This window comes from Crassostrea angulata, chromosome 6 (assembly GCF_025612915.1).
Source record: "Crassostrea angulata isolate pt1a10 chromosome 6, ASM2561291v2, whole genome shotgun sequence".
Taxonomy (NCBI): Eukaryota; Metazoa; Mollusca; class Bivalvia; order Ostreida; family Ostreidae; genus Magallana; species Magallana angulata.
Window position 1 is genome coordinate 46,119,111 of NC_069116.1, and position 119,291 is coordinate 46,238,401.

The window sequence follows — 119,291 nt, forward strand, 5'->3', positions numbered from 1 at the left end:
AATCAAATATAAATTATGATCTATCAAACATAATTACATGATCTTTAAGATGTAAAATGTTTTGGAAACACCCGGACAAAATTAATGACTTTACTTGAATAAATAACATTTAAGTTATCCCAGCGTAAAAATGTTCAAACAATGATTTCTTGCATAATTATTTAGACTCGTGGCTAGGGAACAAAACAAAATTAATTGAAGATTTACAAATGATTAAATCCTTGCTAAAATGGTAAGCTTTTAAGATGAACATATCATATGACTCTTTTGTGTCTCTAATTAGATGTTCTTTTTTTGCATTGTATCTAAATTTACTCAAGGAGAGATCATTAGAAAAATGCACGCACTGCCATCAGTGACATCATTTACAAAGATAACTAATCTCAATCAATACTGCAACCCCCTTGTTATACAACAAAATGAATATAACATTGACAAAATCTTTTCAAACGCATTACCTACCTTTATTCTTCATTCTAATTGGCAATACAGTAAAACACAGTTATAGCGAACACGCTCTTAATGAATTGACGCTTGCAGCGAAGTGAATTTCATTCTCTGTGACATCATCATATGTTGTAAACTTGACGGATATAACGAATTACGCTTATAACGAAGTAAAATCGTCCGTCCCTGACACTTCATTATAAGCTTGATATTTGTAGCTCAAAACACTTCTTCCTTTATATGGTCGAGTTGAGAACATTCTAATATAATCAAGAAACAATCAACTACAACATGATACAATAAAATGTTGAGATCTTTTAAAAGCTTTCCTATTTTATTTGTATTTATTAGTATGAAAAGAAAAATAAAGATACCATTTTTTTATTTTAAAAATGATAGCTTCACCCTTGGTAAGTAGTGTTCTTGTCATCGGAAGGATATAATACAACACGTGTTTTTTTCCAGGGGTACTCTTAATAGGTAAAAGTCATTTTTTTACGTTACTTTAGTAAGGAAACGAAAAAACTTCCCCCTAAAATAAATACTAGTAAAAAGAATAGAATAAAATAAGGAAGAACAGAGGCAATAAGGAACCAAATTGCATTTTGTCAATGAAACGCGATATTGCACCTAGGAGCCGCCATATTGATTTCCCGGCATGGTGGTCACGTGACACATACAGCATGGGAAGCACCGCTATAGGACCGGGTATTGTGTTTTTATACGATATCACGAAGACATCTAACGACAGAGCACCCAATATAAAGAAATCTTCATCGACATAAAGAGAGGAGGAAGGTGGGACCACAAAGATAACCCAGAAAACTGTGGATCTTAGAAACCGATGTCATAATAAAAATCGCCACGGCAAGACGGGTTCCTGGTCCTATATGGTCGAGTGGAGGACAAGTCGATGTAATCAAGAAACAATCAACTACAAAACATTTCCTGATAATTTGTTTAATTCTATACAATTTAAGGAAGATAGTATCGGGCATTCTCCTTATTGGTAATGAAATTCAAATTCCCTGCCAGTTTTTATTTCACCGTAGCGCCACGATACCATCAAATATACCTCATTACTGCTTTCCAAACTCACCAAAATCTTACAAAAGTCGTGAAAAATGGCAGACGAACTTCCATCACGACGTCATCACTCAGGATGAATGTTTTCCGTATTCGTCCTCGTAATGAGACTTTCGTTAAAAATGGATTTGATTATTCACCCACTTAAACATAGAGGATAGTAGGTGTAGCGCTGTGATCAGATTACGGAAGATTGCATCGGGACGGTTTCTAGTATGAGAATGACAAGTGCCGTACTCATATTATTAATTGAATTCGATGATACTGCAATTCAACAATGGAGAACCGAGAAAAAAGTCTCCCGGCTCCGATCACTCAATCGGATGCGGAATCTGAGGGTAATTTGTTATCGGGAGAAGATCTGACGGATGCTGTATTTATTTTACATACTCTTTCGTTCATGTTCCTATCTCGCCATCTTATTTCCATGACTACCAAACGAAACAATACTCTTTTGGGACAGATAACAAAAGATTTCTCCGATACGCGGCGCCTGATCGATCACGTGATAAGATAGTCCGAATGATAAGCTCCCTCAGTCGGCGAAATCGATGTCGATAAGACGATTGCACATAAATGAAAAAGATGGCGGAGATAAGTATGCTGGGGAGAAATTTCCATATAGTCCAATCAATACCAACTTTAGATGTAGGGTGCGATATCGAGGCTGATATCCGTTTTGGTAAAAATTGAATATTGGAAAACCCAAGCAAACCCAAAGAAGATAACGAACTGAGCAGTTGGGACGGGGACTTCAAACGTATGCAGCGTCATGCTCCAACAAAGGCTTGAATTACCTACTGTCGAGTTAAACATGTTAAGTAACTACATGATTGGCTGGAAATGCTACATATTAGGAATCTACGGTAGTGATTAAATTTATCAGATCCCCTTTTTTACCGGTAAAAGAACGAAAAGAAACCCAATATGTATGAATTGCTATTGCTGTTTCAGTTGCTAAACAATTGAAAAGGGTGTTACTTACAAAAACAATTCCGATGTTAAGGAATTACAATAGAAATATGAAACACGGTTTGCGTTGGCGTTAATAACTACACTGTATGATGGCCATATGCAAGTTTCATGGTACGCATGTTTAACTATAACCCAAATGATATTTACTTCAATGTTTTTGTACTTTTTGAAATAGTTCATCATGCATTTGTTAGTACATTTATTATTCCCTTTGAAGTTCGTTTAGTTTTGGGTCACAGTTTTCTCCCAAAAAATTATCATTTAGTCGCAAATTACATGCAAGTATAAAAAAGACTCTTTTGTGTTGCTAGCAGTGGGTTGCCTTGATAGAATTATAAAGCATACATGCATTTATATCACTGAACATGGCTGTAGAAAGCCTGTGGTTGAAAGTTTTAATCGATCAGTTATAGATGCAAAACACGAACATGTAAATGGGTGTTGTACATATAAGCATGGCCTGGGAACGTCGACATGCACTTGATATTTCTGGGAGGTTCGATCTAGATCCAATCTACAGATAATCAGTTACATTTCTCGTATTTTTGTTTCTCTTTGATGTTTTAAAAATCGTTAGAAATATGTTTTTGTTATTTTTTTGTAGAATTCTTCGCTCTCTGGGGTCCATGATATTCCGAGATTACACTTCGAACATTTACCTTGCCGGGCCGGGGGAGTTTGGTGGGATAATGTAACGCTATCACAAACCTCTACTTGTTTTTCAATTACTTATATCTTTTCTTAGATAAAGAGGATGCTTCTGAGATATTTTTATCATTTTTCATCAATTCTTACAGATACACTTTAATCTCTTTTTTTCCCTTGAAAATATTTTGACTGAATTTATCATTACCTATCTAAATCAAAATCTGATTTTTAAAGGTTTGAGATATTACTACTGTAACATAAATGCTACGTTTGATTTAAAATAAAATTATTTTTGAAATTAATTTTATTTCCAGATTGCATTTCTCTCGTATGAATCACTAACACTCTATCACTCACAATTAAAATGTGTGCAGGTACGTGCATCAGGCGTATGGCACCCACCCCCTCCCCACATTGTCTCTTTTTTCTTTTCTTTTCTTTTTACCGATGTCTGCATGCATTTGTACATGTATACCCTGCATGCTTACTCTGTCGTGTCTGTTAACAAATAGTTATATGAATAACATATAAGCAGTTGAAATTAAGTTGCGATGTCTCAAAAGTATTTCTAACAACTCTTACTTATACTTGTCCAATTAAATGTCGATTCTGTGTCATAGTGTGTCCCACATTGTTTACTGGCATCTGAATTGTATACACATACGTTGCATTTTTTTCTTTAGAAAATTATAACAATAAATGAGTGTAAAGGGGAATGGTGAACTTTATCTAATAAATGTAGTCAATTACGTGAGATGAAATACATGTATTTTATGATATAATTTTGTGAATGTTTGTAATTATATATAATTATAATTTTACTACATACATTAGAATAGCCATTAAAAGTTTGGGTTGTAAATAAAATTGAATATAAATCTGTTGTTCAAAATCGCTAATGATAAAAGAAAATGTCACGTATATCATTAATAATGCAATCAAATACATTCTGTAAAATGTTTGGGTTAAAATTCATCAACGTTTTTTTTTTTTTTTTTATAAATGATGATAATTCATAATATCATTTGATAAAACGCGGGGGTTTAGTGGACAAAGCCGTATCAAAAAATGTTAAATCTGATATTTAAATTTAAGCCAATTGAACTTTGACAATGATATCTATCTATCTATCTATCTATCTATCTATCTATCTATCTATCTATCTATCTATCTATCAATCTATCTATCTATCTATCTATCTATCTATCTATCTATCTATCTATCTATCTATCTATCTATCTATCTATCTATCTATCTATCTACATGTATCTATCCGTTTTATCTATCTATCTATCTATCTGTTTATTTATCAATCCGTTTTTATCAATCTGTCTGTCTATTTTTCTAAAATTATGTTATTTTTATGTACATGCACCCGGAAGAAAAAATGACAAGAATTGTAAAATATACATTTTATAAACTGTACCGTTATGTTTTTCGAAATATACCTGTATTACCTAACTAAAGAAAATTGAAAATATATTTTCAATTTTCTGAAATAATGTTCCCATCCCCCCAAAATCTTATTATTTATTCTTTGTGCTGGGGCACATAAGGCATAAGGCATTAAAGCGACATCTGTGTTTCTCAGCTGAAGACATATTTTGCACCATGCACCCTGTCCCTTCCTGATCATTTACTGTTCGTCCCCCGCGTCTCTTATGATCGCACCTTTTTCCTTCGTGCTGGAGTCCAACTTAGGGCCACCCTATACGTATATGTAGGTATTTCCGATCTTTCTATTCTTAAGACAAGTCTAAGCCAGTATCATAAACACTTTTGTTTTGGCCTCATATTGCAGCTGTTTTTCTGTGTTTGTCAGCTGACGACATATTTTGCACCATGCACCAAGTCCCTCCTCGGTTTTCTACTGTTCGCCCCCCCCCCCCCCCCCCCACGTCTCCAATGATCGCACCTGTCTCTCTTCCTGCTGGAGTCCAGCTCAGGGCCAACCTAAACGATCTTTCGATTCTTAAGACATGGCTAGCCCATTACAATATACATTCTTTGTTTTGGTCTCATATCGATGATGATGTTTTCTGTGGAAAAAAGTGTGTCTGGGTGACGAATAGCTTTGTGTGATCTTCCTTGACACCTTCAAAGTTTGGTTACCATAGAATTAAGAAGACGTACACAAGAAACGGTTCTTTTGAAAAATCCTTCATTTGATTTTGGATTTATAATTGTCGATGATTTCAAGTCGTTGTTGTTCATAATTCACCGTCCACGGTGTCTCCTCCATTGCTTTCCAGCTAAACTGCCGTCTCGATTCCTACCACTGTTGTTGTATAGTTGTTGGTAACTGTTACTTTTCTGTCTACATTTGCATTTATCTGTTTGTATGTTTTCCTTTAATAAATCAGTGATTTGTTTCCCCGAATGACCATTTTACGAGTTAGTTTTAATACAGTACTAGTACTAGTAGTAGTAGTAAAAGTGGTAGTATACATCTATACAGTAAATTTTAAATCTCGTCATTTTTCTTGGCGAAAGATGTCGGTTTACACGTTTCCCATGTAAAGAATATTTGAATATATAGTTGTGCCGTCTATACATGCGTTCATTTCTCCATATACTTAAATTCAATCAATGAAAACAATCAAGTAATTATTTACATAACAAGAACCTATCCCCACCCACGTCTCGATGGAACCAATTATGAATGAATTGGGTGGTTACTAAAGTAAAAAGTATAAACGACAATGGACAACTTTAATAAATTAGAACCATTTCATTTGATTGTAAATAAATAATGTTTTTTGTTGTTGTACGATGTCAATAGTAGTAACCTTTTGTGAATTCATTATGATCGACCTGGATACAAAACAGTGAAACACATCACCAAAAAATTGTAATAAAGAATCAAAACAATTTAAGGAATCCAATAAAATATTCTATTTTTATGAATCTTTAAAAAAAAAATATGATATAAAAGATCTAATACCTGTTTAAAAAAATAACCATCGGTAGAACAAAGAATGCAGCATAAACTATTAAGAATTCAAAATAAAAATCATTGCGACAGATATTGCAGATTTCTTTATGGCCTGACGGGTTATCATGTTATACTAGGCTCTAAATAAAACGTTCTGATTCTATTACCTATCAGGGGTGATGTATGGAAACCATATACTTGTAATCGTTGTGATTTGGGCGATGAGGTGATAGACTCTAAACATTTTTTTGATATACTCATCTATCGAGATGCACCAAGCCGGGATCAAGATCGGGGGTTGAGTTATACAATACGCGTGCGAGAAATCTTCACTTTTGCACGGCAGTTTTGGTCCATGGGAATTGAGCAATGGCGTGTAGGTGTTTGAAGCTGTACATAATACCACACAAACGATTAACTTTGATGAATGTGATGACACAGATCTAGATATATTGATCCTCATGAGAAAATAGTGTTGTTTAATAAAATTACGTTATTCAATTACCAAAGCTGTTATAATTTTAGCCTATCTGTAGGTTTAATTTTAATGCCTTCTGAATTATACGTACGGCATTAGGGCTTTAGATTGTTTCATGGATACATTGTAGATTTCAAATGTTGCAAATTGATGTTCTGTTGCAGTTGTTTCCATATTATTTATTATACTGCTACCCCCCGCCCCCAAATAAATCAGCAGACTGATCAAATTGATTAAAATACTGTGAAAATATTGCGATACATTTTTATAATATCGATTAAAAAATTTGCATGTATTCGAAAAACGGTAAAATGTCACACTTTTCACCATCGTCTTAAAGGAAGTTCCCCGCGACAAAATGAATAAAAAATTCATAGTTAATCAAATCAGCTAAGTAAATATTACTGCCCTGTATTGTGAATTTGAGTTTACTGTAAATGGGTTTGCAAACTTTTAGTTTACAATATACAATATGAAATAATGTGTTCTATGGCCAAAGCCTACTGTCCAATGTTTTTTTCTTCATTTTTTCGTTTTCAATTATTATTGAAATCAATTACCTGTAATAAGCACATGCACAGTAAAAATAAAAATGGCAATAACTGTATATTATATATTGTTAATGACATCTGAATTAGTATGAATGAAATGTTAGAATTTTGTTGTTCAGCAGAATCGTTACGCACATAAATCAATTGCAGAAATAATGTCGTAGAAAACCAAATTTTAGAATAAATCATTGATTTTGTTAAATGAACGATGATGAGACAATAAAAGGGAAAAAATTCATATTATCAGTAATGAAACATAACTAAAATTAAATGTGTGTGTCACTAGGAGATATTTTTCACATTTTTAACAAATTCAGCAACATATGATATCTTTATGGGGAAAAAAGCGATGTGCATCCTAATTCTTAGGTGAACTTGGGCTGTAAGTGAAATTCACCCAAGATAAGTAGAAATTGCACAAGAAATATCGAAATCAAAGACGCCGCGATAACCAGTTTCGTACCTCCCAATGTAATCAACACACATGCAGGGATGAGAACCAATTTATTTTGATTCGTTATCACAAAAGCTCGTCCCCTTATCTTCTTCATTCTCTTCACGGGAAAAAAATCTTAAATTTTATGTAAGAGTGAAAACAATAAAGCTCCGATCTCTTTCGGTGATTTTTGTCGGATGACAAATGATGTCTGAACTAGCAGGTTTCAGGGGGGAGATAACTGTTTAGGTGACCCGCTTGAGGTACGAAACACTAAATATATAGAAAATATTATTGATTCTAGAGATAGAGTGAGCGCCATGGAGCATAAGATAACGGCGTGCCACGATTCGACGATTGTTGATAAATTAAAGAGCCTCCTAACTTAATCCAAAAAAGATAATTTACGATAAACTTTTGAAAAAAAATCGTGAAATGCGAAATCGTTTTAAAATATCAAAATTTTCTACCGGGAATCAACTGATGTTAGATCTTTGAAATATGTGTTGATAAGAAAAATGTTTGGTAAGATTTCTAAAATTGATTCCGTTCAAGCACCTGTATATCTCACTAAAAATCGAGTAATAATTTTCAGAGAGAAACAGATAATTTCAAAATTTGAAGATTATTTGGTGATTAAGGACGCAAGTACACCCCAGTGGCTTTCTGTGTACGACATAAAAGAGAACAGACTTATTCACATCTGAAGAAACCCCCGATAAGGCACAGAGATACGTAATGTTGTTGCGTTGTTTGAGAATCGTTAACTTGATAACACTCGATCATTTTTAAATTTTATTAATCATCAGATTTTTCATAATTTATATATAATTTTGATTTAAACTTTCCGCATTTTATGTGTGTCTAATCTTAAAATATTGTACGGTATAAATTTCTGGTAAAAATTTACCGTCATAGTCGTATGTTAAACATATAGGTATCTGTATAATTGAAATCTTATCAGATTATCAGATATATAAATTTAAGGCGTAAAATATATTGTTAAAGTTAAAAGTTTTAAAATCCTTATCCGTGCCTGCCATTAGGCGCGTATGGCCAGTACTTATACCCTGTTTCCGTGATGCTCAGCGGATGAGTCATTAACTCCCCCTGGATGGAACACTAGTCCATCGCAGGGTAACCCCCAGCGTAAGCCGGTACCCAATTTTAGCTGGGTTGACTGAGACAATAAGATAAAGTGTGTTGTCTAAGTGCACGACACATAACATCAAGTCACCACAGCAGGGCTTGAATCAGCGACCTTTCGGGTACTTGCCTAACGCCTATGACCACTGAGCCATGTGCTTCACTGATGATGAAATTATTGACTGTCTTTTACATATTTATATCTGATTGTTCGGCGTAAAGAATGTGTAAATCTCCAATCGGAGAATTTTTTAAAACAAGTTGGATAGCATTAATAGGTAGTGTACAACATATACAAAAGACAGCCCCTTTCTCGTGTATAATTCATAAAATCTATACCCGATTGACCAATAAAAATCGGAAAATGCCTATGTGCGGAATAAATTTTAAAAGAATGCCATACGTCGTTGTAATTAATAAATCAATGGGAATATTTCAGGCATCAAGTATTTATAATTCACAACAATTACATGTTATAGTTTTGTGCAAGTTGTGATCGTGGAGGAAGCCGGGAAATAAAAGTTATATTTTCCTTGGGGGTGGAGGGGAACTACTTTAGACAAGATTTATCCGTTGTCATATAACTTACATGCTGATATTTAATTCCATAACATTTTCTGAACCTACAAGAGGGATTTATAAATTTAGAACAGCAGCAAAGATGTTACTTATTTTCAATGATAAATTTTGTTGTTTCATACATGTAGTGTATGAAATAAATGCACCTAACCATATCAAGTAAAAAAAAAAATGCTTCGGTCATTGATAGATTCTTTGCAGACAAAAAAGAAACGGTAGGAATCTTATTGTTTACAGAAATTAAAACTCATAATAGCGTTGAATACACAAACAGGTACCAATGATATTGTGTATAGAGTTATAGAAGCCATATTTTGTTGTATTATAAGATTACGTTCGCATCATCTGCTCAGATAACCCCTAAGCTTGGGTTTTCCGGAGTTCCTTCAGATATAAATCAGGCGAGCTATGCAGATTTTTATTTATGCAGTGTAGATTGTCAGGGCTAATTACTTCTAATTATAATCACCAGGCAGAATATTAAACTGTAAGCCATCCATCTCGTTATCTAGATCCTGTATGGCGGATTCCGAAATACATGTACACCAAAAATATACAGCCTCCCTTTACTACATGTGCACACCTAAAATTTTCTAACTTTAGGAAAAATGTTTGCAAATGTTGGTAAAAAAAAAACAATACTGTATCTAACGTTAGCAAGGTCGTCCGACATCGAGCGTGCTTGATTTGAAAGAGAAAGAACGAGATTTCCATCTCGTTCGTTCATACAGCGCTGTTTTCCCATCTTTCTCTCCTATCAACATAATCCCTGTCTGAGTTGATATCATCCGATTTCTCTGCATTTCATCGATATAATCTCATTTTTCCAGGTACAGATAAACACGCATGATGAGTCTTTCATCTATCACAAAATAGGCTTTTTTTTTTATTCCTCCCGATCTTTTGGTCGATAATCGTTTTATTTCTTTACGGTAATATGGTCCATCGCACAAAACAAGGAGAAACAACATACTTGCAAATATATGTAATACTAGTATGCCATAGAAAAGACTATATTTGACGAACATTATTCCAATATGATTTTTCTTCAGTGCGTTTAAAATTTAATCAGTAGAATTTTTTTTTTATATTCGTTGGTTTATTGAGACACTTACTTCCTGGGAGAGGTACATTGTAAAATGGGGGTGGGGACGGTTTTTTTTTTCCATTAAGATCGATGGACCTTTTAAAAGAAATTGTTTCACGTTCATATAAAAGTAGGAGTATCAAATTAGTAATATGATATATTGAGAATTTTAATCATCCACTTCTTATCTACATGCGTATTTCAGTCATAGCTATTCTGTTATTCTTATTGAAAGAACAAAAAACTGTCCACGCATTAGTGAACTACTTGACATGTTCTGAAATGGTCTCAGAATATCATGGTGGTAAATACAATCGGTGATCCAAACAATGGTAAAGTAAGTAAGTAAGTAAATATTTTATTATAGTGACATGTGTATTCCATAAGTATAGTATAATACAATGTTATACATAATAGAATTACACCCGGCCCATTGGACCTATATGTCACTTTGAAATCTTAGAATATACAAATATACATGTAGCATTGATTGAGCGCATGAGTTTACTTTGATTTGTACTGGTGCTTGTTCCCAATGAGCAAAACAGTTATAGCTACCATTGAAATCGACGTTAAAAAACTCAGTAATTACAAGCAATTATATCAGATATCTTTTTCTTTCTATTTTTTTTTCATTGAAATGTGTTTATCTACAGACGAGAGATGTCCATAGATCGATTTCTAAAATGGTGAAAACCGTAGCATTATAGTACTACATATTTAAAACATCCTCAGAATTTGGGAGGGAGGTTTGGTTTTTGCTTATTAACGATTAACCATTCTTTATCAGCGCTGGCTCGCTTGATGGAGGAGGGGGTATCTCTCGGGGGGCAAGCACACCTGTGATATTAAACCCAGGGATTCATTGTCTCATCTGGTGGCCAATGATTGTTCTGTATCAGTGGACTGCAGGCATCCAGCAATCTTGCTACCCTCTCTGATAAAAAACGCAATCATTTGTACAATATCGCAACAATACATGAAGAAATTCTACACTAACGATTTCCTATCAAATTCGTTTAATTAATGTGCATTTATCTATTTTTGTCCGAGGAAAATGGATGATAGGAGCTGTTCCTAGATTCACATTCCTGCTATGCTCCGATACCGAACTTTTTCACTTCTTCTTATCGGGGCGCACTTTCTTCCGATATACATGAAAGCCCGGATTGTGGAAACCGGGAGATAGCATCGCTTATCTCCCCTTCCCACTGTCTCAGCGCAGCCGAATTATCGCACGATGCAGTTATGAAATGTCTTCTATCAAAGATAGGATGCTCGTCATTTCTTCAAATCAGGCGTGGAGGGCGAGATAACGACTCGTAAAATGATGACTCGTGGATCAGCTCATCAGGACAGAATTAAGGGATACATGCGGGGGATACTGTCTGTACTGCACGCGCTCTCGTGCCCTATGTTCAGGAAACATCGCCCATCTGCGCTGAGCAGTGACAACGCGTTCTCTAAATATAAACATATATTTCTAAGGGTCGCTTCCCCCTTCTAATTTAGCGCTATCACCATGTATACAGGACTCGTTTATTTTGGTAGCTTTTTGATTTATGTAACAAATCAAGGAACGTTTTCTCAGTTACAAGCGATTTAACTTGTAATAAATGTAAGGAACAGTGTGAATATTGGGAATCGCTGTTCGTAGACAGATAAGACATTGGGGGCTTCAGAAATCCCCTTATCGCTCTCAATTACCTCGTATCGGCGGCGCTGATTGCTAAACATTTTTGCTCCCGATATGTTCCATGATTACAGAGCTATGAGATTAAAATCAAAAATTGACTTTACATGAAATATTTGAGTGACGTCGACTGTCATCCAGGAGCGAGATAGGCAGGTAATGCGTCAAGGGCGATAACTCTAGATTTGATAGACATCTGCGCAACAGTGACAGATTGGAGTGAATAAAAAATATAACGTATTATCCAAAAAGCTGCTATTCTATTCCGTTTTAAATAGACACCTTTCCGCCCATCGCAATAAAATGATACCGAAATCACGAAAATTGATAAAGATCACAAATCATGAAAAACAATCTTGAAAAAGTATAAAAACCTCAAATTACAAGTCATGAAAAATTAACCTCTCACAGAATCAATGTCAGATCTTTTTTTATTATTAATATCATCAGTTATTTTCACAGAATAAATTAATAAACAACATAAATGAAATATTGCAATGAATTATTGCAGCACCTTTGTCAAATATGGCATTGAGAATGTATGCAAAATCCATTGATATGTAGTCAATATAATTTATAACCCAAAAGTATAGTAATATAAACACAAAGATCTGGTATGATCACAAACCATTCCCTTCTTTTCATCACAATATTTTGAACTTCTTTTTGAGTAGATTTAAGCTTGTCTTAAATTCAGACAACTCTTATAACAATATGAAGTTGATAAACCATACATTCTTCAAATAAATTCATCAAATTTCTTACACAATTTTAGTTAAAAAGCAACAAACCATTAGTCCCTTATACTGTTAAAAAATGTCATATGTAATAGAAATACAAGTTTACACAGGTAAATCGTCAAGGATGAAACTAATTATTGCAAATTTACAATAAACACAAAAGCAGTTAAGATTGCATGGTGTATCATATTACACCCTAATTTATGACATAACTACCAACAGAAATAAATAATTATTTGTTCTATGTGCTTCTATACAGGAGGTAGACTAGTTTGGTAAATCAAAACTTGGATGCTTTGCTATAACAACTATACATTGACAAAGTGAAAAACTACACACATTATTGGTAATACAAGAGAAATAGCACTGGGATCAGATCTATCAAACAATATTGTTCAGTCTCCTCAAAACCTTTCAAAACCTCTATTATCTAATGTAAACATCTAATATCTTTATGTTAGTATAAGCTCAGAAGCTTGAGTATTAGCAGAGAACAGAAATATGTCTAGGTTCAAATAAATCTCACACAAACATTATGAAAGTTTATCTTAAGATGAACAAGCAAGATTTTTTTATATACTAATTTGCCTCAATATAAATACAAAAATATTTTCCTCTACATGTTATTATTTAAATTGCTTCAATTTATTTAACCCCTTGAGTTCTGCTTGAATAAACTTGAACTTTTCTAAAAACTAACTTGCCACCAACTGCACTAATTACTGTTTTCCCTATTTTTCGAATAGAGTTGACACTTGTCAGCATATTTCCAAGCAAATAAAATTGATCGTCCATCCGTGTCCTTTTCTATACCATTACCGTCAAAAGTTGAATAAGAAAAAAAAAACCTTTTACATCGATTTTGCTTGAAAATTCCATAAATCATTGCATCACATTACTCAAAATATTTTTTTCTAAATACATTTAAATACATATATTTGACCCTTCTTGACCCCAAAACATCATGGTTTGAGTATGGTACATTTGGACCTACTAGATGTAAGGAATGTCATTCAAAATTTTTATCATATCAATTCAAGAGAAAAACATTTTTTGGAGAAAAAAAAACATTCCATCACATTTCCCTTATTTTTGTATTATTGTCCCTATTATAGGGCTTGGTCCTTCATTTAAAACTTTTGATAGCCCTATACCCAAGGATGCTTTAATATGCCATACTTGGCTAAAATCTTAGAAAAACAGTTAATGAGTCTTTGGCTCAGGTGAGCTAAATATTATAAAACATGAAGACCTAATTATATGTATTAAAATTTTCTTATTAAGGTCACACCTGCTCAATAAATAAATTAGTACTGTACCAGCATATCACTATAAATACATCCCTGAAAATAGATCTTGAACAGAAAATAATTTAATTCTGGTTGTAACGCGGCATTTGATTGGATGGAAAAATTTAGTTAAAGAACTATATATGATATTAGTCTAATTTGGCCCCCAAAATTCGCTATTTTTAAAATGATTCAGGTACATTAATTTGTTGTGTTATTTTATAAAAAAGTTGACATGAAATATGTTTATACCTATTTATTTGATTTATATGCACTCACTGGCAGTATATGACGTCAGAAGTGACGATATTTTTATAATTCAATCAAAATCAACCAAAAATTGACATTTTTCTTATCTTTTTTCGAATTGGAAACATAGAGCGACTCTTTGAACAAGAACAAACTTTTTGTCACTTATAAGTATTGGAAAGATACACCTTTGGTGAAAATATTTTGTTTGTTCAAGCAGTCGCTCAATGTTTCCTTAAAGAAAAACTGCCTCAAAACAAGCCGTTTTATGCTAAAAATGTGAAAATGGCAGGAAAAAGTAAACTTTATGATGTCATATTTTACAATTGTGGGCACTAAAATCTAAATGAAAATTATGAAAAAACTTCAAATGTATATTTGTACTAATAAAACAAAGAATTACAGTAAATTGACAATGTTCATTTTAGGGGGCCATTTTAGGCTCAAACCATATATAGTCCTTCGTACAACTTGGTTTGCAGGTCACAATGCACCAACGTAAAAAACGTACTAATCCGTTTGACGTTACGTTTGAATTTTGAACAGATTAATATCATATTTTTAAAAGTAAAACGCACTTAATTTGTACAGTAAATTAAATTATAATGAATGAACTCAATATCTACCCAAGTTATATTCGTATAACCCTGGTTGGAGCAATTTACGCTTTTTTATAATCCGCTTTGCGGATAATAAAAAAGCGTAAATTGCTTCGCGGATTATAAAGCGTAAACTGCCCCAGCCCAGGTTATACTCGAATAACTTGGGTAGACATTGAGTTCATTTCCTAAATAAATCAGATACATGAATACAATATCGTGTACTAGTATATGGCAATACAATGTAGTTGTGCATAACTTTGCTGTTAGGTATATATGGCACTTGTACATAAAAGTAAGACCTAATGAGTAGATACAAAATAATGACTAAATGATTAAAAACAGATTTGTGTCAAAGCATAAACTTATTCTACAAATTGCCAAAAAAAACCCAAGAAATACTTGTACATGTATATCATATTAATACACATTGCAGGATTTCCTTAAATGTAAGAAAAGCATAGAGTATAGATGTATATTAATGACTGCAGGTTTCATGCATTGACTATAGGTACCATAATACTGAGATCTATACGCTTTACCAGCCTAACAAAACATAGGCAGGTAAATGTCAGCTGATGGTAATAACAAGGGTTATACTCTACACAGGTACATACAACAAAATCCTTCTATCTTTCATTCCTTGCAAATCATATCAATTTGAACATTAATCACAATACTCTCATAGAATGAAAAACCCATGATACTAGTATCCTATAAAGAAAACTAAATGCCCCAATATCATCAAAATTGGATCATGCCTATGAAAAATTTAAATGATAAAACATGCCAGACTGGATGATATAATTTGTTATCAGGCCCGCCTGATGCTAAAATTTAAATGAGAGTGGTCAAAAGATTATATTGAATCCTCCCAAAAAACATTTGCTCTGCTGCCACAGGTATGACTGGTCCCATACTGTATCATAGTTCATCGTGCTTCTGAAATAGAAACATATATATACATATGTAAACTTGAAATCAACAAAATCTATGTATTCTATGAAATAATCTATGCATTATTCCTAGTTCCTCAACTCAATTCTTATAAGCATGATCAAGTACTTTATCCACATCAAGTCTCATCAAAAGTTTTTTTTTAAACCTTACATGAAATCTTGAGAGATATTTCGTTTTCTCTCTTTCTTTTCTAGAGGTCAGGTTAATAATGCTTTGAATTTGATAAATGAATGAATGAATCATGCCTGGAGCTGCACACTTTTACAGTTGATGAGTTTATTTTAGATGGTGATAGTAATCCAGCCCAAGATAGCGGCCCCAACAACATCAGGCTTTGATTCTGTCATTGTGATAACCCAGATTTTCAAAAATAAGCTGCATGTCGAATCTACATTTCATTGATAAACATTTTATTTTTGCCAGAGTTCGATACAGTGGGCTCTGTGTGTAAGGGGGAGACAGAGACTTCGGAAAAAAGTACTCATAGATAGAGGGAACAGACCGGTCCCTTGTTGTCTCTTGCTTCGCTGTCATCGTGTAATAATTAGGCAAATAAATGTCCTGCAAACCCATATAGCAGCCATCTTTTACAAGATAACCCCATACCTAGATATAAACAGATTATAAATTCCCGCATCTTCTTACTTAATGTAAACAGGTGTCCTTAACAAGATAGAAAATGTTTTATTGTGGGGTCTGCAGTTTCTCAAGTAGAGTTTATGACTCTGTATCAAGAACGATAACTCTTACTACCACAGCTTTTCCCTCAACTGATTTTGCTGCAGGAATTTTTTGTTCATTATTTCTGTCATAAATTTTCAAAATATGCTACATGAGCGGTCTTTTTTAACACCATGATTTTCAAAGAACATCACTGAATTAAGACTACACTTGTTTATTTATGATCAAACATATGAAAGGGGCATATGAAAATTTACACATTGAGTCAAAAAATACTTATCTTAAATATAAACAAAAAAACCTGTATTTATGAATAAGTTGATTGAGACATATTAAAAACCCAACAAAAATATCAAAAGTAAAAAAAGACTTAATCTATACCAACCTTTGTTTTCTTTAGTCGTTTACAATCACATTTGGAGTCCTGATCATTTGGCTGTTCTACCAATTCCCAGGATCCATTGGGCTTGTCAGGTTTGGACACCAAAAGACCAGAAAATCTCTTTAAAAGGTATAACAATTAATTAACTTTGTATTTTTTAAACATAAATTTAACATTTCAAGTTTTTATCTTTTTTTAAATGGAAAATAAAGTATAACACACTAAAACTCTGATCCAGTCTACACTATTAAAGGCACTTTGAAGTTTTAACAATGCAAGAAAACTTGTATTATTCATACATATCTAACAAAGTGAATACACCAATCACATTTACAGAGAGAGAGAGTGAGTGTGAAAGAATGTTGGTATGCCATAAGTTAAATTCCATGTTTTAGGATGTTGAATGTGTTTCAGGTTTGATTTTCTAGTAATATTTGAATTCAAAAATATAATACCATATAATATATGAAAGTGCCTCAATATTTCAGACAAAGTCAGCATATAAAGATTTTGAAAATGATTCTGTATCAATGTATGTAAGCTTGTCCAAAGATCAAAATAAATTCAAAGAAAATATTTCTAAATTGCTTTTTATTTGTTCTACCAGTAAAATATACTTACATCAAATAACTTAGCATGGTAACAGTATACATCCTTTGGAAGTAGGTTTTCCCTAACAAAATTTTGAGCATTTTTAGAAATCTTCTTCACCTGCAATCAGATCAATATATGATTTTCAGCTCTACAGCAACACATGATTTGAACCAGTAGAACAGCTGTAACACAAGAATATTGATGAACAGTTTTTTAATTTTTTCAAAGTTCAACTTGATGCAATAAATTCAATTACCTCCTCATCGTGACTCTTGGCCCATAGAATTTTCTCTCTCAAATCACTAAGGTCTCTTTTGAATGGAATGTAATGTTTGCCAGGTTCTAAACTCTTGTAAAAGTGTTCATAATAAGGCGAGTCTTGTTTAAGAACAACAGAGTTACCTCCCATTAAGTAAGGAAATCTGTATGCTGCTACTGTGCCATCTAGATTTATTTGATACTTGTACTGAAAAAATAAATTCAAATTTGTCTCATTCATAATTTTTCACACTCTTTCTACATATTGCACAAAAATTTGCCCAAAATTACCATTTCATGAAATTATACTTCTTATGTATTTCTCATGTTTTACATACTTCAAATGAATTCACAAATACTTGTACATACATCATCTTCCCAAGTCAAGGGTTTCTGATCCGCATAGCTTCTCACAAACCCTTGTTTGTGAGAAGCTATGCGGATCAGAAACCCTTGACTTGGGAAGATGGTACATGCATATACATGTATAGTAAATGTTTTCTAAACTGCTGAAGCATAGGGCAATTTCCAAACTGATGGGTTACTCTTTCTGGAAAATATAATATATATATTAAAAACAGACTTACATTGAAGAAATCAAAAAAGGGTGTGGATTTGACCAGCTCCCCATATTTTTCTGGCTCTTTCTTGAAGAAGAACATGTGTGTGAGGGCAGCATCTATCAGCTCAGGTTCTTTCCGAGACATCACAACGAGATCAAGACGTTCTTGTCGGCTATCTCGCCCCCTCCAGAAAGCTTTCTCAGTTTTGTTTTCCCAAGCCACTTTTGTTGCTTGGACAGATAGAGTATCTAAGGTAACCCTACAAAAATTGTAGTAAAAAGAAGGATTAGGTAAAAAAAAATAACAAAATGTATAGATCATGGATTCTAGATACTTTTAAAATGCATTTGTTATACTTGGAAAAAATGCAAAAGTTTGTAAATGATTTCCTTCATTTCTAGTTGAAAATAAAAGTTAAAATACATTTTACATGGCATTTACTAAAATATGTTCTAGAAAACCTTATTCTACCAAGCTACTGTTGTTATTCAACATTATAGAAAATCATTTCTCAAAATATTTAGTTTCCTTTCAATATTAGATCTTGAACTTAATTGAAAATAACATGTTTTTACTAATCATCAGTGATGATCATGCAAGTATTTTTTTTTAATACATGATTGCAATACAAGTACATGTACCTATGCATCATTTGAATGGTGGCCTCTGTGAGGTCATAGGTCGGCATGACAATGTCCTTGGTGTCATCTGACCCACACCATGAGAACACTGGGATGGGGTCCTCGGCCAGGGACTTCTTCTCTAGGGGCCAGTCACCAAGGTTAACAAAGAACTCCACATCAGGTAGGACTACCTACAAAACACCAAAGTTATGAAACGCCACTCCTGTAGACAGTCCTTTTACGGTACTGTGATGCAGCTCAGATTTGTGCAAAATACTTTAAGACTCAGTATAAAATTCATACAGGTATCTTTTTGCCTTCAACAACAACATGACATGAATGCCACCCACTTTGAATGCATGTTTATGCCACTGCGCTAATCACCTCAGAATATTTTAACCTCAAGGAACATCATTCATTGATATGATCATCTTAAATCAGCTCATACCTTGCGAGTGAGTGACAGGATGATGGCGTCACTGAACATTTTGAATCCTACGTGTTCTCCATAGGTCTTCCTATAAACCTGAAGTCAATCAAAAATTAATTTAAAAAAAAAAAACAACATGCATGTCTATACTGCAATTATGCAAAAGAGTTGATAAATGTTTTAAATAAGACAAGTAAGGCTTGTCCAATCCAGCTATAAAGAGTGTGCATTGATGATGTCTCATTGCTATGTACATGTATATGTGATTTTTAAAAGCAGTTTAAGTAGTTGCGATGCATTTTGAAAAAAAATTGTTGATTGTAACTGAGTCATGCCATTAAATACCCACCGAAAGTCCATCCTTTCGACAGTGGTGATTTTTGGCTCTGCACTAATAATTTTAATGATATTACTTAGTACTTATAATGTTGATCAGTGTTTGTTTCGTGGTTTCCTACTAAGTTATGACTGTGTAATTTTTTGTGTTTTTTCAGTGTAATCAATTATTTTTAAATTGTTTTTGAAAGAGAATTTTTTGGAGGAATTTTTCTCCCGTTTTATGCGAAATCAGAAACTGATCAATAAAAATACTGTGAACAAATAATGTGTTGATAATGTACATGATTAGCTAGAACCTAACATAACAAGAATTCCATATCTTTTATTAAGCAGAAAGAAGATTTTTTTTTAAGTGAACATTCAACAATCACATATGCTAATAACGAAGACAAGACAGTGTGACACAATGGTACAATGGGCTCCACCTCTAAAAATACATTGTGCTGCTGACAAAACCTGTACACAGGTATTGAATGTTAACAACATCAAGGCAAACCCATCACCTCATGAATCTCAATGTATTAAATGTTTTCTGTTTATTTTGGTTAATGTAGCCACAGTCAGTGCTCATAGCACCGTGCAATGATGAGGGGTACAAGAACTGAGAGAGATGGTGGTACCGTCCCTTCCCCAGTCTTCTATCTGTTTACACTGACAGCGTGTGGAACAGCTGTGACACCTGTAGCACCTGTGTACCTTGTTGTTGATGATCCTGTAGTGGGTGAGACTATGCATGCCCTTCTTGTTGAACCGACTGACCGCCTCGTCTGCCACTTTTTTAAGGTTGACTCTTTTAAAAATGGACAGATCTTTGTCTATTTGTTCGTACGTGTCGGGACAATCATGTGCGACGTACCACTTCTCAATGTTAGTCATGGGGCAGTAACAGTTCTCATGGTACACCATTCCTAAACGAAAAAATCAAGAGTTGTCTCTCATTTCTAGTTTAGATACATGTACCCTCTGATTAAGAAATCAAAGCATAGTATGTGTGTACTTGATATTCATAGGTTCTTGCTGTGCGCTATTAAATCAGCTATCAAAGAGCATAGTCACCTGTCTTTTTTTTTCCTTATCTAATTCATCCTTAAATCACATTATGCATGCACTGAGATAAGTTAATAAATGTATAACAGCTGATGATATGGAGAAATGTCTATATTAAACAATCAGGTCAGGAGGATGTCACAGATTCCATTTACCAGCTCAGACATCACATAAAGCAAGTTCATGCCCAGCCTATAGGTGTATATAGGTGTATCAGTGTGGCTGATTTATAGGTCAGCTTTCCCGGGGGGTTGATTAACGGCCCAGATTATGACAAGGCCCCGGACCACCCTGTTTTTTCTGCATGAGCGCAATTACCTTTTAGGTAGTACGGGGACTTGCCCACATGGTTTCCTTCATGTAGGAGGTTTATTCTGAGAGTGCTGTAACTCTCGAAGGGGCGGAATCTTACGGCGTAGCTGCCGTCTTGAAGGTCCAGCACCTGGGCATATATACGGGCCCGCCCGCCATCTTCCTGGCTAATCTTGACCTCAAATGCCTTTTCTCCGATTGACTCTGTAAAGCTGCAAGATAATTACAGAAATATCACTAGGTGAAAATTGGTGACGGAATTATAATGAGGTTGAAGCATACAATGGTACATCAAACAAAACAATGTTAAAAATCAATGTACATTTGCTAGAGCATTATCTAAATAGTTGCATTCAAAATTACAAACATCAATGAAAGAAATTCGTTGACAGAATATTAATGAAGTAAAGGGCATAATCTATGAATAGATAAATTAAGCAAACCAATGTTTAAAAAATTTACGTTTTCTTATTATAGGCATTTTCTACATAGCTGCATTTTTATGATTTCTATGTTCCAAAAAGAATAAATTCAAATTTCTTTAAAAAAACGTGTTTAAAAAAAAGTTAATATGCAGGTCACCAAGATCATAAAAACAGGATAAGAATTTTTCTTTGATGTTCCAACTTAAAAAATTAATGACCTGTATTAATTAATAAAAAAACTCAAATTAGCATACATCAATTTATCAAATATTTACCTATTTTAAGAATATATGCGAGCATAAGAATAAATGCAAACATATTCATATTACATGTAAATAAAGAAACCTTAACCACAAAATTTAAAAAACATCTGAACATTGGCACAAAAATTGTAATAGTTTTTGAATATGTTTGTTGTGTTATGGGAACCGCAAAACGACAAAAGTGATTAATTTATATTTTTTCAAAACAATCATCCTCTAAGAAAATAGAAGACAAAAGAATTTCATAATCAACAACTGAGGCAAAGCTTTGATGGTACATGTAAAATGTGGCTGTTAAAAAAAGCAAAACAAATTCCAAACTATGTATAAAAGGATTACACAGATATACTATTTAAAAAGAATTGAGAAATAAACTGATATTTAAATGGAAAAAAAAGAGAAATAGAAAGAACATATTTATGAAAATCTAAAAAATAAATTCTCATAACTTTTAATAATGTGGATACATGTATTTTCTTGTGTTGAAAATAAGTTGAATCCAAAATGTTATTCCATCTATAAAATGTATTTATTGTATCATTACCAGTGAATCCTTTTTTTTTATCAAAATAAATATTCTATTTAGATGTAATACATCACTTGCTTTCATATTTTATGTATGCCATTTGTTGCGGTAAATTATTGTATTATTGTCCGAGCTGTCATTTGACTGTCAATGTCTCAGTTCATGCATAAATTATGTCCCACACATTGACTTCTGTATAATAAGGAGTAGATTCCAGTCAAATAGAATTTATACAAACTTTACCACCCATCCCCCCCTCCCCCCCAACCCCCCCCCCCCCCCCAATATCTTACATAAAAAGGAAGCTCCAGAGTCACAAGAATCACTGTGGTCACTCAGACAAAATCATCAGCCCCTGGGGACAGAGTTCACACTTTCCCTCCAGGCAGCCGACATTTGAGATGGACAAATGAGTCTGTCGTGTTAGCCATCAGAGGCGATTTACTGCTATGTTTTATCACTGACCCAAGTTCATTCTTTTAAGAATGCTGTCAACTTTTTTGTCAGATTTAATAAATGAAATGTTGTACATGCATGGGGATGGGCATGATTATCTAGCATTAAACACGCTAAAAACCTTTTTTAAAGGTTTAATGCCAAGGAAGTTGATGTAATGTTTTAAGTTTATTAACAGGGATATTTTTTCCTAAATATGTTCTAAAAGATCAGAAGTGAAACTTAAAAGCTCACCTTTTACATAAAAATTATTCTGTTTAGCATAATCATTGACATAAAAAGGAACTTAATATATACACTGCACTTTTAGATCTTGACATGCATTTGAAGTCATAAGTGCAGCCTCAAGAAGTGGCATGCACAAAAAAATCAAAAATTAAATCAAAAACCAATACATTTTACGCATTAATTTTTTTCTTGCACCCTACCAAGAGCATCTCATTCTTTATCTATTTATAGTTTAACACCTTTAACTACATGACATTTACTCGTGATTACACGACACCTTAGAACATTATATTTACTCTGATTAATACACTTTCGTTTCTCTCCTCTTCAGGGCAATTGACATAACAAGCGCAACGTAAAACAGAAACCTCTTCATAAATACATTACATAGGCTGATGATCAGCAAAAAAATAGTATTGCTTAAATGATTAAATCTTGCTTCACATCAAAGATGTAGTACATTGTTAGTTGCTTGTATTAATTTGTAATACGCAACCATTTGGCCATTCATTAATTGTTTTTAATTAATTTTGCTGGCGCCCTCTGAAGGTAACAAGGTGCAAGGTGCTCTCTCCTTGTTAAGGTCTACATCATCATTTATATAGAAATAAGTTTGCTTCCTGTTGCCTTAGGATTTGGACACTTAAATATCTTGTCCCCTTTCTCATTACTTAATAGCTAATTCCGTCTTGTGAATTCTTGGTCAACTTATCAAGATTTAAATGTTATCAACCCTGATCCCCTTTCTCCTTTTGATTATATTGGTCATTCCAGGGTGTCCTTTCAGGTCATAGATAAATTCCCCTAACAACAAAATATCTCTAATTATTTAAGATAATATGGTGGGTTAGGTTCATTTAAATTTACATTCATTTCCCGGTCAGTCTTTCAACCATTCAACTCGTTCTTTCAAATCAAGTTAATAACTTTTTCACTTAACCATGGCATTCAAGTTCTAATTTCCACAAATGAGAACACCCCCCCCCCCCCCCCCCCCAAAAGCTAAAGAGTCAGTATGCATGAAAATGAAATACATATATCATAACCAGATTATGTACATGTAGGATTGACTGTGCCTAGCCCTGCTAAGTTCTTGTTTACAGATTTTGGGTTTTATTTTTGGTTCAATAACCCTCTTTATCTGCCAAATGTAACCCCACCCATTCCAGCATTGTCATCACTGAATGGAAGGAGACAAGGCCTTTAAATAAATGGAATCCGCCCTGTTAGATTTCTTGATAGAAATTAATAAAGAAACATAAATCATTTTAAATACCCACAATATATAGACAGGGAGAAAATATATACTAAGTATCTTTTAAAGATGTCTTTTGATATCTCTTATGTGCCTAAGTTCTCTGCAATTAAATTTCTCTCAAATCAAGTTTTCATTACCTGAGCTAAATCCCATAGTATTTAGGATAACTACTCAAAGTCTGCATCACAGAAGATATATGTTACCAACTTTTCTTTATGGTGACTTTATTTTGCAATTTTTTAAAGATATAAACTGGTTTGCCACAACTATTTTCTGAGACGGACCCAGTGCAGAAAATTTGATAAACACGACTAACGAGATCTATTGTAGGACTTGTTAATAGCTGCAAGATAATATTTATGGTTAAGATGTTTTTGCAAAACTTACGTAATTTTTTTTGTACACAAATAAAAGCTGGTTTCAGTATTGATTAGGGCTGATGACTAAAGAAACATCTTATTATAACAGGATCCTTACACTGACATTGACGTTGGCTTGATGGAAGAAAAACTTGAAAAACCTTAAGCTTTAATTATAATTCATTTTGGTCATTACATGAAGGCAGGCAGACTTAAGAACCCATTTGGGAAATGTGTTAAATAAACATTGATTGATTGAATGGATGTACAAGAAAGTACCGGTATATTCAAGACATATATAACAAAAATTGAACCTTTCAGGGAAAAACTAAGATATCATCATATGGTGAATCAGAAATCCTGACTGAGACATTCAAAACCCACAGATGTGTACCAATAATACTGACAATATGTTACTTCATAACATGGATCAATGAACTAAAATACATAAATATGTTATGTATACATCTGTACAAGCTCACATTAAATTGAAATGAATATTGGCAAGCAGAAATTTGACAAAAATCAATATCTAATTATTTAGAATGTTGGATAAAATATAACTTGAAACGCAATAAAATTTTAATATAATGTTATTCTGTACTTTAACAGATATCATTCCATACATCTGTAAAAAAAAACCCCATTAATACTTGTGTATGCATGCATGTCAATCTAATAAAAAAATCAGACTGCAAAAATTGATTTGCAGTAACTAATAGTAACCTGCAGGTAACTACAGGTAAAGATTATGTAATAGAGCAAAGAAAGGGATGACTAAATGAATCAATGTTTGAAACTAAAAGGTGTTTCTTCATTGATATCTGCCTGTTATGTGCCATAAAATCTATATCACACATTATTGAAATTCAGTTCGATTCAGAAACTATCTTGACAATATTCATTTAAACAGTTGCTAGTAACTACTGAAGACTTATAAAATTGCCACTTATGTATATATTTACTGATTAACAATCATATCTAAGGAGAGAGAGAGAGAGAGAGAGAGAGAGAGAGAGAGAGAGAGAGAGAGAGAGAGAGAGAGAGAGAGAGAGAGAGAGAGATTATAATGTGGCATGATTCCACTAGTGTTGAGTCAGTAAAATTTAATAGTAACTCTTGCCTACAAGATAAAATATTAATTTTCTATAAGATTAGAAGTTGCATTAGTATTTTATCCAGAGTTTGAGAACCTGTCATGGAATTTCTGGTGACATATTTGCTGAAATGGTTTTTCTGGCTACAACTACTCTGTCAGTTTCGTATTATATGTTACATGAATTTCATAAATGATTTATGAATGAGAAGCAGTGCTTAGAATATTAACACATTTATTTTAAATGTCCGACTCCTGCCCTGGAATTATAAATTAACAACTGTCCGTGACATTTGACAGAGCCTGATTTGCATTTCTTGAGAAAATCTATTAACAAGCAAAGAGACTTAGTATGGAAAATAGGCACAAAAATTTGTCAAGAAATTCCTTTTTTTTCCTTTTTTTTTTTTTAAATTAAAACATCTACAGGCAAAATATTGGAACACATTCTTTAGCCAAATTATAGGGTTTAAATTTGGTTGTGCAACATTTCTAAACACCCTACTCAAATTACAGTATATAGTCTAAAGCAGGGCTATTTTGTATTTAAAGAACATTTTTTTTGCACAAAAATAGAACTCTATGAATTTAACGACCGATTGATCTGCATGTAGAGGCGGGGGGGGGGGGGGGAGGGGGGTATGCATTAATATTGAGTGAAAGAAGAAAAAAATGTACATACTTTTCTCCAAATTGGTCTACAGTCTGGATGAAAAAATATCTGACCGGCAGAGAAAACCTAGATTTCAGTCCAGGTCCCCACACAATACTTTTCTCCAGAGACAAGGTTCTTGTACCCGACTGGTCGGCTCCTTCTGCAGACGAACTTTCGGTGGTAAGTAACAAAACCGAAAGCACAAATAACAAATAATTATAAATGAAAACCATGTCGAATATGTCGTCTCGTTTGTAACTCGTCTCTCTGGTGATGTCAAAAGAAGTGCAGATGCCGACTGATAATTTGTTTTTATTAACGCGTCTCAAATGACAACATATCGTGGTGTGTCAACCATGTCAACACATGTGTGGTGCGTACGATTGTCAACTTCCGCTTGCTGTTCAAAAGAACTCCCTGCATTCGAATCATGCAGGACGAAACTTTTGAAGACGGATACAAACGGCATTTTTCAGACGCCCAAAATTGCCTATTTTTTTAAAAAAGCACAGTTCACTTGGAAAAAATTTGCACGATAAGACCATCAAATGCCCTGAGGTTGATATACTATGTAAGATATCAAAAAATGCTGTAGAAGACGAGATCCAAGGCTAAAAAACTAAATTTATATACATGTATTTAAAAAAAAGGGGGGGGGTATTTTTTTTTTTACATCGGTAATTTTAAAAAAAATGATTTCTTTTTAATATCTAACAATGCAAATATCTTATTTATTAAAATAGATGATATATGTATTAAAATGGTACTATAGTCAGTCCCAAGATATATATGCCGCATATATATTGACGATTTTTAATTAAAAAAAAATAATACACATACCTGTGAGAGAAGTTCAATTGAAATTGATGAAAGAGAAAATTTCAAAGATATCTTCATTGACATTATCGTTTTTCAGAAACGAAGGAAGGGGCATGGTCTTGATGAAAATTGTGTGAATTTAGTTTTTGGCGGACACTGATTTCTTTTATCTCAACAATAAAAAATTGAAAACTGAAAGTTTTGATAATACATGTATCTTATACAAACATATATCAATAAATTATCATTCGTAAAGATAAGATTATACCGAGCGCAGCGAGAGGCGGGCGAAGCCCGCCTCGCGAAGCGAGGATTAATGGTAACACGTATATATAAGAAAATCAGTGAAAAATGAAAGTTGAATCAGGGGTACTAAGGCCAAAAAAATTTTCTTCCAGCCCTGGGCGCCGCCATATTGGCAGCCATTTTGTTTTTAAAAAGTTAGTTTGATCATTGATTGACTGGAACTTATCGATGTTTATTGCCCCTAAATTCGATTAAATAAGTTCCAGTGTTTCAATAGAAGGTAATTTGAATTAAAAGAATTTAAAATGGAAACCAGATAAGTTTAAATAGCGCTTCAATTAGGTAAACACGACTTGTTCTATGTATGTCTTATCAAATTATCAGATGGAAAATAAAAACATTAACGTCAAGGAACTGATCTTTTTGATACTGAACAAAGTATTCAATTTTATTACATTGGCATTCATATGAATTAAATTGATGAACAATAAAAGAAGAAATTAAAAAAATCGGAATCACGTAACTCTCTTCGGCTATTTCCGAAGACAAAACGTCTGAAATATGACGTCATAATGTAGACTGAGCACGCGACGTTTAGTTTAACTTTGACGAATGATTTGAGTAGGCAACCATGCTGGCGGATCCTACTTTTTCGTTTTAAATAGATTTTGCAAACTGCACTGTGTTAAATCTGCGCTCGGTCCAACGGTCACACCGTTTACATATTATAGTTATGTTTGCTCAATATGAAAATGCAATTTCAGCATTAAAGAGTGTTAATATTCCACCTAGCTACATGAACATTTATCCTACCCCAAGGCCTTTGCGTTTCACCGACCCACTGAATAGGAAACTCAATTAGTTAGTTTATACCGAGCGCAGCGAGAGGCGGGCGAAGCCCGCCTCGCGAAGCGAGGATTAATGGTAACACGTATATATAAGAAAATCAGTGAAAAATGAAAGTTGAATCAGGGGTACTAAGGCCAAAAAAAAATTCTTCCAGCCCTGGGCGCCGCCATCTTGGCAGCCATTTTGTTTTTAAAAAGTTAGTTCGATCATTGATTGATCACTACTTATCGATGTTTGTTGCCCCTAAACTCGATTAAATAAGTTCCAGTGTTTCAATAGAAGGTAATTCGAATTAAAAGAAATTAAAAAGGAAACCAGATAATTTTCAATAGTGCTTTAATCAAGAAACACGACATGTTCTATGTATGTCTTATCAAATTATCAGATGGAAAATAAAAACATTAAAGTCAAGGAACTGATCTTTTAAATACCGAATAAAGTATTTAATTTTATTACAGCGGCATTCATATGAATTAAATTGATAAACAATGAAAGAAGAAATAAAAAATAGGTCGGAAAAACGTTACTCTCTTCGGCTATTTCCGAAGACAAAACTTGAACGTTTACGTCTGAAATATGACGTCACAATGTAGACTGAGCACGCGACGTTTAGTAAAACTTGGGCTAATGATTTGAGTAGGCAATCAGGCGGATCCTACTGTGTGCGTTTCAAATAAATTTTATTCTACAAAAATCAAACTGCACTGTGTTAAATCTGCGCTCGGTCCAACGGTCACACCGTTTACATATTACCGAGCGCAGCGAGAGGCGGGCGAAGCCCGCCTCGCGAAGCGAGGATTAATGGTAACACGTATATATAAGAAAATCAGTGAAAAATGAGAGTTGAATCAGGGGTACTAAGGGCTAAAAAAATTTCTTCCAGCCCTGGGCGCCGCCATTTTGGCCGCCATTTTGTTTTTAAAAAGTTAGTTTGATCATTGATTGACTGGCACTTATCGATGTATATTGCTCCTAAACTCGATGAAAAACTTTCCAATGTTTCAAAAGAAGGTAATTTAAATTTTAAAAAATTAAAGTAAAAAACAGATAAGTTTAAATAGTGCTTCAATTAAGAAATACGACTAGTTCTACGTATATCTTATCAAATTATCAGATGGAATATAAAAACATAAACATCAAGGAACTGATCTTTTATATAGACACTGAATAAAGTATTCAATTTTTATTACCTGTAGTCGTGATGAATTAAATGAAAGAAGAAATAAAATTTTGTCGGAATCACGTAACTCTCTTCGGCTGTTTCCGAAGACAAAACTTGTACGTTTTACGTACGAGACATGACGTCATAATGTAGACTGAACACGCGACGTTTAGTTTAACTTTTGCTAATGATTCTAAAAGTAGGCGGATCCAATGTGTGCATTTCAAATAAATTGTTGTACAAATATCAAACTGCACTGTGTTAAATCTGCGCTCGGTCCAACGGTCACACCGTTTACATATTACCGAGCGCAGCGAGGATTAATGGTAACACGTATATATATGAAAATCAGTGAAAAGTGAAAGTTGAATCAGGGGTACTAAGGCCAAAAAAAATTTCTTCCAGCCCTGGGCGCCGCCATCTTGGCAGCCATTTTGTTTTTAAAAAGTTAGTTCGATCATTGATTGATCGGTACTTATCGATGTTTGTTGCCCCTAAACTCGATTAAATAAGTTCCAGTGTTTCAATAGAAGGTAATTCGAATTAAAAGAAATTAAAAGGGAAACCAGTTAATTTTCAATTGTGCTTTAATCAAGAAACACGACTTGTTCTATGTTTGTCTTATCAAATTATCAGATGGAAAATAAAATATTAAGGTCAATTAACTGATCTTTTAGATACCGAATAAAGTATTTAATTTTAATATGTAAACGGTGTGACCGTTGGACCGAGCGCAGATTTAACTCAGTGCAGTTTGATTTTTGTAGAATAAAATTTATTTGAAATGCACAAAGTACGATCCGCCTGGTTGGCTACTCAAAGCATTAGCCAAAGTTTAACGAAACGTCGCGTGCTCAGTCTAAATTATGACGTCGTGTTTCAAACGTAATACACGTTTTATCTTCGGAAATAGCCGAAGAGAGTTACGTTATTCCGAACTTTTTTTTATTTCTTCTTTCATTGTTTAATCAATTTAATTCATATAAACGCCGCAGTTGAATACTTTATTGAATACTTTATTCAGTATCTAAAAGATCAGTTCCTTGATATTAATGTTTTTATTTTCCGTCTGATAATTTGATAAGACATACATAGAACTAGTCGTGTTTCTTGACTGAAGCTCTATTAAAACTTATTCGGTGTCCTCTTTTATTTCTTTTGATTCAAATTACCTTCTATTTAAATACTGGAACATTTTAATCGAGTTTAGGGGCAACAAACATCGATAAGTACCGGTAAAATAATGATCGATTTAACTTTTTAAAAACAAAATGGCTGCCAATATGGCGGCGCCCATGGCTGGAAGAAAATTTTTTTGGCCTTAGTACCCCTGATTCAACTTTCATTTTTCAATGATTTTGTTATATATACATGTTACCATTAATCCTCGCTTCGCGAAGCGGGCTTCGCCCGCCTCTCGCTGCGCTCGGTATTACAGCGGCATTCATATGAATTAAATTGATGAATAATGAAAGAAGAAATAAAATAAAAGTTCGGAATAACGTAACTCTCTTCGGCTATTTCCGAAGACAAAACTTGAACGTTTTACGTCTAAAATATGACGTCATAATGTAGACTGAGCACGCGACGTTTAGTTAAACTTCGGCTAATGATTTGAATAGGCAAACAGGCGGATCCTACTGTGTGCGTTTCACATAAATTTTATCCTACAAAAATCAAACTGCACTGTGTTAAATCTGCGCTCGGTCTAACGGTCACACCGTTTACATATTAGCTAATTTCTTTTAATCCATAGAAAGACATATAAGAATTATTGAACACATTTAAAATGTTTAACTCTATGGCTAGGATGATCAAACATGCAGAAAAAGTAAATAGGGTGGACAATCTAATTTTAAAAAAAAGAAAGAAAAGGGGGAAAAGCATCTTCGCTAGCCAACATACATCTTTATCTAAGTAAAAGCTACTGGAAGACATACAAGTAGATTCCTAAAATAGTATGCGTTAGAAATCAAAACACTATTCTCTCTTTCAAAAAGATACAATAAAAACAATGAATCTTATCTATGCTGAGTTTTCAGATAACTTTTGCAGCAAATTGGAATATGAAAACATCAATACTGGATAAGGTAACTTCTTAAATGCACGATAAAAATCAGTTATTCGTTAATTTTATTGTTTTAAATTTGTTAATCAAACCTGAAAACAGAACCCCCCCCCCTTCAAAAACCCCCTCCAAAAAAACTGATCAAGGACTGTCAAGATCGGCATGTTTCACGTACTTTCTAAAAATTGACATAATTGAACATTTACCCTGATTTACAACCTCCGTGTTTTTCAATTTTTACACCGAGGCCAATTTCGCGGAGGGCGGGTGAGGCGATACAGAACAGCCGCACGAGAACATGCGCAAACATCGTTCTTTCTCGCAATTTACCGTTGTGGACGCCATTATCGTTCTCCGAGAGAGGGGCCGAGATTTGGGAAATAGTTCGAGTTTTGCAGCGGCAAACGCAATCAACACGTGTGGGAAGGTACTGTTTCTCTTCAGTGACATGTATGAATGAGAAATGACGCGTTTAAATGGTCACATTTATGAAATAAATAAAAGGTCATTATAGGACGTCCCAGACGCTTTTTCCAATAACAAGTTCTTACCACTGTCAAAACAACATCGTCTGCTATAGATACGAAATGCTAATTCGAATTTCCTCGGAAGATTGTCTTGTGCAAAATTGGCATTTCTTTAAATATTCAATCACTTTTAGGATGTGATGATTTAACGGATGGAAAATGTAAATAAAAGATTATTTCAAAATACTTTTTATAAAATGAAATATGTTTAATATTTCTAAATATCAGGCAGTTATCATTTGGAATATTTGAAAATCATGGAATAAAAGAAACAATTTATGATTTGAAACAGTCAACTTAAGGCAGTATAAGTCAGGGTTTAAAAAAAGAGGAGAATTCAGAAATACACTTGAATGTATTAAAGTAAAAAAAACTACCCCAATTTACTACAAATATTTTTTTCTTTGGAACTTGTAGTTCATTTTATGTTTGTGATACATCTACATAAATAAAAAGTTAAGATGAAAATGTTCATGCATAAAAATAAGAGGTTCAACATAGAATTATTATTTTTAAAGTAAATTCTGTTAAATTAAGTAAATACGGATTTACTGGGTGCTTGTTAATAACCAGAAAAGTTTTGCTGTATAAATGTACCTATATCGCTATTTATATCAAAATATGAATATATTCTACTTTTCCTCATTGGTAATGACATTTATTTTCTGCTATATATCTGTCACACAGAGTGAAAAATAATTGTGATTGACAACTATCAATAAACTACTTGGAAAAGAATTCCAAATTTTGGCTAATATTTGTTGAATTATAGGAGAATGTCCACTGAGGACAACAGCAGTGATGGAATGACATCTGTGTCTACTGCATCACTGGTGGTGGAACACATGCCCCTGTCCATAAGCCAGCTCACAGAGAATTCACAGCCTGAGGGGGTCATGCCCTCAGATGGAGTTCTGACCATTGCAGTGGATGCAAACAATTCAGTTCTACAGGAGTCATTCTCTGGTAGGCAGTGAAATTTTGAAATTAAAAAATAAAAGACATCACTGGACTAAATGATTTTAACAGCATATCATATGTTGGCATCAGCCAGCAGGCTTATCCAACCGTTTTTGCTTTATTAAAAGATGTTTTGAATATTAAGAATTCTTTCATAATGTTTAGGAATTTGTAATGAAAAAATCAAATTGACTGATATATTTGAATAAATAGTAATGTCTTCCTGTCTTTATTTCTTAAATTTTGAATGTTACATTAATTTCTTAAATTATTTTTTTGAAATCATAGGTAGTGATCAGGACATTAAAGATGAGCCTCCCAGCAAGAGAGTACGATATGATACAGGAAATGGGGAACTCTCACAAGACCAGTCTATAAAGGTTTGACAACTAAATTAAAATTTAAATTACATGTGGGTATAGTCCACTAATGCATTTTCCATAGGCGGTAATGTTAAAGTTAGGGTTCATAGCTCTGGCCCTAATTTTCGTTCAGCAACGAGGAGCCTCTTGTATGAAAGCTCATCAAATTGGATCTTTCCTGTTTAAATTTCGTGGTGTGAAGTCAGTTTCATTTTCCGGCAAAATGCGTCTGTATTGAAAAATTCTGTAAATGAAAGTAAAAGTATTTTACATTTGATGAATGGATGACAGCAGACATACCATATATCCTGTTTTTTTTCGCGTGTCACAAAATTTGCATAAATGGGGAAAATGTATAGCATTTTTAATTTGCGTCAGTCTTCTTTTGTGATTTGAAAGTTTCATATAGAAAATTATACAGAATATATTTTCTGTATATTAGATTATTTGCAATTTAAAAGACATTGCGAAAAAAGCCGGACATACCGGTACAGTATGACAGAAAAATGTTTTTTCTTATACATGAATTATGTTACTAAACTTTCATTTTTCACTGATTTTCTTGATACATGTACCAGTACCATGAATCCTCAGTATTAATTTATTACAGCCTTGTGTTTTTATCTAGAATACAAGTTTTAAAAAATTGCACTCTGTGCATGCTTCTTGCAGAGTCTCCTCTTCACAATAAATAAGGCAATCTGTATGAGACTGGATGGGATAGAGAACAGTATAGAGATCCTAAGTGGTCGCACCAAGTATCTGGAGGAGAAGTTAGAGGAACTGATCAGTCATGTCAAGGACAGCTCCCCGGGGGACCACAGCAGCACCCAGTCCAACCCCTCGGTGGGCTCCATAGTACAGGCTCAAGCTAAGGGGTAGGTACTTAACTCATGTGTGTAAACTCTGTTATACACTATTCAAAGAGGGAATATTTCAATGACAATCTGTTTACTCTTGAAATAAAAATATTAACATCTTGATATTAGCATGCAACAACAAAAAACTTTAAAGCCAAAAAAAATTAATGTTTCTGCAGCACCTCTGCATCTGGTCTTCCATTTTGAAAAGGGGAATAATTCAATTTTCATTTTGTAAGTCAAACTTTAAAAATTGAGTTGATTTCTTTATCAATGAAAATTAAGTTACCTGCCATCCTGATTTTATTTTGTCCTAAAACTATTGCCTAGCTGACGTAAAGTGGAGGGCAAATTATTTATCCCAAGGAGGCTAATTTATCAATGTTGCTCAAAAACACAGTCAACATTTGTTATATATTAAAAAAACAAACCAAGAATCAAGACACCATTTACTAAATATCCTCAGCATCAAATGGTCTCTAATGATATTCTGTTGCCTTTTGGAATTATGCTTCAGATGTCCGACCTGGTTCCTTGTATCAGTTATGCTAGTAAACCACAGTATGTCACGTCCGTTGTTTACTTGCATTCACTGATTGCAATTATGATGTCACCTTGTTTTGGAGTCAGGAAGGTTTATTAACATTACTGTCAACAAATCTAGGAATCAGAGGCAATTTATGATTGAAATGGTAGACATATTCTCTGGATACTATTCCTTACCGATCAATATTTGAAAAAGTATTGACCTGTCAATATTTTTCAGATGAGCTAACATTTTAATTATTGACTTTGTCTATGTAGAGATATAAAGTTTTAATATACTACTGAATATAACAATTTATTATAATTTATTTATCCAGAGCTGTCTTGGTTGGACTTTCTCAAGGAACAAAAGTAGAACCACAGAGTAGGTTAAAAACACTGAAAAATTTCCTGAAATAAGTGTTGTAATTCAGATTGTTGATATTAGTTACCTGAAAATTGCTGTAGAATATTATAAAAGAACCGTTAACCTAGTCAGTCCTTTAAATTCCAGGTCCTATGAATGGAATGAGTACAGGAGTGGAGAGCATACAGAACATGGGACTTGGACCTAATGTAACTCTAATCACCCTCAACTCAGAAGGTTTGTACATCCAGTATAGCATCTCTTACTGCTGGAGACTTGTATTCTCTGTGATTCATTGATGGAGACAAATATATGGGATCAGACCAGAGTTTGTGAAGATTTTATTTATTGTCACATACTGTGTTACGAACACAAATACATCAGAAAAAAAGTTTTTTCTCTGTTTGCTATTTTGGTATTAAAATATTGACAATATTGTAAAGCAAGAAACTAGTAATGTTATGTTAAATGATATATTTAGATATTTTGATTTAGATTTTATTTAAATTTAAATATATTATATTAAAAAATGACTTTTTAGAGGATTTTCCTCATGGAACCTGGCTTGGAGATGAGACAAACCCAGAGATGCGAGTCAGAGTCCCAATAACTCCCAGGTGAGAACATGTTATGACTCCTGTTAACCATAACATATCCAGAAGTATTTATCATCATCTCTACACATAACATGATTTAAGAAAAAGTAAAAAATGTATAGGTATTAGAATATAATGACTTTGGTTCATGGTATTTTACAGTGATTTACTGCACATTCATTCCAACTGTCGGACTCCAGAAAAAATGGCGTTGACCATGTTAGATTATTTATTTGATCGGGAAACTCAAGCTACGTCAAACCTGTCTGGTATGGGGAAGTATGGAAAGAAACAGTTAGATCCATTGATGATCTATGGAATCAGGTGTAAGTACAAATACTGATTTGGAATACTCAGTATTTAGAGCAGTTGAAAACTCTAAAGATGTAATGTTTGTTTTGTAATCTTCAATCACTAGTAAATGAATTTTGATTTGATAAATAAAATGTGCAGGTATTATTGTCAATTATTGTCAGATTTTAAATAGCTTGCACCAAACAGAGATGAAAGGAATATAATGTACTTCAGAAGTTACCTCCCTTTATTTGATCTTTTATATGTTATTTTAGTTTTATAAGTTTAGCACTTTTTTATATGTTTTTATAAAATTGTTTGCTGTGAAATGGGCAGTTCTTGGACAAATACTTATGTATTTCATAATAAACAAAAGTAGAATCTGAAGAAATTGAAAATCTTGATGTAGTCCTAATAAAAATGATTTTCAAATGATTTTACATGTGACAATTTTGATTTGTTGTTTACATTAGATCATTTATATATTATCAATGTTCAATAGCCATTAAAACCTATTTATTCAGTATTGTAATTTTGGAAAATGAAATAAAAAGCGCATTTTTATTTAATATACCAATAAAGGAGTACTTGTGAATAGAGATTTGTATTAAGTGATATAATAAGTAGTTACTTTTGTTATTTCAGGCCATTTAATCCACAGATTTAACATAACAGAGAGTGACTGGCATAGAATAAAACAGAACATAGACTCTAAGTGTCGTACAGCATTTCGTAGGAAACAGCGGGGAATGCCTCTGACAGTTAAAGCGTTCCGAGGGAAGGCCACGCCTACTTATGTCCAGATGAACCCTGCTGACAGCTCCCTCAGTGATGAGGACTCCATGCAGGACTCAGAGCTACACATTAATGTAAGAACATCACCTGCATATCTATTTGTTGGTTTTGGAATCCTCTCTCTAGGATTTGATATCAATTTTTATAAAGCCAAGTGATATAAACTCTTACAATAATTGCAGTTCTTCTCGATGGCATGGCAAATTGACATACTTTGTTGAAATTTTAGTCCGTGGATAATGAACCAATTTTAATAAAACAATGTTAATTTGTCCTGCAAAAGACCAGCTACCATCTTTTATCTGCTAGAGGAAATTACACACTACTCTCTAAATGGATCAATATCATAATAAGCAGGGCAAGATAATTCAAGTCAATATTATGATACCCATTTAGAGCTGAGTAGAATAAAAAGAAATGCAGGTAAGATTTTATCATTCATGTTATAGCATGATCAAGACCTGAAGCACACTGTGGCAGCAATGGCAGGTGATGGACTCCCACCTGGAGAGATCCAGATCCTCCACGCCACTCCGGAGCAGATCTCCCAGCTCCAACAGGCCCATCACATCCAGATCCTGCAGGGCGACCAGGTCATACAGATGCCAGTCGGTGTTCCAGTAAGAAGCTTTATCCTGTTTTCTTTACTCATAATAATTTTATAGCAATTTATCCCTTTCTCTCATTCCATTTTGAGTTTCTGATTTTCTTAAAGAAAGAATTAAAACTTAGGATTTGCTTTTGAATTTGCTGAAACATATTTTCATGCATTTTCCTTTTTAATCAGCTGTCTCAGGAAGATACACAAAATATCCAGGTTGCTGTCTCACTTCCTCAACCCACGAGCGTTCAGGTTGCCACGGTAACAACAGACAGTGGGGAGATAGTGCAGATTCAGCAGTCCTAGCATCTGTTTGCTTCTGTCAGCTATCAGAGGAGAAATCCCAAGAAGTCCCAAAGTCTTAGATCCCACTTCTTGCATGTCAAATATTAAGGGAATAATCCCAATGGACTTGCACAAAGGATCAAAGGACTTACACAAAGGATATACTTACTACCTAGCGATCTGATCATCAGTGTTTTCATGTCAACTTTTACGGGAGTAATCCTACAGGACAGAAAAGGCTCAGTTGCTCAGTCTTTTACCCACTGTGTGTTCGTAAGTTAGTTACTAGTAAAAAACAGAGAATACGTTAACTGTGTGCAGTTGTTGGATTTCTCGCATCAGAAACAATGCTCAGGATGTCAGTAGCTAAGGTTTAATGCTGGACGCCAAAGGAACACTGCAGTATTTGTTCTGTATTTATGTTTTCTATGATATTTGTTTTGTTTTTCCTTATGATGCCTTTATATAAACGCACAGGTCTCAAAAGGCCAGTACATGTCATGTTTATGCATGTACATATAATTCATATAGATAACTTATTAATATTTATTTGAAAATGTAGTCTGATTTTTGGAAATTTATAAGTTTTATTTATTTCTATAGTGTTTATTTGTGACACAGACCATTGAGACTGCAGCGAAGCTTGAGGACTTGTAAATTATCTCTTAGGTGAAAAATGAACAATACAAACCAAAGGGAAGTTGTGAAATGTATTATAGGTTGATGCAACGCAAATTAATTTTTTTTTTTAACTTTTGCGTTCAGAAACTGGACTTCTGTTTTTCCTTGGGTGGGTGGGTGGGGTTGGGGGTATGGTCAGGTTAGCATCTTAAAGGGTATGGAACTCTCATTCTGATACATTCCAAAGCATGATCTATGATTATAATTTGTATTTTGAGTGAGACTAGAGGGTGAAAATTATACAACTTTCCTCCATTATGTTAAAGCTAACTTAATGGGTTCTTCAAACATATAATATTTAAGTGTGTGTGTCGATCTGCACATAATTATTTTTTATTTTGAATACATTTCTTTGTATGGAATGATTTAATGATGTACTTGTGTCAATATTTTCTCATACAAACATGTCATCTTGCTCAAAATTTACAGATTGAATGTGGAATACTCAAAATATTTTTATTTAAGATGATGAGAAAATATATGAAATGAAAATATTCAAATTTTGTCTTTTTCTTGGCATACTGTTCATGTGTATCACAAATAGGGTATAAAATACTGAAAATTTGACAGAATTGATGGTTTTCATTCTCGTTAGAATTTACAACCACTTGTCCATTTACTGTTCAAAACTCTGGAGCAGTTGATTGGCCATGCCGTTCCTGCTAAAAGAGAAAATCTCCTGCTTATCTACAGACTTGAGAGAGGCAGATCAAGCTCTGTGTTGTGTATTGTTGCTAATAGTGACTGGCACAGTAGTGTTGGTCCAGAAGGCAATGACTATATATATTATGATAAGTATCAAATTTGGCTCCCACCTGCAATCAGTCTAACTGCTTGAAAATTAGTGGTGTCTTTTCCACAAAAGTGTGAAAATGCCAGGGAAAGAAATCCCCCTTGTATCTAAGATAAAAACATTCACATTGATGGTATTAATCTTTACTTATTGTAGGGGTACATAGTTTATAAATATGCATGTACCCAATAGACTTTTAGCTCTGTCCCGCAACTGAAATACAGTGTACTTGAACACAATATAGTTTAAATTTTCCATCAGCTGGTTAATGTATTTTATCAAATTTAAATATATACATCATATATTATATAACTGTGTGTGAAAGGAAAAAAAAAGTACTGCACTCAGCTCATGTAAAGCAAAAGTCCAGTATAATTTGGTGTGAGCTCATTTAACCTTTCATGATGGTACTCTTCTGTATCAAGCCTGTCGCATGACATACGTTTTGGTAAGAATATTGGACATACATGTAATGCAAACCAAATTTTACCAGCAAGAAATTTTTACAAAAGAGCCATGTTGTAAATATTTCTAGCCACGAGCAGTCCTTAAATGGTTGTTTCACCAACACAAATCTGGTGAAGGCTTAGTCACGAACATAATTCGCTGCGAACCAGATTATTGGAAGTAAATCGCAAAATAAAATTGTTGCAAAATAAATTTGGTTCACTGTAACAGTAATCTTATAGTATGTAAGCCGACAAATTGTATACAGTTTACTTCAGTAAAAAGACAGAGTCACAAACTAGAACAAAATTTGCCATTACTGGTTCTATCTAATGATTGATAATGCATTAAATATACAATAATTACGATTCAAGTTATGGATCCTTCTTGGGAAGTGTTAATTTAATGAAAAAATAATGAACATAAACCACATCATAGCTTTTTGTTTTTGTTTTTTCAATCTATCTACTGTTTAAAGAAGGGGCCGTTGACGTATATTACGGGATATCGTCCTTTTTTAATACACAAAGTCTTAAGGTCAAGATCTCTAAGGGTGCTTTCCATTTAACCAGCATCGCTGGATTTCTAAATGATTCCTGAGTGTCTTTTTGATGCTGGAACCTTTTTGACGTCATAATTGATTTGTTTAATCTTTTCCCCCCTACTTTATGGCTTTAAAGATGAAACTATGTAGAAAGTGAAAGTTTTTTTGACATTCTACACTTATATTAAATTATGGAAAAAGTAATCTTGTTTGTTTGATGCCGTTTTTGGAGAGACTGTAGGCATTCTAGATGTATTTCATTAATCAACAATAGACAAAATTAACTATTTTTTCCTTCATGTTATATTGAAATTGACAGTGACAAACGTGGTGATTCATTGTTTACCAAAATATTGAACCCCGTTACACCCTTTCAAACATTGTTATGAAGCATCATTGAAAGAGTTTTTTATATCATGAATTTCATAAACCTGTAGGCATCTTTCATTAAATAGATCTTGACCACAATTAAAGTATTCATAAAATTTGGCAAAAATTGACCCCGACGTGATTTGAACACGCAACCTTCTGATCTGGAGTCAGACGCGCTACCGTTGCGCCACGAGGTCGCATGGATCAAGCAGGGTAAAAATGAGCGATATAAAGAATTGCTACAGAGAAAATCAATAATGATAAACTTTCAACACTTCAAAATTAATATGGTTTATCATTCATGATATTTTGTTGAATTCTAACGACGTTACAAAAATAATGCAGTAAGCCGTGTTTATTTTAGATCGTCATTTCCGGGAAGATATCAGACGTAAACATGAAATGGCAATGGCAGTGATGGCTGGTTCTGGTGTTGAAGCAAAGTTAGACCCGATCGATCGATTCGAGTGTCCTGTTTGTAAAGAGGTGTACAAAAACCCTTATCACATATCATGCGGCTATAACCATACGTAAGTTTGATTATTTACTGTGTCCTTTCTCTTATTGTTCAAAAAATATACTTGCAAAAACTTGTTTGTTAAATATCAGTCACAGTGTTCTTTCGATATTGATTTCATATGTTGTCAACATAGTTAGCGAGAGTTCAGTTTAAGGGTCTACATATATACTTTTCTAACATATGATCAGTTATTTGCAATTTGCATGAATTGTAAGTGTGTTGTATGTACATTGCTTTCTTTAATTCAAGCCCAATAAAAAAATGACAATGTCTCCATTGGAAACAGACTTCAGCCTCAGCCAAATCTTCCCCACTTTTCTTGCTCAGAGGCATTTGGTCAATAACTGAACCGTTGCTTCCATGGAAACTCATTTACCAGGTTTAATGTGGAAGTAAATGGATGAAATCCATGACAACCCACCCACCCCCTGACATGGATGTAAATCCATCACAATGTTAAAACCTGTCCCAAGATATTTATGCCACATATTTTCTAAAATTGTTCTATATTTATAAATACCTCTGGGTTCAAACAACATTCATTCTATAGTTTTAATAAATCCCAAAATTCCCTTTTGAGATGCCCCCTTTAGTTTGTTAGCTAAAAATAAAAAGTCTATTGGGATTCTTCATTTTTAAAAGAGATGAAGATACCCGGATGATAACGTTGAAAAATTGTGCAAGATATTCTGAGTGACTTCCAAATGGAGAAAATATGTAAACATTCCCCATTTTAAATCTCTGTAAGAAATTGGTTCTTATTTCTGTGAATTTTTTTCGAGTTAAAAATCATATGTGTCAATGAAGATATCTTTGATATTTTTCCTCTCATCAATTTTAATTGCACTTCTCTCACAGCTATGTGTATTTTTATTAAAAATTGTCCAAGTATGTGGCATAAATATTTTGGGACAGACTGTAGGCCCTAACTCCTTGCAGGGGTATATTAAAGGTGCAGTTACACAATGAGATTTTTTGTCTAATTTTAAATGTATAGTGACTTGCTCTAAGAGGTAAGTCAATTATTGAGGTGCATGCCATATCCAGAAAATATTTCCTGGGCAGGGAGGGGGGTCCTAGGGATAATTATCAAACTCAGGCTCCCTGAATATCTAGCAAGGTGGTCTATCCACTGAGCTATCAGCGCCGCTATTTTAACTGGTCTGCCATTGTCTTTTTTTCTCCCATATCAATACAATGTACTGATTAAGTCATTTTGACTTCATGATTCTTACCAAAGAGTCCACTGAAAATGAAGCACAATCAGATTTGGGAGCAATTTTCAGACTTTGCTTTCAAATAGGGTTTCACATGATTCAGTTTCTTTACTTTCTTTGAAATGTTACATTATAAAAATAATGTTGATTGCAAATATATGGTAAATCTGATGAAAAATTGCATTATGTGACCACACTTTTAGACAAAATTGAATGTCTTGCTCTGACAAGAACAAAACAATGCCATTAGTGCATGTACATACTAGACAGAACTGATGTCTCACCTCTGGTTCACTCCAGAAAAATCACCGGCCATTTTTGGTTAACCATCACGGTGACTATTGATCACTGACTATTGGTTTTTAATTATTACATGTACTAGAAAACCGATGTATTTCAAAATTGTCTCACAATTAACGTACAATCTCAACTTCTCGGACCATTTGATCAGAGCTCGAAAAAACAGAGTTTAATATCTGCTTTACTGTGAAATCATTTTTATTCGTGGGGGTCAATGTTCATGAGTAGCCAAAGTTTTTCTTGGTTTGTGGAGACGTAATTTCGTCAGTAGCAAGTTATATTTTGTAAATAGATACTAAACAAAAAAGCTTATATACAGTGTATATGTTTGTGGGGATGTTAATTCATGTGCAAGGGTAACCCACGAAAGCCATGAACATTGGTCCCCCACGAACAATGATGATTTCACAGTATAAAAATTATATGTTAAAATTTTCATGTACAAAATTGGGTCGTTCCCCCCCCCCCCCCCCATTGATTTGAAATACTGGGTAGACAAAGGTAAAAATGTCTTATTTGTAGTATATTTTAGGTTTATAATCTTAAGATTAAATGAAGTTGATGTTTAGTTTCAATATTAATTTATAATAGATATCTAATAGAAATCTATATAACTCAGATTACCAGTAAGTATTTGTAAAATTGCTTCACTAGGATATGGTAAACTTTACCAGTAGAGGATCGAACAACGTCTCATACAGGTTCAACTCAGAACTACCCCTTAGTTACCATTACAATACTTGATATCTTTGTATGATCCTTGCATTATGGAGTCTGTGTTTTGTTGTTTAGGTATTGCAAGGAGTGTATTCTCCCATACCAGTCCCGGGATAATGCCCAGTGTCCAATATGTGTGAGATCATTTGATCCCCACGACATAACGAGAGCTGTGGACCTAGAGCATGAGATGAGACAGACTCAACTTCCGTGTCAGTGGTGCGGACAGCCCGTACGTAATTAACACTTACTCATCAGTCTTCATTCACTTCTTGATATCAGAAATAACCAAGATTAATATTTTGAGTTAAATTTCATATGGCAGCCGCTTGTATGGTAATAATTTTTGACAAGATTAAAAAAAAATTATATTACTGGTAATTCCTGCCTTTTTGAAATACATGTATGTTGAAAACTGATTGAAATTTTGTCAGAAGGAAGTTGAGTATACAGATAGGCTACACTTCAAACTACTTTTACATACTTAATGGTTATCAAACTGTTCTACTTTACATTGTAAATTGGAGTGGCTGTAGGTTCTTTTTTCTGTATATAGGGCAAGATAAAAATTTGTTTTAATATCATAGCTTAAGTTATTCATGAAACTTGGCGATTTTGAAAATTTGTTCCTCAGATGACTTATAGCTGTAGATTTATGCATTCTGGGTTTTTTTTTAATGATATTTTTATCTAAAAAATTTACAACAAACATTAATACAGTAAATCTAGGTTAGGTACAGGGCATGAATTCTTAATTTTTGGCAATAAACTTTATTCTGACTCACTAACAAAGTTTAATTCTTGATTTATTTATTTTTACAATACACATAGCACAAACAAATTTTCCATTTTTTTTTCATGAATTGTCATAAAATTTCTGATTCCAAAGATCTTTGCCCCATTCCCAAAATGGTGGAAATTTATAACTTACTGTTGGAGCAGAAATATTCGTTGGAGATTTATTTTAATTGTTTTCAGTTGGCAGTATAAATCAATGAAATTAAATCCACAAGGATTTTTTAACCCAAGTATTGATGAATACAGTGTTGATACGATTTGACGAAATTTAATGCCAATGAAATTTTATTTTGTTTAAAAACAATTGCAACGAAATTTTAACCTAAAGAAAATATGTGCATCCACAGTAAATGGAAAAAAAAAAAAACAACTAAAATAAACCTCTTCTATGAAGCAAAATTGAGGCTGCAAGTATCATATTTTAATTTTTCAGTATAAAGTTTATCGTCTGAGGTCACATATAGCAAATTGTAAACACAGAGATGTTTCACTACCGAAGTTTAAACCAGTTGCTGAGACATCTCAGATGTATCCAATGTAAGTATCTCATCAATATCATAAACGTGGTTAAAAGACGATTCAGTATATACCGGTAAGTAAAAAATGTATCATGACAGATGACAGTTTTAACCTGTTACTATATCACGTTGATACAGTTTAGACTGGTGTTAACAAAAAGTATGTACCGGTATACCAGAGTAATTTCATCATCATCATTATTGCCATTATTTGATGATTCCTGAGAACCATAATAAAGTTATGATTATGTTCACATGATTATGAGCTGTAAATCATTACAATTATTTCATTGCTGTGTTCTTTTCCAGTGATTTGCCTAACCGGTCCACATTTATCTGTCCTATTTGCCATTTTGAAAACCTAGACTGTTCTGATTTAATCAAACACTGCAATGAGAAACACAGACATGAGTCGGGCAGCTTTGTAAGTACATGTGTCTAGCTTAAATCTTTAATTTTTATATTACTGCACAGTAGATTCATTAATTTTGTGGATTGTCAATTTTTTATTGATTCAAAAGAACATGTTTTCATGGATAAACTTGTATGATAGGTATAATACTACTCTTTTCTAATATATCTTTAGAATGTATGAAAATTTAAGGTTGGAGGGGACCCATAAAATCCAAGTATATTATGTCACCATGAATTCTAATGATTCCATAGTATTTGTTATATATGATAATTTCTTCAATCCTGAAGCATCGTATTTTAAAAAGTGCAAGGAAAGTGAAAAGGAAGCTGAAATAAAAAGAGATTGTATTAAACAGTACAAGTTCCGAGTATTTTGACTGTGAATAGATACACAGGAATCAGGAAACTTTTTTGATATATCATACAGAACACGATTACAGGAAGTAAGTGAAACACGTGTTGAAGCAAAATAATGATCAATTTCTATATCAGTCTCAAACTGGTCATGCATAGACAACTACTCCTGGCTCCGAAACGATGAACTGAGAACAGACCGAAGTCAATATTTTTAAAATTTTGAAATAATTTTGTATATAAGACTTTTCTCATGAGTTTGCATTTGTGAATTATACAAATTTGCAGCTTATCAAACATTGAAAAAGAATGAATTAAGGTACTAGTATTTAAAATCTAAAATTTGAATGACCAAAAATTAACCTTTACAAGTACCAGCTGTAACTAGCTGCAGGACTGTAGCTCCCGGTCTGAAAAAATTCGGATGGACGACCTGGGAGCTACAGTGCCTCCCATAGTAAAAAACTGCAATTTACGGCGCACAAAAAAATGCGCTAGGTTTTGACTGATTAATCTCATTTACGATCATATTCTGTACAAATATTTAATCCTAAAAAATTCCTCGGACATTTTACTACAGATATTGTCACTTCACTTGCCTCTGATATTCTTTTAAACACCATCCCCAGCCCTGTCAATTAAAGTGGTGCAAGTTTGTTTACATTTAAAAATGGCGACTCTCGATCTCGACGTAAATTAACATACTTCATTTTCCGAGGTCGGTTATCATGTTGAAGAGAAAGTCTGAGGCAAGTAAAGTGATGATATCAGTAGTAAATTTGCTGAAGAATTTTATGGTTCTCATTATTTTTACAGAATTTGTGTGAAAATAAGGTTAATAAGTCCAAACTTAGCGCAATTTTTTGTGCGCCGTAAATTGCAGTTTTTTACTATGGGAGGCACTGTAGCTCCCAGGTCGTCCATTCAAATTTTTTCAGACCGGGAGTTACAGACCTGCAGCTACAGCTGTAACCTGAATCAGTGTGACAAGGGCAATAACTCTTGTGATCAAATTTCTTCCATGTCAGATAACTGGCATTAACCCCAGAAACTGACAGGTTAACTCCTGCAATGGGAAAGAACCTGGGATGTTGATCTTTGAGGATGAATATCATTGAAGGGGAGAGGAATGTGGTCAGACCGGTTCAGTCCCTGGCATCATATACTAGTAGCTCAGTTGGCAGAGCACCTGACTAGAGAGATTCAGGGGTCTGGCCCATCATTTTTAGCTCACCTGAGCTGAAAGCTCAAGTGAGCTATTCTGATCACATTTTGTCTGTCGTCCGTCTGTCCGTCCGTCTGTCTGTCCGTCTGTCCGTAAACTTTTCACATTTTCAACATCTTCTCACGAACTACTAGGCCAATTTCAACCAAACTTGGCACAAATCATCCTTAGGCAAAGGGGATTCAAAGTTGTGAAAATTAAGGGTCACACCTGTTTTCAAGGGGAGATAATTAGAAATTAATGAAACATTTCGAGAAATTTTGAAAAATCTTCTTCTCAAGAACCAGAAAGCCAGGAAAGCTGAAACTTGTGTGGAAGCATCCTCAGGTAGTGTAGATTCAAAGTTGTGAAATTCATGACCCCCGGGGGTAGGGTGGGGCCACAATGGGGGGTCGAAGTTTAACATAGGAATATATAGAGTAAATCTTTAAAAATCTTCTTATCAGACACTAAACAGCCAGGAAAGCTGAAACTTGCGTGGAAGCATCCTCAGGTAGTGTAGATTCAAAGTTGTGAAATTCATGACCCCCGGGGGTAGGGTGGTGCCACAATGGGTGGGGTCGAAGTTTAACATAGGAATATATAGAGTAAATCTTTAAAAATCTTCTGCTCAGAAACTAAACAGCCAGGAAAGCTGAAACTTGTGTGGAAGCATCCTCAGGTAGTGTAGATTCAAAGTTGTGAAATTCATGACCCCCGGGGGTAGGGTGGTGCCACAATGGGTGGGGTCGAAGTTTTACATAGGAATATAAAGAGTAAATCTTTAAAAATCTTCTGCTCAGAAACTAAACAGCCAGGAAAGCTGAAACTTGTGTGGAAGCATCCTCAGGTAGTGTAGATTCAAAGTTGTGAAATTCATGACCCCCGGGGTAGGGTGAGGCCACAATGGGGGGGTCGAAGTTTTACATAGGAATATATAGAGTAAATCTTTAAAAATCTTCTGCTCAGAAACTAAACAGCCAGGAAAGCTGAAACTTGTGTGGAAGCATCCTCAGGTAGTGTAGATTCAAAGTTGTGAAATTCATGATCCCCGGGGGTAGGGTGGGGCCACAATGGGGGGTCGAAGTTTTACATAGGAATATATAGAGTAAATCTTTAAAAATCTTCTTCTCAGAAACTAATCAGCCAGGAAAGCTGAAACTTGTATGGAAGTATCCTCAGGTAGTGTAGATTCAAAGTTGTGAAAACATGATCCCTGGGGGTAGGGTGAGGCCACATTTGGTGGGGTGTTAACGTTTTACATAGGAATATATAGAGTAAATCTTTAAAAATCTTCTGCTCAGAAACTAATCAGCCAGATGATTCTTTATAATTGTTAAGACTTTGGCTCCAGGACAATTCTTCGGCCTCACAAGAAGGTTCAGAGTTTGATGTAACTTAATATCCCATATATAAACAATTGTAAAGGATCTTTTTTAGGACTGCATGAATACTCAACATGTGATATGACTATAAAATCATCCTGTTAGAAAAGGGACTAATGATTATAAACATATTAAGAATATCCAGGGGTAAAAATGGATTTTATTTATACAGGATCTACATGTATTATTGTACATTGTCCAGATTGTTTGTATTATGACTCAATTAAGCTGATTTTATCATACCTATTGTTCCTCAGGTGAGCGATGTGGCCCATGGGCCTCTTGTTTATCTCCTACTCTGTTACACAGTAATTAAGAAGGAGTCTTAATGGACCGTTATTTGTTGTTGGTTTATAGGTGTGCCCGGTCTGTGCCTCCATGCCCTGGGGCGACCCCAACTACCGCAGCTCTGACATAGTGCATCACCTGAACATAAGACACAGATTTGAGTATGATACATATGTGGTAAGACATCAGGTTTATTTAGAGTTATAAGCAAGCAATAACTCCTTTTCTTATATCAATTAACATATTGTTGATTGATTGACATCACAGCAAACACCTTTCAGTGCACCAGATCATAGTTTTTTGCTAATGTTCTTTTTTGAATTTTTTTTCAGGATTTCAACCAGGATGAAGATGAAATGTTAAAGCAAGCCCTCCAGGCTTCAATAGAGCAAGCTTAATAGAAACCTGAATGGAAGCCTGAAGTGATGCTAGTGTTTTTGGATGCAGCACAGTCACAGAGAGAGAGAGAGAGAGAGAGAGAGAGAGAGAGCGAGAGAAAGAGAGAGAGAGAGAGAGATGAATTAGACACTATGCAGTTGATTTAGGGTGTTAGGTTTATCAGACTGAGCCCAAAGAGCCATTTTAGTGTGAGGTATTTGTAGTATTTGTGGTGATTGATACATACCATGTATCTCCACCAATTACTGCTGTTTTCCATTATTGTAAAGCTTATATATTTATCAAAACTATGGTTTTCTTGAGTTATTATTCTCTTTATAATTATTGAATAAATCATTTGTTGCAAGTTGTGTAATAGTGTTCCAAATAAATTTTTTCTGCCTAAATATGTAAGAAAATATTAAATACATGTCCTTTTTTGTTGGATTACTTTGCATAAGGTATCCGATCCATATTAGGACCTAATATTTTAACCTTGAATATCTATCATGTATATTAGTTTGAAGCATTAGAGTAGAAAAGGATTTACCAAAAGAAATTTTATAATAATATCACCTAAGCTGTAAAATTTACTTAATGAAGATTGCCTTAAAGGGGCATGGTCACGATTTTGGTCAAAAATTATTTTTTTCGATTTTAATGTTTACAATGCTTCAGTAAGGCATTTTAAATAGGCAACCAAAATTTGAGTGTCATTTGATGAGTCATAAGCGAGTTACAGAGCTTACAAATCTTCGCTATGTAAACAAAACGTTTGTTTACATTTTGAATGTTGAAGTGAAAATTCCAGTTTTAGAGCTAAAACGAATGTGTTAATCGGTAGGAACTGTTCATTTATGCTTAAAATGAATAATAAGATGGACAAACCAGCTTTGAAAATTTTTTTACTGGTATATTGAACCTATGTAAACAAAAACAGGGCACGAGACTTGTTTACATGATGAAGAATTGTGAGCCCTGTATCTTGCTTAAAACTCAACGACTGGCACCCAAATTTCATTTGATCATTATAAATGCATCCTAAAGCATTGCAAATAATGAAAACAGAAAAATAAAATTTGACCAAAATCGTGACCATGCCCCTTTAAGGAAAAGGTCATTTATTAGGACACATTCCTCTCTTACGTACTGATCTTATGTACTGATACTTCAACATGAAAATTTTGTCTCTAAGTATAAGTATTAAGCCCATACAAATCTGTTACGCATCCTGATTCATTGAATTTGGGGCTCTGAATGATCGGACACCTTAATTAAGTGGATTCAGGTTTGTCGAGTGATGATTTCTTTTTATATAATAAAAATAAAAAATTGTGAAAATAGTGTAGATTCAAGTTGGTAGATTTCCCCCCAAATCCAATTCCCCCAGGGAATCCTAAATTTAACATATAAATGTGCAAGAAAAAAATTTCATCGCTCTTCTTCCTAACACTAGTAATCCCTGGTACAGTGTAACAAGAAATCTCTGTGCGATCAATAATTACTCAAAAGAATGATTCCTTATTCATTATATGAAAACGTTCTTAAAAAAGTGTACCTTCAAGTTCGTTAAGAGCATCACCCATGGGGCTTGGCACAACACAATAATTTTACCGATTTTTACACAAGAACATTATTATTTTTTTCCCCCAAAACCGCAAAGCCACGATGAGATACATGTATATATACAATGTACTATGTAACGTTATGTAGATTCAAGTTTTTCAAATACCGGTAATGCCCCCTGGTTGGAAGGGGGTGGTGGTGGTACATTAAGATACATGTATGGGGACATTTACTGCCGAAAAAAAACAACAACAACAAAACCATGCACGATTATTTTTAATTAAATGGAAGCATACTCAGTATTTTGATACTAATATAAAATTCTGTTTTAACGTATGAATAAGAAGTACAGCATAAATATGGCATTTCTATCCAAGCATCCTCAGATAGTGTAGATTCTAGAACAAACTATGACCATCGGACCAATACAAGGGCCCAACAGGCACGTAAAATATTTTTTGAAAGGGGGGGGGGGCAGACTCATCCCAAAAATCTTGACAAGCAAAAAAAACCCACACACAAACAACTTCCCAAAATCATGAAAGTCCTATAATCCATGGTGGGGGGAGGGGTGGGGGAGGGGGTAGAGTAGTATACCTATAATTTTAATTTCACTCTTATTTTTCCTTATTTTTATTTCAATTCTCATAATCCCAAAAAAGGTGTGGGGGGGGGCAACTCCATGATAGTTTAAAAATCTCTTCTCAAGAATTACAAACTACAATTTAATTGTCACACCCTACTAGAAGTTTAAAGTTCAAATATAGAAATACATTGTATTGTGTATAAACATGATGATTGAATGTTTGAAAATATTTTCCTCAAGAATTACAATGCCGTGATATTCTATGCAAGCATCATCATATCCTACATGTATATCCTCATATCAAAGTGACCGTGACCTTTTGTTTTGGAATGCGCTGATTATTTATAGTCAAATTTAAACCTTTGATATTATTGGGTCTATAGTCATCAAACTTTGTTAGTTGGTTTTACACAGTATCCTACTTTTTGCCCATTATTATCAATTATTCATTTTCCAATTTTGTTGCTATCTTTATTACGTTGATGCCTTGTAAGATTGGTGCGTTGGTGCATAGTATGATATGATTTCCCAAAACTAAGTTTCAACTATCTTTTAATTTTTTGTTTAATGTATTGTCAAATATTTGAATCTATAAGAATTTTTGCGAGATTTACAAAGAACAGTGACATAATAAAAAATATTTGAAAGTTATACAAGAAGTGTTTTTCAGGGGAGAGAGATGGACCTCTTGTTTCACTTCCAACTACCAATTCTGGAGTTTACAAGTAAAGAACCTTGTCAAACATTGGCGGATCCAGAGGGGGGGGGGGGTCCGGGGGTCGGAACCCCCCTTTCTCTCGGACTAATGAATTTTTTTTGAAAACTTGTAATGCCTATTTAAAGGCAATTCTCCCCATTTATAATACAAATACTGAAATTATCTCAAATAAATGCTTTTAAAATTGCTTATTTAAAGAATCTTTTACAACGTACCGTAATTTACATGTACATGTAATTCTTTATGAAAAACCCCAATTTTTTTTTTATCGAAAAAGGTGCTTCTTTTTACTCATCAGCATCCAGTGTTCACATCCATGAGTAAGCATGTGGAGAATTTAAAAAAAAATACTTAAGCAGTTTTGCTAAAAACACACATTTATAATAACATCTACAATGTATTTTCTGCTTTACTTCTTTAAAAAATCGACTATAGTTCATACAGTTTTAAACTGATTAGCCATCGAGTAAAACAGCGTTCAAGTACGAGTACGCGCATTCGTTTTACTTTTAACAGTTGCTTTCAAATGTATTGTAAAATAATTAACTTAATTATAATAGAAAAGTTCTACTTCTTTTTATACGAAAACATTGACCCGCTTATGCAAGTTATGCTATTTTTCTGGAATGCTAGCTATACGGAACCTTCATACCCACATGAGAAACAAAAGAAAGCCTTTTTTGTTTTGTTTCCAAGAATCGGAAATTATGTTACAAAATACCGTGTAAGGGGTTTATATGTAAAGTTAACCATTATGAAAATGCACAACTTTTCAAAATTTTCCTGAATAAGATCGCATCTGTACTAGTGCCGGATGATGTGGCGCACCCATTATACAGAGGTCACATCAAGTTCCCTGGGACGACTATTGCTTGTACAATTGTATTACACATGTTCCATCTATTCAGCAGAACAACTATCCCAGTTGTCATATCGTATCATTTAGACCTTTATTTAAGATGACAATTGATAGAAATTGAAATCAATGAATAGTTCAGAATTCAAACATCAAACACATTTTTTTTTTTTTTTTACCAGAAATTCATTTTTATAATAGCTTATCGTAATAAGTCTGAATTATTTTTTGTTTCTTAGTGTTTCGTTCTATTAAGCATAGCATAGACGCACATTCTCATTGCTGGAGACTTGGTTTTTTGAGGCTAGATATTATGCAAATCTTCCTTACCTAAACCAAATTGTTCTGTTCAATAATGCAGTGCACTCTGATAGATATGAAAAAGATATTGACGAGATAAATGTTTATTAAATTTATGCACGGAAAACATTCGAAAGGCCTTGTTTATTGATGATGAATTTTGCACGCATTAATTTTCATCAATTGGAACCCCCCCCCCCCCCCTTTTCAAAATTGCTGGATCTGCCTCTGTCAAACCAAACAAGACTCAAGAAATCGAACACATTTATGTATTAGACAAATAATTTTTATATCTAAATAATGCTGAACTATAATTACTAGCAATTAATGGTTTTTTTTAAATTGGAAGAGTTATTTGCCCTTGGTCAAATAAAAGGATGGTATTCCTTAACTTTTTCCTATGATAAATTGTAAAATTAAAGTAAATAAAGTAAATAAAAATACACATTCTGAAATGAATGGTGTTTAAATAGTTGAAAATTTATATGGGGGATACAACGTTATTGATGATCTATCAGACCCAGTATATAAGTATATTATAACAAAACATACCAGTATCCTTTTTCATTCTTCCACAGCCACCTAACATTATATTTTTTATGACAAAAATATACCTCGTACTAGCTGATAAGTTGGTTTTTTTTTATTTAGCATCAGTTATTGTGCTTTGTTCATAACAAAATGATGAAAAAAAACCCCCAAAATAGACGGACTCGATATATTTTTTTTTCAAATTTATTTTACTGTTATGATTTTGAAACTTCATAACAAAACAAAAGGTCTTTTTCCATTTCAAAATAATCTTTTCCTTAATACGTTGAATTGAATGACATAACAAGTTTTGCGGCTCTTTTAATTGATTTTTTAAACTTCAGCTAATCTGTTCTGCAAGACGATACGGTTCTTCACTGACGTCACAGAGTTGAAACCATGTCGCATCGTCAGGGAGAGAGGGGGGCCCCGACAAATCGACCACACATCGCGAGAGTGAGGACCACACAGAGAGAAAATCATCCACGGCGAGCAGAATTGCCTTACCTACCTCAGAGGTAGAGAGCGGAAAGCTGGCTCACCGCGGAAAAAATGGAATCTTCCGTGGGGATGTCCTGAAATAGGACAGCTCCAAATTGTTTGTTTGTGTTCATTTCGTAGTTAATCAATCTTATATTGGATGGCATTTATTGATTTTGTCATTTATTGGATTACATGGTCGGTTGGTGGTCTAGAATTGGAAATGGACACAAGTGTTTTGTTGTTTTCAATTCCAAATCGGTTTGATGATGGCGGATTAATACAAATGTGTGTTCTTTAATTGTGAAATTAAATTGAGGTGTGTCTCAAGTTTATGTTGACCATTGCTTATAAAGCATACAGTGATATTATTTTTGTGTATCGTAAAACTGGTAAGTATAATTAAAGTCCAGGTTTGACCTGTGTATGAACTTTAAAACCTGTGTGATAGCTTATCGTGTTTGTTTACATGTTTATTGTGATTTTGAAATAAAAAGTAAAAAACCAAAAAATAAAAAGAATGACAAATGTTGATTTCATGGAGAGGATACTCATAATACACTGTAGTTTTAAAAAACCAGGTAGATTGAACAGAACGAACAGTATTAACTCGTATAAATTTGGTTAATGTTCATGAGAACGTTGAATTGTTGACATGTATTTAGTGATATAGCTAGAGCTTGTCGAATGTTTGACCATCAAGTCAAGAAACCATTTCAAATTCCTCAGTACACCATAGAAAATCTAGATTTTTGGACGTCTTTAAAATTATTTGTTTGAATTCATTAATTTTTGAAGATATTGCGCAGAGGAAAATGTTCATTTTTATATAATAAATTGATTTAAGTGTTTGCAAAATTGATTTGTTAATAAATGACAAAAAATTGATGGCTTTTAAACTTAAATTTCTGTACATCATAACTTTATAGGATATGCTGTAAAAAGAAGGGAAAATTGATAGAAATTGAAATTGAAAATATTGCATAATTTATCTAATGTTTACAAAAACGTGTCGGAGTTTTGTTTATTGATTCTTAGATTAAACATTCATCAGCAAAAGAGGACTTTGAATAATTTTTTTTTTAAAGTCTTAGAATATATATTTCTTTGTTTATTCACATATTAGTTCTATTTACAAATCATTTTTATGGCTAATGCAATTCTCCCATGCATTGTAAACGAAAAAAACTTGGACAAGAATATAAATTATTTCTCTTTGTAGCATTTCCTTAGTAACACATATTTTATTCTATCAAATATGAATCGTAACCAAGATTAACCTTATAAATTATATTTCATTATTTAAAAGCACCACAAAAAAACCTTAATTTTCGATCATAAGCAAAATTGTTTTGATTTAGATATACATGTATATTAGCACGAACATTGTTTTCATAACAAAGAATTGTAGGCTCCGTATCGGGCTTTTTACTCAAGGACTGAGTATGAAATTTTCGTACCCATTAGAAATACTACAGAAAAACAAAGTTAACAGTGAAAGTGGAAAATAAAATCTGAACATTTTCAGCTCATGTTGTGCCCATCCCCTTGTTAAACATTTCATATACATGTAATTTAAAATGTTGTAATATTCATTTGAGACGACTTCATTAGGAGAGGAACTTGTAAGTTGCAGGAACTTGTTTCCAATCCTTTTGTGTTATTTACACAATAAAATATGTTCAAATCAAATCAAATCAGACGACTATGATGAAATAATATTACTAACATATTTATGATTTATAATGATGAATTTTATCTTAAGAAACATGTGTGTTCAATGGAATATACAAGTATACAAGGAGCAAATCAATTTTTGTCCGGAATGACAATAATTTCAATTTCCTTTAAACCAGAGCCACTTAACATTTTCATTAAAAAATGAAAAAAAAAATCTAACAAATAAAATTGCACCCCCTATTGTAAAAACTATTAGTGATGTAAAACGATATCTAAAATATTGTGGTATAATATAATTATAATTATTTTAAAAGATAACGTATTTTGTTGATTCTTTGGGTTTTCTGTTGGATGACCGAATAACTAAGTATTCCAATATAAAGAGAATAGTAACAAATACACGTATATGAACGTACAATCAGGAGATAATATTTTTCGATGGAAAGTGAGAACTGAGAGGTGTACACAATGCTCATATTGTATTCTTTAAGATATGTGGAAATGTTTTATTGAAACTTTATAAAGATATGTGTGCAATAATTATTTCACATTGTGCTATCGAATTATGTACTGAAATAGCGCCCTCAATTTATTAATTTAAAATGGCGAAAATACTACAGTACTACCAGTATGTATAGCAATGTTCAGATACAGGACAACCCTTTGACATTCAGTCAAATAAATATGTTTAGTATTGGCTAAAAATGCAATTTTATCTTTACTAAACAGTACTTAATGGCATTGCTAACCATGTCAAACATTCCAGTTAGCAATCATTTGAATGAATGGCCCAGGTTTATCCAATGGAAAAATAATATGACCTTGAATATCAAATGATCATCGAAAGAAATTTGATTATTAATCAGTATTATTATTCTATGAAATACTCCAAATTCTGGAATCAAAAGGAACAGAATTTAATTGCAATATCTTCAGTGTCATTTGGCCTCGACTGCATACATTTCTTGATTCTTTAAAAATGGTGCGTGGAAATCTTTTATAATCACATTCATGATTTTAATGGTTTGAAATCTAAGATTTATCTTGTTTTCATGCACAATATGTTGCATAATTCAAACCACACTTGAACTATCTAATGAATATTCAAGAATCATTCACTTACACTCAATTTGAATAAATTTTCTGACCGATGCGATGCTCGCACGTCAATGATAAGACTGCATCTTAAAGACTTGCTTACTCACTGGCCTTGTCGTTAGATTACTTATTATTGGCCTTGAATGAACACAGTCATTTATACTAATCTATATTCGTCTAGACTCTGACCTGCCTATTCGTATATTATGCATGACGACGTACACGTCATGATCAAAGCAGCCAAAGATGGCATACTATAGCTTTTGTGTATAGTATACGTTTTACAAACTCTCAGAATCAAGCAAATACAAGTGCACTTAGATTATTTGTCTATTGCAACTTAATTTAATTTGAAGCTGTTTTTCACCATTTACACGCCGGATGACACACATGCATGGATACGGAATGCAGGTCATATTGCAGGATGTTTTTATAGTATACCAATATACACAACCTATTTTCAAGTCCCATCTGGTCAGGAAATATTTGTTTATTATTATACACCAGTACACTGTATTAAAAGGCACCTGAGTGAAAGATATTTCTATAATAGCCTGATTATCATACATTGTAGTACAAGGAATAATTTTATTATAAAAAGAGAATATTTTTAACCACAGGCGCCTGTGCATGTGATTGTATTCATTGATTTGGTAGATGTGCATGTATACCAATTACACTATAGATTAATAAAAAAAATAATTTCATCAGACTAATGAATGCATTTAAGCATTCCTGGTTTATAAAATGGAGATATTGGACCGGTGTATTGTAAAAGATTGCCAGATTAAAAAATAAACTAAAGTAATTATTAATGAATGAATTGAAATTCACTGGATTGGTAATCAAATTTAACAACACTGATATTGGAGAAGTATACTGGAATTGATGATATAAAACAACGAATGAGCTACAAGTATATTTGATTTTAACAATGAAGTACTGAATTGATGAACGAATTGAGGCAATCTGTTAAACGGTAGAGTAACAGAAATGTAATTTTAATTATATTGAAATTGAAAAACACTCGATTATTGAATGAATAACTACTACAGGGAATGAATTGATTTATTTTAATGGGTGTATATTGGAATTATGAATACAATTGAAGTACGTAAAGGATGGAATGAACAAATCAAAACGCATACATCATTTCGATTAACGTACCCGTTAATTGTATTTCATTAATATGGTTTGAACATATCTTATTGTAAAGATGGTATATACAATAGGATCGGGCACAAGATCTGCAAACTTAAAACGCCCTCTCCTGTGAAATTTCGACACAAAATTTACACTATCACGAAAAAATGAAAATATCAAAGGTCATAATAAAATACCAAAGTAGATATACGTTGACAAAAGAAATAGAAAATTATAATTAGTTTTTATATCAATATTTTACTTACTGCTTTCCACAACCTATTGATGATTTGTTTAATAAAAGATAAAAAGCGAAAGAAACAACCGTCGACAATAAAATATCTGAATGGCATAAATGATTACAGTAAATATAATTTTGGTTCCCTGAAACAATGCAAACCTTTACAAAAGGCCCAAGGGCCATACAGCTTACCTTAGCTATAGTGGCCAACGTTGGTCTATAGTCTGTCCATTTACGATTATGATAAAAAGTCACGGGAACGGGAACTTGGGACAGACTATATAGTTATCGTATTATTTCTTTCAAACAGCAACATTTTTATCTCTCAGAATGGACAGGTCTAATTATCGATATCCAAGACTGGGATTACACAACAATTTCAAACTTTTTTGTCTCGAAAAGGTAGCTCTCTCATCAATAATTTTTGATATGCTTTATATACATGTAAATATAGGATCTCTCTTGATTTGCGATGATATATGATTTTTATCCAACGAGCTGTGTTTTTTTTTTCTATCCCCGAACCTTGTATTCCAATTACATTTTATAATTCGAAATTCGCAACTCTGTGCAAATGCAGAGGCGCCGGAAGCAAATTGAAAGGGGGGGGGGGGGGGGCTATACTAATCGTTAGAAATCTTGACAAGCAGAAAAAAAAACCTAATCCCAAAAATCATGAAAATCCTAACCTTATCCGAAGGGGGCGGGGGTGAGTATACCTATAACTCCAAAAAAAATATATCTTACTTACTAAAAAAAATTCCTAATCCGTGAGGGGGAAGGGCCGCTAGTATAATTTCCAATAGGTTTTATACGGTAAATTTGGGAACAATTTCTTTTGCTGCGAGAAATAGTGGGGGGCTGGCCCCTCTCTCATGCTTTGTGTCTTATGGTTAGGTCTAGCATTCCTAAGCCCCCCCCCCAGCCACCCCCGGGGTTCCGACGCCTATGAAATGTATACTATCATGAGAGCATCACACCCAAAGCGGGGAATATGATAGACTCACAGGCACCTGACGTTTTAATTGTTTGTCATAATTAAAATTAATAACATATAACTAATAATTTAATACACTAAGTATAGAGTATTTATTTTTATATCGACAGTTTATAACGTCAGGTGCTTGCAATTGTGCATAGTGGGTTTTAAAAAAAAATATAAAAAAAAACCTTTCATATACGCGTTCACTCTTTGCTGTTTATGATAATTTATTGTTAATGATTTGAATATGTTTGACACCTGTTCTGTCTGAAATCCTTTGACCTTTGGTCAATGGTTATTGCTCAACGAGTGTGCCCATGATGATCGCTCACTGCACGGTGGACCTCACTGCCCACGTGACCAAGAGCAGGGACAAACATTGTTCTGAGTAGTCTTCGAGGGCAGTAGACGTACAAACAAGAACAGGTTCCCGCCTGGAAATTTGTCTTTGTTTCAAATCCTGGTCCTGGTATTTAAACGGTACGTAGTAATTCAATATGTTTGCTCGCTTTTATGTCGTTTGATAGTTCCCTTTTTTGCGTTTAATAGTCAGTTTAACAATAATTAACATGCCTTTAACTTTTATTTTTAAATGAAAAAAAATATTCTTGGAATTGTTATTCATCCTGGGGTTTAAGAAACAGATTTGAAAGTGATACATCAATAGTTTTTTCTTGAAGCAGCTCATGAACTGATGAAAAATAATCAAGGGCTTATTTTCGGTATCTTTACTGAGTGAATGTAAAAGGTTTAAATTTTTCCAGGGGGGGGGGGGGTATTCGGACCCCTCTTTCACCCTCTTTTAGAATCATGCATACAACTATTATGAAAACTATTTTTTTAGAATTCAAACATTATGGTTTTCTTTCATTTTCCATGTAGAAGAAATCCCTTATTCTTCACTCACCTGTGCTGAAACTGACAATGACGAAATATTCATGTAGCTGTATGGGACATCTGAACAATTCAACGAATGTTGAGTGAAGGCTAAATCATTGCAACTTGGGTCTTCATTGGTGAGTTGTATTGCTTAATTTATAATCAGACACGTACATGTAGCATCAGGTGTAGATGGGGAGTAGGTTAGGTAGCAATCCCTCTACTTTTTTCCGAAATAAATTTTCTCGTGATATTATAGAATTAATTTGGAATTTGATGATTGGTGAAGTTAAGTTTTGTTTTTGTTTGTTTGGGGTTGTTTTGCCCCCTCCCTCTGTCTTAATAAATGATGCTACGAGTCTTGATAAATGTAAACCCATTTTACTTTTATTGAAATTGAATGCACAGCAAACATATAGTAAATGTACTTCTATACGCAGCTGATACATGTACATGTACCTAAGTTCAGGTGCATTCGGAAAATGTAATCGAGAAAACAAATCGTCAAACATTGTTGAACAGGTTGGGACCAATCTCCCAAATGGGATATAATAGCCCGTTCGGGATATAATAGCCCAAATGGGATATAAATTTAAAGTGCATAAATTAAAAAAAAATTGATTTTTGAAATTTTTAATATTTATCCTCATTAACACGTTTCAAATGCAACGACTTTTGGTTAAGAAGTTTTTTAATATGTCTATAGTTTGTAAGATTGATCCCCAAGAAGTTTTGGGTATATTGAGGGATCAATGTCCGTAATAGTACGGTTACAGAATAAGTTGCTTACCAAAAGTTGTTACTTTTCATCTGTTCTGATGCGGATTTATATAAAAAATCAGAATTTTTTATTTTTTGTACTTTAAATTTTATCCCATTTGGGCTATTATATCCCATCTGGGAGATTGGTCCCAACCTGTTAAAATTATATTTCTGCCAAAAATAGATGTTTTGATACTCAACAATCACACAACTCTTTGCTTTGCCTTTCTAAGAAACCATGTAAAATCTCTAAATGTACAGGGACTTTTACAGGGAGAGGTTCCGGAGGGAGGATACGGGAACCTTGGAAAACAAAATTATCCCTTGCCCCCACCCCCTTCCGAAAATCTGGATCTGCTCATGCATTACATCATATGGTTTTTAAAAATGGGCCTTGACCCCCCCCCCCCCCCACTTGCAGGAAACAAAATCATCTCTCCCCGAAAGACATTAGTTGTAGAGCCTACAGCATTATCGAAACCTATTCGACAAATTTACATGTGGTCCATCTAATGAAAAGGCGATTAAACTAGTGTGAAATCAAAAGTTCGATGTCTTAATTAAATCAATCTCTCTTTATCAATATCTATGTGGTATATATGCACGTTGATCCAAATTCGTCACCTATATCATATTTGTTAAATTATATATCAATAATTACATGTAACTTATGTTTACTTTTGGAGTTTATCCTCGAAAAAACCAATTACATCAATTAAAAAAGAAAAAGTCATGAAAATGAAATGATATTTAAGATCAAATCTATATTTACTTATCTAAATTCGGTGATAAAAAACTTATGGGGTTATACATGTACCCCTTCTTCCTCTTAACCAGTCTTTGTTTATAGTTTTATCGTTATACTTGTCTCTGAATCAGCGCATAAGAGGGGAAGGGTGGGGGTGGGGTGGGGTGGGGGGGGGGCTATTTGCAATCATTTACAGTTCCTATATACCATACATCGTACATGTATTACTATTTGTTCAAACCTTCAATATTATATTTATATATCAAATGTAACTTGATTCACATAGTTTTTGCACAGTGTCCTTTACCGAAAAATTGATTCTTTGAAATGAAATTTGTAGAAAGTTTAATTTTTAAAGTATAAGAATTTTTGTAAAGGAAAATAGGCGTAATAGAAAATATTGTTTAAATCATGATAAGAGTCTGTGAAATGATTAAATTTTCAGGCAGGCGTTATCTATAGTAGGTCATTTTGTTGTACGTGTGTAGTGCGCCAAACCGGAAAAGAAAATTTGAAACGATTAACATTATTAGACGCAGTGAATGTTTAGATTTAATGTTAATTTGAATAAAAATAATATAAAAAGTATTGGAACATAAAGTTGAATTAAAAAAAAACTTAAATTACACCCCCTCTTTGAAAATTTCTATTTTTAAAAGTCACATTGTAAAATTCCCGAAAATAGGCCTCGTCCCTTGAAAACAAAATTGTCCCTTGGATCCACCCCCCTCCCCCGAAACAAATTCTTGATCCGCGCATGTTTACGCACTAAATAATAATTAATAAGAATAAATGCATACAGTTCAAGTTTTAAGGTACAAAATGCTTGTCAGTATTGGTTAAATTTTTTCATCATATAAATAATTTGACATAAAATACCAGATCCCTCTTAGTACCCTAAACTACCATGAAATCAGTATATATATAGTCCTTCACTCATAGAGTAAATTATTTTCAAAAATTTAAAATTGCAAAAAAGTTTGATCCTATAATGGCTATATCTAACACAACAGTGATTTTACCCGTCTGTTATTCTTTACTGCTTCAGAAAAAACTGAAATAGCATGAATGATCACATCCAGCTTTTAATATATATTTACATTTTTCAATGTCTTTGCATTTGTCTTTGATAACATTAAGAATTGATTTTGTAATGTATAGTCCAATACAATTCAACAATTACTATTTTAATATCTAATCGTACAACTTGCTGAAAATTATATGGGAATAAGGACTCATTTCTCATTATTATGAGGTGATCAAATACGGTCTGACTTGATCATGTCTATCATAAAGCTCTTCGGACTTTATTGGAGTTGATCACTCGCGGCCGTATTTGATCCCCTCATAGCCATCCAAGAATGATCCCTTATTACTTACGTACATGTACATTGGATATTCCAATTATAAAGACTGTTATATAACATGCGTATCTTCCACATACAATTAGATTTTGCTACAATAGTTCACATTGAAGAAAGACAGGCTTATAAAAACGTTAAAAACGCCCTAAATTTAAAACTTAAATTAGTGCAGAAAGCTAATAACACAACTGATCAACAAAAATATAAGTTTACTTTATTGTCTTTTCTCAACTACTTGTCAGAGTGCTTGCACAATTCAATGAACATAATGGTCTAATAAATGCATCCAGATATAGATAGATATACATATATACTAGATAGATAGATAGATGATAGATAGATAGATGGATAGATAGATAGATAGATGATAGATAGATAGATAGATAGATGATAGATGGATGGATGGATGGATGGATGGACGGACGGATAGACAGACAGACAGACAGACAGAAGTGTAAATTAATCATTCTATTGTATGTCATTGTTGACTGACTGGGCAGTTCACGCGGCAAATTTTCCCGCAGAGACACAGTTCTCCAACAAGATTTCTTGCTTCGGGAATTTTTATTTACACATTTACTTTTTCAAGTTTGAATTGCGAAAAAGGTTTCAATATAATTTAATAAACGTTTTGAAATTTGGTTACATTTAAGTCCTGTTTTCTAAAATACTTAATGATAAAATGCCTTTTTGAGTGTTTTATGCGGGTTTGGAGGTACAGGTACAAGCTGACACTGGTTATGTATATTGTATTTTTTATTTTTGCAATGACTGGTACCTTTATAGGCCGTATGAAACTCAAACATTTTGTGCAAATTTAGGTTCTCAATTTTTGTTCACTGCAGGGGAACCATGATGCAGCAAAGGAAGATAATGATAGAAGGAAGACAACCACCACTTCCCTTCTCATCATCATCATCAGCAGCAGCAGCAGCAGCAGCAGCAGCATGACATCAACAATTTCAATCAAAGTCTTGCGAGATGTACTTTGTAAGTGTGTATTATTTTTAATATTATTATTATATTTAAAAAAGATAATTATGCTACATACATGTTCAAGCGTGATATTATACTGGTATATGTATTTATCCTGTATCCAGCTTCTCTGACCAATACTTGTTGTCTTTCCTTGCATTTATTGTTTACTTTTTTTTAGCTCACCTAAGCTAAAAGCACAAGTGAGGTATTCTGATCACTTTTTGTTCGACGTCCGTCTGTCTGTTCATACGTCCATATGTACGTCTGTCTGTAAACTTTTTACATTAATGCAGAAAAACTGAAACTTGTGGAATCATCCTCAGGTAGTGTAAGATTTAAGTTTGTAAGGTGGGGCTACAAAGGTGTAATGAATTCTTAAACTGGAATGTATAGAGAACAATCTTTAAAAATCTTCTTCTCAAAATCCAATTAGCCAGAAAAGCAAGTGTATATTCAAGTTTGTCAAAGTCATGACTTCGGGGGTAGTATGGGACCACATTGGAGAGTTGAACTTATTCTCCAAAAATGTTATATTAAATACATGGTATCAAATGTACTTATATGCAAGCTTTTTGACACCAAGTGAACATATTGCTGATTCTTAAATGTTTAGTCATGGGACCTTGGACAATTCTTGGGCGAATCTAGGTGAGCGATATGATCTATCAGCTTCTTTTTTTCATATAGTCTTCTTCCAAGGGAATAATTTATTAAATTAGTTAATTCAAATTCAAGTAGGTATATTTTCGCTACCCATTAAAAATAGTCCTAATGAGATATAAGACACTCCATTTTTGAGGTACTGTTTTTTTTTATATAAAGAAAATAATAAACTTTAACAACTTTGCTACCTTATCTTTCATAGTCTTGTTGACTTACAGCGAGACGTATTTTGTTAAATAGCCTTTGATCTTAAGGTGATGAGTTCAAAACTGATAAACATGCTAAGTTTTACAATTTTTTCAAGAGAGAGTTGCACGAGAGCCCGGTTTTTTTAAAAGTGTCATGTTGTAAATTTTGAATTTACTGGGTGGGGGTATTGTCATGTTGTACATTTTGTATTTACACCCACCCAGTAAATTCAAAATTTACAACATGACAAAAAACCCACGACAATTTTTATTTTCACCACATGCAATTGACGTTAACAATTTTTTTCATAGGAAGATATATAATTTCCTCTAACTCTAGTTACAGGGTTTATATATATCGTAATTGTGCATATTGTGTGCTTTATAAATGAGACTGTTAAAGAGGTTCGCTCCACTATTTTTTGTCACCTCTTGTCTAAAAAGTCTGCATCATTTATTAATTCCCTTTGTATGTTTATGTTTAACAATACCAAATAAATCATATTGAATACAATTGTTAAAAGAAAAATTACATATTTACAGAGTTTAGTAAGGGACTTTATTTTGTGGCGGAAGGATTTTAAGAAGAAAATGAACAATTTTCATAATTCAATAGTTTTAGAGTATTGTTGCTTAAGCCTCCTAATTTTCAGCGCAGATCAAATTTCCAGATAGTTTGTGTATTACGGTATGTTTATGTTGTTCTGAAAAACATATTTGAACAATATTTTGATATTTCAATCGATATATTTTGGCATATTTAGCTTATATTTCATAGAAGTCAAGAAAAAATTAACTGTCTCCAATTTTTGCTTAAAAATAGCCTTTTCCTGTTATTTCCCAATTGTTTTGAGATGTGACCCCTCCTTTTTTTTCTTTTTAATGAGACACTAAATGTTTGTCTATTTGTGTGCAAAGTTTTGAAAAGATGGCATAACTAGTACTTTTTTATTTTTGTTATAATCGGATTACTCAAACATTTTGTAGCAATCTTAACATCTGCTGTTTTGTTCATTAAGTACAGGCATTTTAATCCATCATTAAAAGCAAAGTTTTGTTTAAAACTTTGACTTAGATATTACTTTTATGGTAACTTCATGTTTTCAACTTCATACTATATCAAAATTATAATTAAATAAGAGTTCAAACTATAAATATTTGTTTGATTAAACCAATAATCAATTTCCATGCCAAATTTTAGCAATTATTTCAGAAAAATTATCATTTCTGTTTGGGGCCACATATTTTTAAAAAAACATAGATCATTTGTGACATAGATCACAAATAAAATAAATAAACATTTTGGGGCCCCATCTTTTGGTGTTCAGATGATTGACATTACTAGTATATATTTCAGGTCCCAACCCCATTAATATTATAAATTAATTGATCATTAAAAATGCTTGCAGGTCTCTTTTTACTGAGATGTTACAATTTTTGACAGCCATAAAAATAATATTGAAGTTTTACATGACCGACATGTCAGTCCAGGTGACAGTCGAGGCCTGTAGGCCTCTTGTTTATGATCAGAATATAGAAATACATGTACTACAATAACAAGTAAATAAAGGTTTGTACGTAGAACCATAAATCTACACATCATCACTGCCTTAAAAAAGTCTCGTTTAATTCCAAAAAGAGTAAGAAAATAAAGAAATTTTAATCCCAGTTTTGTTATAATAATTGAATTGCAGCTAACGCCTGCTAACAGTGACCAATGAATTTGATTTTCGCCATATATATTTGATATTTATGTTCATTAGCATTGCAGTTACCAAAGAGAATCGGACGTCAGAACCTATGGTGCAACACCAAGAATAGCCACTACAAAGGATTCATCATGAAAAAGTTAATTGTTCATGAGACGCGAACCGTAACTGCTTGCATTGGAATTCCTAAAGGCATTTAAGGGGCATGCGCATGGTCACGATTTTTGTCAAAAATAATTTTTCCGATGTTAATGTTTACAATTCTCAAGTAAGGCATTTTTAATATACAACCAAAATTTAATGTCATTCGTTGAGTTACAAGCGAGGTACACAGCTTTCAATTCTTTACTATGTTAACAAAGCATTTGTTTACATTTTGAATGTTGAATTGAAAAGTCAAATTTTGGACCTTATATAGATGTGTTAAACGTTAGAATCTGTTTATTTATGCTTAAAATGGATAAGAAGGTAGACAAACTAGCTTGAAAAAGAGTTTTACTGGTATTTTGAACCAATGTAAAAAAAAAAAAAAAACAGGACACGAGCATTGTTTACATAACAAGAACTGTGAACCCAGTTTCTTGCTTATAACTCTGCGAATGACTCTCAAATTTCATTTGATGATTAGAAATGCAATTGTAAAGCATTGTAAATAATAAAAACAGAAAATTAGAATTTGACCAAAATCGTGACCATGTCCCTTTAAGAGACGTCTAACTTCAAACGCGTGTAATATATAATGATATTTATATATATATATATATATATATATATATATATATATATATATATATATATATATATATATATATATATATATATATATATATATATATATATATATATTACTGCAAGGACAACTGGGCAAAAATGACAAAATGGCAATAAGTGTAAAATCGTGACAAAAGCTGTTAATGACTTTAAAACATTTCCATTGCAAATCCCTGAAGATTTTTCTGTGTTGTCGAAGCTCTCAAATGCTCTAACATTGAGACTTTTCAGTTGTGTTGTTATAAATAAAATGAAGTTGTTATATTTTGAGACAAAACTTTTTCCCGAACTTTTTCGGGCCTCTCGTACGTTACTATTGAGTGAATTGTTTTGAGAAAGAAAAGTTATAGTGCACAGTCCAGTCCACAAGCACCTGTGCAAGAGACCCGTTGAAGAAAAAATTAAAATTTTCATAGTCAATTTGTGCGCATATGCAGTTTACTTGTACCTTATACTGAAAGATTAGTACTGAACTTGAAAAAAGTACATGGTTGGCGAATGTTAAAAACTGTAATTTATCTACTTTATAGACAAAAGATTGTTTGTACATACGTATGTCCACGTTTGAAGTTGATAATTAATAAACTTTTGTTTGTAGTTATTTTTAAAAAAATCAAGTGAGGAGAGCAGCGAGTGTTGGTAGAGAAGGAAGTGAAGGATTGAGTTAGTGAAGTGAAGCGTTGTCCTCCTCCTCCTCCTCCTCCTCCTCCTCCTCCTCCTCCTCCTCCTCCTCCTCCTCCTCCTCCTCCTCCTCCTCCTCACTGACTCTTTTCTTCGTCTTCCTATCTAACTTTTCTTTCTCCTCAACCTCCTCCTACCCCCTCTCATCGTCTTTCTTCCTCACTAACTTCTCAACTCCCTCCTCCTTACTTACTCGCTGTGGGGAGAGAAAGAGAGAAAGACAGGGGACAGCGAGAGTTGGGTGAGTGAGAGAGAGTGGGGTGAGTGAGGGAGAGTGGGGTGAGAGAGTGGGGTCAAAGTAAGAGAGTGGGGTTAGAGTGTGGGGTGAGAGTAGGTGAGGGAGAGTGGGGTGTGTGTGAGAGAGAGTGGGGAGTGTGTGAGAGAGAGTGGGGTGAGAGAGAGAGAGAGAGAGTGGGGTGAGAGAGAGAGAGAGAGTGGAGTGATAGTGAGAGAGAGTGGAGTGATAGTGAGAGAGAGTGGAGTGATAGTGAGAGAGAGTGGGGTGAGAGTGAGAGAGAGAGAGTGGGGTCAGAGAGAGAGAGGGTTTGAGAGTGTGGGCTGAGAGTGGGGGGTGTGAGAGAGAGTGGGGTGAGTGAGGGAGAGTGGGGTGAGAGAGTGGGGTCAAAGTAAGAGAGTGGGGTTAGAGTGTGGGGTGAGAGTAGGTGAGGGAGAGTGGGGTGTGTGTGAGAGAGAGTGGGGAGTGTGTGAGAGAGAGTGGGGTGAGAGAGAGAGAGAGAGTGGGGTGAGAGAGAGAGAGAGAGTGGAGTGATAGTGAGAGAGAGTGGAGTGATAGTGAGAGAGAGTGGAGTGATAGTGAGAGAGAGTGGGGTGAGAGTGAGAGAGAGAGAGTGGGGTCAGAGAGAGAGAGGGTTTGAGAGTGTGGGCTGAGAGTGGGGGGTGTGAGAGAGAGTGGGGTGTGTGTGAGAGAGAGCGGGGTGAGCGTAAGAGAGAGTGGGGTGAGAGAGAGAGTTGGGTGAGAGTAAGAGAGAGTGGGGTGAAAGTGAGAGGAAGAGTGGGGTGAAGGTGAGAGAGAATTGGATGAAAGTGAGAGAGTGAGTGGGGTGAGAGAGAAAGAGAGGTGTGAGAGAATGTGGGGTGAGAATGAGATTGAGAGAGTGGGGTGAGAGTGAGAGCATGTGGGGTGAGAATGAGAGTGAGAGTGAGTGGGGAGAATGAGAGAGAGAGAGAGAGAGAGAGGAGAGAGTTGGGGACAGAGTGTGAGGTGAGAGAGGGAGAGAGAGAGAGTAGTGAGAAAGAGTGAGAAAATGGGGGTTGGAGAGAGGAGAGAGAGGGAGATAAGGAAGAGGCCTGAGATGGTGAAAAGAGAGCAGGAAGAGATTGAGCAGTAATAGAGTAGGGAGAGCGAATCCGGGGAGTAAAGGGAGAGGAGAGTAGGGAGAGAGGTGGAGATGGTGGGGAGAGATGTGTGGGAAGAGATGAGCGAGAGATTGTTATTTTTAAAGTATTTTTTTCTGCGATGCTAGCTTCCTTCATCACCGTATGAAGCACAACAAAAACATTTCATTGTTTATATTTAGATCTTATTGTAAAAAGTTACACTGAACTAATTTTCAATACACGTGAAGGCAGCCCTGTAAACGAGGTCCACTTGGAAGTCAAAGGTCAGTCCGTGAAAGTTCATGCTCTCAAATCAGACGATGTAGCTTTAGTTTCGATCGATCTAAAAAAATAAACCAAAGCAAGCAGCCAAAGTATAAAAAATACATGAATGAAGGATGTATAATAAAAAACCCAACTACGTGTCATTGTACAATAAATCATTTTATTACTTAAACTGGGTTAAGGTTGATGTGCATGATGTATTCAGTTATTGACATCCTTTTTGGAAAATCGTTGCCAACAATTTTTTTTCTTTTGGCAGTGTGATACACTTTTTTGTAACATGAAAATCTATAAATATAATTATAATATTTATAAAATATTATAAAATGCACATTATATGTATCCCCGAGTACCCAAACTCCGTCACCATAAGCAGAAAACCTCCCGCGTTTATCTGTAAATTATTTTTTGTGGTTTATATCATTTGCAATCACTAAATATAATCTGAAACAATATAATTTATAAAATTATTAACAAAGATATTTTTATTTTTATTCAAATAAGCTTCTGAATACGACGTTTATCACGCGTGCTTATTATATCTTATGAACCTAACTCCGTCATCCACATGCTCTATGATATGGCAAGGAATGAAGACACATTAACAATTTAGTTAAAACTCCATTTGTATCTAGGCCAAGTTATAATAAGTAAAACTGGTGAAAACAATTTAATTTGTATGTAATTTCATCGGAATGAAATGATCGCCAGAATAAAAAATGGGTCCATTTAACAACAATCACAATTGCCTTTTCAGTATTTATGGATGCCGTTTGATTTATGTCCTTACATATTTCAAATATTTTGTATCATTAATTAATATATTACTTATTACATTATTCATTTACTACATTTTTAGAAATGTAGCATATTCTTAATAGCGATATACCGGAGATATAGATCTATACCCTGTATAAGGCAAAAGTATCGGCATGAGCGTTTTGACGTTATCATCAAGAGTAGTGCATGAAGGCTATTGCGGACTGAAAAAAATGTATTAATTACCTTAATCAAAAATGTATTACATGTGAAAAGTTTCATCTTGACCTCTCTAAAAATGGCTGACCACCGCAAATGGTCGAATGGGCCCGCATGTAAGAAATATCGATATTTTAGTGCACCCGTGAAAAAGTTTTAGCTGATTTCACACAATTAATGGTGCATAAAATGAACAAGGTTTAATTCTGTTATTTTTTGACACATTCTTAAATTTAACGGTTGCAAATTGTTGACTTTTGATTAAAGATTTTTGACATGTAAAAAATGACGTCATTTCAAACGGCGAGGATTTTCCCGAAAGTGATTGAGTTAGGGTAGTGACGGAGTTAGGGGGCTATGCGATACATTTATGCACGTTTCTCATTTTCTCGTTCACAAATACTATATATATATATATATATATATATATATATATATATATATATATATATATATATATATATATATATATATATATATATATATATATATATATATATATATAAAAAAAGATATGATAGGAAAAAAATCATCGATGCATTTAATGTACACCGGGTATATAAATAGTCAGTCACACAAGAACTGATTTTATAGCGTCCTTTAATTAAGTTAGAGTTAGTCCCCTTGATTGTAATTCTTTTGTGTTTACACTTGGGCAAACTAGGTAATCGATACAAAATCGATTTGGTTATAAGTGTATTCTTGTTATGATATCTAATGATCTTATCTATATAAGCATCGTCTTGGAGCTTCTTCGGCTTCTTCTTGGGCGACGTTATAAAAGAGTTTATGCATGGTTGTTTGAAGTAGTTGAAAAATTGATTATATTACGGGTTAAAATCCATCCTGTTGACAGGCCAATAATACACATAGGCCTATTGCACTGATTACATTTTGATAAATTCAACAGCATACAATAAAAATATGAATTACAAGTGAACACTTGGGGTAAGCCCCCTCTCCCCCTTCCCCTCCACCTCTTCTTTGGCCTACCTGAAAAAAAAATTAACCACTGACCCTGGAGAGCCCCCCCCCCCCCCCCAAAAAAAGGGAATTTCTTTGACAGCAGATCTCTTAGGGTTATCGTAACGAAGGGGGGGGGGGGGGTCGCCTCCCTAAAAAATCAAATGTTCTTCAATACGAAAAACCCCGCAAAAAAGGTCTTGGACCCTTATCCCCTCCCTGGGAAACAAAATTACCCCCGCACCCCGCCACTTCAACGCCCTGGGAAAATTTCTGGATCCGCGCATGTTGTTTCGGATGGAATCTGAGCATTCATGCAGTATACATCTTAGATATGTAAGTGCGTGTAAATTTAGAGCGTTATATAAAAGAGTTTAAGTTTCGTTTCTGGTAACTAAAATTGTACCGTATATATATCATTTACATATATATTGTTACATGTATAATTTTGTAGCGTATGTAGAATAAACGAACCCTTAATGTTAAAAGACCGAAAAGATTTAGCAAGGTTCTGATTATGTGACAGTTTACAATCCAAAAAAACCTGTTTCAGGTACCTGTTACGGGTATAAAGCATTCATGTATTGAGCTATATGTACGAATTAAATTACGTAAATAAAACTTGAGAATTAGGACCTCTATGGACATTAAATCTACCCAGGAGATGCACTTGTTCAATCTGACTTTAATGGAACGGAAAAATTTTATGCGACGTTTATTTAAGCCAGGAGTTGTTAAAGTAGAAAAAAATACAAAAAGTGGTTGGGCCTTCAAGAAAGAACAGTGTGTATTAAGTAGAGGAGTTTATTGTTAGAGCTATTGCATGTATTATGTAATTCTTTTGTGTGTGTACCTACATGTATTTGACAAATATTTGCGAATAAAATAATCTAATGAATAATTTTAAAACTTCATATCTCTAAACATAAATACCCCAGGCCTATATGTTATAAATATATTGACATTATGGATGTGTTTTCGACATCCAGCATAATATTTATCAATAAAACATTTATATTACCCATTGGAAGTGCCAATTTTACACATAAGATATCACAGGTTGTGTCGCTCTATTTGTTTTCCCGAGCTCTTCATAAAGATAAAATAAAAGCTTTCAGAAAATGCAGTCAAGTTCTACTCTAAAACAAATTATTAGCTAACTGAGTATCGATCTTTCAAGCATTTCGATCTTACTTGTATTACTTGTTTTTGACTCATTGAACTGAGAGCTGCATCACGTGCAGGTTATCAGTTATCAGTCTCATCTCGATTAAACTAGTCTCGCGGACAACGATCGCCTCTCACCCCCCCCCCCCCCCTCCCCTCCCCCTCCATTCCAACTCTCGAAAGTTTAGGTCACATGACCAAAGATCAGTGAATTTAAAAGCGCGGAGATATGCGCGGCGATCATTGATAGACATATTTGGACATTTTACCTAATATGGCAGGTATGTTTATAAATTTGGTCGTTTACTATTAAGGGAGATGAGCTTTAGTAAATTTTGTGCAATTATTTTTTAAACAATCTTGCAACGCTAGGAATAAATTGCATTAAAGTTACCAGGTAAATACATTGTACTGAGCAATGCTGTTAATTAAAACAATCCAGGAAATGCATCTTCTTAATGACTGTGTCTTTTTTGATTTTGGCACAAAACAGTGTCTTTGTCACATTAACACAATTTTAATTGCAGAATAAATTAAATAAATAAGTGTCGTATCGACGCTTTTCTATTGTATATACATAATCGTTTCACGTGTACGTATCGTGTTCATTTAAAATTTTGGAAGAATATACACCACGCACCTGAATGCCGAAGTGGGTCGACTGCATTATGTATCAAAATGGCATTCAAAAGTAATCTTTAAAGAAACGCTGATTTGCTGGTCAAAGAATGGCAAAATGATCCCGATAAAATGGACCTTGGACTCTATTGTTTGTTAAAAGTGATATATATGTCATTCTAACGTACGTTCGCAAAACTATACTCTACTAGAATTAAAATAAGAATTAAAAAGAATTCGAATCTTTAAAAAAAATTATGAATAAAAACATTTTTGTTTTTTTAAAACAATTTTATCTCAAGGTTATAACCAACATTTTTTCAATGATAACAGATCCAGTTCTATTAGTTTTCAACATTAACCAAAATAGCACGCTTTATATGGTCAATACCGATCTGAGAGATATGCATAGCGGTCTGAAAAAATATAACCTACATGTCCAATATTCATAATCTCGAACAAACGAACTCCACGACTTAATTCTTTCCAAAAACTAGGCGAAAATATTCTTTCAAAGAGATGCACGTGTGTGCGAAAAAAGATAAAAGAACAAGTAAAATCCAAGGTCTCGATATCCTGTGTTCTTGACCAGAGCGCGTCAAATCCAGATCAAACTGACATAATCGGATTTATCGACCCATAATGTCATGCATAATTCTAACAACGTGTCGAAGTTCAAGGCCGACATGCAGCTGATTATTGTGACACACATAAACACCGTGCACGCTCTCTATAAACGTAAACACACAATGAACATAATGCGCAAAATAACTACGTGATGTGTTTTGTAATTCAAAATATGCATTGTTTCTTTCCGACCTCAAGGGAAACAGGAGGACCCCGGGATGGCTACGGAATTGGAGCGCCATGTGGGACTACTGTCAGGGATATTCCTTATCATGGGCACCATGATCGGTAATTAAAGTATTTTTACTATATCTATTATATTCAATCTTATTACTTTGTAACAGTAAGATGATTTTGCGTAATAAGTGAATTAACGGTGTCGCAAATCAATTTACAGGTTGTGTTTTTTTTAATAAAAACAGTTTTATTATATCTATATTCAATCTTATAATTTTGATAAGTTAGTTTTGCTTAGTAGGTGAATTCATTGGTGTTATATTTTAATATACAGGTATATATTTTTTTATATAGCAGTAAGTTACAATAAAATAGCTTTTACATTAACCGAGTTGAAGATGTCTCGCTCCTATAAATTGTGAGGGCGTTAAGTGATAAAAGAGAGTGATGACGGCCGTCGTTTGATCTCACAACACAGAAAGTGAGAACACCCTGACCAGGCAAATTCCCGAGAGGTCTTTCACCTGCTTCTAAAAATTAGGTGTCCCCTTCAAAGAATACAATGTCCGTACTCATTTTAAAGATACAGAGCAACGTCCTCTAGTTTCCCATACATGTAGGTATTAGTTAGACTGAACGATGAAATTGTCATAAGAACCCGGTATTGATGTTGTAGACGCTCGTTGTGCAAATATTCAAATCATTATCTTTAATCATGCATGGCCTTTTTTAAATGTTCCTAATCACTAACTTCTTTAATCAAGAAGCATAACGAGTCTGAAAACTTTGAACCGAATAAATTCAAACAATGTGGGGTGTTTGACATAGCCATAACGATATTATCATGATCATCGTTGCGGAAACACTAAATACGTTCAGCTGACTGTTTGAAAAATGTGTATTCAGTCATTAAAATTTATGCTGAATCAAAAATATGACATTCTAATTAACAGATATTTACTGGGTAGATAGAGTTTAACGTGTACCTGTATTGAAATGTACGCATACAATGCTTACATAATAAACGTCATGACAAGTTGTATTTGAGTTTGTGTTATAACATTACAATTAACATCAAAGATAGTCTCTTTTTTGTTTTAAGTGATTTGGTTTGTTTTTCCAATACAGAACTTGCATAGTTGAGTGCAGTGAAGAAATAAAATAATATCCGATATGATGCTATTTTGGTGTTTATGTGCTTTTTTTCTCTTGCATAGAATATTCTAGTATGTCTGAATAATTGTTCGCGAAACAACAGACTAATTGCATAAGACTCGCTGAATAATGCAAATCTTTCTTACTCATCTCGTACTTAGTGTAACTTTGACATTTAAACACCATATGCATTGTAAACATGGATGGCAAAGATAGTTGTAGTATATATAAGATCACACATGCAGGGGAAAGTGTCATTTTATATTTCCTGTACCGTATACAGTATAATTACAAGTACATAATGTAACGTTGTTTTTGCAGGGTCCGGAATCTTCATCTCCCCCAAGGGCGTGCTGGAGGGGGCTGGGTCGGTGGGGATGGCCCTTATAGTGTGGATGGCCTGTGGGGTGGTGGTCACACTAGGTAACATGTCATGTCTGTAATTTTTTTGAGAGAATAAAAAAATTGCCTGAAACTAATGCAAGTGCAAAGATGGAATTTTTCACCCTTCTAAGGTGCTGTGTAAATAAAAAAAAATGTTTTGCACCTTTTTGGTCTGGAAATAGGATGTTCACTATTTACAGATTCTACACACTTCTGAATGAAGTAGAAGTAGAAATGGGTGGGTGGGTGGTAATGAGTGTGTTGGGTGTGCAATTATTGTAATTTTTGTTTTCATATTCGCCAATAGAGTCTTTTAGATGTACTTATTTAACTCCATGAATCAGACCAGCAAAAAATGCCTTCAACAACTAGTTACACGAATATTATTACGCAGTTAATCAAAACTGGGAAAAAGTTGCCAAGCAAAGAAAATAAAATGAAAAAGGCTTTGTCTTATAGTAAACAACTTCATCTCATTTAGATGTCGACAATGATATCTACTAGCAATGCAGCAGCAGATAAACTTATGAAATTATTTTTAATTGTGTTTTCGTTGGTTGATTCTAGAGTAGAGAGTAGATGCTTCAGGAGGTACATGCGTTATTCATAAATCTAATCTATTAAATCCAGAGAATGCTATTGTTATACACATTTTATCTGATACCATCTATCAGACCTAGGGGAACTTGTATAGAAAACTAGAGGAGCTTAAGATATTTCTGAATTATTGTATGATATATTTTAGCATACGATTATTTTGAAGTTTTTATTTTACCCACATGCACTTGACTATATATATTTTTCTCATAATAAAAAAATGTTGTTGTTTAAACATAAAACCCAAATTCTTATTTACACCTAGGATTTATGAAAATACAGTTTTCACGCCTTTTTTGTAGCGGCGTTGTGCTACGCTGAATTAGGGACCATGATTCCAAAATCAGGCGGTGAACATTCCTATCTGATGCACGCTTTTGGCAAAATGGATAAATGTTTTGGACCCATTCCGGCTTTTCTGTTTGACTGGGTAAGGAGAACGCAAAAAGATGATAGGTGAATAGATGGAATCCCCCTCAATTTGAATCATTGATTACTAGTATGCACTTCTGGCGAAAATTCACCCTATATAGCTTTAAATCTTAACTTAGAATGCACAACTGAGGCATGCATAAGAAATGATTTGAAAGACTTGATTAATACGATGTGATAGATTAATCAAGAAGACAGCATGTGCAGTAGACCAGTAATGCTTGTATTACAATATTGTCTGTGGTGTTGAAACAGTTAAGATGAAAAAATGTATCACATTTCCCTTTTCTATACTTTAAGAGAAAATTTCTATTTTTTTCCCCTTTTTTTTATAAACTCAAATGATTACCGGAGTTTGTAACATGTTATAGGTCGGCCTGTTTATCATTAGACCGACCATGTTCGCTATTATGACGTTATCTCTGGGAACTTACGCCATCAAGCCGTTTTACCTCAACTGTACACCTCCAGAGACCGCCATCAAAGCCGTCTCATTGTCTGCTATATGTAAGGATACAAAGCTTGTAACAGATTAAACCAGCTCATTTTCCTCTTGGTTAAATGTAGGCATTGTTTTTGCTTGTGATGCATATCTAAGAACCCCACTACACTGCATAATAGTTCCAAGTACTTACGGGTTGTTAGAGCGATTTGCCGTTTTGATATAAACTACATTGTATTCAACAATTTGCAATCAATTTAAGAATTCTGAACGTAAGATAAGATTAAGATAAAGTAATAAGTTTCTAAAGTGATCTCTCAATAGTTGGGGTTATTGATAATTATATAAACCTCGGTGTGACCATGAATTTAATTAAAATACCATTCGGTTCTAATTTTTCAAAAATCGCTTGCAATTGACTGACCTCTGCAGGAATTTCTTCTGTGTTCTTTTTTCAGAGGTTATATATTTTTCGCATATTTTATATATACATATTTTTAATGAAATTTGTAATTTACACTTATACATTTGTATCCATTTTACAGTGGTGATTGCATTCATTAACGGTTACTGCGTAAAGTTGGCAACCTATATACAGAATATATGCACTGTGGTCAAACTGATCGCCATAGCAATCCTTACTGTCGGAGGAATCGTCAAAATCATACAAGGTAACGACCAAAGCAGTGTAAGTTTTAGGCCGCATTTTAAAATAAATGGGAGGAAGGGACATTAACGTTTAAGATGAACCACCAGATAAGATGGGGTAAAAAGGGACAGAACTTTTATATTACATTTACTTGCAGGATTTAAAATTTGGGAATCACATAGAATTAGCTCCAAAATCCACGAGAGAGAGAGAGAGAGAGAGAGAGAGAGAGAGAGAGAGAGAGAGAGAGTTTCCTCCATCATATATATTTCCTGCTGTTCCCAGGTAACAATGAGTACATAGAGGACGGGTTTGAGGACACGGAGAGCGACGTGTCCCTGATCGCCATAGCCTTCTACAATGGACTATGGGCCTTCGACGGCTGGTAAGTCAAAACACAATGTACTGTATGAACCATTTTAATTAAACCAAATTGAATATGCTACTTGGTACTATCTTGTGGATTTCAGGAACAATCTGAACTTTGTCACTGAAGAGTTGCAAAACCCTGGAAGGTAAACATTGCTGTGTATTTTTGTGTACTAAATCAGTTTTACCGTACATCACCTTCCAGAAATTATTTTGCACCATTTACAGTGCAAAAATTGAGACCGTTTTGAACCACTTCTTTTCACTTTTTTTTGTTTATTAGAAACTTGCCGATCTCCATCATGGTCGGGATCCCAGTGACCACCGTATGTTATGTCCTGGCCAATATAGGATACCTGGGGGTCATGTCCAAAACCGAAATCATCATGTCACACGCAGTAGCAGTGGTGAGTAAAAAATATTTTTAAAAATGGTCCCAAAACGATATACATAAAAAAGCAATACTAGTACCGGTATATCACCAAATTCATATATATATCAATAGCTAAACAAAATGATAAACAATGAATTATATGGTAAAAAAAACTAAGATATTAACAGGAAGTTAAAAAGTTAATCGGAATATAAACTTGGTTGGTCACGTGATCAAATTCTGAAGAACTCGAAGGGCTTCTTAGAAGATATGATCATTTACCAATTACCAACCAAGTTCATATCCCAGTGAACTTTTTAATATTGTTGTTTATTACTTACATCTATATTTACGTTTGAGAAAAAGCAAGTCTTTCAAAATTTAAAACAAAATGTTATCGTGCATGTTTATGGTAATGCAGGCTCGAACGTTCATCATTGTGACGTCAAAATTACGACCTCTTGACCAGTTAAAAAGTTCACACAGATAGATGAAAGATATTACAAATTCAGTGTAAATATTCTTTTATAGTTCATTAAAATTAATGTATATACAAATATTATTTTCATCATAAATTGGGAAAGGCATGTAGCAGAGAACATTATTCTGGTATGAATTTTCTTTAAAATTGATCATTTATTGCACAGAGGATGTTGTTTAAGATTTCTTTTGTTTTTCGTTGTGTCTTAGACCTGGGGTCAGCGTATGCTTGGAATGGCTGCCTTCAGCATGCCGATATTCGTGGCTATTTCTTGTTTTGGAGCAGCTAACGGTTGTTTGTTCGCCTCTGGGAGGTATCTTACAGCGTATATTTTGTCTCATTTCAATAAGAATCAATATTTGAACACAAAGTATGAACGTGGTTTTCAATTATTTAGATATCACTATCTGCGTAATTGTCTTTATGTGTTTTGGGATTCTTGTTGTTGAAAAATTCTTAAGACAAAAGAAATAAAAAGAAACAAGAAAGATTGTTTGCACATAATTTATATGTTTCCCACACATGCAACTATAAATACATGTTTACAAGAAAGTACTCTAAACGTCTTGTATTTGAACACAATCATTAATTTGTACTTTAAATGTCTCGCGTTTAAACACTATTATTAGTTTGTACTCTGAACGTCTCACATTTAAACACCATTGTCGCAGGCTGTGTTTTGCCGCTGCTCGTGAGGGACACCTCCCCCAAGTCTTCTCTTACATCAGTCTGAACAGAAAGACCCCTCTACCGTCCATTATACTCACAGTGAGTCTTTGATAGGATCACAAAAACAAAGTACTAGTAACATTCATTTGATATTAATTTATCTATTATCGAATAATCTTAATAAAAATAATAATACAAATTCCAACTCCTCTTACAGGCGTTAATAGGCGCGTGTCTGATCATCCCCGGGGACCTGAGCACGCTGATCGACTTCTTCAGTTTTTCCGCCTGGATCGCCTACGGCTTCACCGTGCTTTCTTTGCTTGTGTTAAGGAGGACCGAGCCTAAAACCGAGAGGCCATATCGGGTAGGTCCGCTCTAATAACGGGGCGCGTCTTAATACATGGGTACTTTAAAACATCCATTAATTTTCAACGGATTCATTACTGTTTATTACCATTTTTCTGCATTTATATTGAAGGTACCGACGGTAGTCGCCATCTTTGTTGTTATTACGTCAGTTTACCTGGTCCTTGCCCCCATAATTCACTATCCACGTGTCGAGTTCCTGTACGCAGCTCTCTTTATTGCCGGTGGACTCTTCGTGTATTTCCCGTTCGTGTATTACAAGCAATGCCGCCTACCTCTTGATCCATATATAGGTAAGTATGTGACATTATGTGAATGGGTATTTATTTCCCTAATACAAATCATACGATAGGATTATGGATTGATAAAATTGTACATGTATTTAACCACCCAGTTATCGTGTATAGATCTATATGATTATCTATACTTTCCTATTTTTACTTTTATTTTATAATTTCAGATTGGGTTACTATAAAAATTCAAAAAGCGCTTCTAGTCATACCGTGAAGATTTTGTATCCATGAAATCACACAAAAGAACTCAGTATAAACGACGGTGCTAGTTTGGACCACACGTTGAACAATTTGTATGAATTTACTCCATGCAATGCCTCTACTTGCAATTTGCTTTGGTCATTAATGATTCTAAAAAAAAACAATATTTATTGCATTTTTACACACAAAGCTTAAAAAAGAGACAATGCTTCATTGTACATGCACATGTATATCTACAAATTCTATTGTTTGTGTGTGTGTGTGTGTGTGTATGTGTTTGTGTGCCCGAATATTGATATTGAGCTCTGGTTTCTGTGTCCTACAGAGTAAATGACAACTGTTTTAAGAGTGGACACCAAATTGTTAACAGTCTTTATTTACGTTCATGATGGTTGTTATTTTCGCGCATCTTCTATACCGTCCAAACTTAAATGTAAATGCATTTATATAGCTATAATATCATGCTTAAATTATGTATTTCTATTTGCATGATAACGTGCTTTTACTATTGAAACAGAAACAAAATTAATATCGCATACAGTGTATATATACAGTATTAAAAGATCTTTTAATACCTGTTGAAAGACTTGTTATTGCTTTTCAAACAAACATGATTTCCTTAAAAAAAATTACATGTAATACAATATTCCTTTTATTAGAAAATAATACAAAAGCACTCGATAAACACAGTGTTATGATGTCCTGTTGCGGTTAAACCCCTTTTAATGTCTTATCAGACTCGACTGCGGGGATCAATTATCGGATTTGTGGGAGTTCGTCCGTCAGATTTTGTCTGTTAGTTTTTACTCTCGTTGACAACGTCTACTTCTACCACCCCCGTCACATTACACAACTGTTTACACTGAAAACTGGCGATTATCTCCCTTCTTCCGGCCCTCCGAGGCTTGACTTGAATTGTCTCCCGAAATTCCTCGTTAGGACCGATCGATTTTCTGCAATTAAGAAACACATGTCACTTTCTACTCGTCTTCTGTATGGTTATTGCATTTTGCTCCCCCAAATATGATTTTACATAATTCAAGTTGAAGCCTACAGGACACGTCAAATCTACTGCGCGAAAACTAATTATTGTAGTCTGAGAATTCTCAATCATAGTCTGTCCTTCACTGAAGTATATTCGTTACAAAACAGGCAATATTACAATAATAATTCTCTTCCTACGGGATGAGAATTTGCGGCTTTCCTCAACAAGGGAATCCCAATGCTATGTGTGGGTGATTTGATAAAAGGCACGCGGAACGATAAAAAGACGACTTACTTAATTTTGACTGATGAGGGTTTAACCATTCCTGGTCCTTCCATACAAAGAGAGCCGCCAGTGAGTGGAACAGACAGTGGGTTGACGAGTTTGACTATTACATCGAACGGTTTACCCACTACAGCGCTTCCTTCTGTCTGTAAACAACAACAAAATCAAGTTATAGCCCAAATCTATTTTTGTACAAGAGATGGTTTGTATTCTTTTGTTTTCAAATAATGTAAATTAATAAATCTAGCTGTAGAAATGACATCAACCTTGAGCTCTAAATTTGGCTGCTCCACTCGATATATTTCCCGTTTTAGATAGACTTGAGAGGTTTCTTTGACAGTCGCCATTACATAAAGGGATATATGACTATCGGCGTCCAGTGTACTCAGGTATTCTGTGCCTTTTAGACTCAAAGATGAAACAGAATCTGAAATTGTTAAAATATACTTCATGTATAGTTGAAATTTGATAAATATTTACATGTACCAATATTGCATACCGGCGTTTTGACTCAAGCAATCATTTTAGTACACTATAATGTACTTTTTTGTGCAAGATTTTGATATTTGACGAGTCCCTCCCCCCAAAAAACCCCGAACATATAAATTGGTTTAAAAGAAAACTGGGATCATATCATTCTGACTAGTCAGATATTTGTGACTATAAATAAAAGTAACAGTACTATAATTACACTTCTAAAGAGTGAAGAAAACATAAAAATTTGATCAAATAATTTATTTGGGAAAATATAGCATATGAATATATGTACTGAGTATAACTAGAAATGACTGATTCCAGTAAAACGCTAAGGAGATCACCTTTGCGCGGTTCTAGAACATTGGTGGAATTGGAGTCTTTGAGTTCTATCAGAGGCACGGCGGTGTATTTGGTGGCGACGGCAATCATGTAGACCTCCACGATCCTCGGCTCCTCGCTGTTGTTGACCATTTTGAGCTCTATCTCCATGTCCCCAGATTTCTGCACGTCTCCACTCAGGCTGAACACGACGTCCGACGCCGACGGCTTCTGAATGGTGACGTCAGTGCGGCCACAGAATCCATTAGCTTTTGTAATGACGTCCGCCTTTTCAATGGAATCTTCATTCCAGGAAAATGAAAGAAAAAAAAACTTTATTCTTTTCTTTTCTTTTCAATACACTTTAATCATTATATCATAGAATTATCAAACAATTAGATACGAAATGATTTATATATGAAGATGCAAATTTCTGCAATTTCAAAAGAGGAATTTTCTGCAGGGAGTTTATTTTTTTGCGAACTTGTCGTTCGGTACTTCCTCTTTCATGAGCAGGACAATTGTCGTTTTTTCATTGTCTCACCCCCCCCCCCAAAAAAAATCACCAAAATGGATTTAATATCATCATTATCAGTTTATTTTGTTCAGAAAAGTGCAAAATATAGATGTGGTTTTTCTATTAAATACTGCAAAATCTTGCACCCTTAAGATAAACCCAGAGATATGGTTTTTTTGTAAATTAAGAGGGCTCAATGGTCGTGGCAAAATTCAGACTGTGTTAATCTCCTTTAAAAGAAGAGTTCCATATTAAAATATAGGAAAATACCTAAGGTAAAACACATGAATATGGATTCTTTCTTCACTAAATTGAAATGTACAGCTTAAAATTAAAATCTTAATTTTTATGAAAATCTGATATGTAAATGTTGACCATTCAACCTCTTGAAAGCGCGCATTAAAAAATTGGTTAAAACTATGCCAAAAATGTGTCAAAACTCTCATACCTGCTTCGTGTTTATATTTAGATGTGACGTCATCCCGTGATATGGTATTCACCGCTTTTGTGCTCATGAACTTGCCCACAACGTCATAATCTTTAAACACGGGGGTCATGTTTCCCTCTGAGTCTACCGTCCAAAAGACCCGATCCCCGTTGACCTCAGCAAACAAGAACTTGGTGTCGTAACCCAAGTAGAGGTCCCCATTGCGTATGGCACGGACAGGACACGGACCACAGGTAAACACACCTGGAAGTAATAAAATCGAATTCTGAAGCAAAATATCCACACAATGAATCAAACTAAATTTGGAAATAAATGTTTAATAATTTGAAGAAAAAAACCCGACCAAAAAGATTTGTTTGGTTGAAGGTCTGTCGTCAATAGGCAATTTAGCTATAATACCAATTACCGTATGTCTTTGGAGATGATTTAGTCAACTTAAAAATCTACTTGAATTAAAAAGGTTTACATGAATATGAGTAAAAGAAAATCAATCATACATTAAATTATACTTTAAAAATAAATGTATATGGTTTAATATATTTTTTTTATTTTATTATATTATATCGCGGTCGAAGATAATAAAATCAAATATTGTTTCATACGGAAATTACTAGTATTGTCCTCGTGATAACAAAATAATTGTTTGTATAATACTGCACAAATATTTGAATGAAAAAAATGGAATGGTTCATCTTCAAATGAACGACGATTGCTTGACTTTTGTCATAAGAGTACTTTAATTAACATATCTCTGAATGAAGTACTTTTGTCCCCAAAATCCCTAAAGACGAATAACAAAACCGCAAAACCAGAGCAACAGAAAATTGCAGACAAATTTGAAAGGCTCCTTTTAGATATGTGAAGGCCTTCAACGATTGGATCGATTTTCATGCACTCAAAGTTAGTGTTTTAACATATCCATACCATTTTATTACTATATGGCCTTCTTAAAGTTTTTGTAATATTACAATAATTTTTAAATGTCTGCTCTTGTAAAGCTTTTCAACAATATAATATTTACATGTATGTACGAGTTGCTGGTGATCTGGAGTTTTCATATAGCTAGATAAGCACACTATGCATCACCATTTGTTTCATCAAAGAACAGTTATTTGTAATCTTTTTTAAGTGTTGTTTTAAAAATCTTCGTGTTCTAGTTTCCTCGTCTTTATGTTCCTCTAATATTCTTTGAATTATGAAGTTACTGTTAAGTGTAAAATAAAATGGCTTGCCATTGATGGAAAACAACAATTAGACTATAAATAAAATGCACTTTTTATCAAGTGAATAGATTAGAAAAAATCATAAACGAAAATCAATACTTGACGCAACGAAACCTCAATTTTAGACTTAATTCACTTATCTAGCAGCCTAATGGATTAACGTGTAGAAAGCACCCAGAATCAATAACTTAACTAGAAACGGAAGACGATTCAATCTTAATGGCCGGTATAGTTGCTAAATGAATAGGGATTATTCAATATCCGATAGTGTTATCAAATAAAGTATAAAGCAATAATATTGTCCAACCAAAATGACTGAACTTTTGGAAAAACGTGTTTAGTGCTTCTAAAAGGGAAATTAAAAAAAATCAATAAATATCCTAGATATCTATGCAATATTACATGCAATTCATATTTTCCTGTAAATTTCATGGGGTAATATTCAAATGAATAGAAAATATATATATTTTTCGCCTCTTTCACCCTCGTTGTCAGCAGTCGAATTTAAGAATGGGCGAATTCCAATGTCCCAAAATAACCTCTCTTTTAACGACGGGGCGAAACCATTTGCAAGTACGGAAGGACGAAAATATCAACTGGCGAAAATAACTTTGTATACAGTATATACAATGCAAATAATAAAATGTTCAATTCTCCCTCTCCATGTTTATTGAAAGCAATACCTTCGTAACATTCCTGAGGGGTGGGGTCAAAAGCCTGCCACCCGTCATACCCCTCGGGCAGGTCTGGGCGCCGGAACCAGCTCTCATTCCAAACATGGAAGTCCCTGGTTGCACAAAATAATCACAGTCAGTATTGGCGCGTTACTACATGTATATGCAAAACACTTCCAGTTGTGATGCGTTTAAAACAAGTACGCACTAATTCGTATTATTAATTTTTTTTTTGTTTGACATCAATAATAAGAAAAATACATGTAGTTGACAAGTGTTCTTTAAGAATTAGAAATACATGTATTTTCAGTTTTGTAAAATAAAATTATTCTTCGCACACAATTATCGAACCTTTATGCATTTTTGTAGTTTCTTAAACATTGCAGAAATATGGTGTAAATACTAGTAGTGTGATCCCGCCCATGAAACAAAAAAAAAATCATAACTCAAACGAAAATGTCACCTATTATCACATACATACTTATTCCTCTGTCTCAAAGACAAGGAACTGACACAATTCTACGCTCAATTATATCCGATTCAGTTAAGACACAAGGGCAGTAGAAGTACTTAATGATTCTCGATGGTCGTGACGGTTTTATTGCATTTCCACCTCCGGATACAAAAGAGTTTGATGAATTTGACTTAAAGAAATATGTAAAATACGAGCAATAATTCAATATTATATAACTGATCTAGATATGTAAATATTTTTTGTGGGATTGCATATACAATTATGACGCCCGGTGTCTTTATATATATAGTTTTGGTGACCACAATTTAGAGACTCTAATATCATATTTATGGTTTTTAAACGAATAGTGGCGGTAACAAACGTTGCATTTATAAAGAGAAATAAAATGATAGCGGAAGTTCTCAGACGCAGCTTCAGATGCTGAAAAATTTCAAGTTTTAGAACTAGTGCCAAATCCCATTGTAATCATCTTAAAGGGACTTGGACACGATTTAAGATCAAAAATTTCATTTTTATTTTTTATGTATAAAATGGTTTATTTGTGGATTTAAATGATTGACCAAAATATTGAATGTTAAAGTCAAGTTACAAGCGAGATACAGAGGTAAGAATTGTTTTTTTATGTAAACAAAGCTCGAGTCTTACAGTTGTTTACAAAAAATGTAATGTAGAGAATTACCATTTCTTAGACAAAATGACATGTAAAAAACAATTTAAACTAATTCAATATATTCATAAATACTATCAACAAAAGATACATTTGATTGAAACTTACACCAATACAACACATATGTAAAAAATGACAATATTGAGCTTTGTTTACAAAACAACGAATTCTGAACTCTGTATCTTGCTTATAGTTTGATATTTGACTTTCAAATTTTGACATATCATTATAAACTTCTATATATTTATCAGTATAAACATTGAAAATGGAAAAATAAAATTTAAGAATTTTAAGTCAAATCGTGTCCAAGTCCCTTTAACAATAAAATAATTTGAACCCAAACCAATTAACCAACTATCTGTAAACCATAGCGAGATATTTTTTCAAATAATTATTATGAGTTTAAACTGTTCACCAGATGGTGTCGTCCATCATCTTCCTGGGCCGTCCTTCCGGAGTCCAGAAGTTGTCAATCTGTATGCTGTAGTCACTGTCGTGGGCCGAGCGGAAGTTAGTGATGCATCGGGTCGGAATTCCCAGGGCCCTAAACACTGAAACAAAACACCAGGGGACTTAATTAAAACGGTCATATAATACAGTGGGATAATGGATCTTGGTACTTCAATCATGTAAAATCCCTCACCTAATAAACCAATCCATATTGATTTAAAATGTAACATAAACAGGACTATTCGTCCTAACAAAAAAGAAGAAAAAAAGACTGCAGTCAGATTTAGTATTATACCTGTTGTTGCGATGGCAGAAAACGTCCAGCACTGTCCGTATTTAACACCTTTCCTTTTCTTTAGGAATTCCTCCAAGATGGACGAACTTCCGTTCCAAGCATAGGGAGAAATGCCATCATCATACTTTCCTGACCAGTTTCCGACCAAAACACCGCCGTCTCTTTCGTTATTGTTTATCTGAACCAAAAATTATATTGCTAGAAATGATGTCAATAAAAACAATGGGCTGATCTAGTAGGGTGGGAGAAGGGCGGTCCAGACCCCCACCTCCCACCCTACTCAGGAAATTTTTTTTGTTAATTTCAAATAGTAAACTTTCACAACATGCTTTGGACCCCCTACTCTTAGCAAACAAAATCCTAATTCGGACCGCCTCCACTCCACCCCACCCGTGTCAAAAAATTTCTTGATCCGCGCCTGACCAATACGAGGTACTCTATTTGTTTGAATGTGTTACTGTATAATTATACTTACCACGCGACTGAGTGCTTTGACTACTAGTAGTGGGTTTCCTCGGGCCGGGTCCCCAAGCTCTGATTTCTCCATCATTGACAGGGCAGCCATCAAACACACGTCATCAAACTACATGTAAAGTATAAGGGTCGGAATCACTGTTATGTTAGTACAAAAGATAGACATGTAAGTACAGCTGTAAATGACATATTGCTACACAGTATACTGTAACTCTAATTGATTTCCCAATAGAGCTGAGACGAAAGGAATTGAAAGTTGACATCAAACTGTCAGCAAAGTACTTAGTCTAGTAACTGTGACCAGTAAACCACGTTGTTGATGTAAACTTATAACCACTAAGAACTTAATTCTAAGAATCTGAATCTTAAAAGGTACGTGTAAATCCTCAACATTCAAACTCCAATTGAAAAAAAATAGCATAAAACGAAGTACAAAAGTTAAAATTAAAGTGGGATGTGTTTTCCTTGACTATTATATTATGTGGACAAAAGTTTGCGGGAATGAAAAAAACCCTCTAAAAACTAGTTCGTTTTCTCATGGAAAACCGTCCCGGAAATAAAATACAGCTTTTTAAAATACAGATATTAATATCAAATTTGTGTGAATGTAAAATTTAGTAGTGTTAAAGTGGTAACTACTAAATCCTCAAACATTAAGCCGCCGCGAATTATAATGATTCCACAGTACAAGCGGACTGGACTGTTACCTGCGCGAAGTTCCAGGGGCGCACGCAGAATTTGCCGACGGTGCCCATCCAGATCCTGCCCGTCTCGTTCAACACGAATTCCTCCCTGTGTGTCTCCTCCTCAAGGTACACAGAGTCTCCTGTCATATAATAGATTACGTTTATTAATTTGTACATATATATACCATCTCAAAATGTACATATACTTTACAAACAATGTTTAAGAATAAGGCTGAAAAAGAGGGAGCCCTCAAAGAACTGGGTACACTAAGTATTACATATCAGCCCTATTGAAAAGTGGAAAATCAAGCGCAAGATGTCTTCAATCTGTTTGCTGAAATAATTCATGTTGGATACATCATGTATGAAATAACTTTCGTCTGATAAAATTCACGTGCGATTGGTAATTGTAAACTCCGAAACCTGGCCTTGTATATGGTTTTTGGTAATAAAATTTCTTGCAATGCTAGTGAAGTGAAATCAAAATACCAATTAAGAGGCCAATGGGCCTTATTGCTCATTTGAAAACCAGTTGTCTTCTCTCAATTTTGTAGCAGATGTTGGCTTTATACCTTACATGAAATGCAATTCCAGGTAAAGAGGCCTATAGGCCTTAACGGTCACCTGCGTACGATAGCGCATACATATACATATAAATATATGTCAAAAAATGAGGGATGGCTAATTTGTAAATGATCTAATTATATTATTTTGACAAAGAATTATCTAAAAATTAAAAGGTGTCCCCTAAAACACCAGTAAAACCACGCCTAATAACCAGAACTCATCTTAAAGGGTCATAAATTTCACGGTATGGTTGACTTCCTCGTTCATCCTAAACATTTACTTAGTTTCCCTTCTAAATGCCTAATAGTAGATTTCTTTTTTTTAAGAATTAGTGCATTTTTAACCAGTTCAACCAATAGATCCCTCCCTGTAACATATGAACTACTAACGCATCTTTAATCCATTCGTCGTCTGTATAGCTTCTGGGGGGTTGAGGGTCTTGAATTTTACAATTTATGTTCATCACCTTCTATATTTAACATAAACCGTTGTTAATTACAGTAGTTTTATAGAAGAAGATGAAACTGTTCAATTTTTAACTCACAACGGATATGGACGACGGACGACACACGACGACACAAAACAGAGAGAGTAATAGGTCATCCGAGTGACTCACGTGACCTGAAATGATTTCTTTAATTGCCTATCTTTATTGATCTTGTTTAATGAAATATTTCGGGAAACTGGTTTGGAAAGCATACATGATAATATAAAAAGAGAAAACCTGAAACATTCCAAGCATAAGATGTAGGTTTTTTACTGTAATACATCATTAAGAAACAGGAAATCATTAACAAAAAGTTTGCAGATTTTGCAAAGTTTAATACTAAATGATATTGGTTCTTCACATGTGTCTCTCGAATCTTGGGCCAACAAACAAAAAGATCATGAATTCTTTTAACAACCAACTTATTTACTTGCATCATCGTTTTTCATCTTCAGCAAACATGCCAAAGATACAAAAAGCTAGAGAAGGCAGTAAACCTTCAATTATATTTTCCTTACCTACGCACCAAGGATTGAAAATGACGAAGATGTCGTCTGGATGACAATAGCGACATTTCTGGGAGGCGCCATCTTTGAGCTTGTGGACGGTATCAACGAACAGTTGATACTTGCCGACAATGGCGCTGGCGGAAGTACACACCTTAATGCTGACTTTCTTTTCGTCAATCTCCGTAATTTGGTAACCCCAGGAACCCGGATTAACTTCCCGCGCTTTGTGGACGGATATGACAGTCCCTTTGCTTTGCATAGGTTTGCGTCCTGGCAATGAAAGATGCAGTAGATCTCTTACTTCTTAAACAAATCCATTCCTTGTTTACTTTTCAAATTTATATGTATTTATTTAGCATCAATTGTTTGTGAATAACACTTCAAATTGCGATGGAATTATTAATCAGACGCCATTTTATTTTTTATTTTTTTTTGGGGGGGGGGGGGTGCATTTTATCGTTGGGACATTGCATAAAATCAAAATTCATATAATGATAATCGAAGTAAATATCTGCAAAAAAAACTTGTTTGTAAGACTATGCCCATAATTCACGTGACGTTATTTTGAATATCACTAAAGAGTAACTGAATTTGACGCCAATAGGGATTATTGAGACTGTTAGTTTTCGTTGGAAAAAATGCTTGCATGTGAAGTGTCTTACCTGTGACAAACTGTAAAGTAAAGGTGTCATCTTGCTCAGAGAAGACCCTGTCAAAGGCGATGCTCATGTCAAAGGTCTGTCCCCGCCGCAGGATCAGGTTTGGGATCTCGTATGAGCTGGTCCGGTGGGCCTCCCGATTCATCGTACGCTGTAGGTCCAAACATTTCGGCCTCAACGAAATCTCTGTAGGTACAGAAAAAATTTACACTTAATGTATTTATTGCATGTTTTATGTAAATAATGTCTGTTAAACTCTTGTAGTGAATTGCTGAATTAAAAAATTCAAATTTTGACAACGTATATTTTATTTGTATTTTTAAAAAACTTTTTATCATACTCTTATATTGCCTGTAATTTTCAATTGAGACTCATTCAGTTAAAAGTGTGATATGTACGAAATTAAAAAAAAATATCCATAAAATTTGTGAGTAAATTGCAGAATTTAAAGAATAAAAGAACACGAGCCATACAATGAATGCAAACAGTGTAAGTCCGCTGGCTTTTTCGTTTAGTAAAAACGACAATCCACTGTCATTAAGTAATAAAATGACTTTATACGGTCAACCAAATTGAAGTATTAACCCTGGTTTACATGGTGTGATAAATTGCCGTAAGAATTCACATTTCATTAGGTTGAGACTGTCATTACAAAGAGGGCTTTCGTTAGAACAGGAATTACTTGTCTGATAAACATTGAGTCTGTGCACATGTTCACATAACGGTCAATACAAATTGCTGTTCTAATGTTTTAAACCCTAAGTTTCAATATTATGCAATATTGAAATCAAATCATCTTTCCAACGCCATTTGTTTAAAAATGTAGTAATTCCTATTTTTTTTTTATTATTAGCTCACCTGAGCCGAAGGCTCAAGTGATCTTTTCTTCATAAATTGTTATTGACGTTGTAGTTTTAAACTTCATATTTTTCATCTTCTTCTCTAAAACCATTGTGCCAATTTCAACTAAACTTGACGCGGAGCATCATTGGGTAAAGAAGATTCAATTTTATTCAAATGATGGACCACGTCTTCTTTAGAGAGGAGATACTATTAAATTATTAAAAATTATTTTACAAAATACAAAACTTACAACATGACAACTTTTGTCCTGTTGTCAATTTTGTATTTACAACCACCCAGTAATTTCAGAATTTATGACATGACGTAGGAATGGGTCGAGAAAAATCGGTTAAAATGAGTTTCTCAAAAACTATTTTGCCAGAACGACTTAAACGTGTTTGGAATCATCCTCAAGTAGTCTACATTCCACTTTGTTCAGGTCATGATCCTCGGGGGTAAGGTGGGTCTTTAACTGGGAGTTGGGGTTGAATTTTTAAATTGGATTGGAATCAAAGAAAAATTGTCAACAACTCAAAAACAAAAGGAGCTCAATATTTAACTTTAAAAAATATTGAGAAAAATTTGAATATCTTTAAAAATAATGATAATTATACTCTAAGATATCTAAGCTTCATATTTGAACGATTTTTAATAAAAATACACATACCTGTGACAGAAGTGCAATTAAAATCGATGAAAGGGGAAAATCCCAAGATTTAATTTAAGATAATTTCATTCACACATTATCATTTTTCCATCGTAAAAATTCACAGGAACGGAGACAGATTTCCTATCATCAGTTATCATCCGGGCGTCTTCATCTCCTTGGCAATGGAAAAACCTTTTTTATTTTTAGTCGTGTATTGATACCCGACAAGCTGGGGGGGGGGGGTTAAAGGGGAAATCTTGGATTTTTTCATACTATTGAATGAACATCGTCTGAACCAAGAGGTATTTATAAATATCGAATAATTTAAGGAAATATGCGGCAAAAATATCTTGGACCAGACTATACCTAGTTGTATAGATATTTTGTATTTCACACTCAGAAATGGCCTTAAGCTCTATTGTTTGGTTCGCTATCGTTTTTCAGGTGATCGATGTGTCCCTGGGCCTCTTGAAGTCTCTAGATGTACTATTATATAATAAGGTAAACAAGATGTTCAATCTCAAGGATATAACTACTAGAATTTCTCTTTGGGTTGAGAAAATATCACATGAGATTGTCGCGAAACGATATTAGACGACTTTTCATAGTTAATCCCGTTTTTACAATTTCTTTGGTCTTACCATTAAAAAATCTTTCAGGCTAATATCATTTTAAATAAACGTGACTTTTCTAGCGTTAAACTTTTAGGTTTGTTCACAAGACCATTAAAACTGTTTTACACGATCAACTTTGTCGATGTTCTATATCTTGACGCATTACTTGTTTCGCGCAACAGCCGTATGTTTCTGCATGTATCGAACGTCTTCGTGCTGGGGTAGAAATTAGAGTTTTTAAAAAAATCAAATACAGGACAGTAGTGTTAACGTTTTTTAAAACCTCCTCCGTGTTTCCATCTTAGCGTGAGACGATAATAGAAAACATTTACTTAATATCCCTCTCAGAGCATTTTTCACGGAAGACAATTACCAGCCAACTTTTGGATGTCTCGCTCCGACAAGAAAACAGACAACACGCAACATGCACAGGAGATATCACTTTAAGGGGAAGAGAGAAAATATCCCATTTGTTGGAGGCAAATATTGTAATAATTGGACAGTTAACCAATTTTTTTTCTCTTCAAATGTTTCCTTGGATAAATGTCATGGTTCAATAAGTGTGTCAACCGTACCAGGAATGGAAAATTGCTTAGCAACGACAAAACAATAGTATTGAAATTCGCGTTCGGAATTCATGTACATGTAGTTATGAAGAGAGATTCTGATGAAGCCAAAGAAGATAAAGGTTTTAATTTGAGCAATTAGTTGACCTGTCCATTAATTGTAAATATATTTGATGGCTGTCAGAAGATTAAATTCGCAATTACGGCTGAACAAGGTTTTCAGTCACATCGGGAAAATGATGAATAGCAACAAATTTCATATAACGTGAAGCAGAAAACAATCATATAAACAATATTGATGGAGAAAAATTGCAAAATCTAAAACCTTTGTCCAATTATTTATCAATATATATCCCCTAGGGCTTCAAAGGGTATCATTTTTTTCGTTTGTAAAACAACCTGCTAAGATTATTAATTAGAGTTTTTCTCATAGACCAGATGCTGCTCTTATATCTGTAGAAATCTAGATGAACTTTGTAGACTTAGTAAATGGCTCACCAGAGGGTATCCTCTGGCAAACCGAGACCATTGATGGTGTGAAGGACCAAGGGCCGCTATTACTAGCGATCTGTTGGTGACACATGGCGTCGACAGAAATCAGTCGAACAAGAAAAAGAAAGCAAAGAGACAGAATCAAACATACTTCACTCTTGGTGTAAGCAACCAAATACATCTCAATTTTTGAGAAGTGTAGATGTTTAACATTATGGTTCATAGTCCTTCGGTTTACAAATATAAGAATTTGCTTTCGTGATTTTTCCAAAGTAAACCATGACAAAAGTTGTAATTGAGATGCAATTTTATTACACCTTGCGGATAAAAACTTCATAGGAAACACCTTTTTAACAAGACAATTTTGTGAAGGATTAATGCTCATTGATCCCTCTGTGAATTGTTTCTCGATCAGTGGGTCAATGGGCCTTAGTGGCGTTACCAGTGAAATTCATTTTTGCTTTCAATTACATAATTCAAAATTGCTTTGAACTTCGGTTAAATCGGACAAAAACAATCGTATGACCAAAGGCTTTTCTGAGCAACAGGTGTTCAGATTTGTAATTCACCTATATTTATGTAGAGTTAATCAACACAAACAAAAATATTTCTAACGTGTTTAGACTAATCGGAGTTCCATGTGAATGGTTCACATAACATGGTTTTAGGTTTGCTAAGACTCTAGATAATATGAATTCGTGAAAATCTTTGAGTTTTTTAACATGAAATTGCATTATGTAAATTGCTTTGCTAGTTTTTTATTATTCAAAAGTGCGCAAATATTTTGATTCGCAATTCGTAGCTACATGAATCATCGTATACTTTAGTATACCGGTATACGATTTGCAGATACATTTTGTGTGGGTTTTTTCCCATCTGTTGTAAGTTTTAAAACATCATTTAGATTTATTTACCTGTTACGGTAGGTTTAGTTATAATACCCAGTAGTTCAGATTTATATACAAGAAACGATGAAAAATAAATGTACAGTTTAATGCAAAATTCGAGATATCAAAATGAAATTTTGCGGCTTTCTTTTTTCAAATATAAAAAAATACCCCATAAAATAAAACATTAATCCTACCTGGTTTGTGAACACTGCTAATCCTTTGTAAACATTTGAGCATGATTTATATTCCGGGAAGTCCAGTTCATTTACTATATGTAGCTCCCATCTGAAAGCGCTTGCTTGTCCTACTATATTAAGTGATTATTGACGAAGTTATGAAATGTTGTACCACAGATCGCTCCAGTGGTGAATGTCAATTGATTATTCCCTGAATTGCAGGTTTGTCCTATCAGTGGAGATATTAATGCAATTTGACAGAAAATTTAGACAAATGAAAATCACCAAGTACGTTCATGGGCGTCAAAAATATGAAAGCCATTCACAGAAACTCGCATGGCCTTGTGTATATCCAAATGAGAAAGCGGAAACACGCGGGGATGCTTTGATGAGGATTATAAATGTAAGGTTCCGGACCAATTTCTCGATGAAAATAAACTGGAATATCCATCATTTTGTATCAAAAGATACCTACATGGTGCGAACAGGGATGCATATGTTAGAACAACTCCTTGCTGTATGTTTGATACAGATACAAATGTATGTCCGTACACTGGATCTGATACAGTTAGAGATATTAATAGAGCGAATCCTACAATGCATGGTATTGATCTCAGGTAGGGGATGTTATTAAGATTAATTGCATAACTCTCAAGTAAGAAATTACATATCGTGTTAATCAGATAACGTATACTCAACACACAGAGAAAGAGAGAGAGAGAGAGAGAGAGAGAGAGAGAGAGAGAGAGAGAGAGAGAGAGAGAGAGAGAGAGAGAGTACATTCTTTGATATTTGACTCTGGCACCTATCTTACATGTAACTGTGAATGGATGTTGGTAGACTTTATAACACATGTATTTAGCATTGTCCAGTCTAAATTCTGTTACTTTGTAAAGTGATAATTAAATTGCTATAAAACGACCATTGATTTGAATTAATGTTCTTCCATTAACTCTATAAACTGCATGCCCTGATTTTCAGGAAGAAATAAAAGTTATTCAATAAGTGGTAGTTCGACATACTACAATGCACTGGTTCAATCATGTAAACTGGTTCTGAGTCATCAGCATCAACTAAGTATTATCAAGTTTATCTCCAAAACACAAGGGAATGCTTAGTGCATACATCTATAAGGAAGAGAATTTATTCAATGTTGGGGGGGGGGGGGGGGGGAAACTGCACCGATTCTTTCATATCGAAACGGATAGTTGCAATTTGCTTCGTAATTACTGTAATAACGGACAATGACACATCTAATGAAGTGAAGTTCATGTAGGTATGGTATGGAGCTAGATAGCCTTGGGGATCTGAGTAAGGCAGTCTGTATTTCAGCGCAGGGTAGACAGATCTAGGAAGAATGAGATCAAAGGAAACAAGTTTGTGGGTGATGCCTATGTAGTTCTTTGTCTTTTTACTGGATCACATGAGAGGTGTCGGTGAGAAATAACATGCGCGTAACATAACTCACACAAAAATACTGTAATGAAGCCAAACGGTACTTAGGAGAAAAAGATGGATGCGAGATGAGGGTTTTTGTTCTGAAAAAAAAACAACATTGTAAAGAATGTGCACAAAGAATAATTGTAACAGATGGTATTTATGGCCGAAGAAGAGGTCATGCTAGCAACAACTTGTATTATAAAGGATCGCCTTATTCGTATGTTCAAAAGATTGAGTAGTTAGTAACTAGAAATCCTACAAATTATGATTCCTAGTCGAATTTGCAACCGTAAAACCTCCATTGTTCTAGAAGATTACAGAAGATTGAATTCATTCCTAGAAGAGCTAGATGAGCCTGTTGTCAGGGTCATTATATGTACCTTTGAAAAACGCATTCAACTGAAGGCCAATGACTGGTCGACCAAATGAGGGAAATCTCCAATACCCGAGATTTCAAATGTGGGATATAAAAAATTCCGTTGCATATATTGACTTATTAATGAAAAAACAAGATAATTAATTGCGTCATTTTGTTCAATATTCTAAGTCGTATATTGCGAAAAATCACGATTTCTGAGCAACGATATAAATATGGTAATGATTCCGTAGTCTTATTCCTTGAAGTCAAACAGATGATATTACAAGAAGCACGTTTTCACAATGAAATATCTGACTAAGCATTTTTTACATAACACATTTTCTTGAACAAGACTGCTTTTACGAACAATATATATGTTACAAGTGAAGATAGAGTGAATGAATTTGAAGATAATTTCATTTCGTTCTGCTGACTAAGGTTTTGAAATACATCATTTTGACAAACTGCATTTACTAACAGTAATAAGAAGTGGAACAAGAAACAATGAATGAATTTGAAGATAATTTGGTTTCGCTCCACGGTCAAGGTTGTTGGTATTTTTCACACAGAGATAACTGCAATATACAGAGATGGTTCTATGAGAAGTATAGCGTTGCACTAAATCAGAGAAAGCTTCATAGAGCTGTATTACGTATAATGAGGAGAGGAGAGTATTGTACCCTCGTGACGAGGCACAGATTCTACGGATTCCGAGGATCTTATGATAACAAAAGCAGCATCTATCTAGATCTATGCTTGTCGTAATTCAAATTCATCAGATAATTGTATCAGGCATTTGGAACTTGGACATCAGACATTTTTGTACGCGGCCGAGGCTGTCTGCGTATAAATGGCTGTTTTGTTTTATATTGTTGAATTATTGCTCAACAAGTCATTTGTAGTTATTTCATACTCGCAATTTCATTACACGTCCTGTATTTATTCAACATCGTAAGCAAGATGAGAATCTAGTAATCTTTGATTTAGTTTTTTTTATGCAATGTTCTGTTTTGTACTTAGTTTCCATCCAATTGATCGAACATCTGATTTATTTCCGATGTTCTTGATGTACTTGAAAATGGGCATAGATATTGTCTTGCATAAGCGATGCACGTAACTGACAGTGTCGATCTTGAGCCTTAATTCTGTTATACAAATCAAACTATGAACTCGGCTCACCTGAGCTGAACACTCAAGGTAGCTTCTCTGATCAAATTGTGAACTTTGTCTGTTAAACGTTGCTGTGTCACCTTTTCATATTCGTCTTTTAAACTATAGGACCAAATTCAATCAAACTTGGCACAAATAAAGCACTATTTAAGCGAAGGCTTTCGAGTTGGTTCAAAAGACCTTTTTCAAGAGGTCGCACTACCTTTTTTTTTTTCTCTTTTTTTAATTTTCTTCCATCAAGAGTAATGTGATTGAACCTATGACCAATAAAAATTATTTTATCATCAGTTTATGATTCTGACTTTACATACAAGGAGCGTTGTGTTATTTCAAAAGCCGACATCTTTGATTCACAATAATTCAAAATTGACACAGCCGTTGACAAATATTATTGTTACAAAAACTTATACAAACCATTTTCGGAACTGCGGTAATTGTTAGATTTCAGATCTAAATGTCATGGTATTCACAGAAACGTGCATGTGTACTTGAATTGTTAATTGAATCCAGAGTCTCGGGGGTCTCGAATAAAAGCAAAGCTTTTCCGATATTCTTTATCTAATAATATCAGGATTTTATTCATATGAGAAAAAATTGATATCAATTTCGTTATATAAACATGGATAACATTCTTTTCCTGTTCATTAAGTTAATTGCATGCATATTATTTCTCCAGTGAGAATAATTAAGGGATGGAAACATAGTTAGCTAATAGCTGGGACCTTAAGGTTCGATCATGCGTTAGTATTGAAAGAATAAAAGTTCAAAGACCCTGTGTATATAGGACACAACAAAAAGGCAATGTTGAGGTTTGAAATGAATATCTGTCATTATGAAAAGTGGTATTTGAAACACAAATCTTAAAACACAAGTTGATTTGATGGACCGTTAAATGATGCAAACGGTTTATACGACATATACAACGGTCGTTACCGAAAAAAAAACTAATTGAAAAATAAGGAAGCCACGAACATCATATCAACTGCATGTACAAGATGCTGACAACCAATCAGAAAACGTATAGGAATAAGTTGTTTATACGCTTTGGTATTTTCTGAAGACAATATAGGAGGAAAAAGCGAAACAGGGAGCACATTAATTGGAAACGGTTTCGCAAAAGAATTTAAGAGAGTCTTTTAAAAGTTCTGAAGATAGTTTGTCATATAGACTAAAGATAGTGTCTCCATAATTGTCAGAGGAATGTCTAGTTTTATATTTAAAAAGTTAATCTAGATTGTAGATCTATAAACCTACATATCGTTCCTCTAGATGGTCGTCACTAAAAAATTATAATACTTGCATGTATTGAAACTCTTCGAATTACTCATAGATTTACTTGATTATTTTCGCTACCCGTTGATGACTAGTTACTCCTCTTGGCTTTTGGCTTTTCAAAGAAGAGATGAGCAAGTCGTCAAACTAGTGAGGTGAATATACTCTCTACAGGATCTTTCTGAAAAAAAAAACTTAGCTCCCTCGGCTACCAAGCTATCACAAAGAAGCCCATAGTGCAAGGCAATGTTTAGACAAACGCGCAATTTGTTCTGAAAAATGGACATGTTGTAGTTTTCCGTGATCTTATCTAAAAATTTCTTCAATTTAGCTCCAATCTTGGTAACAGGTTCTTAATTGACGATCCCTGATAACTAACCTAGAGTTAGAAGATAAAACTAAAAGAGGGCAAGCAATCAAGATCGCTTCTTCTCCACTCATTAAATTTTACAGTTGTTTTCTCTTCAACCTGCTAGATTAAAATCTGTAGAGTAATTTGTTTCTAACTTCTTTAAACGGTCTTTTCCAATCATCTTGTTGAATGACTTTTCCGCCATACGATCAGCAACGCCGAATAGATTGTTCTGGCGGGTTCCTCAATCATTCGGACGGACGGAAGAGATGCCAGAAGACAGGATGAAGAGAAAAACAAAACATATTCTGCTGCTTGCTATAGCTCGCTAGCAGGTTTACTGGTGATTTTAAGCCGTTTTGCAGTAAAGATTGTCTTTCTTTTATTCTTACAATGTTCACAGCGTTCCTTGTTTCTGTTTCGTGATATGATATTTCAAAAGCAAATAGAGAAAAACAGCAATTAAAAAAACAACACCAACACAACCCAAACCCCCCTAAAAACCCAGTAGGTTTTTAAATGCTACTTAATCATAAAAGGTTGTAGTGTTCAATTTGATTCATTTCAAATCTTTGTTTATTGAGTTCTTTTTAAATATATTGCAGCAGTGTACTTTATCATAATTTTTTCCTGTTTATAATTATTTTTTAATAATTGAATAACTATATCTTAATTAAAGGGATTGAGAGATAGCGTGAATCTAATTTATTTTAAATAAATAAAGATCTCTTTTTATTACCAATTATAAGTCACCTTAAATCTCATAATACCAAACCATCATTTTCTCGTAACGTGGAATCCATTATAATGATGATGGCTAAAAAAACAGGAACGGCGGAAAAGTTAACGATTTTTCTGGCAATTTCTCTTAAGAAAAATCAGGTAATCTGTTTCAACTAGAAAACTGATTCATCTTCATTACGAAATCCGTTGGAAAGGTCGGATAATATATATTCATTTGACAGAACATGTCATAACCAAGATAGAATCATGCTGGCTTCAGCCGTCCAGGAAAAAGGCTAAACGATTTTCTAGTTGGAGTTTGCTATGTGGTGCAATATAGGCTAGCCGCAGACAAATCCTAACACCCAGGCTTATTATACATTTGATATAGCTTTATAAACCAATGTTTATTTACAAGTTTCTGTATATCTCAATGGTTAAATAGAAGTGAAATAGCGAGTAAATAATGTAACGTAACACTGAGACACCCCTGCGAATGTTATTGTCATTTAAATTTTAGACCATGTGGTTTTATTTGACCCTTTCAGTTTCGCAGTAAAAATCCTGCCTCGTGTTTATAGTCTATTTTATAGAATCTAGGTACTTGTTGTCAAATATGAATTCTAGACGTATATTGATTTTAAACTTTAATTTCATTAATTGGTGGATAAAATGTGTTCTAGAAATAAATGTGACAATACAAAAATAGGTTTTTTTCTGCTGTTGCAACAATTAACATGCGTAGTAGAGATCCTCCATAGGAATTAATTTTCGATCCGCGCCTGACCTAGTAATAACATCTATAGTGAAAGAGACTACACTATTACATGTATATGCAGAATGTTCCTTGAAAATGGCTCTATATACTAAATTTTTATGCAAACATTCACCCATTATTTTTTTTAAAACATAGTATTGCACACCACAAGCATCAAACATGGCTATGATTTTATTTAGCAACCCAATGTTTATATTTTCAACCACTCTACACGTGGTTGAACACGAACGATAACTCTGTTCTGAATATCATCGTTAAATTTAAATAACCGCTAGATGGTGAAATAAGACATACATCTTAAAAGATTTTGATGTTTTAACATAAATCAAAGTAGGATATGATATGAAAATTGACCAGTACTTACGTATTTTGAGAATATTATCCGAACACTTATACTTCCGCTCGAAATTTCACAGGAACTGAACAAATCTCGGTGAAGTCTCGTGAACTTTCATTCGAGCACCCCTGGATTTATTACATACTTAGCAACGATAAATAAAACATTCCGAACACATTCGCAGGGGTGTGAGATAAAAATTTCAATATCAGCAACGTAGATGTCGGCCGAAACGACGAATTCTGGGTAAATATCATCTCACTTTGCAAGATTAAGGACAAGTCTACATGACTGTCCATCTTTGCGATTTGCTAAAAACGGTTCAGTTAGAGCCATTAATTTAAAACAACTACCGTATACCTGAGAGCATTTGATTAAGAAATTAAATTTTTTTTTTTTTTTTTTTTTTTTTTTTTTTTTTTTTTTACAGATTTTTTATTTAGTTAAAAGTTTATTTAAAAAACAGATATCATTAGAAAAATTAATAAATCTTTTAAAATATTCAAACGTAGCTAAAGGAACCAATTCTTACCATCAGAACACAGGGGGCATAGTTACAAAAGTAATTAGAAATTGTTAATCGAAATTTTATTATCGTGATCGAATTCCAGAGGCTTTCACACAAATCATTCCCTGTTTTAAATAGCTGTCATTCTAGCAGCTTTACCAGTGAGCATTTACTGAAATTTATGTTACGTGACTTATATCAGGGCAAGCACACTCTGAAACAAGACGCGTACGTCAGACACCTCATTGGCTTTTGCACAGTGTTTCGTCACTATACACGTAATCGATACGTCATCTTTTGACAGGAAAGGAAAAGCTAAATTATTAGACCTTGTGTTTTCAATCCAATATTGATTATTTGTCAATAAATAATCAGGTTCAAATCGTTTCTCGACAAGCTTTTGTTTACCTTCTGCTACAGTCTCTTTTTCTTTGAACGTGCTTGGATGACTGTCGTCTGCTGTTGGGAAGGTCTCGTCGACATCGTATGTTGATCTCCGTCCCAGCAAAATGCTCCGGAAATTCCCGTAATAGGACGACAAACGGTCAGATAAGGTGGCCCTGTAATTATCGGGAAAGATATATAAAGATTGACTCCGAGCAAACTTGTTATGTTGTTGTTCTGAGACATGCAAACTCCCGTTTGTGTTTGAAAAGTATTAAAAATTTGCGTAGCGCAAAGGGGATTGTCTCATCTGGTGTGTTTCCAATTTCCGAGGACCTCAAATAGTTTTTAAAATGTGAATTCACTGCTAGTTAAAGTTTTACCCTAGAATTTTAACACCTTTATCTTTGAGTTTCTGTTGTACTTACATTGTTTTTCATACATCACCGTACATACTTCCTTTGGCTGAACAAGATCTCTAAATGGTAATCACGTGTACTTATTTCTGTTTTAAAATTTAGTCCTTTAGTATGAAAATGACATCCTTGTGTCCTCATTATGTAACAGGATGAGATTTTATTACGGAAACAAGTCAGTGCATGCCTTTAAGGATAATACAAAAAAAAAACCCTTTTAGGTTAAGAAAACTTCTGGTTTATTTGAAACAAAACTATGATTTTTTTTACCACGGCTGTTTAGCCTTAGTAATTGATATATATAATGATTCAGTCATATTAAAAAACAGAGATATGTTTAGACTCGTTTCATTAAACAAATGTTATATAATCACGAAACATCACTTTTGAAATGGGGGGGGGGGGGGGCTTTCAAAAAAAACTATTGACAAAAAAAAAACTTCCCCCAAATCTTCAAATTTTTATCCTTAGGGCGGTGGGGAGGTAGCAAATTACCTTTAACTTCTATTTTATGTTTAATCTTGAAAAGAGGGACAAGTCCTTCAAATATGTAAATTTATGAAAAAATGGTTGTGAGAAAAAGTGAAAGAAAAAACCATGCATCCCCCCCCCTCGCGTCCCGATGCTACGTACGTGCCTGCTGTGTTAAATCTTTTTGGGTTATATTTGTGGGTATTTTCTGCATTCTTCAAAAGTACACTGTGGGCACAATTGTTCGTCAGATAGTTAAAGTACATGTACATGTAGTTGATAAATGAAAATAACAGGGTGATTAGAAATATGCATGCATCTGATGACATGAACAACCCACAGAACGCAGAAGACGCAAACAAATGGCTACATTTTAGTGCCTTCTTCACAAAATTAACCGCAGTGGTGGAAAAAATTCAAACTAAGAAAAGTCAATAATTCCAACAAATAGGGTGCGGATGCAATAATCAAAATTACAATCGAGTTAAAATGTCAACTGTGTAAATTTGGAGCTGACATTTCATATCGTCGTTGGAAATTCCTATTTCAGTGCCAGTGGTCTTTTATTTTAAAGTTCCATGCGTGTTAAACGTTTATTTTAAACTAAACTTTTCAGGAGGGATTGAAATATTATCCACAGTATTCATGTTGAGTGTATGCTGATAATTTACTTTGTATAATTACTACTGTACATAAAAAATAATGCGAATATCATATATCATACAAACAACTTAATTAGCAATTAAAGGCGTTAATTTGTGTCAGCGTTATCTCTCGCTCTCTCTCTCTCTCTCTCTCTCTCTCTCTAAAACACTGAAGTGTCTTTTCAAATATATGTCCGCTATAAAGAAGTGATCAGCATCGCTTTTTGAACAAGGCAACAATCGTCGTTTTGTGCGGTTCCCGTCGGATACCGACCTATTCTCAGCTTGATTCATGTCGGTTATAAACGCGAAAATAATGAGCTCTGTGGCATATGTAAATATGTTTGCTATTACTCGAGCACATTTCATTAGATAAAAGATGACTGATTCACTAAGTGTATACGAACAAAGGCGAAATGCATAAAAAGTGTTTCTCCATGTTTAACGCGCATCAACTCAAGATGGAGTATTAAAAGGGGAAAGTAACGAGCACTTTCCCGATCTATGGCGTTTTATCGGAGAGAGGAGCACTCAAAAGGTCAAATTATTCATTCAAATATACGGCATAGATGGATGTACTTGTCGAACCTGACTACCAGAAAAAGTTAAAACCTTGCGCAAAGTCAATTATTCCGATATCACAGATTCGGTTCAGAGAGATTTGTTTCTAAACATTATCTAAATGGTATTCGATTGAATTCGCCTCGTCGAATCAAGCACTGAATACATGTAACGATATAGCTTAACCATGTGTTTCAGTCTGAAGGAACAAGAAAAATTGCGAGAGATGGGCAGATTCTGTAAAGTGCATAGGGCTATAAATACGCGCACGGTCAAATGATATAAGATACGATTCTGACATGCATGAAGACGACCAAACAGCCAAACAGACAGACAGGGTACTAACCTCGACTGAGGGTTCACTTCGTATTTATCCTTTGAATGCATCATTTTGAAAGCAGTTCCGTTGCACTACCAACACTGAGAAGCCTAAACATTCATGTTTACCCAATCTTTCTTTAAGAACTTCCTTTGCATCTGTGAACCTTCTTATACTCATGCGCCAAAATAGCGGAACCAACAACAAGTAATGTCAGAATTTAAGATGCTATTAGTAAACATTGTGTAGCCCCGTGTATCTGCAGCTGGCTCATATGTCATTATCTGGTGAGCACTTTTTGGATACCTAACATTCGGAGATTTATGATTTTTTTTAAGCATATGTATAATGCCGATCTGACGCGAAAGTTAAATGCTATGGTACCGGTAGCAAATAGGATAAAGAAAACATGCTGCTAACATATGGAACTCGACTGTTATATAATTTTACAGAAAATGTCACAAATAGAAAAGCTAGATTAAAGATAACACAGAGAGAGAGAGAGAGAGAGAGAGAGAGAGAGAGAGAGAGGGAGAGAGAGAGAGAGAGAGAGAGAGAGAGAGCAATTGCAGCAACAGCGTGGGATTTATTTTTGTCGAGGCCCGAGGATGAATAAAATGAACTGGGTGGGTAACATACATTCTTTCAACCTGGCCTGTTGCTAAATGATACCTCTGAAAAATACCAGGTTTAAGGCGGCATTTCATCTTATCTATAGATGATTCTTTTTTGTAAACTCAGGTCAATATTGTTTTCAAAGACTGAACTTAATGACGTAATCACGGCAGCTTTTACCGTTAGCAAAAACATAAAAAAATCATAAACTGCGTTTTTGTATTTATAAACACTTTTTGTAAATTCCCTCTTAAGTTTTGTGTCCATCAAGAGAGTTTGATATGAAATGTAAGGAAGATTGTTTGGAAATCTGAAAATTATATATGCGAGACTTGCCATATCATGAGCGGATCCAGAAAATTTTTCCAGGGGGGGGGGGGTGGGGGCGACGGTTATTTGAGTTTGCCGGGGGGGGGGGGTCCGAGGCATGTTTTTTTGTAATTTTAAAATGTAATTTAAAGAAATTTGAATTTTACAGGGGGGGGGGGGGGGGGGGTCCGGACTCCCTAACCCCCCTCTAGATCCGCTCATGCATATGCACTTTATAATATCTATATAGGATTTTATTGCATGTTGTTAAGGTCCTTAAGTTCGTCAGGTTTTGTTCTATATATATAGTTCTCTCTATCCTTTAGCGAAAAGGTGATCAAATGCATAATTTTTGTACGTAAAGACATTTTGATCATCTTATGGCTAAAGGATCGAAAGTGCATGCTAAATGGGAACAAAAACGTAAGTCTTCTGAACCTTAAGCTTGTTACCTGAAAACGTTGATTCTTAATTCACTTCCCAAATAGAGAGATTTTTAAGAAAACAGACTTATTATAAGGTTGATGGAATATTAACGAACTATGATAAATATACATGTCTGTGTATATATCTACTAGTACTACTATGGGAACATGTATATTCTCCAATTTTTTTTTTAAAGAAATCCGATTATTTTACTTCACATAGCCATGAAGAGATTGTATCATGTTCTGGTTAGTTAGAATCAACTCGCCCTCGTATTAATTTACGTATTAAAACTGCTTCCAAATGCATTTTAAGCGCATAAACTTTTATTCACTGATTTTTAAATTGTTCATGAATTCGTCTAGTTTTATACTTGTGACATCGACAATGTTTGGATTATTTCGTGAAATTACGCAAAAAAAGTCAGCTATAGATTGAGAGCATTAATTCCACGGACAAACGTGAGACTTCATGTAACCATGGTTACCTTCACGTCTATGTAAAAAAATACTGGTTCTGACTTTTTTCGATGTAAAGTGCTGATCGACAATAACCACAATTGCATATGATGATATGAAAGTATCTTCAATCATTTTAAAAATATAATTGAACAAAGATATAAAAAAAAAAAATTAACTGAGTTAAGAACAAAATCTTTTCTTAATTTCTGTTTCATTTGGGCTATGAACGGTAGAGATTATTGAAGAAAGAGATAGACAACGTTCTGCAATGCTCTTTACTTTCATACATGTATGAAACACCAAAGAACGCACATTAAATTATTACTCATGTTTGTACATACATGTACATATGTATATCTAATATTTCGACATTAACCCCGGACATATATTAATTAGCTATAAAATACATCTCTGCATTTACACACCAGTTTTAAATTGTTTGGTTGTTTTCTGAACGTTGTGTAATTCTCCTTAGCAGGGATAATAAAAATATGTTAGTATACAGGATATGATGAAGGAATAAAATCTGGTTTCTGCCCAATCTATAATCATATATTAATTTTCATATGAAATCATATAGATTTGAGTGTAAAATGTGTTTTATGTCCTGCTTTTAAATGTATTTAAAGGGGTATGGCCACGATTTTGGTTAAAAAATATTTTTCCGATTTAGATGTTTACAATGCTTTAGAAAGGCAATCAAAATTTTGAGAGTCATAAGTTATAAGTGAGTTACAGAGCTCACAATTCTATGCTATGTAAACAAAGCCTTTGTTTAAATTTTGAAAGTTGAAATAAACATTCCAGTTTTAGACCTAAAATGAATGTGTTAAACGTTTTGGACTGTTAATTTATGCTTAAAATGAATAAGAAAATACAAAAATCAGCTTGAAAAAGATTTTTACTGGTATATATATTGAACCTATGTAAACAAAACAGGGCACGAGCCTTGTTTACATGAATTAAGAATTGTGAGCCCTGTATCTTTTTTGCAACTCTACGACTGACTCTCATGAATATTTTACTTGACTACTAGAAATGCATTCCTAAAGCATTGTAAACATTAATTGTAAACATTAAAAAGAGAAAAACAGAATATGACCAAAATCGTTACCATGCCCCTTTAAAATTATGTCTTCATGGTATGAAATTAAGAACAAAAATTATTTGAAATTCGAAAATATTAGAAATATAGGATAATCTAATTGCTATTTTGTAAATTAACTGATTAAATGATCCTCCAATCCCACCACAATCACGATTCAGAATATCAGCTGGCTATAGTTGACCATGATGGTATACAGAGGCATGCGCGGATCTAGAGGGGGGGTCGGGGGGGGGGGTCCCGACCCCCCCTGGAAAATGAAAATTTATTAAATTTACATAGTAAAATTATCGCGAAAATATGCCTCGGACCCCCCCCCCCCCCCCCTGGCAAACATAATTATCCTTCGGACCCCCCCTGGAAAAATTTTCTGGATCCGCGCATGCAGAGGTCTTTCTATTCAGTTTCCTAGATGAAAAATGAAAAAAAAATATATTTGGTTTTATAAAATTCTAATCTAATTCGTCAAGTTCATGTATACTTAATTTGGGGAAAGGTACTTGCCGTTCAAACACAGATAGAGCCGAAATAACGGGTACTCCAAAAGAATTTTCCGGAACTTCATGTATCCGTTATGGTTTCTGATTTATGTAGCTATTTGCATTTCCGCTGAAAATTCACGTGGAAAAAAAATCGAAAAATTATATTCATTTTATGATTTTGGTATGTATTACTGATTGCATTCGTAGATAATAGTAAATTATTTTGGATTATTACTGAGAAATCATAAACATGGTATGTAAGATGTATCTGAGATCAATGCATTGACCTGTTAACATTGGTTAACTAGATAACCGAAAAATGATAATTGATGTATTGTGGTGTATGATCATAATGATGATTGTGTTTCAGACTGTCTTTCAAGCAAACATGTGGTTTAACTTGATAGGTATTATAATTTAACAAAGGTTTAGAAATATGTCGACAGAGGAGATAACGGAAGCTGTGAATCTACTGAGTGCTGTGGAGTCTCAGACCCAGGATGTGACAAAATTAGTAGAACACCTCCTGAAGAAAGCCACAGAAAATGAGTACAATACATCAAAAGTAAGCCAACTTCTAATCTAATGAATCAATCACTTATAAATCAACGTATAGGATAGTCCCTATGCAATAATGCACCAAACTGATATCTTTCAAGCATTAGTTAAATAATTGATTATACAGTACTGATTATGGGGTTTACTCTGGTGCTAGCACCAGAGTAAACCCCAACTAAACCCTTGGTTTACTTTCGGGGTTTACTTTTTGAAATGTGAAGTACATGTATATGTGTCTTTTATCTAATTATCTTACTGTCTGCTATTCCAACCCCTTGTATATTTCCAAATACACATGTAGCTTCTGCCTCAGGGGTCTACTTTTGATTGGAGTTTACTCTCTTGGTTTACCCTGGGCCCACTCTAGTAAACCCAGAGTAAACGCCGAAAGTAAACACAGGGTTTAGTCTTGGTTTACTTTCTGTTAGGTTGGGTCTGATCGGTACTGTATGTAATTTTATATTTTTTTACACCATTTTCAGGGAATAAGTTTTCTGGAATTGAAGTACCAGCTTTTACTTAGCTACCTGATGAATCTGACCTACATAAGCCTACAGAAGTCGCAGGGATCCAGTATACAGGATGACCCTGCCATAGATCGACTCATTGAAATAAGAACGGTCAGTGTCACCTCACATGTGTCAACTTTTCATGGTATTACCTTGGTTTATAATATACTTAAATGGTTTAATTTTTTTTGATATTTTCCTTAGTTTCTAATATTTATATGTTTTTTAATATTTAGGTTTTGGAAAAAATGAGACCAATTGATAAAAAATTAAAATACCAGGTAGATAAAGTAGTCAGAACAGCAGCCAGTGGTGGGACAGGTAAGGCTTGTGATAATTAAATAAATGACAATGGAATTCTTTTATCTTTATTTCAAGATCAACATAACACTTTTCTTTCACATTTGTTTTAGATTCTTCAGACCCTCTTAGATACAGAGCTAATCCTGAAAACCTCATAAGCAAGGTTTGTAAATTCACCTGTAACTTTTGAATTAATGCATACATTTTATGATTGCGTTATAAATATGGTATAAAGGATTTAATTCTTGGAATATATGTTTGTACCTTAAAATTTTCAGGATTATTTTTATTCAGATAGATCTAAAAATATTTTTAAAAAATTTATCATCATTGCAATTACCCTTTAAAGAATAAAACATCTTTTTTAGTTGGATGATGAATCAGAATCGGAATCGGAGGGAGAAGAAAAGAAATCCAAGATATATCACCCACCAAAACTCACAGCCATGCACTATGGTAACTACATACATTATAACCCTCTGATCAGACCAAGCAAAATTAAAATACAATGTACATCAAAGATATAAAGCCAAGTTTAATAAGCTAACAAACTTGCATTGATGTTGACATACTTTCCAGTTGGAGGAATTAGCTCTTAATTGAAGCAATCAAAATCTGTTGTGAGAAATATATGTTTAGTAGTCAAACATGTATATCCCTTTAATTAGATAACTAGGGATTCTATACCATAAGAATTGTTTTTTTAGAAATAGCCTAAGATTCATTTCAACCAGTTGTTACAGTTTAGCATGGCTTATGAGTGAAATAGTGGATCTAATATGATTTTGTTTGCTTTTTGTCAGAGGGAGATGAAACAGAGATGGACAAAGATCAAAAGGTCCTGGAGAGGGCCAAAAAGCGGGCCCTCAGTACCAGCATGCTCAGGGAACTACGAGAGGAATTCAGCGAGGGACCGACAGAGATCAGGGTAAGTATGGGAAATACGAGGGCTGTCTTAGTTTCTGAACTTGTTGCAAATCCTGGTTATATATTTCTTCGATAAAAATTTGTTTAATTAAATCAACAGACTGTCTGAAATACATATAAAAAAGCTGTTAAAAAAAATTAGTTTACATGGAATTTCATTATTGCCTTAGAAATTAATATTAGATCCATACAAAAGGAAATGTGTTTAATTTTGATTTGTGATTGTAAATGTATGCTTCATTTATCGATGCTAAAATACTTAATAATTCTACATGCCAATATATTTTAACTTTTAACTGTCTAATACACATAAAAAAAGCTGTTTAAAAAATTCAGTTCCCATTGAAATTTTATTGCCATAAAAACTAATATTAGATCCATATAAAAGGAAAAGTGTATTATAAATTTTCATTTGTGATTGTAAATTTAAATGTGCTAAAATACTTTTTAATTCTATGTACAAGTATATTATAACTTAAAGAATGAAAATATTGTGTGACATACAAAGTGAATTGTAACATAAGTACTATCCTATTGGAAATAAATTAAAAATGACTTTTTCTACATAATGTCTTTATTTTAATATTTTTTAAAGTAATTAAGACAAAGAGTTTCTTTTTTTCTTGTATATGGTACATATCTTTAATTAAAAATATTAATCTTTTTGATTTACAGGAAACAACGAGCACACAGAGGTCGAGAGCTGAAAGGAAATTAAGGGAGAGAACTCAGTAAGTTGTGCTGACAGTCAGAGACGAATGTTTTATAAGAGTAATATTTCTTGAGTAAAAGTAAATTGTCGTTGATGACCATGGTCATCCCTGATACAAGTTTAACTCTGTGAGTGTCTTTTTGTGTTATAGTTATGAAGAGGAGAATTTCATGAGATTTTCTGTGTCAAAGAAAGACAAGGTAATCATGGATATTTTGATATTATCATCTTATTTTCTTGTTTTTGTCATTCAATATTTATCCAGCTTGTTTTAATAATTGAGTACTGAGTTAATTATTTTGGTTAAATCAAAGACTTGTGTACAAAAAATGACTTCAGTGATCTTCTACTTATTTTTACTGCTTTTATTATGTCAAATTTTCACAGACTAACCCCCCCCCCCCCACCATGTCATCCTTGTTTAAACCATTATAATGTTGTATATCACACATAAGTGCAGTATATTGAATTTTATAAATTGTTTATTTTGGAATTTGTACTTATCTTTTATGCCTTTTTGGCCTAAAATTGAAATAAAATCATCTTAATATCTATCTTATGTAATTTTGAATGTCAAAATTTACTAACATGCAAAAATATTGGCAACAGTTAAGGTGATCATTGTATTTCAAAAGACAAATAAATATTACTGATTGCAACAGCCCTTGTGAGACAATGTGTTATTGATTTATGTTCATTGCTCATCATTACTTGTATTTACTCTGCTTGCAGAACGAAATGAAGAGAGTGGCTGGATTGTCCTCGTTAAACAATCTGACGCATTTCGATGACATCAGCGCTCTCACAGAGGGCCGAGCCCCACAGGTATTACTTTTACATTGTTTTGACATCTCTCTCTCTCCAATTTCACAACTATCTGGCTTTAGGTACAGTGCATTATCTGCAAATTACACAAGGCTCAGACCAGACTGTCATTTCCCACCTGTAAATGGCAGGGTGTGAACAGAATCAATATTGTCTGATTTATACAAAGCTCTCAGTTGACTGGGTGGGTCAATATTGCTGGGTCTTCAGGTGTAATGGATATATCAATCTGATCATTGATAGAAGTAGTAAACATTTCACAAGGTTGTATGTTTTTTTTTTTTTAAATTTTCTAGGCTGGAGGATCTTCCAAGAAAAGAAAACATGGTGGAAAGGTAAATGATTCATGTATATGTGTTATACGCCTTGTGCTTTTATTATATTTACAGTTTCTTTTAGGAATAAATGTACAGACTAACAACACATATATTTCACCGTTACCTCCCCCTTACATGCTCGTAAGGAAAAAGTTGGGCAAATAAGTCATTCAAGACTTAACATAATTTACTTACTGGTAGTCAGTATAAAATTTCGGCCTTTATTTTTGCAAAAACAGCTCTTGTACCCATTCATCTAAAATGTTACCTGGGTATATATGTAAAAAAAACCCATGATATTCAGTATAAAACTCATAAACTTTTATTTCATATATGCTTTTATTAAAAAATCATAAGAAGACATATTTAAATGGTCATATGTGGTCAGCAAATTGCATATAGAGTTATGATAATGATTATTGATATTATTCCTCATGATTTAGAGACCATTTATGAATTCACTGCATAAATTTTAATTTAATTCAACTATAAATTATGTATGTAATAAGTTTTAACAACATAAATATATGCATATTATTGAAACATACAACAGTTGCAGCTCAACTTAAAAAAAATTCTTGAGTTGTACATTTATTATCATTAAATTAACACATATTATACTACATTTAATCTAAGTCCAGGAAATAACAACTAATAAGAGGGAAACCATTTTTCATACCATTCTTTCATTTTTTCCAATTTTTCATTTCAGGGTAAAAAAGGAAAGAAAGGTATGTTGTTAAGAATCATTTTTTTGTCTCACATTTCAACTTATTTATATGTTTTACGTACATCTGTAAGAAAAAAGTCACACCTTACCAATTCAAAACTGACAGATGAAATAGAAAAAAACCCTTAACATTTATGATAAATTATATAGGAACAAAATATGTTACCTAGATAGGTCTAAGGTGTGACTGAGAAGAGTTAAATTGAGTATAGAGTGAAAATGTTTCAAAAGAAAAATGATGCAATTTTATTCTGTTATCTTCCCCATTTCAGGTTTTAAAAAGAAGAGAAAACATTGAAATTAAAAAGGAACAGAAAGGAAATTATATGGTCATTAACTTGCATACGTGAACATCTATTGCAGTACTTTTTGACATGCCTCTGTGATATATATAATTATTATATATATATTAAGTATCAATTTCCATGTAATGTAAATTGCACCGAAATACAATTATATCTGATGGAATGACAATCTGCATGTAATATAGTGCAATTTGTAATATTGGGAGATTACAGAATGTGATTGTGTTCAGTCAAATTGCTGTTTAAATAATTTACATAAATGCAGTGAAATTGGCAAAATTCTGTAATTTGTTCTTTTGAAGTATGATGATATCAATAATACATAATCATATTTTACGCTGACTAAAATGTTATTGATTATGACATTGCTTCAAGAAATTAAGGGAAATACATAAAATAAATGTTTGATTTTAAATGTATTTATGTCATTATTTCACATATTTATCTCCAATTTCTAAATTGACCCATTAATCTTTTAGCTCACCTGTGCTATATATTCCAGGAGACATTTCTGATTATCAGGTGTCTATATGACTGTCTGTCAATATGTCTATAAGCTTTACACATTTTCAACATCTCTAGTTTTCAACCAAACTTGTACAGGCACTTGTTTCTGCGATGATTGCCTATGAGGTTTACCCAATAGTATATTGGTTACAAAAGGTATCTATTTACTCCAAATTACGCAGAGTAAATGTAAGAACCTTCATGAATTGGAACTTATCTTGTTTTCAGTGGAAAAGTGAAAAATGTTATGTATCATTTTCTGATAATTTGCCTAAAAAGTCTTACAAGGCATGCTTGGTTTTATTTTCTTGTAAATGCACAACTTCATTCACTGGAAAAAGCCATCGACACAGCGAAATGCTGTAATTGTGAAGTACTTGTAGATTTTTAAACGTAAAACTGGACACAACAAGAAACGACATATACCCATTTAAAAGCATGTGTTCACTAGAAATAATATTATCCATAAGAATACTCTTTAGATAGGGTAGATTAAAAAATCGTTAATGTTATGGACACACCTTTTGAAGTACTTGTAGAATGACAGCTTGTGCTTTCGCAGCCGAATTAATAGAATCGATATTCAGTTAACCATTGAAAGATTTGGACATACCAAAAATCACAAAACGACACGAGAAGCATTATTGATAGAAACTTTGAAATGCAATGCCATTATTTTCTTATAATTTTTGATTTCTTTACCGCACATTTTAACACGAGAAAAGTCGGATTATTCGGAAATGTCTGTAGTAGCATCGCACATATATTTCAATTTGAAATGTATGTTCATGTAAATGAGTTGTGGTTATGTTAATCGTTTGAAAATCAACCGTCAAATGGTTAAAGCTTACTACGTTCAGTGAGCGTTCATAGCTTCCCGACGATTCAGCGCGCACAAGGTTGATTGAATCTGCATTTGTAAAGATCGAATTTCATAATCAATTAGGATAAATTTTCATCATGGACATGTAGGTATATATGATCAAATTTTGCAATTATTTTGATTTTTCTAAAAACACTTGATGTTAATGATAAAGAAAAAAGGACAACGCTCTGAAATAACACAGACTATATTGCAATGTTTACAATTGGGAGTACAGGTACATATCGATCAATTAAATGAACAGAAAAGAAAAGGAAATTATTGCCTTTGCACGAGGTCGCGCTCTTTAATTTGTCAGTAAGAATAATTACGTTCAATTAGAACAAATTGGTGATGCACTTTATATTCCCTTGCAAAAATATAATCTTTGCGAGATTCAGCTTGACTAATCTCGTCCCTAAAGGTATACAGTTATAACACGTTGCATGTATTTCTTCAAAAGGAAGATGTGATCGTATAAAAACAATATTGGCACCATTGTTTCTATAAAGATGGATGAAACCTCGCATAGAAGTTTCTGCAAATCTAAACCCAAATTTTTAACCCTTTTCATCGTTTTCTTTTTACAAAAATAAAAGAGAACTGCATTATTGCAACTTATATACTGAGTCTATGCGCGACTACATGTACATGTAGCAATATACTTGTTAATGATAAAATAATTTCAAATCAAAGGGGATTTAGTTACCCATACGTGCAAATCTTTGTTTCACGGCCATTTTCCACGTGTTCCCTGCCGCCATTTCTAATGGTAGTGCGAAAATTATTTTCACGCTGAAGTAATCCCACAAAAATAAATACTTCGATTTTACATTTAGAAATAACGCGTCTTTTTCTTTGGCTTTCTGACGATGCTATTTTTCTGGTTTTAACTTGTTATAAGTTAAAAAATCTGCCATTTTTCGGTGGCGCTATATTTTTGTTACTGGCCGTGTTGTTTTTCTCATCAAAGAATGCCATGTGTCACTGCCGAGAGAATGATGCTGTTATTTCCGTGATGTTGATCGGTCTGTTCGAGTCTGAGATATTTCTAACTATCAAAGCGATTAGATTCTATATAAACAGAGTGGCATTGATCATATTTGATAAGCCATTTAATAAATTCAAGATTACTTGATCTAATTTTGGACGCAGAAAAACAATGATTTTCTCCGTAATTACTTACTTCTACGAAAGCCCATTGAGCTCATTTTCGTAGGTAAAAAAAATCTTTTTTTCGCGAATAAACGCGTAACTTTCGCGATATAACGCGTAACTTTCGCGAATAAACGTGAAACTTTCGCGAATTAACGCGAAACTTTCGCGATATAACGCGTAACTTTCGCGATATAACGCGTAACTTTCGCGATATAACGCGTAACTTTCGCGATATAACGCGTAACGTTCGCGATATAACGCGAAACTTTCGCGAATAAACGCGAAACTTTCGCGATATAACGCGTAACTGTCGCGATATAACGCGTAACTTTCGCAAATAAACGCGAAACTTTCGCGAATAAACGCGAAACTTTCGCGAATAAACGCGTTAGTTTCGCGAATAAACGCGTAAGTTTCGCGAATTAACGCGGAATTATTATATAAATATTGTCATTTCATACAGAACCCATATGAAGAAAAACGATGGGAAACAAACACATTTTAAGTTTTATATAATAAATACTTATTATTCATTATTATTATAATATCCGTGTTACGTTGATTTATGAAGACAAAATTATCTTTTTGGCATATAGATATTAATAAATCTGATAAAACTTTATCATAACATTTTTATATGTTATATGTCCAAAGTAGATAATAAGTTTGAGCATCATATTACGATTTTCAGTTGTTCGCCGACCTTGTGTTCGAACAGGCATTCATTGATGATCTTTTTCTTATAAAATTGATATAAATTTAACCGTCACAAACCTTTTAAATCTTAGTATTAATTTTTAAATGACATATGTGATAAATTTGGAGGACGAATTTACGTCATCTAGATTTGAACAAAAGCTTGAAAATTTCAATTCACAGCTTCACTTATCTCTCTGATATAAAACTAAACGTTAAGTTATGTTGCAGCGATATGATATATATCATAACGTTTTAAACAATGATATCCTTTAAATTCTAAAATGATGCCTAATTAAACGTTTAATTCGAATTAAAATTGTTATAATTAAAATATGTTGCTGCCCCATTTTCAATAGTACAGCACCCATTAGAATGTGAGAAGCGCGATGCATTATGTTCTTTGAAAATCAGTACTAAGATTTTAAAGATTTCCTACGTTTGAATTTATGTTAATTTGTATAAGGTTAAATCTAATTCATTTACATCTTTATATAATATCATTTTGTTTTATTTAAATTAATATATTTGTTTTCAGTAATTATTCTTCATAGGGTTTCTTCTATGAAATAACAATATGTATATTTAAGTTTCGCGTTTAATCGCGTTATATCGCGAAAGTTTCGCGTTTATTCGCGAAAGTTACGCGTTATATCGCGAAAGTTTCGCGTTTATTCGCGAAAGTTACGCGTTTATTCGCGTTAGTTTCGCGAATAAACGCGAAACTAACGCGTTATATCGCGAACGTTTCGCGTTTATTCGCGAAAGTTACGCGTTATATCGCGAACGTTTCGCGTTTATTCGCGAAAAAAATATTTTTTTTACCTACGAAAATGAGCTCAATGGGCTTTTGTATACTTCAGATATTCTTATCTTTCAAAAGAGGTGTTTAAAAGATTCTGCGGGTGTAATTCGGCGAATATTTAATTTTCAGAAGAATTGGTTTGCATGAAAAATTATTTTATATTTTATATATGTATAAAGGAAAGAAATCGGATCAAGCTGTTTCATCTGTATGGTGTTTGCATTTACATGGTTTGAATGTCGATTGGTTAAGGTACAAACCATTATTCATGCATGAACACACTGTCTCTGACCATTATTAAGTAGCCAAAGCTGGAGATGCTTCCAAAGGTAATGCTGATGAAGAACATTTCTCATAGTCTTCGCTAGCTAGCCAGGTGTCCGATTCGTTATTCTCATCTCCCTTTTGAGATGAGAATAAGGAACATTTTGCTAGCGAAGATGATTTTTTTTGAACAATTTTAATAATGCATGGTTTAAAAAAAAAAATACAATATGATTAAAATCCGCCGTTCTGATACACAACCGCATTCAAACTTTATCGATTTTAATCAGATTGTTTGAAATATGAATGAAGATAATGACTTTTAAAAGGATCAATCTAACTTTATATACTATTTGTTTAATTATTTATGTGAATTTACTCAGCAATACATTTATTTAAAATCTGAGTATTTTTTAATGTTACGTATGTTATTTTTGCCACATCAGCAAATAAAACCGTTTAAGAGGACAGGGTGGTCGTGTCCATTTTTAGACTATATTGATCTCCTTCAGAGGAAGAGCTCGGTATAAATATAAATAAGAAAATGCTTTTAAAAAGTTAAAAGCAAAAATGTATGGAATTTTTCTTTACAAAATGATAGTTTATAGCTAAACAGATCATATCTAAAAAAATTGTATATGACTCCATGAAGCCGATTTTTGTGAGCAATGTGGCCAAAAGCCCCGACTGACTCTGTTTGTTTTGTATTTTTCACAGTTAATAAGCTGTTTGACTTTAAATAAAAGGAGTTTTAATTATAAGGGAAATCTGATGAATATTTTCTTGATAACCCAGCCTCCTTAACCGTACATTTACCGAGGATTGGGCGTACATGTAGAAGTCCGCTCCAGGGTCTATGATTACAATCACAATATGTTATATACAGTACAAGAACATCGATTAATTAACATTGGCAACAGCTGCATATACTGCGGACATTTTAAATTTTATATTTATAATATATACATGGATTGCATTGCTAGATTTTTGAATTTGCAGTAGACATTAACGTAAATAATAGGAAATAAATGTTACATGCATATAATGATGGATTTTCGATAATTGCATTTTTTAAATAGAGACCATATAGTTAGACGGGGACTTGACCAGGGACATTAACTAGTCAACGATATGCTCAACAGAACCAAATGTAACTAGTGCAGATCAACAGGTTACTTTTACTTAGATCTGGCACGTATAGTAACGTGTTTTTATGTTTTGTTTGTGGGGGGATGTGTTATGATGGGGCAAACATACTCCAAATCTTGACGAAAATACCCCCTCTCCCCCCCCCCCCCCCCCAAAAAAAAAAATATAGAAACTAACTACCATTTAATATCAATTTTCCAAACGTGCAGCGGGGCGGTTCATATTTTTTAGTTCATATTTTTCCTTCTGTAGATTTAAGAAATGCTACATACCTGTAGATAGATTAAATAGTTTATCAAACAGAAATTCTTCATAGACTTGACCAAATGAAATTAATATAATACATGTACATCGATATTTTCCCCTCGGGTTGCCAACCTTATAAAGTTGAATTTGACTATATATATCCAGCTTTGAAGGGTACTGCTATATAGCCGTTTTTTCGAGAAAAGCAAGTTTTCCAGGATTCGGGCGAGAGATGACTTTGGAGAAATCACTGGAAGATCATGTGATCAAGTTACGCACAGTATTCGGAAATTAGTTTTTATCAAATAATAAAGATTTCGATTGGTTATTACCGGGACAGAGAAGAGAGCGTCTCCGATATCTGATTGGGAACTAGAAATGGAGATATGATTTTCCTCAAATTTTATGTGCATTATCCAGAAATGGACATGGTTAATCACCTGTTGTAGATAACTATTTCGACGTGTTTTTGCAAGCAACACACAATAATGCCATTGACAAATATGCCCTGTGTGCCCGTTTATACATACCCCCTTCCACCTCCCCCCACCCCATCTTACTGATCAAAATGGTTCAACAGTGTCAATTTTTTCCTCTTCCGTGTACTAAAAAAATGAATTGCGTGGTGATTAAAATTTCAGTGAAGAACACACGAGGGACAGTCATAAAAATGAACGCGTACGAAAAAGGCTAAATAAAACCAAGCAAAGCTGTAGAATCGATTGCTTCCG

General features: G+C 33.8%; 6 protein-coding genes, 1 long non-coding RNA gene and 1 other non-coding gene across 10 annotated transcripts; 5 read left to right on the plus strand and 3 right to left on the minus strand.

Annotated features, from left to right (window-relative positions):
- Window positions 1-12,411: 12,411 nt before the first annotated feature.
- Window positions 12,412-26,795, minus strand: LOC128187926 (protein O-glucosyltransferase 2-like). The gene is made up of 10 exons (XM_052858610.1): window positions 26,421-26,795; window positions 21,134-21,339; window positions 20,465-20,676; window positions 19,448-19,525; window positions 19,018-19,190; window positions 18,401-18,635; window positions 17,812-18,021; window positions 17,583-17,672; window positions 16,965-17,081; window positions 12,412-15,880 (listed from the first exon to the last, which is right to left on the minus strand). The coding sequence occupies exons 1-10, from the start codon at window positions 26,624-26,626 to the stop codon at window positions 15,863-15,865; spliced, it is 1,545 nt and encodes a 514-aa protein (XP_052714570.1). The 5' UTR covers window positions 26,627-26,795; the 3' UTR covers window positions 12,412-15,862.
- Window positions 26,796-31,289: 4,494 nt separating this feature from the next.
- On the plus strand, window positions 31,290-38,902 carry LOC128187547 (protein BANP-like). Its single transcript, XM_052857967.1, has 12 exons — window positions 31,290-31,300; window positions 31,785-31,964; window positions 32,837-33,030; window positions 33,313-33,404; window positions 34,059-34,264; window positions 35,110-35,156; window positions 35,286-35,375; window positions 35,680-35,755; window positions 35,897-36,060; window positions 36,674-36,897; window positions 37,273-37,443; window positions 37,611-38,902. The coding sequence occupies exons 1-12, from the start codon at window positions 31,290-31,292 to the stop codon at window positions 37,728-37,730; spliced, it is 1,575 nt and encodes a 524-aa protein (XP_052713927.1). The 3' UTR covers window positions 37,731-38,902.
- A 1,769-nt stretch (window positions 38,903-40,671) lies between these two features.
- Window positions 40,672-40,743, minus strand: Trnaw-cca (transfer RNA tryptophan (anticodon CCA)). Its single transcript has one exon. It is a non-coding gene; the product is annotated as a tRNA-Trp (tRNA).
- Window positions 40,744-40,878: 135 nt separating this feature from the next.
- Window positions 40,879-49,010, plus strand: LOC128190700 (E3 ubiquitin-protein ligase RNF166-like). The gene is made up of 6 exons (XM_052862835.1): window positions 40,879-41,076; window positions 43,376-43,532; window positions 44,532-44,635; window positions 44,926-45,040; window positions 48,331-48,438; window positions 48,594-49,010. The coding sequence occupies exons 1-6, from the start codon at window positions 40,949-40,951 to the stop codon at window positions 48,657-48,659; spliced, it is 678 nt and encodes a 225-aa protein (XP_052718795.1). The 5' UTR covers window positions 40,879-40,948; the 3' UTR covers window positions 48,660-49,010.
- A 9,950-nt stretch (window positions 49,011-58,960) lies between these two features.
- On the plus strand, window positions 58,961-64,684 carry LOC128189482 (uncharacterized). The gene is made up of 3 exons (XR_008244241.1): window positions 58,961-59,300; window positions 59,703-59,836; window positions 63,419-64,684. It is a non-coding gene; the product is annotated as an uncharacterized LOC128189482 (long non-coding RNA).
- A 7,798-nt stretch (window positions 64,685-72,482) lies between these two features.
- On the plus strand, window positions 72,483-80,706 carry LOC128188441 (b(0,+)-type amino acid transporter 1-like). Of its 2 annotated transcripts, XM_052859492.1 has the most exons (14): window positions 72,483-72,575; window positions 73,738-73,827; window positions 75,193-75,294; window positions 76,155-76,282; window positions 76,656-76,791; window positions 77,272-77,397; window positions 77,661-77,760; window positions 77,846-77,890; window positions 78,028-78,151; window positions 78,808-78,911; window positions 79,270-79,366; window positions 79,485-79,634; window positions 79,749-79,929; window positions 80,097-80,706. In XM_052859492.1, exons 1-14 carry the CDS (start codon window positions 72,569-72,571, stop codon window positions 80,141-80,143), a joined length of 1,437 nt encoding a protein of 478 aa, XP_052715452.1. In that variant the 5' UTR covers window positions 72,483-72,568; the 3' UTR covers window positions 80,144-80,706. The 2 variants fall into 2 exon arrangements, with proteins under 2 accessions (XP_052715452.1, XP_052715453.1); XM_052859493.1 differs by lacking the exon at window positions 75,193-75,294.
- Window positions 80,707-80,769: 63 nt separating this feature from the next.
- On the minus strand, window positions 80,770-104,480 carry LOC128188440 (protein-glutamine gamma-glutamyltransferase K-like). 2 transcript variants are annotated; one of them, XM_052859490.1, is made up of 14 exons: window positions 104,317-104,480; window positions 101,903-102,054; window positions 90,330-90,512; window positions 89,677-89,937; window positions 88,126-88,244; window positions 87,420-87,527; window positions 86,945-87,122; window positions 86,615-86,750; window positions 85,067-85,170; window positions 83,161-83,403; window positions 82,219-82,497; window positions 81,667-81,827; window positions 81,410-81,546; window positions 80,770-81,083 (listed from the first exon to the last, which is right to left on the minus strand). In XM_052859490.1, the coding sequence occupies exons 1-14, from the start codon at window positions 104,358-104,360 to the stop codon at window positions 80,927-80,929; spliced, it is 2,262 nt and encodes a 753-aa protein (XP_052715450.1). In that variant the 5' UTR covers window positions 104,361-104,480; the 3' UTR covers window positions 80,770-80,926. The 2 variants fall into 2 exon arrangements, with proteins under 2 accessions (XP_052715450.1, XP_052715451.1); XM_052859491.1 differs by lacking the exons at window positions 101,903-102,054; window positions 104,317-104,480 and adding an exon at window positions 94,575-95,017.
- A 3,292-nt stretch (window positions 104,481-107,772) lies between these two features.
- LOC128188442 (neuroguidin-A-like) lies at window positions 107,773-113,288 on the plus strand. Its single transcript, XM_052859494.1, has 13 exons — window positions 107,773-107,868; window positions 108,114-108,252; window positions 108,728-108,865; window positions 108,991-109,075; window positions 109,168-109,220; window positions 109,426-109,513; window positions 109,861-109,985; window positions 110,660-110,715; window positions 110,848-110,896; window positions 111,429-111,521; window positions 111,818-111,856; window positions 112,551-112,569; window positions 112,841-113,288. Exons 2-13 carry the CDS (start codon window positions 108,124-108,126, stop codon window positions 112,864-112,866), a joined length of 900 nt encoding a protein of 299 aa, XP_052715454.1. The 5' UTR covers window positions 107,773-107,868; window positions 108,114-108,123; the 3' UTR covers window positions 112,867-113,288.
- Window positions 113,289-119,291: the final 6,003 nt, after the last annotated feature.

Bases quoted from the DNA above. Each gene is read 5' to 3' on its own strand.
- LOC128187926 (XM_052858610.1), bottom strand. From the start codon at position 26,626: ATGGTTTTCATTTATAATTATTTGTTATTTGTGCTTTCGGTTTTGTTA. The intron at 21,340-26,420 runs GTATGTACATTT...ATTATCTTGCAG, and splicing joins GTAGACCAATTTGGAGAAAA to CTTTACAGAGTCAATCGGAG. The intron at 20,677-21,133 runs GTAATTGCGCTC...TTTTTCGTTTAG, and splicing joins GTCCCCGTACTACCTAAAAG to GAATGGTGTACCATGAGAAC.
- LOC128188442 (XM_052859494.1), top strand. From the start codon at position 108,124: ATGTCGACAGAGGAGATAACGGAAGCTGTGAATCTACTGAGTGCTGTG. The intron at 108,866-108,990 runs GTCAGTGTCACC...TTTAATATTTAG, and splicing joins GACTCATTGAAATAAGAACG to GTTTTGGAAAAAATGAGACC. The intron at 111,522-111,817 runs GTATTACTTTTA...TAAATTTTCTAG, and splicing joins CAGAGGGCCGAGCCCCACAG to GCTGGAGGATCTTCCAAGAA.
- LOC128188441 (XM_052859492.1), top strand. The intron at 76,283-76,655 runs GTAAGGAGAACG...AACATGTTATAG, and splicing joins CGGCTTTTCTGTTTGACTGG to GTCGGCCTGTTTATCATTAG. The intron at 79,930-80,096 runs GTAAGTATGTGA...TTATAATTTCAG, and splicing joins ACCTCTTGATCCATATATAG to ATTGGGTTACTATAAAAATT.
- LOC128190700 (XM_052862835.1), top strand. From the start codon at position 40,949: ATGGCAATGGCAGTGATGGCTGGTTCTGGTGTTGAAGCAAAGTTAGAC. The intron at 43,533-44,531 runs GTACGTAATTAA...TTAATTTTTCAG, and splicing joins GTCAGTGGTGCGGACAGCCC to TATAAAGTTTATCGTCTGAG. The intron at 44,636-44,925 runs GTAAGTATCTCA...GTTCTTTTCCAG, and splicing joins ACATCTCAGATGTATCCAAT to TGATTTGCCTAACCGGTCCA.
- LOC128188440 (XM_052859490.1), bottom strand. From the start codon at position 104,360: ATGATGCATTCAAAGGATAAATACGAAGTGAACCCTCAGTCGAG. The intron at 87,123-87,419 runs GTAAGTATAATT...TTTTTGGTTCAG, and splicing joins TCAAAGCACTCAGTCGCGTG to ATAAACAATAACGAAAGAGA. The intron at 82,498-83,160 runs GTATGAGAGTTT...CCTGGAATGAAG, and splicing joins TAAATATAAACACGAAGCAG to ATTCCATTGAAAAGGCGGAC.
- LOC128187547 (XM_052857967.1), top strand. The intron at 33,031-33,312 runs GTAGGCAGTGAA...TTGAAATCATAG, and splicing joins TCTACAGGAGTCATTCTCTG to GTAGTGATCAGGACATTAAA. The intron at 37,444-37,610 runs GTAAGAAGCTTT...CTTTTTAATCAG, and splicing joins AGATGCCAGTCGGTGTTCCA to CTGTCTCAGGAAGATACACA.